The sequence below is a fragment of the Rattus rattus genome, chromosome 15 (assembly GCF_011064425.1).
Source record: "Rattus rattus isolate New Zealand chromosome 15, Rrattus_CSIRO_v1, whole genome shotgun sequence".
NCBI lineage: Eukaryota > Metazoa > Chordata > Mammalia > Rodentia > Muridae > Rattus > Rattus rattus.
Window position 1 is genome coordinate 73,905,604 of NC_046168.1, and position 144,179 is coordinate 74,049,782.

General features: G+C 41.9%; 1 protein-coding gene across 2 annotated transcripts; it reads right to left on the reverse strand.

Annotated features, from left to right (window-relative positions):
• Positions 1–8,522: 8,522 nt before the first annotated feature.
• On the reverse strand, positions 8,523–76,357 carry Slc12a2 (solute carrier family 12 member 2). 2 transcript variants are annotated; one of them, XM_032886085.1, is made up of 27 exons: positions 75,435–76,357; positions 58,753–58,872; positions 57,731–57,806; positions 57,012–57,107; positions 55,748–55,887; positions 55,023–55,133; positions 53,734–53,842; positions 51,168–51,295; positions 50,983–51,067; positions 49,378–49,529; positions 47,014–47,121; positions 45,764–45,887; positions 45,001–45,102; positions 43,609–43,764; positions 42,179–42,278; positions 38,271–38,382; positions 36,176–36,316; positions 30,630–30,736; positions 23,993–24,072; positions 22,064–22,189; positions 19,608–19,655; positions 18,194–18,316; positions 16,833–16,944; positions 14,450–14,536; positions 13,412–13,547; positions 12,871–12,938; positions 8,523–11,334 (listed from the first exon to the last, which is right to left on the reverse strand). In XM_032886085.1, exons 1-27 carry the CDS (start codon positions 76,170–76,172, stop codon positions 11,199–11,201), a joined length of 3,621 nt encoding a protein of 1,206 aa, XP_032741976.1. In that variant the 5' UTR covers positions 76,173–76,357; the 3' UTR covers positions 8,523–11,198. The 2 variants fall into 2 exon arrangements, with proteins under 2 accessions (XP_032741976.1, XP_032741977.1); XM_032886086.1 differs by lacking the exon at positions 19,608–19,655.
• Between the last annotated feature and the right edge of the window lie 67,822 nt (positions 76,358–144,179).

Genomic DNA, 144,179 nt, shown 5'->3' on the forward strand with positions numbered 1-144,179 from the left:
AAGTAATTAGTTTCATTTCCTGCTGGGTATGATTCCCCCTGGAGTCAGGGTCCTGTGAGCTCTTTCTAGCTGTCTCTCTTAGCCCTTTCCTTCCATCCTGTCCCCATTTCTTCATTTCACCCACTCAACTTCAGGAACGCTTCCTACCAGGGACCTCCCTAGGACATATACTTGGCTGTGGAGCAAGTGATGATTTACACTATCCTTCCTGACCTCCATTCTGGTCTATCCAGACAGGTAGTAGGACTCTGCAGCCTGCTTGCGGGAGCCCCTCCTCTCACCTGACCTTTATTCCCTGGGGACTTTGCCTCTTGGTGCAGACCTAAGGTCTCCCTATCTGTTTCCCTGTCCCCCTCAGCCATTCCTCCAAGTCCTCCATCTCCATTCCTTTGTGTCACCTGTGGACTCACAAACACACTTTCTACCAGGGACTTCACAGCCACCACACTCGCCTAGAATCCAGAATGGGCAACAGCAACCCAACAAAAGATTTGCCCATATTAATAAGAAGCTGGGATAGCCACACTGAGAAGTAATCCAAACAGCACAAGTCCAGATGCCGAGATCCCAGTGCAAAACACAAACAAGAACCAGCCAAAACATGTGCATCACCCGGAAGTCAGACACTTTATTGTAATAATTGACCCAGAGAAAAGTAACTCAGCTGAAGCGCAAGACAGGGACTTCAAAATAGATGATTATTAGTATGTCCAAGAACCTTAAAGAGGATATGAATAAATGCCTTAATGAAAACCATAGAAACACAGTTGAGTGAAATAAGGAAACAATTCAAGACATGAAAGGGTAATTTAACAAAGAAATATAATTACAGAAGTAAACCAACACTGAAATAAACTAGAAATGAAAAACTTAGGATGTCAAACAAAAACCTCCGAGGTAGGTCTCACCAACAGATTAAAAAACATGGAAAAGAGAAACTCTGGTCTTAAAGACTTGAAGAAATGGGTAGCTAACTCAAAGAAAATGCTAAATCTTAAAAAAAAAAAAACAACAATCCAGTCACAATAATATCCAGGAAATCTAGATCACAATGCAAAGACCAAACCCACAAATAACAGGTAGAGTGGAAGGAGAAGAAACCCATACACAAAAAGGCACAAAAATATTTTTAACAAAATCATAGAGAAAAATTTCTCCAGTCTAAAGAAAGAGATGTTTAGTGTGTTACAAGAAGCACAGAGAACAGAACATGAGATATAAGACACAATAACCCAAATACTAAATATACAGAACAACAGCAAAAGGATACTTCAAAGCTGCAAGGGGATAAAGACCAAGTAACATAAAAGCAGGCCCACTAGATAATACCTGGCTTCTCATAGGACACTTTGAAAGCCAGAAGGGAGTGGATCTTCTGTGAGCTAATGGACCACAGATGGTAGCTCAAACTATACCCAGCAAAACTATCTGTCATAATCAATGGGAAATAAAAATATCCTACAATAAAACCAAATTTACATAATATTAACCTCGTTCCACAGAAGGCACTAGAAGGAAAACTCCAGTCTAAAGAGGCTAGCTACACCTAAAAGGACAAGAGGAGTAAATAACCTAAAAACAGAAAATCAAGAGGGAAAAAATACCCATACTGCACCAATAAAATAGCAGGAATCTGACCAAAATATCAGCAAGTATGGCTTTGGTGCAGAACTTGGTTCAAATACAATCACATGACTACATCTAACTGAAAAGAGGAATGGGCAGCTAAACATTGTACTCAGTTGAACACTGAAGCTGTCAAGTGGAAATAGATGAAAAAAACTAGAGCTTTGTAAACAGTAAACAAATCAATAAACGCTCTTTGTTAATGGCTTCCAATGTTAATTGCTTCAATTTTCTAAGGAAAATATAGACTAACGGATTTGATTAGAAAACAGGATCCCTCTCTCTTCTTGAAGAAACACATCTAAGAAACACACCTCACCAACAAGGATACACATCACCTCAGGATAACCAAGAGGTATTCCAAATGAATGGACCCAAGAAGCAAGCAGGTGTAGCTACTTTTAAATGTGACAAAATAGACTTTAAACTAAATTTTGTCAGAAGAGACCAGAAGGAAAAAAATCCACTAAGAGGACATTACAACTCTAAGCACTTATGCACCAAACACAAGGGCACCAAAACTCATAAAAGAAAGACTACTATAGTTAAAACCACTAATTGACCCTCACATAGTGATAGTGGATGAATTCAATACCTCACGCTTATCAATAAACAGGTCATCCAGACAAAAACTAAACAAAAATGATGGAGTTAAATAAACCCATAAATCAAGTGGACCTAAAGTTAGCTACAGAACATTCCACCAAATACTAAAGAATATACTTTCTCCTCAGAGACTTAAGGAATTGAGCACATATTAGGGCATAAAACAACTCCCAACAGATGTAAGAGAGCATAACACCCAGAAACCTATCTGGCCACTACGGATTAAAGCTGGATATCAATGACAATCAAGCTATACAAAGTATAGAAACCCATGGAAACCAAAGAAGTCACTGTGAAATGAAAACCGGGTCAAGACAGAAGTCAAGAAGAAAGTTGAAAACATTTTAGAATTGGATGAAAATGAAAACACAGAAAACTGTTGGAACAGAGTTAAGACAAGTTCATAGCATTAACTGTCTACATCAGAAAATGAGTGACCTTCTATTAATAATTTGACAGCATTCCAGACAGCTCTAGAATAAAAAGAAACATAAAACTTGTAGACAGGAAGAAATAACCAAACTCAGCAATAGAATCAATGAAATACAAACGAGAACCACAAAATAGAAAAAAAAAATCAATGAAACAACAAACTGGTTCTTTGGAAAAACCAAGAAGATTGTCAAACCCTCTCCCAACTAACCAAAAGATGAAGGAAGAAATCTAAATAAGCAACATTTGAAATGAATAGAGCAATATTAACAATCAAGGACATTCAGAGAATCATAAGGACATGCTTTAAAACTCTGTGTTCTAAACTAGAGAACCTTTTTATATAAATGATCTTCCAAAGTTAAATGATGACGAAATATCTCTCAACTAGAAAAAAAAGAAAAAAAAAAAAGCGCAGGGCCAGAAGGATTCTACCAGACATTCAAAGAAGTATTAATGTCAATGCACCTTAAATTACTCTATGAAAACAACTGGCAGGATACTTCCTAACTCTTTTTATAAACCCACTATTATCATGATGCCAAAACCACACAAAAGCCAGATTAACAGGAAAATTACAGACCAATTTTCCTTATAAACATAACCAATTTTCCTTATAAACATAGAAGCAAAAATTCTCAATAAAATACATGAAAAATTAAATCCAAGAACACATAATTATCTACCAAGATCAAGTTGGTTTCATCTCTGAGATGCAGGTATGGTTCAATATACGTAAATCAATAAACATTATCCACCATATAAACTGTTTGAAAGAGCGAAACCATATGATCATCTCATTAAATACAGAAAAAACATTTGACAAAACCCAATGACATACCTACATGATAAAAGTCCCAGAGAAACTAAGGACACAAAGAACATTCCTCAATATAATAAAAGTAATTTCTATAGCCCAAATGCTTGAATTACCTTAGATGCCTAGAACAAATGAAACTCAAGACGGATGACCAAAATGTGAATGATTCACTCCTTCTTTAAAAGGGGAACAAGAATACCCTTGGCAGGGAATAGAGAGGCAAAGATTAAAACAGACACAGAAGGAACACCCATTCAGAGCCTGCCCCACATGTGGCCCATACATATACAGCCATCCAATTAGACAAGATGGATGAAGCAAAGAAGTGCAGGCCAACAGGAACCGGATGTAGATCGCTTCTGAGAGACACAGCCAGAATACAGCAAATAAGAGGCGAATGCCAGCAGCAAACCACTCAACTGAGAATAGGACCCCGTTGAAGGAATCAGAGAAAGAACTGGAAGAGCTTGAAGGGGCTGAGACCCCATATGTACAACAATGCCAAGCAACCAGAGCTTCCAGGACTAAGCCACTACCTAAAGACTATACATGGACTGACCCTGGACTCTGACCTCATAGGTAGCAATGAATATCCTAGTAAGAGCACCAGTGGAAGGGGAAGCCCTGGGTCCCATAAGACTGAACCCCAGTGAACTAGGCTGTTTGGGGGAGGGCGGCAATGGGGGAGGATGGGGAGGGAACACCCATAAAAGAAGGGAGGGGAGGATTAGGGGATGTTTGCCCGAAACCGGAAAGGGAATAACACTGAAATGTATATAAGAAATACTCAAGTTAATAAAAAAAAAAGAAAAAAAGTAATTTCTAGCCAGCTTACAACCAACATCAACCAAAAATGAGAACCTCAAAGCAATTCCACTAAAATTAGAAACAAGACAAGGCTGCCTACTCTCCCCACACCCATTTGATACAGTACTTGAAGTTTTAACTAGAGGAAGAAGACAACTGAAGTTCAAGGGGCTAAGAATAGGAAAGAAACCAATTACCATTATTTACAGATGTTATGATTTTACACATAAAACATCCTAAAAACATCCATCAGGAACCCTAATAGCTGATAAATATCTTCAGCAAAGTAGTGGGATACGAAATTAACCCACAAAAACCAGTAGCCTTCCTATACACAAATGACTGATTGAGAAAGAAATCAGGAAAACAGTGCCTTTCACAATAGCCTCAAAAAGTACAATAATCTTGGGATAACTCTAAGCAAATGAAAGTCGTGCATAATAAAAAGTGTAAGATGTTAAAGGAAGAAGTCAAAGATAACAGAAGATGGCAAGACCTTCCACGCTTATTGGTAGGTTAGTAGGATTAATAGGTGGTGGGGGAGGGGCGGAAGATGATGGCCATTCTATCAAAAGCAATCTACAGATTCAATGCAATCCCCATCAAAATTACAACACAATTCTTTACAAAAAAAAAAAAAAGTAAAAATCTTTAACTTTACATGGTAGCACATACAGGATAGCTAAAGCAATCTTGAATAATAAAAGAACGTACCCTCAGCTGTTGACCCACACACATTGGAATTCCACATGAACTCATGGACTGTGAGTAACCAACCCCTGACCTAGTTCAAAAGACTGAGGCTTTCCTCATTTTCTACCCCCAACTCTCTCCCCCATATGTGTTCCTGGCCAGTTCCCCCCCCCCCCACTTTTGACTCTTAGCTACATTTTCCAAATCTTATTTTGGACTTGTTCTGCCACTGTAGCGACTAGACTAGCCTCCACTCTCTGCCCCTCCCCCATGTCACAGCGAGAGCTAACAGAGCTGCCTTTCAGAAAGCAGTGCTTGCCCTGAGCTCTCTGCTTCCCCTGCCTGCCAGCCCAGGCCCAACCCAGGGTCCCCTGAGGGCCAAAAAGCTAGATCCTTACTTGCCCTCTCACTACTGTTGCTGGGCTAGAAACACTGATGGCCACAAATCTATGGGGGCACTGCTGCGGGCTGCTGTGGCTAGTGACAGGGCCTGGTGCCTAGGAGCAGACGCAGCTCCTATCATCCCTTCAGGGTCTCTGGAGCTTCAAGCCTTAGCTCAACCGAATACCAGGCTACCTTTCACAGTCTACTTCCCCACAGAAGAATTGTTGAGAGTATATTTATGCCATGAAGTAACATCTACGGTGTAAGGAATGAGTTACATCTTGTTAAGTAGGTGGCCAAAGGAGTCCAAGGAACCCCCAAACCACATGCTATTCTCAGAACTATTAACTGCTCTCCAGAACCTGAATGGGAAGGCCCTATCGCTGAAACACCTATCTGTGTGTGTTATCAATATCGACCAATGCTAATCAATACGGCCCAGCTAGCAAACACTGAGACCCACATCAGCAACCTGCCTGCAAGATGCACTAGTGTAATAATGGCAAAAGCATTATGGAGTGATCGATCGCTTTTGGTTGGCTGGATTTTAGGCCCACTCAGTGAGATGAAATCTATACCTTGACACTCCTAAAGCGGCCACAAACCCGAGATTAGATAGGTCACGAGCCTAGGGGAAAACCTAATATATTACTTTGCTAAAGGAACACAGCAATACAGTGACTAATGACATATGTCTCCCTCAACCCTCATCAGTTAAGTGTCCCGTTTTGCAATAGATGGGAAATAACAGAGAAACTTCTTACCATGAATGCTAAGTCACAGAGACCCACTACTGGGACAAAGGGCAGAGAATGAAGACTTTGGAATACTCAGCCCTAAATGAATGCCTTCATCAAACCCTACCCCTCAGGGCTCAGGAATCTATGCAGAATGGAGCAGGGAGATTTTAAGAGCCAGCGGTGATGGATGAGTCCAAAGAAGCAGAATCTTGCAAATACAACTGGTGCACAAATGAATTTAGAGAGACGGTGCTGGCACGCACAAACTCTGTGTAGGTTCAAGCCAGATGGGGTCCCAGCACTAAGAAGGAAAAGTAGACACGAGGTCCCATCCCTAACAAAGAAGTTATTTGCAATTGATACCTGGACAAAGGGAGAAACAGTTTCCTCCAATAGATCACCGTATTCCAGCCACACTCCAGAGCAGCCCCCAGCCCAACAGCTGCCCAACATAAAGCAAACTCTGGAGTGCGTGTGTGTGTGTGTGTGTGTGTGTGTGTGTGTGTGTGTGTGGTGCGCGCGCGCGTGCATATGTGTGGGTCTGTCTGTGTGAGTGCATGTGTGCCTGTGTCTATGGGTGTGTGTGTGTACTTTTTGTTTCAGTTTACTTGTTATTTGTCTTGCTAGTCTGTTGCTTGTTTTGATGTTTATTTTTAATGGATATTTTTGTTTTGAAAGAAAATAATGTTGGGAAAGAGCAAAAAACAAAATACTAAAAAGAACAAAGAATCTGGCCTTATTGGTTATACAACAGTGGTTTTCAACCTTTTTAATGCTGTGACACTTTAATACAGTTCCTTGTGTTGTGCTGACCCCAACCATAAAAACATTTCCATCACTAATTCAGCAGGATAATTTTGCTACTATTATGAGTTGTAACTGTCCAACACACAGGACCCAAAGGGGTTGCAACCCACAGGCTGAGAACTGCTCCCCTAAACATTGCTCAACTGGGTTACTGCTTTTACAATTGGTGTCACTGGGTTTAAAATGTGAAAAAGCAAGCACACCTCCTATCGTCCTCCACGCAGCTCGGTAAATATGAAAACACCGCCTTTTTAACTTTAACGTTATCTCTGCATATGTCTGTTATCGGAGATGAGAAAGTTGAATCTACACTAGCCTATGAAATGTTTTTCTTTAGGCTAAATTACGTCTTCTTCCACATCAAAATCTTGACAATTTTCTAACAAAAGCTTTAGCAATATTTTGATAGGATTTTACTGAGAAATGGGTCAGGCTTTTAATTCAAGGATCACTCACCCTATTTCGTGGATAGCTGGGAAATGGGACCCTGGTCCAAAAGGACAGCAGCCTGAGGTAAACCTATACGCCAAGGAGGCGGCAAATCCCCATCTTCTCTAGAACGACGATTCTGAAGTCTTATTTTGCCACCAGACTTATAAAAACAATTAGACTGACTCATAAGCCACCGGTAGCATATCTTGTCAATCTACTGTCTGAACTACCTGAACAAGTCAGAATTAGTGCATTTGAGGACCGCACTGCCTTCACCATGGGTTACTCCAGGCTCTAATGTCCTCCTGGTATAAATTAACAAGTGCGTATCAACTGTAACTTCCCCTCAGCAGAAAAGAGTAACCCTACTGGTTTCTGTTTAAAATTAAAATATCATAGCGACTTTTTTTTTTTTTTTTGGTTCTTTTTTTCAGAGCTGGGGACCAAACCCAGGGCCTTGCGCTTCCTAGGCAAGCGCTCTACCACTGAGCTAAATCCCCAACCCCTCATAGCGACTTTTGAATCCTTATTAGACTCTCAAAGATCTGGGTAAAGGGACACAGACAGGAGCGTACTTGGAAATAAACAAAGATCAAGTGGATGCTCATACTTGGTCTCAGATCTTTGATGCGACCTGGAACAAGCATCTGTCTGCAGCTGGAATGTGAATGTTAGGCAGCCTTGAAGGACAGAGGGGGAGGAGAGTTTGCACGGCCTGCTCTGTCTTCAGATGTCTCACTGAAGAGCAGTGAAGGCACAAATTCCGGCTTTTGGCCAATGTCCTTAGCAACCTTCATCACCTTAGCAAACTATGGAACTGCTCTAAGTTGCTTTCTTAAGAGTAAAGGCACATGTGACACACTGAAGGGTCCACATGAGCAAGGGAAAAGGCTTTGTAAAACTGCAAATCAGCTTACCAAAATAAACAAAAAAATCCCTGGAGCAAAAAGCATCAACTTAAACTCAAGGAACATGACTCCCTTTAATCGTTTAGTTTCCCGAGGAGTCTGGCCCCAAACTGGGGATTAGAAAAGCTACAGCAGTGTAAGGGCAGCCATGCTGTGCTGTGCTCACTCCACTTCCCCAAGGCCACCTCAGACACAGACACCGAGGGAGTGTTAGTCACTTGAGTGACATGAAATCACAGGGCTGGCAAAGACAGGTAAAAGCAAGAGTAGATATTAAAGTTTTAATGATTCCACTTCCTTTATTGCAGTAACCTCTGTACGGAGCAGCAACTGCAATACTTGGGGTTAAAACATTACAAAAGCATTTGGGACAGGTACAGTACAGTATTATCAAAATATTACATTTTCAAACTTAGCAGATCATCACCGGAGCTCAACTCTTTAAATTATTTCCATAGTCTTAAAAAAACAAAACAAAACAAACCACACACACGTCAGGAAGCCATATGAGAAGACTGAAGGAAAACAAAGCACGAAGGAAAAGATGAGACAAATGAATATCTGATTTAGTGAACTGTTAATCATCAACGACGTTCTCTTTGAACGCACTCAAGTTTTTAACTTATCCCAAGAACAAGCTCAAATGCCACTGCGTATTTTTAAGTTATTATCAATGATTAGGACTAAAACATAATTTGGCATCAAAATAATCAAAACAGCGTAAAATGAAAACAGCTTTAATACTAGCTAGATGTCTAAGAATTAACCGTTGAGAAGTTTTGTTTTATAGTACTACTGCAATCTTGAGAACGTCTGGCCTGGCAGCTCGTGTTAGCTGACGACGGAAGGTGGTTTTCAAGAGTAGAGAGCTGCTGCTGCATCACTTCACAAACAGTGTCGCCACCCTCCCTGTTAGGTGCGTTGAGATCCATTTTATGTACTTTGAACACACACGTATGATGTATGACATTTAGTTTCTGTAGTACAGATCACAATGAAGTTTCCTGAATGGGGGAAAACCTTTAAAAATAAAAGGCAAGTCTAGCTGTGTACATTTCAAGATAGCAGCATTCAGCCCATGCCCTAGTATCCATTCAGAAGATCCACACATGATATGGTTTGCTAATATGATTCTTCTATACTGCCCTAAACTCTGCAAAATTTACAATAAATGGAACAATATTATATTATAATGTAAGAAGAACTTGGAAAAAAAATCACTTAACCTTGTTTTCTTTAATATTCTGAGTGGAAACGAGAAGATATCCAGCTGGTATTAACGCAGTCTGTTTTCATGGAGCACAAGCACTACACTACTGAAATGCTTTTCTGACATTTCCCTTAAGATGATGAAAGTCTGCGTTATGTTCTCCACTGAAACTTACAGATCATCTTCTTTACCTAACTGGATAACTGTACAAAGCTACACGATGTTCTTCCAATTGTCTTTGTCCTCCATGAAATCTGTAATGTCTTGATCTGACTTGAATGCTTACTTAAAAAAGAAAAGAAAAAACTAAAACAACAACAACAAAAAATCTGTAACCTACCAAATCATGATCACTTTAAAATCTGAAACACTGGCAACATAAATTTCATTACATATACACATATGCACCTGTGTATGCAAAACATACACACAGACAGACATGTGGACATGAATCCCTTGAAATGTTTAGAAGATCCTTCCTTGAACTGAGACACTTCACATTAACGACTGTGTATAAAGCGTTCAGGACAGCGCATGTGTGCACGCTCGCTGTCAAGTGCACTTGCAGGCGACAAGGTCAAATGCACAAACTGGCAGTTTTCTTTAACGCAAGTTTTAAAGTATTAAGAATGGATTAAATTTCAATGTTCGGAATAATCTGTTCAAACCTGAGTGTATTAAGACTAAATGTACTTGATACTTGAATAAATTAAGCCTAAAACCATTTCACTAAGAAAACAGTGGTCCATTTAACCATTGATAACATTGTAATCTTTCTTTTTAAATAAAGGATGGCATAGGATAGTGAAATCCCCATAGTATTTATTGAAATGCTCTAGTAAATGGCAATGCTTTGTCTAAATTTCCTCGAAAAATAACAGTTAGCATGTCTTAAAAGTCCCTCGCATTTGAGAGGAAATTCTAAATTAAAAGAGACCTTTTAAAAACAATACAAATGACCTCAAGGTTTTGCTTTAAAAAAAATGTGATTTTTTTTTTTTTATGTTATAAATGAAGTACTGGGTAGATCGTCAGTCATCTCTACGATTTAAAAGAAATAATAGATAACTCTAATTGAGAGATAGAAACGGTGTTCGGGCCTCTCTTCCCTAGCTCTAAGTATCTATTCATATAAACCTAACCTTGGGCTCCATTTTTGGATACTTTCTCCACATATTTTATTAGCTTGTCCTACCATCTTCAGTATCCAACAAATGCTTTTACAAAAGTAATACGAAACACACAGCTCTCAACACTAACTGGTCAATGGGAGGAGACAAGCAGTGTCCACTTAGGATGACAGAGATTAGAAGTAAAAATAATGTCTGAAGGCAGAGTTTAACATTCTATAAATGTACAAAAGACGATAGATCTATGGATGAAATTTGGTTAATTTCAGAAGGCACCTCAAGGCTAAAGGCTTATGTACTCCTTTCAGCAATCAAAAATAACTCACTCTTATTGCTGTCAAGTAGCAAAGGAAAACTTTACTCTCAAGAACTTCAGTCCAACAAGGAAGAATCAGCAGTCATAAGACTGAGATCTGGAGTAGACTAAAACCAAAGTCTCCACAGATCTATCAGTGGAGCAACGTGTCCATGTGCTTTCAAAGAATGAAGTAGTGAAACAAAGACCCAGTTCGCCACTGTGATGCTGCGGTGTTGCTGACGATCCAGTCACTCTGACTAGGCACTGAAGTACCATTCTTAGAGGGAGTCCATGGGGCAGGACAGTTAAGAGTAGAAGGTAAGGACGCTCTGATGATTCCCACGAACCAGCAGGATTGGTGGCAGGTCCTTAGACAGAGCTTCTAACCAAGCCATGTACAGCGCGCTGGACACAGCACCCTTCCGGGCAACTGGAAGACTCCTAGGATCAGAATGAGAGAAACACTGAGGAATGCAATTATTAATTAGGTCCCATCCCTGTGGTAAGATATTTCTGATTGAAGGGATTTCTGTATAAATATATCAGTGACTTCTTACATATTCTCATTTCACTGTCCCCAGGTTTCAAAAGATTTTCAAACATCTGTCTATAAGATTAGGAATTATTTGAACTTCAATACCTATAATTCATGTTTAATATGAATTTCAAACTTTGCCTTCACTAAGGATTCTTAGAAGAAAAATATATAACTCAGAAAATGAAAATTAAGATGAAAGGTGAATTTACCTTTTCTTGTGAATCTTAATTTCTATTTATAGAGTATGGAAGTGACTTTTTGACCAATAAGAATTCATTCTAAATTTCTATGGTTTACTGTCTTTCATTATGGAAATCTACCTACCAACAGCACAAATTGAAAATGTGCTAGGTTACCGTAACAGTTTAGTGTCATAGAGTTTTATCATTTGTCTTGGTTTCTAGGTGCCCAAGTTTCTCTTTTCTATTAAGGAACACAGGATTTAGAGCTGAAGAAATCCAGGTTTAAGTTATCTCTACTTAACACAGTTCAGTAGAGAAACAGAGGCTCAAGTAGGCACCGACGCTTATATCTAATTCAAAGACAGCTGCGAGGGAAACATGGGGCAGGTTCAGACATGAACTGCCATCCCAAGTTAACCATCGAAATAACTATCTTTACGAGAAACTTGTCTGGGATTCAAATTCTACTGTGAGAGCCTTTCCTGTGCCACTCATGCCTGTGGCTCTGCCAGGAAATCAAATAGACATACGAGTTCAGAAAACATCAAAAATGTACTTCGATTAATACAAAGGTATAGTGCATCTCTTGCCCACGAGTAAACTGCCAGATCCCTATTGTGAAACAACCACATTTGAAAGTTTGAGGTTTCCCTTTTATAGATAATGTCCTTCTGATCAACTCCAAGTACTCAGTAGCCAGGCCTTGCAGACTGAAAAGCAAAGGCAGCACTTGGGAGGCAAAGACTCAGGATCAAGATCAGGCTGAAGTATAGAATAAAAGCAACCATAACGGACCATCGGGAACCAGCACACTGAGCGGATCTAAGGCCTGGGCTACAAGAGGGAAATCGTGCCTGGTGCTGTGAACAGGGTTAGAGCTCAAGGCTCGGGATGTCAGTGGCCCTAGTGGGTAACCTGCTTCTAATGTAGTCAAACTGCCTTCTACGTATGTTTACACTCACAGTTGGTGCTGGCCTCAGCTTTGGTCACCGGTCTTTGTAGAGGGCAGTGGCTAATGCAGACTCACAATTTATCAAAGTGCCTAGTGAGTGACTGAGTTCTCAGGCATAAATGTTATCTTTTATCACACGTGTGCCCTCTACTCTCCATCCAGAATGGTATAAATACAATACTCAATATATGAAAATCTAAGAACCTTCTAAAAACCATTAAGTAATTAATCATAGCAAAAACAGAGAGACAGATACACAAATGCACTTTTATAAATAGCCTACAGCTTGTTCCAATAATACTTACATGACAATAATATTAGCTGTGCTTGAATGCTCCTTTAATAATTCATTTAACCTGATCTGCCGATATGTCTGAAATGAAAAATGACAGAATCATTCCTAAATACTCTGCAATTAGAATTGTGAACAGTGTAAGTATAAGGCAGACTATAACAGTGTACAGTGTGCGAGTCCATGTAGCTTTGGACCAGACCTTTAGCACTGCCAAAGACGGAGACAGAGAAGGAAGAAAAAGAGGAGGAAGAAGCAGAGGCAGAAGAAGAGGCGGCAGCATCGGAGGAGGAGGAGGAAGAAGAGGAAGAGGAGGAAGAAGAGGAAAGCAGCAGCAGCAGGTGCTACCATGGTTTGTAAAAACAAACAGCAAAAACAAAATAAAGTTTGTGTAATAAAATAACATTTAGAAACGTATTGGGTGCTGCTTCCCACATTCGTATTTAAATGGCCTTAATGGAAGCCGACTTTACGTAGCTGTACTAAGTCTCAGTGCTTGGTGTTTACAGCATCAGCAAGTGTACTAGGGTCAGGTGGGAGTGATGGACGCGTGCCTTGGTCTTGTAGAGCTCCAGCTCGTTGTCTGTGATGCGCCAGGGCTCGTCCTCTTTCATTTTGTCTGCAATGTCCTGCTCTTTATCATCCTCGTGAAGTCTGTATGGCTCAATCATGTCATCAAAAGCGACGATGCTTTAAAGAGTACAGAGATGCCAACAAGCTTATTTTCAATTATGTATCAAGGACATACTACATAGTGAACAATAACTTGTAACAATCTTTATAATTGAGGTAGAAACAGCAACCCCCACTCTCTCACTGAGTGGACTTAGCTCTTGCCTGTGTCAGTCCCTCAACCTAGACAGCGTCACATTAGCCAGAATGATTCCTGATTGATGTCAAATACAACTTTACTCAAACAGTGAATCATTTCCCTATCAATGGAAAACATAATTTTTTTTCTTTTTTTTTTTGGTTCTTTTTTTCGGAGCTGGAGACCGAACCCAGGGCCTTGCGCTCGCTAGGCAAGCGCTCTACCACTGAGCTAAATCCCCAACCCCGGAAAACATAATTCTTATCCCAGCCCTGTACCTTATTCAACATATGACTAAAAAAAACTACAATTATATCTAACAAAATATGCAGACAGTAACTGCCTCTCTGTGCCACTTTACAGGAAGAGAATCCGGGGAGTAGGAACTCTGAATAAAAGACTCTGACAACAGTGATTACAGGGAACCGCTCAGACCTTCACAGTGACGTAACGGATGGAAGCAATCACATGACAAGCTGGGATCGAACGCTTTCACAGACTGTGCGCAGGAAGTACCTGAAACTTAAACCTATCTGAACTTCTGTGGCACTAACAATTTTCAGAAAGCATGGAGAAGTGCAATCCCCTCTGAAAACCAATCACTCCTGAAAGCTTCGTCCTGAAAGCTTCCTCCAGTCTCAGTGGCAAACAGATCACCACACGGTTTCAGTGTAACTGGGGACAGGGAAAAGGCCCAGGTGATCACTTCAAGTCAATATCTGTAACTGCACAGGCCATAGGACCTGGAAATTTGTATAGAATAATTTATGCAGCAACTTACTTTTCCTTTTTTGGTTTGGTGTTGATGTCTCCTAGGACCATGATATCGGAGAAGTCTATTCGGAATTTACTGAGTAAAGTAGCCATCCTATGAGAAGAAGAAGAGCGTCAGACGTGGAAAGGGTGCTCACAGGCATTCTCGATCCCTGCATATATGGGAAGATGACTCGGACGGAAAGTCTATCAGCTGCTGCACGAATTTCCTGAACTAGCTCCTACTCTCCATTAAAAAAGAAACCATTGAAATTGCCCAAGTAGAGACGACTGTAGTCTGTCTATCTTCCTGCTTACTGTATGTGGCGGTCAATCTTCACTGCGTTTGGAATCACTTAGGAGACAAACTTTTGGCTGTGCCACGAAGTAAGTTTCCAGAAAAGCTGAGCAGCTATGCTTCTGCTTCCTGGCTTTAGACACATTTGACCAGCCAGCACACCGTGAACTATGAACTAATATGAACTATACCCTCGAACTGTGAGCCCTCCCTCTGCTCAAGGTGTCTTTGAGGCAGCTCATGGCAATGAGAAAGTAACTAATACAGCGCCTAACTGTGCATGAGCAAAGGCTGTCTGTAATGAAATGAGACAGCTTAAAAATGAATTTAAGTCAAAGCATACTAGAAACATATATTTAATAACAAGAAAGCCTCTTTTAAGTTACTTTTGGGTTATTACTTTTTAGATTTATCTTAAAATAGCTTAAGGCACAAATAAAACTTTCAAAGTCATCTTGAAGATTCAGTTCATAAAAGGGGGAAAAAGCTCATGGATGGATTTGTCTTTGGTGATGGTCAGGGAAAGTATACCAATCCTGCCAACATTTGGTAAATAAAGACCCAGGTCTGGGTCAGGAGTCATGAAATACTACGAGTTATAACAGAAACCTGAAGCACCCAAGGAAAGCAGTCAACAAAACAAGACCCAGTGTCTAACAAGCGTCACAAAGGGAGGTGTGACAAGTGTTCCCTCCACGATTCACTGCTGAAGTGCAAATCCCTAACTGGATTCTAGTACATCCTAACTACAGTCTGCTAAGTGTTACAGAGCCTAGAGGACTAAAATTTAAGAAAAGTGATATAAGTGGTCTCAACTGTTAGTTAATTCAGGAAAGAAATGTGCTGGAGAGAGAAGGGGGAGAGAGTCAGACCTAGTGCTGAGAATTGAGCTGAGTTCAAAACAAGGAAGCACTTTGTTGGGTAACAGTTTCCTCCCAGCTTGATACACTCTATCTTGCAGAGAAGGGTTACCTTAAGCAGGAAGGGAACCCAAAATAGCTTCAGGAAGTTCCTGAAACTGACATATTATATTCACTGGGTTTGTCCCACCCAGAGGAAACAACAGAGCTGCTGAGAGTCACTCTCAGACAAGCCAAACTGCAAAGACTCTGAGCTGTTTGGAAGCAGGAACCAGCCAAGCTGCTAGGATGAATCAGGTTTAGACCCGAGTTTCCTGCAAAAGGCACAAGGCCACTCTTCAACCTGTTGAGCTGCCTGCGGGCTGTGTAGTGCCCTAGGTTTCACAGCTTCTGTAATCTGTCACCCATGCTGGGGTGGGCTTTGAATGCAGCTGTCTTTGAATCACTTCTGCTCCTGCAAGTAACCTCTCATCTATAATCCTGTAAGTAACCCCAATAAAACCCATCGGTTCACCAAGTTGGACTTTGGTAGTGTCTCTATGGTCATGTAACATGCTCCCTCCTTATCTGGAGTATGTGGTATTGTATCTCCCAGGAAAAGTCTTGTTGTACAACACATTTGCATAGATGAATGAGGCAAATGAAGAGATATGTACACAAGAGATAAAACAAGTAGACCAAAATGCCCAAAATCCCCAAATTGAGGACAGCGTGAAGGGACATACTTCGAGTGGGGACAAGATGGAAAAGGACGAGACCATCAGAACCCCACTGTCACGCTGCAGCACTCACGCTGTCTAGAATGTTTACTGGGCTGTGGGAAGATCAGTCAAAACCCTCAGACTTTCTACATAAGACTGGGAGCAATGTGGGCAGTACCGTATGGAACAAAGTAAGGAGAGACGCGCCGGAAACCATTCATGGCAGTGCAGAACAGCACGCAGATGAAACTGTGCTGAACTCCTGGCGTCTCCAAGTCCACACAATCACTCCATATATAAAAAGACAATGCCCATGCACTCTCTTAGGTATTAGTAAAGACTTCCTAGAATGCAATGTTTAAAATATAACATACAGAAGAGTATGTATTTATAACTTAAACATGGAGGTGAAATTAAAGAGAATGAGGTTCTATTTAATGAGACTTTTGCAGTATGGTTAATACTTCAGGGCCCATGTAGTTTTTATTTTATCAAATCTCTATTATGATAGGGCTAGCTGAATAATGTTCTCCCAACTTAAAACAAACTTACGCTCTCCGGTCATGGTCTATTCTGTTTATCTTTCCACCAATGAATACTCGGATCTTACAATCTTTCCACTTTTTCTTGGTTGTCAGAAGATAGGGTATCAACAAGGTCAAACCTGAATTATAAAAATATAGTTAAGTCCTTTTTTAAATGCTAACACTGAAAACAAAAGAATTTAGTTTCAACTTGGTCTCAAAAAAACTACAATTCAAAGTAAAATTCTTCTTCTGTCTTCCCTTGACAATTCTGTGAGGGAGGGAGGTCTAAGAGTTGAGGTCCAGTCCAAGAGTTGCAGTTCTATACGTAAGCGATTAAGTCAGAGGATGGCCTAGGCAGTCAGAAAGGAAGCTGCATATGGAAAGGGAAAGGGAATGGACACAGCCTAGAAGGAGCACACTTCACACTGAAATGAGAGAGGAAAGAGAACAGGGAGATTGGAGCTGGCTTTAAAGGTCTATACAGTACACACACATTAGAAATTCTCCCAGCTCTGTCCACTGAGGATCCTGGTAACAAAGTATCATCTAAGAAGCCAGCATAGCTTCTTCTAAACACTACTCTTGACTAGAAGGAACCAAGAGTTCTTGGATAAAAGGACTTTTCCAGGACAAGGAAGGGACAAGCTCAGTATGCCATCTTGTTTCAGGAAGGGACTCCCAAACTGTGTGCCTTTTGACAAGTGAACACATTAAGTCATCCTAGCGAAGCGAGGGAAGATCCTGCTGGCTAGATGTGGACAATCTGAACCAAACGAATGATGAAACACGTCAGATCCTTCTGGATAACGTAAGAATCAATGACTGAAAACGAAGAGGCAGGCTCTTCGTTACAATGAACCAGCCAGGTGATGAGGAAGGATTGATGGGAGTGAAAATGTAAGAGTCACGAGACATGACAAGAACGGTCTATTTGCAGAACCTCCAAGAAGCCCTACCAGCACATCTGTAATCATGAAGAGGGGTAAGCAACTATTCAGTGGATATGCCTGAAAAAATACGCTTTACTCAACATGACACTCTTGGTGAGACAGACAGAAAAGCACAGTACCACTTCTCTGCTATTTCTATCACAGATTCATAACCTGAAACTGTGACTGATCTGTGATTTGTGCATTCCAATTCAGTGACATTCCATAAGCTGGAACTATGATGATTAATAAAATGGCATAGTCATGTGTTCGAGGAAGAGCTAAAACTTCTGCTCCATGAAGGACCCTGAAGAGACATAATTCTCACACCGATCCTTCTGCTGTTTGAGAATGTGCGTAAAACCTTAATTATGGGGTAAACACATGAAAAATGTGTGCCACTTCATTTTTACAACTTCGGTAATTCTTTGTAAAAGAAATACATTAAGAGCCTTACCTCCATCATCAAAAAGCCACCAGACATCTATAGTATTCTTCCCTTGTTTTTTCTGAAACTGTGTGCTAGCTTCAAGAAGCTTTTGGTCAGCTACATTTAAAGGTGCCACGGGGCCCTTGGATTCTGAAGGATTAAGCAAAAAATTATGACATAAGGGAAGTAAATGTTAAATCTCTTTTTACCATATTCCTAGAACTTCCTAGCATTTGTAAATTTAGAGATTTATATGCAGATAGCTGTATATGGCTTCCATCATAAGCCTGAGGGAGCTTATAACAGATACTTTGAGTACAAAAACTTTCCTTTTATTTAACAATAGGCAAACTCATCCAAATTATACTAGTGTCTAATATTTTGGCGAATACACAGGAATTCTAAATATAATTTTTTTCTTTTGGAAAGCTAATTTAGGCTAACCAATCAAGCTTTACACTTGTTCTTTAATATTTCTTTATTATCTGGTATCTCAATGAGTTCAAAAGTATTAAATAAAAGATGTATTTGCAAGATGATTGGAGAAACACCAATCACTCTTATAATTATCAGGGAAATGTGTTCGTTTATCATCTGTCCCTCAATATGAAATGCCCAATTTTAAAGCCATATAACTACATCTTTCTCTGAGGAACAGAAAGATGGTGGGAACTCCTTGGAAAGGATACAAACTTGCTGCATGTCTGAAAGAAGTTCCCAGATACATTTCTAGGAATTAAAAAAAAAAAATCAGCATGGACTCTGTGAGCAAGCAAATGGCTATTACGAAACTCCAGGAAGACTTGGAAACAAATCCACAGAAGGACCTCTGGTCATCTCCCAGAAGGTCCGTCATTCACTTTCCATGCTGCCATGATGTAAAGCAAACATGACAAATGATTCTGCATGATGAAATATGGCTACCAAACCACACTGCTCCATAACTCTCACCTCTCTCTCCTTCTCATAAAATTCATGTACGCTGACATGACTGTATCTCCCAAACGCAGCATGACTGTGAGAAATTCGCAATTTTTGAAACAAAAAATATATTAGTATCAAAATCGAGAATTTGGCGGGGCACAGCTGCTGGTGAAGAACGTAAGTGACACTGGCATAAACCTCCTTCAGTGTCTGCTTATCCTCTCAACCATGCAGCGGAACTCAGAAAAAACAAAACCAAGCCCTGCCACTCCAGGTTTGAGTATTTCAGAAACACTATGACGGTTCAAAAGACTGTGAAGTAACAGCTTGTCCCAGTGAGATGGAATGCTTTAGTTGGAACAATATTAATTTTGCTAATCTGCATTTAATAGATAACTGTAATATCACCTCACCATGGAAATTAAAACTAAATGAAAATAAAAGGAAAATAATAGGGTTGGAATCAAAGAGTTAACAATATGAGAGGGAATAAAATAAAATGATGAACAATGCCTGCCTTTTTTCAACAGTGGCTGAGTTGAAGTCTTGCCATCCTCTTCCTCATCTAGATTATGTTTAAAAACACAAAATAGGAGGTTAATTGCCTGTATAATCATAAAGTTTGGAAATGTAAATAGAGCACATTATAAACAAGACAGTGTGAAGTAACAGTCCATGAGAAGAAATGACTACGACTGAAAATTAAGTTATTTTTTTATACTGAGTGTTTAATATATTAAAACATATTTTCTATATACCATATAGAGTGAATGATTAACACCCACCCTGAAATTTTATTTCTGAAAAATTATTCAAAAAAGCCAGGAGATTTTGTAAACTTTAAGCTCTCATACCTGAAATCAGCTGACAATGTCAAACTACAGTGTGTAGAATGAAAGCATGACTGAGCTATTGCCCTTGCAGATAGTACACAGCCTTAATCATGTCACTGTGTCCCAACATAAGAGCAAAGCACCTGATATCTGTACAAGTCAAACTGTACTTGAAATAGTAAAGAATTTAATCAGAGACAGAAGTCTAGTATGTAAATGTCTGTTTATAAAGGAATCATTTTCTTTAAATTAAGTTCATATACATATGCATGTATGCATACATTTACCAGTTTATGTTTAAATATTCACCGGTTGGTTTTCTGGGGTAAGTGGTTTTCATAATTCCTTTTCCCCGAATGTAATTATTATTTGTCTGTTTGTTTAAGGAAAGCAGAACTCGAGACTTAAAAAAGAAAGACCATTGTGCAGTGGGGTCCTGAGTCAGACTCCCTGGCTTCCAATGGCATCTCTAACACTCTCCCAGTATGAGCCAGAGTGGTGAGCGAATGCCTTGCTTTCTCACTGGTAGAAAACGTACCTACCTCCTAAGGCTGTATAATTTCAGACACTGATTAAATGAGATTAGGATTGGCACAAGCCAAGCACTTAAAAGGGTACTGCTCTGTGTGTGTGTGTGTGTGTGTGTGTGTGTGTGTGTGTGTGTGTGAATTATACGCCTCAGTAAGACAGATAAAACTAAATACTGTGCCTATATAACATTATTATAATGTTCCAAATACTGAAACTTTTACATAGTATCCACCCTTCTTATGTATGCTGATTTTGAGAAATTGCCAAATGCAAAACAGAAAATCAAACTTTATAACAATTTTTATGTATGTTATAGGAAAATAACTAAGCTATAAATATCACTGTTACAAAGTAATACAGTATCTGCTTTTGAAAATATAGTGATAAGTAGTTTATAGTCATTTAAAGGAGTTTAAATGTCGAAGACCCAGTGGCATTTGGAATTATTTATATTACTTATTTATGTGGGTGGATGAAAGTTAGAGGGACAACCTGTAGGGGTCAATTCTCTCCTTCCACTCTGAGGGTCCCAGGGAGCAAATTCAAGTCATAAGACTTAGCAGCATTTTTCCAGTGGGCTTTCTTACCCACTCCCAAAATGACTCTTTAAATTGGGGTAATGCATCTAAATGTTTAAAACAGAGTAGAAATGCACTAACCTAGCTTCCTATTGATAAAATATGAAGTTGTAGCACACGTTCACAAGCTGATGTACATGCTAACATCTATCTAGATGTGATGCAGAATATCTTCTAGGAAATGATCAATGTGACTGCATACATTGATTCCTCACAGACTATACAGAAGGGTCTGTCTCAGGCAATAAAATGGAGAAGGGTAAAAGAATATACATATAAATTAAAATAAATGCAAAAAATGAACAGAAAAAGCTTATGAAGTGTAGAGACAATACAGCAAAGAATACTAAAGCCACCAAGGGCTGAAAGAAGCAATATGTGCGGGCTACACTTTCTACTACACACTAGGCAAGTTACACAGGAAAGAAAACAATAAAAAGCAACATTAATGCTTTCAAATAATCTAAAAGATAAATTGCACAGAGACATGGTTTGTCCAAGGCTATCAATTTCATGAAGAGGATAGCAGTCATCTTAGAGAAATCAAAAGTACACTATGGCTTGATGATTTACAGTGCAGATTTCTTTCTTGTTGCGTATCAGCTGGAACAGGACAGATGGAGATACGAGTCTCAACAGAGGTTGGAGAGTGAGGGTGGGAGAGTAAGATTTGGAAGTCATCCCTCTTCCTTCTTACAACATGATACACAGTTTGAGATGAAATTATCTGTAAGCCTCATGAAAAAGAATGTGTTCTTCACACTTTAAAACAAAAACATTAAAAGGAAACAACTAAAGATCATGTTAGTAACTGATCAATTGGCATGACTTCTCTTTCACTCACTAAGGCAAACAGATACTGTAAAACTGCTACTCACTCTGTAGTCAGTTTTGAGGTGCAATTGTACCTGGCCTACTAGGAACAATGCTGGCTTAAGAAAAGTGATTTTGTCGTACACATTATACACGAAAGCCAATAGCCTCCATATTAAATAGAACTGTTAATAAAATCTAGTTTGAATGAAACTTACCTTTCTGTGTAATAGGTTTTTCACCAGATGCTTTGAAAGCATCTTGATCTGACTTCTTACTGTAGTCCACATTTACTACCACATCCTTGGTACCAGGTGACTTTTCTTGTGATGACAGTAATTCTTCTATAGATATGAAGGTATTTAAAACAGTATCAAGACCATGTTTTAACTATTCATGATTTAATAATTAAAAGGTAACCAGTATTCCTTGTGATGACTGATTCCCGAAGAAACATCTACAATGTTTAAAATGACTATCCATTTAAACATGTCAACCACGAGTGGCTAAGCTGAATTCTGGGGAGTTATGTCATGACTGAGAAATTCAGACAAAAGTAGAATGTAGCAAGCAAAAGGATGATATGTAGGCTTTCACAAAAAAAAAAAAACAAAAAAAAAAAAACTCTACTCTCAAAAGGAATTATAATACAAAAAATGTAGATGTAACCAATTTTTACAGGCCCATAGAGGAATTATTCTACGACTACAAAGTCAATGTCTGAGGAACAGCCTTTTTGTAATAATCGCAAATGGAGGGAGCAATTCTTCTAAAAGCATTTTGAGATTTTGGTAAATAATAAGTAAATATATAACTTCTACTGTGAAACATGTATGAAGAAAACTATGATAAGAAATTAGTAATCTGTCTATAATTTCCATCACCGATATGTATGGATGAAGAGAAATAGAAGCTATAGGAGCTGGGAGCCAGCATTAAACTAAGGGTGAAGAGGACTTCCCTCTTTACTGTTCATGACAAGCCCATGGGGGATGTCACTGGGCACTGATGACAAGTCACCAAAGCTGCCTGGGTTACAGAACTCTGGAAAAAGGCTGGGGGTTTCAGAAAACATCTACGTGGGCCCAACACCAGATCTTAGCAATGGGCAAGGCTTTCAAAAAAGGACTGATCATAAATGTATAGTTTGTTTTCCTTTTTTCTTTGAGACAGGGTTTTTCTGTATTAATAGCCCTGGCTGTCCTGAACTTGACTTGTAGTCAGACAGAGCTCTGCCTGCCTCCCAAGTCCTGGGATTAAAGGGAGTGTGCCACCACACCTGGTAGAAGACAGTTTCAGTCACATTCAATTCCCAGTAAATGACACAACTGAATAATACGCTATTCTTTTGAGAGAAAGGGAGCATCACCTCTTAACTGTGCAGTGTGAATGGGTCTGAGTCACATTCTCTAAACTTAGTCACTGTTATAAATGAGATCTTGCCAGGTTTATTCCAGAAAAAGCAAGCATGTTTACAGCAAGACAAGTTGCTTTGTTTCACAGAGAACTCAAAAGTGTTTCTTCAAAGTTGTCGAGTACTCTTAAAGGAGAGTATAAGGTTAAAGAATTTAAGTCCATGAACAAATTACAAAAGCTTATGTTTCTTGTCTATCTAAATGCAGCTAATCTGATGATTTCATTAATTAACTGATAAGAGAAAATGGTAGGTATTCAATTATTTTTAAATCAGTAGAATTTTTTGAAGGATATGGAAAGAATTAGGTATTAACCTTCATTTTAAAATATTTTAAAGATTATATACTGTGTTTTTAATACTTTTACAGCCTAAGTAGTAATTTAAATGTTTTAATACTAATCTAAATATTTTCTCATCCTATTTTTTAAAAAACAAATTTAGCCAATTTACAATCATAGCTAATGTCTGCCTCTCTTAAGGCTATGATTTATACTAAATTTTACACTCTCCATTAATATTAATTAATGGAAAATAAAGCTATCACATGAGCTGTACAAGGAGAAGACGCAGACATAGCTGTTTCCAAGCACATCTGCTCTTAAGATGGTGAGCATTTGACATGAAGAGGATGGCATCTTGGGAAGAGGGTGAAGAACTTATAGCAATGAGGCACAACTTCCTAACAAAGTAACCGCGCTGCTAAAATAAGCTCAGGCTAACCCGTACTTACCTTGTCCTTGGAGGTGTGATATATCCAGTCCTTCCTTTAGGCGAATGACCACAACTCCATACTGTATGTCAAAAGCATCACTATAATGGAGGGAAGAATCACAGTAATTATTTATGTTTTGTAAAAAAAAATGAAGGGAATCAGAGATTCTAAAATGACTTTCATCTCAAATGTCTCTTTTCTTTAATATAAAATTAGTCAGTGAGAGATCAATCACGTTAATTCCTAACCCCACACCTTTCTTCTGTAGTACCCTTGAAAACTCTTAAGTGTGCACCAGAGTGCCGTGTCACATGACGCTCTGGCCAGGAACCTATGCATACATGATCTCACGTGCCACAGAGCCAGGTGTGGTCTAGCTTTCTGTACCTACTGTACACAAAACCACCTCACAACTCACTTCCCATGATGTGTAACCACCATAAGCTATGGTGACTGACTCGTGTAGCAGCTTTTTAGAGTAGGAATAGGCTTGTTTGGTTTTTTTGTTTTTAGGTTTTGTTTTTGGTTGTTTTTTTTGTTTTTGGCTTTTGTTTTTCATTATGTGTCTGTTTGTAGGCATGTGCATTTGAGTGTCTGTGAGCACGGAAGCCAGAAAGATTGCAGTTAGAAGCCACCTGAGGTGTGTGCTGGGAACCAACCAAACTTGGGTCCTGCTGAAGAGCCGAGGTCTTAACCACTGCACCACCTAGCCCCCTCCAACAGATTTTTATCTTGTAAGGAAATATAACAGAAAATAGCTACCACAGTAATCCTACTATAATTACACTTAGGCATATTCCCTTTGAATTTAAGATAAAGATGAAAAAAATTTGAAGATGAAGAAACGGGTTCTACTGGGAATGAGAATAGTTTTACACATGCAAACATTTCTAAAAGGACTGTATCTGAGTGTGAATATATGTGTACACAGGTACTTGTGTCATGTCACACATGCAAACATTTCTAAAAGGATCGTATCTATGAGTGTGAATATATGTGTACATGGGTACTTGTGTCATGTCTGAAGAATCCAGAAGGCCACACTACAATTGATTGAGTCAGGGTCTTCCAAGGAAGCTGGAGCTAGTCAATTCAGCAAGAGTGGCTGGCCCACACCCCCAAGGACTCTGCTATCCCCATGTCCCCAAAGCTGAGATTCTGTAGTCATGCTGCCATGCCCAGTTTTCTTATATGAATGCTAGAGGTCAAACTCAGGTCCTCATGGTTTCATAACCAAGCACGTTACCACCTGAGCCATCCCTAGCAGATAGTATTGTAAGAACAGTTTTTGCTTTTCCTAGGTTAGTTTAGAAAAGCAATCGTCTGGTTTGAGCCTGTGCAGGTTCTGAGTGTGCGTCAATCTCTGCACCAATCCTGCGGTGTCTGGATGCTGCTGCTCTCCTTACACCCCTCCGACCTCTGCTGCCACAGGGGTCCTGAGCCTTGAGGGGAGGGTCTGAGAGTCTAGGCACTCAGGGCTGAGTGCTCCAGAGTCTCTGTCTGAGCAGCTGTCCAGTCAGGAGGTTTTGCTGATCACCACCTACTGCAAGACGAACCTTTCTAAGGAGAGGTGAGCTCTGGAATAGTAATGCCATTAGGAGTCATTTGATGGCTATCCTTCCTTTGCAGAACAACGAAAGTACATTTTCGCCTAGGACCAGGACCTATCCAGTCTCCGGTTTTCAACCAAGCTCCAGGGCAGGCCTCATGACTAGGAGTGACTGACCAACACAAAGAATCCCATGTTCTCTGTGCACTCTCTGTCTGATTGAGGTTTTTATTGTTGCTTGCTTTGTTTTCTTTTCGTTTTTGTTTCTTTTTTTTTCTTTTGAGGAAGAGAAACTGTCTTTCTATTTGAGAGTTAGGGACATTATGCCATGATGACCAAGGCAACTTGAGGGAAGGGAGGTTTATTTTAGCTTAGACTCCAGGTGACCATCCATCACTGAAGGAAGTCAAGCCAAAACTCAAACAGGGCAGAAACATGGAGGAGTGCTGCTTACTCGCTTGTCCCCTTGACCTGCTCGGCCTGCTTGCTTAGGTCCACCATCCCAGGGGTGGTGCTGCCTACAATGAGCCTGACCTTCCCCCATCAACGCCCTGCACTCTAGTGTACAGCCTCATCTTGTGCAGGCATTTTCTTAATTGAGGTTCCTTCCTCTCAGATGACTTTAGCTACTGTCAAGCTGACATAAAATTATCCAACATGAAGTTGGGTGAGAAGGAAGGCAGGAGGACTTGGGAAGAATTGGAGGGGGTGAAAGAATAGGATCAAAAAATTTCAAAAAATTTTAAAGGTGTTGCAAGAGTTTAGATACAGCAAAACCTTGAAGGCCCCTCTAAGCCCACACTTTGAAAACCAAAAACTGGCGCTAAAGAGAGCTCAGCTGCTGAGGACAATCGCTGCTCTGACAAATAAAAAATACAGAATGTATACAGTATAACAAAATCTGTCCATCTGTCCATCCATCCATCTAGAGTGGGACAGAGATGATCTGGTCTTGTTCCTATAGTTAGTTAACTGAGGTTAAAGAGCCATTGTAGAAGAAGGCTAGTAGATATTATCTAACTAAGGTTACAGAGCCATTGTAGAAGATCAGTAGATATTACTGTCAACTTCTTGAAGGATCTAATTAAAGAAATAACTAGCTTGTGACGTAGACAGCGAATCAACAGAAATCAATTACCAATTTTCTACAGAGAATGTCAGGAAATAAATTTGGAGTTTACTGTGAATACAACACTTGAACATTTTTGCTAGAAATTAGAGAAAATGATTTGTGATTTCAGAACCCATATATTGCTAATAAAAACATATAAAGCATACCTCAATTACACAAATATTTAAAACTGCCAGTAAATCATTAGGGGATGTTCACGGCAAAGACTGAGTAGTATCATTACTTTAAGTCTGAGTCAGGAGAGTATCAAATTCAAGGTGAGAATGGGCTACTCATCAAGTTCAAGAGGAGCCTTGGCAAATTAATGAAAGGCTCTTTCTCAAAATAAAAACACCTTTCACCATAGCCAGCTGTAGTAGTAACCACCATTTGTAATTCCAACATTTGGGTGGTGAGGACAGACAGATCACAGAATTGATGGCCAGCCTTATCACATAGTGAGCTTGAAACCTGTCTGGATCGGACTTGCAGGGAGAAGGATATGACCTTCATCAGCTCACTGGTGTAGTACATACCTAGGCATGTGCAAAGTCCCTTGGTTCACTCTCCACCCCAAAACCATAAAAGTAACCATAGGAGCCATGTCAGTAGACGCAGGCACCTGCTGCCAAACCCGACAACCCCATTTTATCCCCTAGAACTCACTAGGACAAGAAGAGAACGGATTCCTGCAAGCTGCCCTCAGGCCTTCAGGGCACTCAGACCCCTCCAGGGCTACTGTGATCCACTACAGCTACAACTAAGGCAGGTGAAGTATAGAAACCATCTTCCAAAATGGTGCTTCTCTGTTTTCATCTCACTGCTCTGAGCCTTGAGGGAAACAGCGCAGCACGGCACACAGACTTTGATAGCTTATGATTTAATCTTTATTTCTACTGTCTTTCTTTTCTGAGTTACCATATACAACGTGCAGAGTACAGAACTTACGTAGCTACAAGGAGATTCTCTTCACCATCTAACCAGAGGGCACAAAGTCCACAAAATCACCTAACAATTCAAGGACTCACGTTTGCCACCTATTGCATGACCTCTGATCATTTCTTGAAAGAATTTTCAAATAAGTTATGAAAAAAATCTAAAGACATGGCATGACTTCACTGAGAGAACTCCAGTGAGTTACAAGTAAAACTGGCATCTGAATTCCATATTAAAACTACTTTGCTAAAGACAAGATTTTCTCCCTGATGTTTGTTTTTTAAAAACAAGTAATACTGTCTGATGCTAATGGCACAATGAGAATTCTCAATGTAAAATTTATTAAGCAAATCCTAGAATACTAGGAAAAGGAAGTCCTTCTCACGTTTTAACAATTCTATCTGGCAAAACCAAAGAACCTCTTATTAAAGAATTCAGTTCTTCAAAAGCATTAAGATTAAATGCATACATGAAAGTCTATGGACCAGAGAGGCAAAGTAACCAAAAAATAAAAAGAATGCACTAGACAAGCTGTGAGACGGAAGTTACAGTGATATGAACAAGCTAAGGGCACGTACACGCTGCAGAGGAAATAACAAATGTAAACTCAGACACTTCAAGTGGAAAAGACCAGCACCCACATGTAACTCAACAAGGAAAATAACCCAAGGGATGAACCAGAGACCAGCAGCAGAATTAGTCTAAGTGGAAACAAAATCAAATCTTTGTAGCTTCTCAGTGTAGAACATAATAACCTTATAAGGCAACATTCTGACAGCTAACTGTTCAGTTAAAGCTACAGCAAAGAAGTAGTATACATGGTTATAGAGAAAGCAGGGTCTATGCACACCATTGAATAGTCACATCTAATATCTACGAAACATTATTCAGCTGTTATGAAAAATAAAACTGTGAAATTCACAAGTAAACTGATGGAGCTGGAAACACTCATTCTGAATAAGGCAACCAAATCCATGAGGATAAACATAGTGCGCGTTCTCTCCCTTCTGAATACTACCTTTAAATAGTCAGATATGTACATTCTATTTGTAATATCCCAGAAGGCAGGGATTTAGTAATAGGGCACTGGGGAGGAGTGGTCTTCAAAGAGTGGGGGAACAGTGCACAGTAGTATAAAATACTAAAGGAGACAATGGAATAAAATGGGTTAAACTGGGACGGAAGATGGGAGGCAAGGTAGAGGGGGGAATATGGGGAATATGGGGAGGAATGCCTGGTTACAGAAGTTTTTTTTTTTTTTTAATCATTTGGCAACCCACTGCTGTAGAAGCTTCCTAAAATAGATACACACATATAAAGAGGTATGATGGGTACTTTACAATGTGGGAACAATATCCCAACTAGATACCCCATTGTAACAAATAATCCTGGTACCAAGAAAGGGTTAGCATTTTTTGAGCTGTTAGTCAATGGGGTCCTCCAAGTCTTACAGGCTAAACTTCAGAACTTGATGCTGAAGCCTATTGCTAAGAGAGCACACAGCTGGATCACAGATCATGGGAACATCAAGCTGGTGTTCGCCTGTAAGCTTTTCATCATTGCTGGCCAGTGTTCACAGTGTTGGAAGGTTCTGTGCACACTGCTAAAGGAGAAAAGTAAGCCTCAATCTCACCCAGCTATGAAACCTGCAAGCTTCAACAATGACTGGCCTTACAAGATGATGCCCACTTGCGCAAGAGTGGCAAAATGTTATGAGAGTAACCAACCACTTCCTGACGGGATTTAAGTCACGACTTAAGTCTCAAAACTTTGAGGTCTTGTCTATGAGAAAGAACCAATAACTGACACTATTAAAAGGACAAGGAACCTTTGGCTTAATAGGACATAGGCTCCAGGAGAGGATCAAACACAGTTTGTTTAATGGACAGAGTACTGAATACTAAAACTGTTTCTAATGTCTTATTGCTGTACCCATAGACTAGAGCATCTTTTATCTTACATCAGAATCCTCTCCCTGCAGGAGATGCTAATTAAGAGACCCTAACCAATGAGTGTGCAACAAACCAAGACTGGAATGCTTAGCCCTAAGTTGGACACATCACGCTTTTCACCCCAAGTCTCAATCTTTGCCAAAGAAAGGGCTAAGGACGGTAAGAGCGAACAGTGGGGGACAACTTCAAGGAAACACTTTTTTAATACACAACAGAGCAGTGATTGGGATAACATGCACAAGCTCCAGCCAGAAAAATCCCAAGATAGGGAATCCCAAGGTAGTGGCTGGGAGTTAGGGGTTTTTTTTTTAGTGCTGCCCGCCTCTGGTAGACTGAACTCACTAGTTGGGCAACCAAAATTCGGCTTAGCTAGAAAAGGGGGGAAAAAGAAGTAATCTGAAAATTGGATGGGAGATGCTGGTAGAAAGAGAAGAGTTGAAGGAGATGAGTATGTTCCAAATACATTAGAATTATTAAAGAACTAATTAAAAATAAAATGAAGGGCTGGAGAGATGGCTCAATGGTTAAGAGCACTGACTGCTCTTCCAGAGGTCCTGAGTTCAAATCCGAGCAACCACATGATGGCTCACAACCATCTGTAATGGACTCTGATGCCCTCTTCTGGTGTGTCTGAAGACAGCAACAGTGTACTTATATATAATAAATAAATAAATCTTTAAAAATAAAATGAAAAGGGAAAGGTTGACAAACTATTTTATAGAAAAAGAAGCTGTTCTGTAGATTTATCTGCAATTGTACATTTACATAAGTACCTGTACATATTTGTCTATGCTTTGTATAAGAGAGCTTCGTTTTGTTAACAGATCATCATTTTAAAGCCCAGACAGTTCATGGGTTCTTTCATTTTTCTGCACCAATTAAGAAAAGACTATATAAAAACAGAGTTTTTGGGCTGGGGATTTAGCTCAGTGGTAGAGCGCTTGCCTAGCAAGCACAAGGCCCTGGGTTCGGTCCCCAGCTCCGAAAAATAGAAAAAAGAAAAAACAAAAAACAAAAAACAAAAACAGAGTTTTTAAAAAAGGAGTGAATGCTTTCAGAATTAGCAGTTTTCCCTGCCAAGTACATAACAATTTAGAACATACTTACTGAAATAAGTTTATATACATATCCACATCCCTCATATCTGCTTGTAACCAATCTTTCTTAAATCCGAGGACAAGTGTGTTTGGTTTCATACGACCAAGTCCAGCAGCCTAAAATATATAAACACAACTTCAAATACAAGTTATTTAATAAAATAATTTTTAAAAGATGAAGTATTTTTATGTTGACAGTTTTTCTTATAAATTACAATATGAAATTAACTCACATTACAATAAACACAATAAAAATAGATGTCACAATGAAACTCTTGAAAATTCCTTTTTATAATCTTGAGGACATAAAAAATTGTACCTTTGCTAACCTGAGCCAAGCATTACTTTCAAGAATGACAGCTGTTTACCAGCACCAAGTCCCAAGATGGCCAGTAACTTACTGATGGCACTATCAAGGTCATGTTCTTGCAAAAAAGAAAAACTATCATAATGTTATAATCCTATTATAATTAAAACAGCTTGTTTGGTTTTGGTGCTAGGGATTGAATTCTGGGCCGCACATAAACTGGAAATGCATGCTACCACTAAGCTGTAGTCCCTTAAAGCTCTAATTTTATAAAACTAGGCATAAACACCTTGTAAGATACTCGAAGTACTTAAGGCTTTCAATGGCATTGCTACAATAACTCCCCTAGGATTGTTCAATTTTTATCATTCCCACATGCATCTCTCTCGCCCTCAATCCTTTACTCAGTGTAGCTTTGTAAGAGGGCACCATTTCCAGAACCACGAAGCTCGCACCACTGACGCTGTGCAGGCACCCACAGCTTCTTACACACACCAGCCTTCCCTCCCTCACACACACCAGCCTTCCCTCCCACACACCAGCCAGCCTTCCCTCACACACACCAGCCTTCCTTCCCTCACACACACCAGCCTTCCTTCCCTCACACACACCAGCCTTCCCTCCCACACACCAGCCTTCCCTCCCCACACCAGCCTTCCTCCCCCCACACACACCAGCCTTCCCTCCCCCACACCAGCCTTCCCTCCCACACACCAGCCTTCCCTCCCTCCACACACCAGCCTTCCCTCCCCACACACACCAGCCTTCCCTCCCCCACACACACCAGCCTTCCCTCCCCCACACACCAGCCTTCCCTCCCTCACACACACCAGCCTTCCTCCCCCACACACACCAGCCTTCCCTCCCCCACACACACCAGCCTTCCCTCCCACACACACCAGCCTTCCCTCCCCCACACACACCAGCCTTCCCTCCCCCACACACACACCAGCCTTCCCTCCCCCACACACCAGCCTTCCCTCCACACACCAGCCTTCCCTCCCTCACACACACCAGCCTTCCCTCCCTCACACACACCAGCCTTCCCTCACACACACCAGCCTTCCCTCCCACACACACCAGCCTTCCCTCCCTCACACACACCAGCCTTCCCTCCCTCACACACACCAGCCTTCCCTCCCTCACACACACCAGCCTTCCCTCCCTCACACACACCAGCCTTCCCTCCCTCACACACACCAGCCTTCCCTCCCTCACACACACCAGCCTTCCCTCCCTCACACACACCAGCCTTCCCTCCCACACACACACCCCTCCCACACCCACACACCAGCCTTCCCTCCCCCACACACACCAGCCTTCCCTCCCCTCACACACACCAGCCTTCCCTCCCTCACACACACCAGCCTTCCCTCCCACACACCAGCCTTCCCTCCCACACACCAGCCTTCCCTCCCTCACACACACCAGCCTTCCCTCACACACACCAGCCTTCCTTCCCTCACACACACCAGCCTTCCTTCCCCCACACACCCAGCCTTCCCTCCCCTCACACCAGCCTTCCCTCACACACACACCAGCCTTCCCTCACACACACCAGCCTTCCCTCACACACCAGCCTTCCTTCCCTCACACACACCAGCCTCCCTCCCACACACACCAGCCTTCCCTCACACACACCAGCCTTCCCTCACACACACCAGCCTTCCCTCCCTCACACACACCAGCCTTCCTTCCCTCACACACACCAGCCTTCCTTCCCTCACATACACCAGCCTTCCTTCCCTCACACACACCAGCCTTCCTTCCCTCACACACCAGCCTTCCTTCCCTCCACACACCAGCCTTCCCTCACACACACCAGCCTTCCCCCACACACACCAGCCTTGCCTCCCCCCCACACACACCAGCCTTCCCTCCCACACACCAGCCTTCCCTCCCTCACACACACCAGCCTTCCCTCACACACACCAGCCTTCCCTCACACACACCAGCCTTCCCTCACACACACCAGCCTTGCCTCCCCTCACACACACCAGCCTTCCCTCCCACACACCCGCCTGCCTTCCCTCACACACACCCGCCTTCCTTCCCTCACACACACCCGCCTGCCTTCCCTCACACACACCAGCCTTCCTTCCCTCACACACACCAGCCTTCCTTCCCCACACACACCAGCCTTCCCCCACACACACACCAGCCTTCCCTCCCTCCACACACCAGCCTTCCCCTCACACACACCAGCCTTCCCTCACACACACCAGCCTTCCCTCCCTCACACACACCAGCCTTCCCTCCCTCACTCACACCCGCCTTCCCTCCCTCACCCACCCGCCTTCCCTCCCTCCCACACACCAGCCTTCCCTCCCTCACACACACCAGCCTTCCCTCCCTCACACACACCAGCCTTCCCTCCCTCACACACACCAGCCTTCCCTCCCTCACACACACCAGCCTTCCTCCCACGCACCAGCCTTCCCCCTCACACACACCAGCCTTCCTTCCCCCACACACACCAGCCTTCCCACACACACCAGCCTTCCCTCACACACACCAGCCTTCCCTCACACACGCCAGCCTTCCCTCACACACACCAGCCTTCCCTCACACACACCAGCCTTCCTTCCCTCACACACACCAGCCTTCCCTCCACAACACCAGCCTTCCCTCCACACACCAGCCTTCCCTCACACACACCAGCCTTCCCTCACACACACCAGCCTTCCCTCACACACACCAGCCTTCCTTCCCTCACACACACCAGCCTTCCCTCCCTCACACACACCAGCCTTCCCTCCCTCACACACACCAGCCTTCCCTCCCTCACACGCACCAGCCTTCCTTCCCTCACACACACCAGCCTTCCCTCCCTCACACACACCAGCCTTCCCTCCCTCACACACACCAGCCTTCCCTCCCTCCCACACACACCAGCCTTCCTCCCCACACACACCAGCCTTCCCTCACACGCACCAGCCTTCCCTCACACACACCAGCCTTCCTTCCCCACACACACCAGCCTTCCCCTCACACACACCAGCCTTCCTCACACACACCAGCCTTCCCTCACACACACCAGCCTTCCCTCACACACACCAGCCTTCCTTCCCTCACACACACCAGCCTTCCCTCACACACCAGCCTTCCCTCACACACACCAGCCTTCTCTTCCCTCACACACACCAGCCTTCCCTCACACACACCAGCCTTCCCTCCCACAGTGCTATCTTTAGATCTTCAGCACAGTTCTCTGTGCACCTTGTGCCAGAACTCAGTGACCAGAAGTACATGTGTTGTGTCAATTTCTATGTGTTATCACAACCATAGCAGAAGGAAGAACAGGCTGTAGGGGTTTTCAATTTTGCCTTCAACTACTAAGTAAAAGTATTTGCAAACATTATGGCTAGCTACATAAATTAAATAACAGCAAGGGAAATTCATTAGATTCAAAATCATGGAGAAAGTAAATACATGACCTATTTGTTAGGGGGTTGATTTGTTTGTCTTTTTTGTTGTTTTTCATTTTTTGGGTTTTTTGAGACAGGGTTTCTCTGAAGCACTGGCTATCTTAGAAATCTGTAGACCAGGCTGTTCTCAAACTTACAGATCCACCTGCTTCTGCCTTGAACCTTACCACAAATCTGTTTGACTGTGACAGAGAAACAGAAATTTGTGTGCTAATGAGTTTTCTTTAAGGAACAAATTCCTTCATAAAAATTACACTGATCAACCACTCAAAGGAAGTTTCTTGTGCCCGGATCATAAATTTCAGTTTTCTTTACATGTAAAGAGGTGTGTACATAAAACCTAGTTTTGTTCTCTAGAGATGGAAAGAGTCCTTTAAGTTGCCAGGCTCTTGTCCACTAGTGACTGTGACATGGATTTCCATAACCGTTCAAAAACACCCAACTTCTTTGGACAGGGCAGCAGTGGTCCTCGTGGATCTGGGCACAGACAGAGATGCTGTTAGTTCTGCCTCTAGCTGTCCTCCTTGATTCCCTGCACTCCTTTCTGTTTTGCAGCTGTGGAAGGCTTCCTTATACCATGTATTCCAGGATGACCTTGACTAATGGTAATCCTCAGCATCCCACACTCTGGGATTACAAAGGCATACACCAAACCTTGGTTCAATATGGCTTTTTAACAGTCTTTGTAAGGATTTATTTCACACCTTTTTCATAGATCAACAATTATTACAGATAACCCTTTCAAACCACATGTATCATACAGTGAATTTTCTGTGTAAATGGGTCTCTCTTCTATTTTGCCATTAAGTTACAGTAGTTTCCATATACTTAGCAACCCTGCCCGATGCCTATCCTTAAAGACTATTGATCAGTCTAAACTAAATTCTAAGATGTGCAACAGGATGAGCTGAGGACAGGGCTAGAAGCCTCACTCCACATTTAACAGAGCTCCATGGTCACAGGTGCTTCTACTTTTAATGTTTGTTTGGTTGGTTTTTAAGGTTAAAGTGGTAAACACTGTCTCAATTTATACTCTCCCTATTACCTTCAGGACCTACAGCTCAGAAGTTAGGGAAATAGTTTGGTCCAAAATCCAAAATAAGAAAGCAACAGCACTTGGGGTTGGGGATTTAGCTCAGTGGTAGAGCGCTTGCCTAGCAAGCGCAAGGCCCTGGGATCGGTCCCCAGCTCCGAAAAAAAAAGAAAAGAAAAGAAAAAAAAAACAAAAACAAAAACAAAAAAAACCAAAAAAACAAAAAAACAAAAAAAGAAAGCAACAGCACTAACACTCAAAGCTGGCACTTAATCCTAAATTTCCCATCGTGGTGCCTATAAAATCCATAGAGTAAAAGAGAAGTCTAAACTTAGAGCTAGCGAGTAAACAGAAATAGGAAGGACAGGGATTTTCTGAAAAGTCAAATAAAGATAGCTATGGCCCAACATTTTAAAAACAAACCTAGTGGGCAGAGGAGGTGAGAAAAGCTAACAGAAAGAGACTTTTGGCTCAGGTGACTTCCAGATAGGTTCTTTGTGTCACCCTGCAACACAAAATTTCTGGAGATTTCTAAACTATAAAACAAAAATAGCGATTGAGAGCTATCCTCAAATGATCTACATTTACATTACCACGAAGAAAGAACTGGGGGGGTTTGGGGGATTTAGCTCAGTGGGGGTTGGGGATTTAGTTCAGTGGTAGAGCGCTTGCCTGCAAGCGCAAGGCCCTAACAAGGCCCTGGGTTTGGTCCGAGCTCCGGGAAAAAAAAAAAAGAACTAGAGAGAGCATAGGAGCTTTAGTCACATGCGCCCCTCAAAGACCATCACCTGCATCAGGTACTGTGCACCTTCCCGCAAGTCATCTGCGTGAACCGGAGCGTAGAAAGCCTTCATTTTGTTTTTAATGAGCCATCGCTGATATTTGGCTTGATCAATGGACATCTCTTTCATAGCTTGTCTTCGGGGACCCTTTAAATTAAATTATCAAGATTTTTATTTAAAATACAATCCATTTTACCCAAATCCACATACAGAAGCCATCCTCTCACACCAGAGTGAAGGAATGTGCTGTTAAGGGCTGGGGTGAGGAGCGAGCAGTAGAGCCTCAAAGTCTCCCAGGAAGGAACTCTAATACGGAAGATTATACAAAACTGCTGCTGCCTGGGGAAGAGAGGCCGCAAACAAGATTTTAAACCAAGTATTTCAATCCTAAATTAATGAGAGAAATCTGCAATTACAAAAATGGAAAAGATTACACAAAGCAAAATAAAAGGCCTTCTATTCCTCTACAGAAAGTTTACTAGTTTGCTTCTTTGGTCTAAGTGTCTGGGTTACTAAATCACAGTGACTTGAGAATATCATTGAAAATCGAAGGAAAACATATTCTTCTGTTCCTAGCTGAAGCAAATGATCTTTGCTAACCCAAGATTCCATTTTCATCCTTTTATGCAACATATAAAACTTGTTAAGCACAAATATTAATACAAATTTTTCAAAGTACTTAAAAAGTATTTATCTTCAAAATAACTATGTAGAGAAAAATACAATCTTTCCTAAGTATGTTGCCTTTTTTATAACATCTTGGGCTCAAGCACTAGCTTCAAGGAATGAGCTAGAGACAGACTGGAAAACGCTATACACCCTAACCATACATCTAACCAAGGGCTCTCTACACAAGCCCGTGTGTACGCACCGATGCTTGTGGCCTGGGCTATGCACCTAAGAGCAACTGTCACAGGTGGTGCAAAACAATGCACAACACATTCCTGGCACCTAAATGAGCGGGCAGAATCTGAGGAAAAAATGGCGCTCTAGTTTTTCTTTTTTTGTACACCCCCTCATCCCCTGCCCATGGCCTATCATTTATTTGTTACTCTTAAAGGTGTATTTTTAATTAGGCTCAGATTTAGAAACAGTGAAGACGGTCTACATTTCTTGGCACTCTGTTCCTCACATTTTTCTCTGGCTTCCCTTCATTCTCTTGGCCAAACGGTTATTTAATAAATTCTGCACCCTCCTCATTTTCTTAGTGTGGCCCCTGTGTCACAGGATGGGAGCAGGAACATGCTGAGTCTTGGGTGCGCTGGCCTGGGCTTCCCTCCATCTTCGTTCGATGGTTTTCTGCTAACACACTGGCAGATGCCATCATCTTTAGAAACCTAAATGTCTTCCGGTTCTGAGTAGTTCTCCTCTAGGAACTACTGCCTCCATCTTGTAACCAAGTTGAGAGCGCTCAGACTGGCATCCACAATGTCTCTCCAACAGGGGTGAGCCCTTAGAAGCTCTGAGTGGCCTGTCACAGGAGTGCTGCCTACTCGGCAGCAGGCACCCCCTGCTGTGCATCAAGACTCCTTGCTTCACAGGAATCCCTGCCAATGAGCCAATGAGCCGGACCACAAAACCCTGCCACAGCACTGGCAGCTACTTCATAACCATGTGCTCCTCACACAGGGCACCAAGTCTGTAGCTCGCATCAGCGAATCCCCAACAGCCAATCAGGAAGGAGATGGTCAGCTTCAACTGAACACAACTGACCAGGAGGTGCCGCAAAAAGAGTCACCTTAGTTTCTTATGCAGAACAGGTGTGGCATAGATTCACAATTATTTTCAATATTGAGAATGATTTAAGAGAAAAAATGCACTACCCTTTTGGGGTGAAAACATATTATTTTAGACATTTTACTTACTCCTCGTTAAAATAACTATAGTTCAAAATATCCAGATCTTTTTAAAAATGTTATTTTGTAACTGTTTAAAGAAAAGGGTGTTTTGAAGAAAACATCTCAAAAAAAAAAAAAAAAGAAAAAGAAAAAGAAAAATCCTACAGATTTTCCTAATGATTTCTAATCTAGAAGGTCTATTAATCACAGTCCGATTGAGGAGTCAAAGGCATTTCACTATAAAAAACAAGACTGATACATACCATATGCACATGGCCACAGATCATTAAACCAACATTTTTCGTGAAGTCATGAACAAGATGCAGTAAAGCAGGCCGTGAGTTTGGAGAACCTGTCATTACAAGACACTGTGGCCTAATTTAAAATTTAAAAAAAAAAAAAAAAATTAGAACAGTTTGAAATTTTTATGTAGTTTCTCTAAGATCTAAGGCTACACTAGAACTTTAAAAATTCATCTTTAATCCTTCCAAAGAACCCAAGTTCAGTTCTTAGAAGCCAAGTCAGGGGCTACAACTGCTTATACCTCCAGCTGGCCATTAAGGGCCCCACAGAGGGGCACATGCACAAATACACATACATATAAGCAAAGGTTAGAAAATGCAAACCACCCAAATGGTTCTGCTAAGATGGTCCCTCAAAATAAAAATAAACAACAACAAAGAAGCCTAACAACAAATATGTTACCTGATATACCTCTACAATAACAAGCAATTCTACTGTGTCTCTGGGAATACTACAGAAATTACCGTGTTTAAATGGAATAACAAACTGTCCCAGTCACTTCATAGATCCTGCAAAACTTACTGAGCACAGCTAACCCGAAATAGTAACAGGTAAGTTCCATGATGACATAGACTTAAAAATCAACCATCCATCTCATTAAGCTTCCTCTTCAGAGTGTTGGACATGTAAAATCAAATACAGCAGTTTGATCTGCCTAGTTCAGTTAGTTCTACTGGGCTAAAATCTTCTAATTCTAGCTAATAATGAATGGCAAATGCCAAAACTGCACTCAATTATCTATATAAACATGAAAGTTGACAAGATAGTTGTGTTTTAAACCACTGTCTTTTTGGTTGGGCGTGGTGGTGGATGCCTTTCATCTCAGCACACAGGAGGCACAGGCAGGCAGATCTCTGACTTTGAGGCCAACCTTGTCTGGATAGCAAATTCTAAGACAGTCAGGACTAGAGAAGGAAACCCTGACTTGAAAAAAAATAGATTTTACTAACTAGAGGAAATCAATCTTGTTTATATAATAGTCAGTATCCACTTTAGCCACCAAATATGACTAGTCAAGTTCCTTAAATTTGCCACCTCTATAATCAGACAAAAGCAAAGAACGACTAGAGCTCCGATGGTAAGAACTTGGAGAAAAGCTCAGCAGGTAGGAGCACTTCCTTTTCTTACAGAGAACCACGCAGGGTTTCCAGCAGCAAGGCTTGGAAAAGGAAAAACCTTTCAGACTGTAAATTTAAAGTTGGTGATTAAACACAGTTCATCATTTTAGAGGATTTGATGCCCTCTTCTGATTCACAGATAGACATATACGTAAAAATATACATATACATAAAATAAACTAAATAAGTCTTTTTAAAATTAATTCTAACTTAGATACTAACTTTTATAGTAGTCTCTAATAATAAAAACATTAACGAAGACTTTTAAAAATACTGACTTATTTGGCATTTTAGTAAAGTAGGTTACATATCAAGTCTGTCTGAGAGGGTTGCTTTGGAGTAATCAAATGTAACATCATGGCCCAGACTACTCAGTGCCCTCTTCTGACTATCTGTTTAGCTTTGCAGCTTCTGCAGGTGGCGTGATTTTCTAGAGGGTAACCCCCCCCAACACACACACACATGCACACACACCTTCCTAGAATAAAAAAATAACTGTGAGTAACTTACAACCTGAAAGGTGCTCCTTTTCCAGGCCTCACTACTTAAAAGTAGTTCTTCCTGTATTCTTCCTCATAAGCTAGATCACAGATGTAGCAATCTGCCTGCCTGCCTGCCATGAACCATCCATGCCTGGACATCTACCAGTGCCTTTCTTACTCAACTGTTGTGTTTTAAAAAGCTTCCTAGTGGGGTAATTTAGAGTCTCCTCTTAACGATTCTGTTAAAAGTTATAAAATCACAAAACTCATGAAATAAACACCGGAGGATACAGCACCAAAACACTGAAAGCTATAAAGAAGCAGAATGGTGAAGGAACAAACTATGAGACACTAAATGAAAACCTAACAATGTAAAGCTACTGATTCTAACCCTCAAAGGCGGCAGCATGGATTGTCAGCGGCCGGGCGTCTCCAAGTATCTCAGCCAACTGTAGCGAAGCTGAGTCAGAGACACCGAAACCAAGAGCCCTGGTCTCCTGTGCACAGAAGAAGCAAGCGGGCAGTGCCCAGGCCCCTCCATCACTCTGTGGCAGCTGCCTGCGTCTCCTCAGCTAAAGAGGCCTCTGTGGGCCAGACCCTGAGGTAGAAGGGCAGGCTCGGTGGTCTAAAAGGAGAGGACTCAGAGAGTTGTTCATGGGCAAAGACTCTGAGACCTGCACCTCCTTCCCCTACCTGGCTCTCAGAATTCTGGTAACAAGGACACACAAACAGCTTAAAATATTCATTTCTGAGAAATCTAATCAGATCAAAAAGAAAGCCTTTAAGATATCTTAAATTCCCCAAGGAATGAGCAAAGCCACATTAATCTGTGTTAAGGACCTGACTGGCAGACCGCAGCACCAATGCCCAGACGAGGAAGCCAAGAGCTGTACTTCAGATGAATCCAAGAACCAAACTAGAGAAAAAGGGACAGTGAGAAAGAAACTTCAAGTAACCTGTTTGGGAATACTGATGAGGGCAGAGGTAGATTCAAAAGCCAAAACCAAAAACCAAAAAACAAAACAAAACAAAAAGGCAGAGGGTGATTAATTCTAATAAAACAAAAAAAACCAAAAAAAAAAAAAAAAAAAGCAAGAAATTTACACTGTGTCCACCTTGTTTAAAGTCATAAAAAAATAAATGTTACATATGAATTATATCAAAGTAACACCATAAAATATACTGGAAGTATAAAAAGAGCACACCCATGTGCTATGACCAGAGAGGGACGATGACAGTTAAACAAGCATGGGAACACACGGCAAGAAACACAGCTCTATGAAGTCTCCCAGCTCTCCTCTCTGTGCTATGTTATTATAACTTCAATAAGAACTAAAGTTCACATGCCTATAACCTCACGACTTGGGGGTGGGTACAGCCAGAGTCCTTGAGTTATGGGACAGTTGGGTCGCATAGACAAATAAGTAAACTGCAAAAAGCGAACTGGGAATAAAAAAAGAACTTCAAAAAATCCATTTATAAGTACACATGAGTTTTTGCTGGTTTAAAATTAATTGTGACTTTCGTTCATATCTTCATTTATGTTACACAACTTACAAGAGAGTAATTTCTATTTTTTGTCATACTTGACATCAACTGCCCAGAATATGCTAACATTAAGGACTGCTGACAGGGTTTGCATTTCTTCCTCCCCAGCCCGTCACAGGCCAAGCTGTGATGTCTGGGGACTCTTCACTTAGACAAAGGCACCATAGGTGAGCAGGCGCCCACACAGCAGCACCGGGAGCAACCGATCTTTAGTCTTAATAAAACTACAAGAACAGACACACCAAAACAGTCCTATCCTAGGCATCCCAGCACTCAGGTAACAGAGGCAGACAGATCTGAGTTAGCCTGGTCTACGCAAAGGGAGTTCCCAGCCAGTCAGAGCTATTCAGCGAAACCCTGTCACAAACAAACAAACAAACAAACAAACCTCTTCCTCTGGCCCCTGCAGGCACCAGGCATACACATGCTGCACAGACACACATGCAGGCCAACAGCTACACATAAACACTCTTACAGAAACTTATAAATAGATATACAATATAAAGGGTCACAAAGAGAAAAAACTGTCTTCAAATGACAGTTCCAAAACTTACAAAATCTTTTTCAAAAGAAGGTAACCTTTATGTAATTTGGTTTTGAGTAATTAACTGCTCAAGACCACCCAGAGTATTGTGTACTCCTCCACACAGAACATTACTGAAGAATGAAGGGTGTAAGGATGGCTGACTTAGCGGGCAGAGAATGGTACCCAGCACCTACCTGAAGTTTTTCACATGGTCCTCCACCCCAGAAAGACGGATTGAATGCTGCAGTGCGCTGAGGTAAGTCAGCGCTTGTGTGGAGGATCCCCAGTTCACATCTGTGGGGAAACAGCATCATACAGAGTAACACCAAAGGCAAAGGATTCAAACCCAGGAGACTGACAGCAAATTTTCATGTTGAAAATGTAAAATGAACTACTCCTCTAGAACCTCACACAGTTCCGGGACACAGCACAGTAAGGCTATGGTCATGCCTGCTGTTACACTTGAGGAAAGGCTTAACATACGAAAGGCTTGAGGACGGCACTGCAAAGGAGCACAACTCCAAACATCCCTTAACGACTGCGGCCTGAAGGGCGGGCAGCTTTCAGTACAGTAAACATGGTCAGGCTGCTTGAACATGACGATGTCCTTTCCCATTGAATAAAAGGCTAGGGCCTTAAATGACTTTAAACACTGGGAAGTGTGCTCCCGGGACATTTCAGAGGAAATGTCTGACTCTAAGAGTTAGAAACAGCGCCTTTGCCCATCCATTTCTGGAGCCTCCATTTGAACCCAGAAGCTCCTCATTTCACATGCAGGTTAAATAGCTTCACCACTGTTTAAAACGACTGTGCTTTAACTGTTCATCTTCCGTTTTAACCAGTGGACCAAACTTCCCTTTTTCTGACAGATCTTTTTTCTGTGTTCTGAACCAATCCTAATAGCACTTAACCCTCATAAATGTAGAAAATGGTAATCGCTGACTCTCAGTTTAAGAACAATTATATTTACATATTTTGGAAAATATCTATCTGTATATCTTTCCAACATTTGAATTCCATGCTACATAGCAGTTCTAAAACAAAAAGAGGCAACACACACACACACACACACACACATATACACACACACACACAGACACACACACACAAACACACACACACACACACACACACACACACACACACACACACACACACACACACACACACACACACACACACACACACACACACACACACACACACACACACACACACTCACACCACACACACACACACACACACACACACACACACACACACACACACACACACACACACACACACGGGTAGTAGCCACAACAGTGCTGCAAATCTGGAACTTTCAAAGAACAATTTTAGAACATGCTAAGTGCAACAGAATGTTAGTGTATTTTTTCTTAAAATAAGGTTAGTCATAATTAATGGGTGAGAATGAAATTCTATAGGAATAAAACATCTTAAAATAGTTTGTTGACACTAAATGTAGTTCAAAAAGAAAAAAAATCCTTACTTAGAAAGGGGGTATTTTAAATTTTACATGTGACACTTTTTCAAATATACGAAAGATGCTTGAATAAGAAAAGTTACATAAAAACTTGTCAACATTTTCTAGTTTAAAATACTAAAACCAAAGTCTACTGACCTGGCTTTTTGTAAGTGACATAAATGTACAGTCCAAGAACTATCACATACGTGAGCAGTGCAGCCCACCAGTTAATGACGAACATCACTATGCAGCAGAGAATGGCTCCAGTAAGGGAGATCCACATGTTGTAGTACTTGAACGCAGGACGCCACCCTAACGACGACAGGAAGAAGACATCGCTCAGATCTCTCTCTGCTTTATACAGTGGTGCGTAATTGTGTATAAAATAGCTTTCTTTATGGCTGCCACACTCAGATGACTTCAAGTATTAAATGCAAGCATAATCCCTAAACAGTAAAGTCAATGACTGTTATTGATCACAATTGGTTTTGATAATTTTTAACAACAAGGCAATATTTTCCTATTACTACATCTTCTCAGACCTTTAGTCAAAACAATCTTTTAAAATGTAAATCAACCTACCACAGTGAAAACTAGAGAAATGGCATACACAGGAAAGGTCTCACCCTGACCCTTAAGAGGGCAGCTTTCCTCTCTGATCCTCAGCATGACACGCTCGCGCTCTAATAGCTGCATGAAACATTTCAAGAAACCTGCCCATCGAACCAACTCTAGATGTGAGCTCACTCATACCTGTCCATTGGTGTTAATGAACTTAAACTACTCGTAAGATGTTAAAAGATGATGTTCTAACCTGTCATTAACAGCTAAAAATATTTTTTTTTTTTTTCCGGAGCTGGGAACCGAACCCAGGGCCTTGTGCTTCCTAGGCAAGCGCTCTACCACTGAGCTAAATCCCCAACCCCCTAAAAATATTTTTAACTACATCAATACGTTTTTATTTTGAAGGTAAAGCTGAGGCTCAAGCATGTATGCTCACACTTCCTTCTTCTAAGAACACCACGTGGTTTAGCCTGCTCTGACAAACTTAGGTGCCTCTGTACTTTCCACACCTTTACTGATTTTCAACCCCCCCATGGTCCTTTTTAAGTTAATAAAGACCCTTATGTTAGAATTCCACAGAACTCATTGTTAAAAATACATTGGAGGCTGGCACTTAGGGTTCAGTGGTAAACTATGTGCTTATCAGGCATGAAGCACCAGGCGGAAAAAATTTTAGAAGGTTATTAAATAAGGACAATGCTCTGAGAACTGAATCAGGTACACAAATAGTAAAGACATTTTAAAAATAGGAAATAATTATTTAGTATGACAAATGCCATTGTCAATGTTCTGAAGGAAGTAACAGTGAAGGAAGGAGGAGCTTGTCATCAGTGCACTTCAGGGTAGAGACCTTGAATTTGATGTGACAAAAAGAAAACACTTTAATGAACTAAACTCACACAAACCAAATTTTAGAATTGTGAAAATTGTTTCCTCTGAAATAAAAGCTACTAATACATTCAAATTCTTAAAATGTAAAATCACCTGGAGACTTTGCAAGTGACGCATGGAATACAGAAAAGTTGATTAAGGCGTATGATGCGAGAAAGAAATTAGAGATAATTGGAGCAATGACATTCAATTCAGCTGCAAAAAAAGAAAAAGAAGTTTAATGGTATTGAAGACTTCAAATTTTGAAATACTTCTAGTTTTTAAACAGCATCATAAGCACCCTTAAATCTACCACAAATTGAAACTTAGATCTTGTATCACAACTGATGGCATAATTGGACTTTCAGTCAACTAATCTGCCTGGCTACACAAAACTCTTTAGAGTCCATGCTGTGTTAGCAGTGAGGGGTCCATAGCTGTACGTATGTCAGTCAGAGGCATTATCGTTCTTGGGGACACCAGCAACCTCTCCTTTACACTATCATTGCATGGATTTCAGGAAAAGGTGCATGCCCATAACCCTAGTCCTTATGAAATAGAGGCAGGACCATCAGGAATTCAAGATTATCTATGACTGCAATAGCCAGGCTGGGCTACACGAATCTTAAAAAAAAAGGGGGGGGGGGACAGGAAAGAAAGAATAGGGACAAAAAAAAGAAAGAATATTCCTTTTACCCTAATTTTGCACAATGGAATTAAGTTTAATAAGTAATACCAGGTACTACTATTTGCAATATTTTACTTTGATTAGAAACTAATTTAGTATATATTAATAATTTAATATTCATGATATTCACAGATAACACTATATCAAAACATACCAAAACCTACATAATATACCATTCATAGAACTAACCAATTAAGATGAATCCAAGTGCAATTAAGAATGTTAAGATGTAACCACGAAGAGGTTCATTATTTTTTCCATAACCTTTAGCAAACATCTGGAAAGCTGGGTAGATATTGTCCTTACATAGAGCCTAACCCAAGGGAAAAAAAATACAAACATTAAAACAAAACACATAAAACTTACGATGTGCAAATCTGCAAACAGATAAAGTATGTTAACCAGGAATGAAGCCCAAGTCTCTCCTTTCTGATACTATTTGTTTCCTGTCTCTCGGTGCTGCACCGACAGACTATAAAGGACACGTGAACAGTTCAGACAGCTGAAGGCTAGATGGTTCATAACACTGCTAAAGATTTTGTTTATCTCACTCCATCCCATGTTAAAACTCTATTTATGAAGAATCGGAGGAGCAGTCATTCAAACAAAGTACAATAAAAAACCCTAAAAGTTGGCATTATGATACAGTGTACCTAAGGCTTTAAGAAAACCAACTCCAAATCTGAAATGAAAATGATTAAAAACCTGAAGTATAAAGTTGAACTACTTTTCTCCCAATCCTAACAGATATTGTCTTAAAGGTCCTATTAGACAACACTGCTATACTTCTTGCTACAAATACGGTATTAAGAGCAAGGCTAGAAAGTCAACACTTATCACTGTCAGATGTTTAATGACCACCATAGGAAGCAACACTCATCCTAGCTATCATGGCTTCTACTACAGTTGCTGCACTATGAGCCACATAGAACAGTCAAGTTGGCATCATGTTAACTGAAACCACTATTTACAGTTCTGATTTAGTCTTACGCTACACTCCTAACTCGACAACGGTCCTAAACTTTAATGCTAAGTATGCCAAAAACAAAACCCACCTAATCCCTAAAATATTTTTAATCCCTAAAATATTTATTTTTATCATTTTCAATTATCTATGTGTCTGGAGTTACAGCTGATTATGTACACCCAGTGCACATACTGGAAACTGAATCTAGATTCTCTGTGTGAACCTGTACTGCTGAGCCATCTCTCCAGACCCTCCAATCATCCTTCCTAAAGACATTTCAAGGCTGTACCTTGACAGTAGGAAAATGCACAAATGTTTTTAGGGATCTACACAGCATTTATATAAATAAAATTTACACCAATCTTGATATATGTATATGCAAACAAACACATGAGATTGATAAGGTAATTTATCTGAATTTGAAATATTATTTTAACATCTCCTTCAATAACAATAATATGAAAATATTTACCTGAAATATTTTGGGAGCACTCACAAGAGATGCCAGTGCTGATGAGAGTGTGGCTGAAAAGATACCTGCAGAGATCAGGGGTGCAAATCCTGACACCATGCTCATCACCTTGAATAAATGACAGAACAGAGTAAATACTCACAACTTGAGGTTTCTAATAAAGAAAACTAATACTAGAAATAATCTGATAGGAATCTGGTAATAGCAATGAGAAGTAAATTACAAATTATTAAAATAGGTCTCTGACTTAAAAACCCTTTCCTCATAAATTTTCAAATGCACAAATGACGGAAAATGTGGGTAATGAACTACCAACTACACATCACCAGGTTTCAACCACACACAACGTGGGCCAATCCCACACCACGTTCCAAAGACTCCTGGCTTTTTAATGCATAAAGGATCAGTCTGTATCTCTTAAGAGATGAAGACTTTTGAAAAGTCTAACTACAGCCATTAGTCAGCTTAGTTATCTGAACTTTTCTTCACAGTATCCCTATGTTGTCAGCAATCAAACTGCCCCAACTACCCCATTTTCTTGGTCATTTCAAGACAGGTTTGTTTGTTTTAAACAGCTCTCAAAAATGACTGCTGTTAATTTGGGTAATGTGGTTTTCAATATTTGTAATATATGGTTTCATACTGTTGAATTTTTCTAATTGTTTTTCCTGCCACACTCTGGAGCTCCTATCCTATATCCTGTGATGTGCTGACCCTATCTCTCTATTACATAACTCATTTCTCTCATCTAGGTTCTAGAACACTGATGGTTAGATCTAGCCAGTAAGTCAGACTGAGGTAAGCTCTTATGAAAGTGTATTACATACATCAAGAGGGTTTATTTGTACGGGCTGTAAAAGTAATGTAGGTATGAAGTTTTTTAAGTACATAACAGTTAAAGGTAAAAATGCCAAGCCAAAAAAGGTTATGATACAAATTCTATTCTGCTTCTAAATACCTGGGATACAGGAAGTTACAAGCAAAAGACAATTAGTCACACCCTGATAAGTGACGAAGGTAACATGTACATGCAGTATATTGCTTCCCCTGTGCATTGTGCCCAAACACTTCTGCACTTGCGTGTGCACTCCTCCCACACTCAAGAGTTAAGACATGAAAACTTCAGGCTCAATTCTCAGAAGCACTGTCCTTTGCACAAATCACATCAGTATCCTATGCTTAGTATCAGAAAATACTGTAGGAAAAGTCAAGTAGGACTTCTGACTTTCCAGTTTATGTTTTCCCTCAGCACTTCTAAAATTTAATGGTGAATAGGAGTAGAAAGGATGTAGTGACACTGATTGAAAATAGGGGCTCCATCACTGTTGTCCACCACATACAGCAGCAAAGATGACAGGCAAGATGGCTGTCCAAATGAAGCACTGAATGGAAGTAAGAAATGCTAGCCTGACTGCCAAAACATGCATAAACACAGGACTAAGTCCAGGACAGACAGAAGGTTGTGAGAGCTCAGGGGTTAGGAGCTTTGACTTACAGAATGTTTGGAAGGATTAGGAAGTGTGTCCTTGTTGGAAGCCATGAGTTGCTGGGGTGGGCTTTTAGGTTTCAAAAGTCTACCGTAGGCCCAGTGTCTGTCCCTCTCTGCCTGCTATCTGAAGATCAGGAATTAAATCTCTCAGCTACTTCTCTAGCAACATGCCTGCCTGCGTGCCACCCAGATCTTCACCACAATGACAATGACCCATTCTACTTCCCAAACGCTGGGATTACAAGCATGTGACGCTTCACCCAGTTTGTGTGGTGCTAAAGACTGAGACCAGGACTTTGTGAAGGCTAGACAAGAACCTCCCAACAAGCTACATGCCCAGCTCTATTGATCAGTATATCTTAATAGTTTATTTATACATAAACAATAAAGGTACTACTAATTACTAAGAAGCTAAAATTGCTAGAACTATTTTGGAAGAAGTTAATCTGACTTCAAGATTACTACACACACACACACACACACACACACACACACACACACACTACGTGAATCAGGACTGACACCAATGAACAAATACACCCAAAGCTCAATGGAACAGAGCAGACAGAAACCAGAAACAGACGAGATGAAATGACTTTTATGAAAGATACTTGTTTCATGGTCTTCTGAAATAGTATAAAATAGGATACCCATGTGCTACATGTATACACACTGTACACTAGAGTTTACTTTCCCCTTTTGCCTGGTTAATGATGACAGGGTTTAGTAGTAAGGGCAGAAAGTACAGTAAGTAGAAGGCAGAAAGTAACAACCGTCTTCCCTAATGGACAGGGACATTCTGAATGGCCAGATTTCAGGTGGTCTAAACCCTAGATAAATACAGAATGTCTACATCATATTAGCTCAATGCTCACCTGAAAGTTGTTCATTAGCCCATAAGAACAGGTGTTGCTTTCACAGTAGGAAAAGTCAAAGTTTAATTTGCAGGCTGCAGAAGTACAGTTAGTTAGCTCTGTTGTAATGGTGTCATTAACGTTCCCAGTGGCATCCCGGACAACACAAGAACCTAAAGCACAAGTGACAGTGAGAGTCAGTCACGTCTGCATTCCTCCTAAAACTACCCCTCCACTCCCGAAGAGATTGCAGTGCCGTATAGGCAACACTCATAACAGCATTACTGCATTTACACACAGCTTGACTCTGAATGAAGTCAGACAAGTTTTGGGGTGACTAAAATCTAAGTAATGAACTGAGCCTTCTATTTAAAAAAAAAAAAAAAAGTGTGTTTCCACAAATGCAGGAAACCCTTATATAAATATTTCAATCCCTAGATGGACTACAGAGCACTTGGCTGCTTGTTTCCCTCTACCTTTCAACCATGCTGGCAAAAGCACCTTTCCCTCTACATACACTTGAGACCTTACAGGACTGGAGACAAGAGCCCTGTGTCTCCAATCAGCTTGCAAGCAGCCATGCTTCCATGTCCTGTGCCTGTTTCTTTGGAAGACAGTCACTGTCTACGCTAGGCTGGGCACACTGAAGGGAGAGCCCTGCCTCTGTGTCCTGAGCAAGAGGATGGATCCCACAGTGCCATTACACCACACCTGACATTTTGGGTGACAAAGGTTCTGTTGCTCTGAACTAGTCACTGGCCCGTCCTGAGCACCCAGGGGCGGCCACTGCTTACGTAGCACAGATGGAATGAAGTGACCATGAGGTCTGGCAACCGAGGAGGGTCAGACATGTCAGAGATGTGTCCTTGGCAACAAATTACTTTAAAGGTTGGAACGTAAGCAGTTACTCCCTCAATTAAATTAAAAACAATTTTTTTTTTTTTTTTGGTTCTTTTTTTCGGAGCTGGGGACCGAACCCAGGGCCTTGCGCTTCCTAGGCAAGCGCTCTACCACTGAGCTAAATCCCCAACCCCAATTAAAAACAAATTTAATTTAGCTCAACTACATAATATAAGCACTTTTGAAAGTTTTAGGGAAGCATAAATTGTGTTAAATGAGTATGCTTAAACGTATAGTTGTTTTCCCAAACAAACTTCAGAATTATGTATTAAGAATATATTATATCCAAAATCATTTTTAAAAGGCAATTTGGCCCATCAGTTAGCATTTCTAACTTTTGTTCAGTTAAATTTCAAAATTACACTAAGAGATAGCTATGAAATTTGAAAATAGAGTTCTGTTGCTACTTCTGAACAAAATAATTTTTAAATGTGGTAAAATTACATTATTCTTACTAATTATACATGGAAACCTCTTACCATGAAATTAATAAATCCAGAGCTTATAATTCTGTTTGAGAATGAATAGATGCATGTAGAACAGGGTCCTGATCCTTGAAGACTGTATTTAATATTAAAGAGTAAGAACAATAACTAATTTAACAAAGCAACGAACTCTCTGACTTTTCACCAACACTACTGGAATAGCAAAGGCGGAAAATGATGTAGTACCACTTACGCTAGAAACTCGCTCAATTCCTGAGACAAATAAACCAAGGCTATTTACCTACAGACACTGCGATTCCTATGTAAACCACTGTCGTAATCAAAATGGCTAAGAGCGTTCCTTTGGGTATGGCTGACTGAGGATCCTGAAAGACAAGAAGACATTTTTAGTCTATCTCTAAAAGTAAATGCACACATGTCATTCTGTTTCACATCAGTAATGATACAGTTCTTCACAACACTTACTGCAAGGTCACCCGAGATGTTCGCCCCAGCTAGAATACCAGTTGCAGCAGGAAAAAAGATGGCGAATACAGAAAAGAAAGTCTCTTCTTCTCGAAAATCTGGTCCAAAGTTCTCACTAAATATTTCAGCTACAGAAGATAAAATATTTTGGAAATTACTAGACAGCAAATAAGACCAAAATAATTTAGGTTAAGAGTAATCCGTATATATGGTCTCCACACAACAGCTCATTCTTAGTTAATGACAATTCAGTTATCAGTGCTCCTGTTTTCTGGTGTGAAGGAATGGTTGGTAATCAAAAGCTGACCTAATTTTTGTTATATCCTACTTTTTTGGTACTTCTTACCAGTAATTTAAATAAATTCTAAACTTAATTGTTATCACTAACTCAAACAGAAACCACAAGTATAGATCACTAACCCACTCTCCCCCAAACAAAACAAACAAAACCAAAACCACAAGCATCTCCCAAGAAAGGAGGCAGGGGATACCTGCAGCCAGTCTGCCCCACTCTCCACTGCCCACTGCCACTCCCAACTATTTTTAACATAGCTTTCCCTATTTCCTGACCAGATATTTTTGGCTAAAAACTAAAATAAACAGTCTACAGGAGCAATTAAAAATTAAAATACGACAATCTCCTGAAGTTAGTTTGAACTATGAAGACACCAAGAGAGAAAATACAGTTGGCAGGCCAGGACCAAGACAAATGCAAGTGTGCCCTGAAAGGAAGGAAGAGTGTGGTGGGTAGTTATCTCGTCACCTTGAGGAAAGCTATGCTCACGCCAGAGAAGGGAACTCTAATTAAGACACTGCCTCCTCCACAAGACCCAGCTGCATGCAAGCCTGTAGGACATTTTCTTAATTGCTGATTCACTGGGGAGGCCCCAGTGCATTGTGGGTAGTGCATCACTAAGCTGGTGGTCCTGGGTTGTATCAGTAATCAGCACCCCTCCATGGCCTCTGAATCACTCTGCCTCCAGGTTCCCGCCTTGTTCTGACCTCCTAGGACGATGAACAGGAACATGGAGCCAAATCAAGCCTCTCCTCCCCAAGCTCCATTTGGTCATGGTAGTTCACCCCAGCAGCTGTGACCCTACGGCCTGATCACCTGATGGCTTTCCGGTTTCCAGAAGACCATCCTGCATGTGCCTGGAGCAGAGCTCCTGGCCCGCATCTCTGCTTACCATCCTCTCTCCTCTCTTCTCAGTCTCAGATTCATCCTACTACTCAATGAGATCTCCATCTTTCCCTCTATTTACAGTACACATGTCCTTCTGTCCACTTACAGCATATAAAAGTTTAAGCCAGAAAGCCTTTCCTGTCCAGCTTGCTTTCTGGTCATGGTGCTTCCCTGTAGCAGCAGTAACCCTAACTAGGACAGGGTGAGAGAGGTGATGGACTCGGCAACCACCGCTGAGAGCAGAGCAGCCGTCTCACAGCCGAGGAAAGCCTTTCACAGAGGAGAGGGATGCGACTCAGAAAGGAGGAGACAACCATCTATGCTGTTCTATGTCGGTGTGGCTTAATGGAAGCCCGCTCAAGGACTACTAATCACACTATCTGGTTAAAGTCAGATGGAGACAAGGCTATGCACTGTCCCAAAGTATCACGTATTAAATGGCAACTTCCCAAAAGGGAAGCCTCTTAGTCATCACATCAACAAAAGGATAAAAATTAACATAGCAGTGGGGAGACCAGTTCAGGACCTTATTCTGGGTGCTGAGGACACATCCCTTACAAGCCAATATAAACAAAACACCTGGAGAAATGACCGCACAGATAAACAAGAACTGTTATCATCTGGAAGACCAAGTTTAATGAGACCGAAGATCACATAGTGAGTCATGGTTTGGCTTTGTTGTGAAAAAGGCAACCAACTCAATGCAACTGACCCTGGACCGAAACACCAGCCATTGCTATTAGAAGGCCCACGAAGACTGAGAAACACTTGTGCATCCATGCATCCGACCAAAGGTACATTTCCTAAACTGCCATTTTCCTTAGTAGATAGGAGGTGACGAATTTAGAGACTAAAAGTCATGATTTTTACAACTCCTGTCTGCTTTTACAATCCAGAGCACTCTTAAACTCTTATGTTTAAAAAGTCACATGCCAAGTAAAATTCTGGTTAATGACAGACAAGACAAGTTAACAGGTTCTGTAACTTTATCCAGTCTGACAGCATCACCGACATTTTAGAGTAAGTAAACCCTAGCATGTATGCAACAATAAGATCACCTAAAGATACATGTTTCATAGTCCCATTACAAGAAACACAAACTGGACACATGAGAGGCATGCTGGCACCTTCTCCTCAGTAAAACTGGCTTCTCTACTCTCTACCACCTGCTGCTGTTAATATTCAAACACAAAAGATAAAAATGAAAGTGATTTTACTCTAATTGTTCAGACTATATAAAGAGGGCAAAACCTGAGTCATTAATTAGTGTGAATCACCAGACCAAACATAATTACAGGATAAATTACCTAAAATGTACTAAATTTAGTTATCAGCAGAATGCTGTAATTTGCACTGAAGAAAGTATTCAATCTTTTTACTTACATTTATAGCCAAAGAAACCCTTGGGCTTCTTGCTGTCCAGTGAGATAAATGTTCCTATGACGAAGTCAGCGATGGCCAGAAGAAGAATCACCAGAAGGACGATCTGAGCCTGTGGTTTTACACACTGAAAATCACAACCTTGTCTCTTGTCCTCACTTCCATTACACAGATAATTTGTCTTATTTTGTCTTTCTGCCAAATGTCTTAAAGAATGCAAAGTATTCAGTAGGTACTCAATAAATGCTGTTACATGAATAACAGCTCCTAAAGAACTGTATTAAAGCTAGATGCAGTGTCGTGAGCCTGAAGCTTCCCCTTGTCAGATAATATGCAGACAGAAGGGTCACGAGTCTGTGACTAGTCCCAGCTCTGAATTATTAGTGAGACCCTGCCTCAGGCAAAACTGAGAACATTCAATTACAGATAGAATAACGTCACCCATTTCTAAAACAAGTCCTAAAGACAGGCAAAGACACCTAAGCCACAGGCTTTCCATTCTATACAACTCTTCCCACGACCCTGCTCTGACTACCATCTTGGGATGGTAAAGACTATGTTTGCCAACACAAGATTTGTATCAGGTTCAAACATAATGCTGTATCTGTCTGCAACTGTTCTAAGAAAGAAGGAAAAGGAGAAAGTAATGTCAATGGGGACCTCAGGGGTAAAGGCACCGGAGAGGCCTGAAAGTTATCATCAACAACTTTGGCTTCTCAAAGTCTGGGTAAATACTGTCATCTGTGCAAATAACATTTTTTAAACAGCACTTAAAAATATGATTATTATGGAAAGGGAACCACGTGCCATAGCATGTGTGGAACTCAGAGGACAATCTAGGAAGTCAGCTAGAGCTCAGACCACGGGTTTCCTTCTATAGCAAGCACTTTATCCGCTGATATGTCTTGCTAGTCCAGAAGGAACTTCTTTCTTACACATTAATTATGGCCCAAGAGGGATGAAATTATACCCTTTTTCAATAAATTCAATTTTTACAGTTATAAATAAATGAAAGACTGGGATACACTCGATGGTAGACATCACACCTAGCACACAAGGGGCCGTGGGCTCTCAAGCACTCAAAACCAAGAGTACAAAGAGGAAAGCAGCCCCTGTCTGAGCTTTAAATGGGTCATCCTCAAATCTATCATTGTAAATGCCAACTCTTACATATCGTAAACTTCTATAAAAATGGCCATGTTTCCACTAGAGTCTGAACACATCAGTTTGAGTTTCCTAGAACACTGCTGTGTGGACTAAATGATGACAGAGCTATCTCTGTCTCAGCTCACCTTTGCTTCCCACTCCATTCCGGCCACTGAGATGCCCAGAAGAATCACTACTGTAATGGCTCCAATAATTCGGATGTCATTGATTTCATCTATCATGAGTATGGAATGTTCCTACAGAGGAGAGACACAACGCACAGCTCCTTACATACAGACACCACGGCAGTGCTTATTAAAGCCATGGGCAGAGGTAGGTGATGATGCTTGCATTCCCAGGACGTAGAAGTGAGAGGCGGGGTTGGCCTGGTTTATACCACAAGTTCCTGGCCAGCCCCACTGCAAGACCCTCTCTCAAAAACAAGAGAAAAAAAAGAAAAAAATACTAATTACTATTAGTTTCATTCAACTAATATCTTAGATATCTAATGTCTTAATAAATTACTATTACTGGTATATCTAATATGAAACCAATTAATCAGAAAAGGAATTACTAACCAAAAAAATTATAGTCTGACTGATTCTGTTCGTTTTTAGGAAGTGGCATTACCAGAAATGCATTCTGTGTTTGGTATAATTAATGAACTCATGCTTTAATGATCCCTACAAGAGGAATAGGGATAAAGAATAAATCCTCATGCTATTGTCAAAACCCCACAGTTCCTACTCCATAAGCAAAATTACTTTTAAGAGGTAACAATGTAGACAGCATGTTTTAAAGCTCACATACAGGCTTAGGTGTGTGCATGTGTGTACCATCCCAGTGAGGATTTGGCAAATGGCCAGATTACCTTAAGCAGCTCCACTACAGTCTCTGCGAATCCAACAACATACATAGCAACTGCCACTGCATTGGCAAAAGCGAAGATCAAGCCAATCGCACCACCAAATTCTGGCCCTAGACTTCTAGAGATTAAATAGTATGCTCCTCCTAAGAAAAAGATTGAAAACAAGTTAGGGTTTTAATGCCAATAACTCTTTTAATTGTACCAAGGAGTTCACAAGACAGATTCACCAAGTAGGTGAATGTATTTTCAGAAAGAAATGCACCAGAAGCCTGGTTCCTGAGATGCTGTGTTTGCAGGAAGCATTGCAGGGAAAACTGCCTTAATAAAGCAGAACGTGAGACCTGCCTTCCGTAACTTACACAAAGCTTGCATTGACCTGACAGCTACCCTGAGAAGGAACTTCCCTATCCTAGAAAAGAACTCTGGCACTCTTTGCCTGGTAACGCTAGTAATCCACAGCTAAACAATGGAGTTAAAGACCAAAATGACTTTACTAATGCAGTATTTTGTCACACGTAGCCAAATGTTTACTTTTCCTCAGTTTCTGCGTTTTGGCTTTGCTGATACCCAAATGAAGAGGCTTCCAATTATTTCAGAAAAAAATTTTTTTTTTCTTTTAGACATTTGAGACCAAGCAGCACAATCTTCTTCCAGATTAAATTCTGCTAGGATAGGAATGTGACTGTTTCCTTTCTGGTCTCATTAGTCATATAAATAATGAAAGTAAGTAGCAAAGATGGATTCATTAAGACCACGTATGTCAAAACCACAGTACCACTCCCAGCCTTTATGTCTCAACAGTGGCTACTATTGCTACATGACTGTACGTCCTTACAATACTGAACCCTGCTTGACCCTGTGCAAACCCAGCATGTGCCAAAAGGGGCTCAACAATTTCCTGACTGGCTGAAGTATAAGTACAACACATTTCATCTGCCTCACAGAATGGCCAAGTGCTAGAATTTACAGTGGTCATCTTTAAAGGGTGTCTGTGGATGTCAGCTACTTTTGTAGCCTGGACTCAGCTGAAGACAGGAAGAGGCTGGTCTGTGCAATGCACTAATGCAGGTCTGAGTGATGGGACTGAGAAGCAGCATTAGTCAAGGGCAGAATCATCAGGACCCAAGCAAAGTCTGCCAAGAACAAGCTCTCGAGAACACAGATGGGATTTACAGAACAGGACAAGGTTCTGGGCACTAAGGAAGATGCAGTAACTTAAAAGGCATGAACACGTCTTTCAGGTAGGGCCTGTGCCAGATGGTCTCACCTCCTCTCACGAATCCATTGGTAGCTATTGCTGAAGTAGACAATCCTGTGATGGTTGTCACAACAGTGGCCATTGCTATTACAAGGACGGAGAGACCTTTAAAGGAGAAAAAGCAAAAACAACTAAGAACCTTATCCTCTCAGGCTTGTCATTTCCTAGAACTGGCTGGGCTAAACACTGATATAACATGGACTGGTGTTTTGGATGAGAAAAGCCCCCATAGGCTCGCATATCTGAATGTTTGCTTTCTAGTTGGTGGACCATGCGGGAAGACTGTTGGAGGAAGTGTGTCACTGGGGGTGGGCTTTGAGGTCTCAAAAGCCTACAGCAGGCTTTCCCACCTTCTCTGCATTCTGCATGCGAATCACGTAAGCTTGACTACTGCTCCAGGGTCATGCCTGCGGCCATGTATCCCCACCAGAAAGATCATAAAGCCCACCATAAAGGCTCGCCTTCTGATACTATAAAGGGAGCCCTCAATTAAATGCTTTCTTTTATTAGCTGCCTTGGTCACGATATATTTTTTTACAGAAATAGATAAGTAACTAAGGCACAGGCCATAAATTACCTAATTTTCATCTCAGTTTTGACAAAATCAAAATTATAGAAGTCAATTAAGACAGCAATCTACCTAAAGGGCACCATAGTTCAGTCAGCAATTGTAGAAAGGCACACAGCTATTTTAACACAAAGACCAAGTGGTATAAAGCTTCACTCACCTATTCCAGCCTGACCCACAATCCATGACAATCGAATAAAGAGCATCACACCCCAAATGTTCAACATACATCGTACCTGGGAGAGAAGAGAGGTCACACCGCAGATAAACAATGCAACTAAAACATGATACAACAATAAAGAGAAAACAAGCCAAAAACCAGAATGCACTTGAAACCATGGGAGCTTTGAAATCTAGTATCTTTAAGTCTGTCCAAGGGGCTCACTGAAAGCTCACTGTCTGTTAGCTGATGTAAGAAAGTGCAATATAAACATGTTTACAAATAAATGTGCCCACCAGAAGTGTCAGAAGCACAAATGTTTAAGGTTTCAACACTTTATTTTTATTTTCCAGACAGGATTTTTCTGTGTAGCCTAGCTGTCCTGAAATTCACTACAGAGACCAGATTAGCCTTAAACTCTGACATCCCCCTGCCTCTGCTTCCAACTGCTGGGATTAAAGGCCTATGCCACCAGGATGAATGAGATAAGACCTCAGTAATCTTCCTTTGTTGTATAAATTTTGCATGCGTATTCATAATATCTGTCATAAACAGTTAAGGCAGAGTTAATACTGCATACACACCAACACAAACGTCCATGGGTCACGTCGTTTTTGAAAACTTTAAACTGAGTATGATACTCGCACAATTTGGAATATGTTAATTTTTTATTCTGAGTTCCTGTTTGTGTATTGTTACAACTGGTTCAACACTTAGGAAGCAGAGATAAAACACTGATTACAAAGTTCAAGGCCTGTCCAGTGTACTTTGCAAATTCTAGACCAACTGGGGCTATATAGTAAGACTCATTCCACCAAAAATAAAACTTGTGACTTTACAATTTTTATCCAGATGATGTGTATAATTAATTAACATTTCTCTCCTTAAAACAAAAGAAACACACAAGGTATTAACTGGGCCTTCCATAGTACTCACAAGCAAATTGTTAAAGCAGTAAAACATAATTCTCTTGAGGATATCAACAGAAGGACTGTAACCAAACGGAATGTGTGCATACATACTAATACACCCTTGATCCAGCCAAACTTTATAACTCCTTTACTTTCGGCAGTGTATGTGACCACAGCATCTCTGGTTGGAGTACTTTCTTCTCCATTCGCAAAGCCATCCTCAAAAGGTTCCTGGTGACAGAAAGAAATAAGAATGCAGAATAAGAATTAGATATAGGGACTGGGGAAATGGCTCCATGGTTAAGAGCACTGCCTGTCTTCAAAGGACCCAGTTCAGTTCCCAGCACCCACACGGCGGCTCACAACTCTGTAACTCCAGGTCCAAGGGAGCTGACACCCTTACACCCTCACACCAGCGCACATAAACAATTTTTAAAACGAATTAGATGTAACATTGAATCACTTGATAAAAACATATATAACATGTATATGTGTATGTTCCTGGATGTGGGTGATGTAATGTTCACGTTTGCACATGCGCCTGCTGTTGTACCACACTATAAGGTGTCATAGTCAAGGGGAAGCTCTTTCCAAAGCCTACAACATGCTGTCTGGGCTTTCAGCAATCACAACTGTGAGTCAAATAAACTTTCCTTCCTAAATAGCCTGGCTCAGGCATTTCCATGTATAAAGACAATACTTTACCTGAGAAAGACCAAAGCAACAAAATAAAAGGAAACATAAAATTTAAGCGTTCCTATGAAGTAAGCCTACTTTAATGACTCCAGCTTTTAAAATGGGCCTAGTGGTAGAAACCATATCCTAGCACTCAGAAAGCAGAAACTGGATGACTGTTTGAGCTCAAAATCCGGATACCACCTTAGGCAACATGCATGGTCCAGTCTGACTTAATAATGAAAATAACAAAATGAATGCCTTACACTTGGTGTCTAGAGTGCAGTGGCTGCCTGCTTGCTGCTAGGGGTCACGGTGGGGTTGTCCTGAACCCCAACACTCCAAGGACAGCTTGTCCCAGTTCTAGGTAATCTTGGACTATGCAGTAAGAACTCAACATAGACAGACAGACAAATGGACGTATGGACAGACACACAGATGGACAGATGGTAAACAGAGTAAGGCCTTGGCTCTTTACCACAAACTTCTTTCACCTAGCTGTCATACGCTTTCCCCCATCTGAAATATCAACATTAACAATGTAAAGTGCTTTTTGTTTGGGGTTTTTGTTTTGTTTTTGGGTATATATGCTTGTTTGTTTTTGTTTTTCAAGACAGGGTCTCTGTGTAGCCCTGGCTGTCCTGGAACTTGCTGTAGAGCAAGCTGGCCTTGAACTCAGAGACCCGTCTGCTGTGCTCCCCTCCCCCCAAGTCATGGGATTAAAGGCAAGTGCATCCACCTCCCTGAATAAAATTCTTCCACACTAACCAATACAGAAGATTCTAAGATTCACAGATCTATTCAGAGCCACCTCACGCTGACCCTACCTGCTCTAAGTCATCATCAGTTCTATACACTTTCTACAAATCAGAGTACAGTCTCACTTTTCTTCTAATTCTGTAGCTCTTAGTTTCTTAGTCTACCTCCCCTCTCGGTGTTCTATCTGTTCAGTCCTTAGTGGGGCGCAGGCCTGACATCTCCAAACTATTATTACAAAGACTCATGAGAACATGGTGGGAAATGGGAAACGGTTTGGAACACAGGCGCTAGTCTAAAGTTACAACCTTCTCACCATCACTGTGGTTCTTAATTCAACACCAGATAACAAAGCACAGCTGTTACCTTCAACATTGATGCTTTGTATGTACAGAATCCGATTTGTGAAACTGACTTTAGTGCTTCAACATCACTAAGTGAATTTCCCTTGCACTAGTCTTACTGTCCTTCTCCTTACACAGAATCTGGGGTGAACGTGGCAGCCAGGTAGTCACCATTAACCCTAACAGAAATGATAGAAATAGCTTTTCTGTAAGGCGACCAGATGTTAGTGCATCAGAGTCACAATCCCAGCTGGGCTTTACACCGCTGTCAAATGCTTCCCAGACAGCAGAGGGTCAATGCTGATTACTCAACTTCACCAACCCCCTCAGCTGCTCAATTATTCAAATAAAACCACAAAACACAGTGCTTCCTGGCAATTTAATAACCTTTTTTCTTCCAGTTTTCACTCTGGAATATAAAGTCTGTAATACACACAAAGAAGGCATCTCTTTCCATCTCTGCCACAGAAAACTGAATATGTGCATCCCTAATCAGCTACTCTTCCCAAAGCTAAGTAGCAATGTGGGTGTCTTGAACAATGTCTAAGTATGCAGGCATCCCAAAATGTTTGCTGTGGGTGCTTATCAGAATTTCACATCAAAGTATATGCATATTAAACTAAAAAAGAATATGCAGGCATGCTTATAGTTCTAGCACTTGGATTACAAGAGGATTATTAATCTACAGTCAGTCTGGACTATTTAAAAGGAAGTTAGAAAAAGACACAAGTGTAGACCAGGAGACAAAAGTCTATCAGGCACCTTAAAAATTCATGAATGGAATGTAGAAGAGGGGCCAGAAGAGCCAGTAGATAAATGTATACATGGGAACAGAATGAAAGGAACATACAGAGAGAAAGCATGGGCAGATGAGTGTTCTTCTAAGGATATAGAAATTACAAGAATGGAAGAACCCTAGCTTTCATGGTTATTATTTCTTTGCAGGAATTAGAAAAAGCTTTTGTTTTGTTTAGACAAGATGGGTTTTGGTTTTGGGGATTGTGTGTTTGTTTGTTTGTTTGTTTTTTTGTTGGTTTGTTTCTTGTCCATTCAAAGGTCTCCTTTAACCAAGCCAAAATGGGGTATGTAGATGGGTCGTATCTTTGCCTTTCACCTTGTTTGAGGCGGGGTCTTTCTGTTTGCTGCTTCACAGGACAGGCTAGCTGGCTCGCAGGCCTGCAGGGATTCGGTCTCTGCCTCTCATCTCATCGAAGTAAGGAACACTGGCATCACAGACACACGTTAACATGCCTGTTTTATATGGGGACTCGGGTCTTCAAGGTCAAAGGTGAGCTACCCACAGAGCCAGCTTCTTAGCCCCCAAATTGAAATTTTTAAAATGCCTGAGATACAAATACATTTTAGACTTATTCTTGGATATATACATCTTAGAAACAAAAACTCTACTAATACCAACTTGTCACTTGTTTTACCAATGTATATTTTGATTCTGTTGGCTCTGAAAGAAAATATTCCTTATTAAGGCACCAACTAGACTTAGTGATTTTTTTCCCATCATATAACGGAAAATGCCCCAATCTATATATAGTATACGATTTATCACACAGTATTCACAAAATACATAGCAAAAAGTTCCTACAAATTGAGCTAATTCTTCCTAACACTAAAGTAGCATTATGTACTTTAGACAGTCTACAATGAAGCTAGATTTAAAAAAAAAATCATGAATAAAACTGTACCTAAAGACAAATATTTTCCCAAGGGTTTTTTCCCCCTTAATTACAATGAAAAACCTTAATGGCACTTTAATTAAAGCTGTAACATACAACAAAGGGAAGGCTGTCTTCCATGTATGCTGTTGCTAATGCATGCACACTCATCTACACACCACAGAGCTCCTTTCGTACTTTTGAGTGGAGGTGTCCTACATGTTAGGTAACCTTGACCTCCTGTTCCTTCTCTCCCAGCCTCTGGAGAGCAGGAATCACAGGCCTATCCCCCCATGCTGACGCTACTTCTTCTTATGCTTGCAGCTCTTCTGTGGGCCTCCCAGTTATAAAGTCCAAAGAGTTTTCTCCTCAAGTACACGAAAGAATTAGTCAACTCTGGACAAAGAGATTAATACCAAGCAGTGATGACAGTGCAGACACCAGGGATGCTTTTGGTTTCTTGTGATAGGGTCTGGCCATGTGGTCCCAGCTAGCTGGTCTCACACTCAACCATCCTTTTACTACACAGCCTCTCACATGCTGGATTATAGAGATGAACCACCGTATTCACCTACCAAAATGATTTTATCACATGTCCCTATCACGCACCAGGAAAGGCATTAAGACTGAGGAGTGCAGCCCCAAGGAACAGCAGAAACACTATTAAAGTAGACTTTGGGCAATGCTTACTAACATAAATTCAGTTTTAGTGGAAACATCATCCTGCTTTTTGTAAAAAGAATCTTTACTTGGTGACTTTAGGCATAATGAAGACGTACCATTTTCAACCTGGGAGGAAGGAAGATGCTTGGGTTGTCTTTCATTTTAAAGAACAGTGGGGCAAAGCTGTAGTAAAGAGTCTCTTTAGGGCTCAGGACACAGTCTTTAGAGTAATTTACGGCCATCCAAATATCAATACCTTTTAAGTAGGGAAATGGGCCAACCCCTTAATGGTGCCAATATGCAGCAAGAGTCCAAGCGGTGCTGACCGTCATCCCCGCTTTTGCGGTTTCTGGGCATAAATGACAACCATACCCTTTCACTCATTCTTTGGACACAGAGGTAGCAATGCTATCGGCCACCGTGCTGGGACTTCCCCACCCTCTTACAGGGTGATTTTTTTTTTCCTTCCCAACTAGAGTCGAGGGGAGAAGGCAAGTCTTTACCATCACTGGAGAGCTCCTCCATATTCAATGCAGCCTCCGGTAAATAGTTAGCCCTATCAAAGGCTATACAACTTTATGATTTCCTTTTTATATTAAAGCATCTGGTTTCCTCATCTAAATGGAGGTAATAATCCCTATTCACCAATACCACATCCTGGAAGGCATTAATTAGGCTCTTTACATAATACAACAGACATATATGAAGTGGGTGAGATGTCCAGCCTTGGGTTATTGAACTGACATACCATGATTATGAAATTTAAGTAATGCCACAGTTCAATTGTGACAGTCAAATCTATAGCTAGGCATTTCAATGTTTTTGAGATCAGCATTTTAACAGGACAGTAGTCCTTAGGTGACTTGGCTTTTTAATTCCTGGCTACTCTTCAGGAAGAGAAAAATTCATCCAGCTGATCCTATGTGAGTAAGGGTAGCAGCTTCCCTGAACTATAACATGTATTGGTCCTGGTCAATTCTGCTCCTGCTGTGCCTGCTTAGAAGCTCTGACCCATCCCAGTAAGAGTAGATTAAGAGCAGACCCCTCAGTACTCTTAACTCCTCTTGCAAATGATCACAGCTGAATATACATGGATCAACTCTCCATGGGTTGTGTGGACAAAGAACAAGCCTGCTTTTGGGCAAGGAGATATTTAAAAGAATACATTTTCCTTTCAGCATCACCTATTTAAAAAAAAACAAAAAACTGAATTGTGGACTAATATACCTTACACATGAATAGAAGACAATAAAAGGCATTCATCTAATAAATACACAAGGATTGCTATTTACTAAAGAAGAATAGGAGAGTTGCAAATAAAAGCTTTTTGGTTTCAGTAGTCAGATTATATGTCCTGGAAAGCATATAGTATACTCTCCTGACAGGCAAGATAGGCTCAATACTCCTGTCCATGATAAAAGGCGGCAAAGGATTATTACACTGAAAGCCTTTCTCATACTTTATCTGTGAAATAAAAGTCTGGATTCTGGTCACAATTTTACTGTTGTATCTTTTATATGGTATATCAATCTTATAAATAATAACCTAAAGGGACAGCAAAGAAACTTGAACAGGACAAAAATGGTGAAGAGAATACTCAGAAGATGGGGTGAATACAGGATAATAGCTACATTAGAGGAAAACAGGAAATTTAGCAGTCAGAGCCAGACTTTTATTCAGGTTATCCCTTTTCAAATTATTCTGTGTAAATTCTAATCACTTCAGACAACTGCAAGTCACCAAAAAAGACAAAAAATCTAAAAAAGAGGAATACACATAAATAAAACAAAACAACCCTTTTCTGAGTTGAGTTGTTTTGTTGTTGTTGTTTAAAGATTTATTTCTTTTATGTATGTGAGTACACTGTTGCTGACATCAGACACACCAGAAGATGGCATCGGATCCCATGACAGATGGTTGTGAGCCACCATGTGGTTGCTGGGAACTGAACTCAGGACCTCTGGAAGTCAGTGATCTTAACCACTGAGCCACCTCTCCAGCCCAAGTTGAGTTTTAAATGATAAGACAAATTACAACATGTACACTACGGAAAAACAAGACGGAAAAGCCAAAGTAGTGAATCAAGCTGCCTTCCAGAGGCTCAAACCCACCACAGCTGCTGGGGGCCTCCACAGCTGCCTTCAACTCCTAAGTCCTTTGAAAATGCAACAGGAAACAGCTCTTCTCCCCATTACTGCTACAAAGACGTTAATAGCCACAAGAACTGGTCTCTCTCTAGACTGGGGAATAACCTGGCTTTTCAAAATTGTGGAAGGGGATCCTGGCAGAGACTCCATTCCAAATCAACCCAGGTTTACTGCAGTAATCCCAGATTCTTCTGTGCCAACACGGCAAGACACAGGTTTTTACTAACAGGAAAGAAGACAGAATAACTATAGATCGAGCCACACCACTTTCAGAGAAGGAACCGCTATCCATAGATATAATCCCTCCAGAAAGGAATATAAATGTGTAACAGGAAACAGATGTGTGTTAACTTTGGAGGCCATTTTGACAGGTAGATATCAGTCTAACTGGCCAGTCACTCAGTATCTGTGTTGTAATGGAGCCCCTCACACTTGAGTCTCCTTTTCATCAATGCTCCCATTCCTACGCAGCTTTCACACTCCCTTGTACACTTTCCCATCGTAAGCCTGCCCCTAGGCCCAAAGTGTCCATGCTTTTTCAAGAAGGCTGGGAAAATACAAGTTTTTATTTTCTTTCAATAAATTATTCCTTGAATTTGTCATCAATTTTTTTAAATAAATAGTATCTGACATGTTTAAAGATAAACATTAGACAGTTAACAGAAGGGAAATTCTCACACTTTTTCTAAAGAAAAGCATACTTCCTTTTTAGGAAATTCTAACGTTGAGACTTCTCTAGTCAAATCTACAAAATCATGACTTTATATTTTTCAGTGTCTTAGAGGAGTTTACTGCTCAATGAGACAAGCAGAAATGTACATGAAATATGACATATACATGACACTTACAGAGCCAAGAAAGTTTCTATAACTTTTTAAAGAGACTTCTCTATCTACTAACTTTCTTTGAAACTCCTCCCCTCCAATTCTTATGCTTCCAATTGAGAAATTACTACAAGTTCAAATCAAGTATTTAACTGGTGCAATTTGACTTTAGCTGAAAAGCTGAATTTTTGTTTTGGTAACTAAGATATACTCTCACTTTGTAGACCAGGCTCATCTGTACCTGGGGTGCAGGGATCAAAGGCATATGCCACTCCCAACCTAAAAATTGGTTTTAAACTATTTTCTCCTAGGGGACCTTCAGCTTGAGCTCCTTCTGCCTTTATCTTAAAGGGACCTAGCACCATCTCAAACCAAATCCCAGATTGAACCTCGCCTCCGTAACTGGGTGGTCACATAACTTTCTAATGCTCTTGTAGTTCCTTTGTAGCACACATCACATGCTGTGGCCCTTTTTGTAGACAGTACTCAGGTTTTATAGTTCAAGCGCTCACCTCGACTTGTCCAGACTGAATTAAAACAGAATGTCTAAAATAGAGACTTTTCCTGTCAGTTGTACTAAAATACAGTGAATTAACACTGAGCTTTATGATTAGCCTGTTTTCTAAATAATACTCTGAAATAATATGGTGAAAAGCGTCAGCTCCCAAGTCAGTTCCGCTCAGATCGCAGTCCTGACACTCAGTGTCTGTAGAACTCAACCCCTAAAAGCTGACTTTGAACACTGTGAGATGGGGTGCTTTCACATACTGTTTGAGAAGACAAAATTTAAAAAAATGATAGTTTTATATAACATAAAGTTTCTCATACCAGCTATTAAAGAGTTTCAAGAGAGAAAAGTTGGCATTTTAAGTTGTATGTCTCAGAATTTCATCATAAAAGCTTGGGCTAGCCTTGAACTCAGTCTCCAAGTACTGGTTATTATTACTTTAAATAAATCCAAAATAGTACATCAAAAATGTAAAGGTTCATACATCAAAAAAACTATTTACATCTTAAAATACTTTGGGGGTTACAATACTGATAAAAATCCTTAAAACATCAAAATTACTCATACAATTTAACAGCATCTGTTTTAGTCTAAGCCAAAATGTTATTAAAATAGCTTACTTAGCAGTTAAAATATATGGACACACATGCAAATTTAGATGTCAAAGTCGGGGGCTTATTCTAATAACTGTCCTGATTTTTTAGCAAGTACTAGCTAATTATATCATCCCAAAGCTACCAACACTTCCTGTCCGAGCTGTCGGTGATTGGTGTATTCAGTGTAATGTTCCCCATACAGACTATGCTTTCAAAACAGAGTATTGTTTTACACAAATCCAATTTGCTTTGGTTAACAATGCTCTATTAATATCCAGTGGCATTAATGCAAAGCTCAAAACTCAAGTGCCACAGATAAAAGTGGACAGTGTGACCATGTGACTTCACAATGAACCAAGTCAGAATTGCTGATCCAAGTCAAAGAATTCAGTACTGGAACTAGCTCTGTGTGTTCTTTACCAAAACTTCAAGATTGAGCTACAAAAGAATGTTTCACAAATAATAACACAAGCATCACTTCAAATCCCACACAACTTGCTAATGTCAACTAGGAACTTGAAACATTAAACAGAATTCGCAGGAAGCATACACCTTCTGAAACGAGAAGCAGTGGCATCTGTAACCTTTATCTCTAATTGTTTACAAGGAAGACTAAAAGTTAGGAAACAACGGACAGGCAGCATCAAAACTAAGCCAGCCCTGGAGAGCACTCTGTAGGGAACCCCATGGCTGTCACAGCACTGGGTGCTTCATGTGATTCTTAAGGCAACAGATGCTATCTTCTGTCGTCTTTCCCATTTTCAGTTCATCAGACTCAAAGATGCCATATCCTTCTTTGGAAAATGCATTAAATGGAATGGTCTAGAATTTAAATGGCCATTTAATGCTCGAGAATTGTCAACTGACAGCCCAACTATTTGCGCATGGAAAAGAACCCAGGGAAAGTGTGTGTGAGAGTGTGCTGGGGGGTGGGGGGCGGCACAGAACAGAGGGGAAACAGATTCGTGTACCTGAGAGCATGAGTTTGCTGCTTTTTCAAAGTCTTCTGTTTGTGGCAAACAAAGTTAAATGAGAAGCCAAATCAGCCTGAATAACGGAACAGACCTCAAAATGAGCAGTGGAAAAAGAAAATTCATTTGATTTTTCGAGAAGAAGGAGAATAGGAGTTAAGAGTAAATCCCCATACATCCCAAATGAAGGACAGTAGAAGAGGGTTCTGCAAATGAAGGACAGTAGAAGAGGGTTCTGCAAATGAAGGACAGTAGAAGAGGGTTCTGCAAATGAAGGACAGTAGAAGAGGGTTCTGCAAATGAAGGACAGTAGAAGAGGGTTCTGCAAATGAAGGACAGTAGAAGAGGGTTCTGGGAGCCCATCAGTGGGTGTTGGCGGAGACAGGGACAGAACAGAGACATCAGTTATTCTGTGATGGCTGAGCCTAGCAAGGTGGCACATGGCTGTAATCCTAGCCTGAGCCGCACAGTGCATTCCAGCTCAGGGTAAAATATATAGTAAGGCACTGTCTCAAATAAGAAAGGAAAATACATTGCAGAATATTAAAAATAAAAATTCAGGGTCACCACATGTATTATCTACATATTGATTTCTCCCCTCCTCAAACTAATAAATGTATAAATAGATGAGAAAATATTTCTCATTCAAATGTTTGTGGTAGGGACTTAATGTTCTCGTTAGGACGCAAATATTAAAGAATATTAGGAAAATATTAAGGACTATTAAGGAAGTTAACAGTAAGTCTGAGTACCAACAGGAATCTGATAAAGAAATGAAGGCTGCATTTTAAACTTCAGAAATTTGAGACTTTGGTACAAGATTTTAAAGAAAAGCACAATATTTAGAATGATAAAGTCTCTGAAAGGATTTCAGTTCACACTGGAAATGACAGAAAAGCAGTAGATAAAATAACTAATTTACAGTTGCAAGAAACTCAAACTCCTAGGCAAGACACAAAGGAAAGCACCTGTAGCTACAAATGGCTGGAAGCTAACATGAGAAAATCTGCAGTCCTGCAGGAGTTACCCATCCTGACTTTCAGCAGCAACTGAGGTCAGACACTGGGACAGTGTACTCAAAGGGCTAAAAGAGAACCTACAGAACTGTCAAGTCTGAAATAAGGACATCTTAAATAAAAACAGTATGTCACGGTACCTTGCTTCTATTGCAAGATGTTCTTAAGGAAGGAAAGCAACATTAGGTGGAAGAATACATTTCTAAAAGTTGAAAAACAATAGACATTATTCTGGTCTTAATTTTAATAAAGCTGTGTGACTGTTAAGAACAGTACAGCAATGTACTATTGGGTTTACAATACATGACAATGGCAAAAGCACTAAGGAGGTATTCTGTCTTAAGATTACAGTATTTTAACTGAATAAATTCAATGTACCTAGTAGATAGAGCAGGCACCACTAGCCCTACTCACAGTAAAAATCCTAGAACCTTAGTTACTTTGTAAGATCTTGTTTCAATCACCTATCCTACAAAGGAAGAGTTTTACAAATGCTACAATGTGAAACTGTTCAAGTTCTCATTAATTAGTAGCTGCAATCTTCTAGGGTTTGCCTCACTGTAAAACTGATTTACAGAATTATATCCCACCGACTCCACCTAACCATGCCCTTCCCAGGTCCTGCCTACCTCCACAAATAGCAATGCCATTCTAAAGAATCATTACACTTCTATTCCATACATTTTGTGATGGTTTGCCTATGCTTGGCCAAGGGAGTGGCTCTATTAGGAGGTGTGGCCTTGTTGGAGTAGGTGTGTCACTGTGGACATGGGCTTTAATACTTTCCTCCTTGTTGCCTGGAAGCCAGTCTTCTGAATAAGGGGTGGAACAAGCTCCTCCAGCCAGGCGTTTGCCTGGAAGCTGCCATGTTAATGGCAGCTCGATGATAATGACTAAACCTCTGAACCTGTAAGGCAGCCCCAGTTAAATGTCTTTCTGAGAGTTGCCTTGGTCATGGTGTCTATTTGAAGCAGGAAAACCCTATCTTAGACACACTTCATCCATACTAGAGCAAAATACCCATAATTCTCCCTTTAAAAACACCTTGATCTGAACCTCTGTTCTGCCCGCCACCTGACATTCTGCCTACTTCTGAGTCCAGAGTATCCATCCTGGTATTTGCATGGGGTGAGCCCTTTCTCTACTACTGTCTTTTATTGAGACAGTTTTCAACTACTCTTAGGTGGCCTAGCTGCCATTTTCTCATCCTGTTTTAGTTTCTTCACAGTAGGTACATCTGCCTGTTGTCTGCTACTAGAAGTCTCCTGGCTTTTGTGCTCACTGCTATCTGTATCTGCCATGCTTAGAATAGTGCTGCCGTTGACCTTCAGTAAGAACTTGATGAATAACTGAATTTACACCCAGTTCACTCAGCAAGGAACTAATTCAACTGGTATTATAGACTTCCCAAACACTGGGAAATCATTGCGACAAAGATGCTAGCCACGAAGAACTGACTCAACTTGCATCTTTTAGCTTCTAGTTTCACAGGACAGGCATGAACATAAATATCTGGAGATATGGAGACAAGTGTGACTAGTATGTACAAATCTTTTCCTTTGCCTCATTTTAGATCCCCAAGTTTATCTTTTTACCTAGGTAGTCAGTTGCTACATCTCCTTGGAGAATTGATAAAGAAACCAAAAGCCAGACTACAGTAGCCAATGACATGAATTTAGCAGGTTGGGGCCCCAGCAAAACTGCAATTTGTCTTTGCTACATGCAACTATTTTTCATGCTCCCACTTGATCTGGAAACTTCCCAAATACCACCCAAGTCGGGAGCTGTTCTTGTCCTTCCAGGGTGACTTTCAAGGAACCAAGCTATATCTTGAAATAACTGTTAGCAGGGCATAGAAGTAGCTCAGTGTTAGAGGCGACTGTTCAGCGTTTTACTTAAAGCCCTTGTTAAGTGACAGGAACTGCCAGCCCTGATACATTCAGTGAACAGATCTGTACTAAGTACCTAATCTCTGTATAGAAATTAATGAGACAAAAGCTGATTCTAGTGAGGGATTAATTAACAATTGCATCATCTCAAGTATCCTCCTCCTCATTATCCTCAGGATGTCAACACGCTGAAGTGAGGATGGCGAATCTCCCTTTCAGCAGCCCAGGCATCTTACAGCAGGTCTGAGCGACAGCCAGAAATACGTGATAAAGAGAAAGACCCCGAAAAAATATTCTAGCATCAGACAGAAAAGCAAGTATGAATTCTAGTTCTGTAGTTTTCAATGAAAATGGCTAGTAAGCCACTTTTAGTTTCTATAAGATCATTTTAGTACTAGTAAAGTGGGTAAAAGACTGACTTCCTAGAAATTAAAAGAAAAAAAAAACAATACAATACTGTTGCCTCCTTTACTCCCTTCCCCTTTTGTTAATGAGAAAGACAAAGGTGGCATTCATAGTTTGGTAACATAACATCTTCAAAAGGATTCTAAGTCGTGGTCTAAGAACAACTGCAAAGGTGATATGAAGTATATCTCCACTGAAAGAAGAGCGGTGGGGTGAAGAGATGGTTTAGTAAAGCACAAAAGCTGGATGTGCTAGCCCATGCTTATAATCCCAGAGCTGGCCCACAGCCTGATCTGGGAGCCTAACCCTAGGTCAGTCAAGGTAAAAGGTTTCCGATGAAGAGCACACCTGAGGTCAACACGCACCTGCAAACGTGAAAATGTTTCAGCACAGTGGTTCTAACTGCAGTTAGCAAACACAGTCACTGATGGTGGTGTGGTGGTGGTGGTGGTGATGGTGATGCTTTAAGTCCAGCAGCAGCAGACTGCTTACCACCTCACATTTGATAATTATGCTCACAATCACAAGTGTTTAAGTTGTTAATACTTACTTTTCTAGTACTCTCTGCTTTCTATTTCTTCCTGCTACTTTGACTGGGGGGAGAAGTAGAGGGAGGCATAGCAATTTAAAAAAAAAAATCAATTCCAAGCATCAATTTTAGAGCGTCTACCCTTTTGAGAGTTTCACTATATAACTTAGTCTGGCCTGGAACCATGTAAACAGCCACGACTAGCCTAGTGACTAGCCTAGCCAACTCAGTCTCCCATGCCTGCATATTGTCTGCCATCTTTAAAACTCCTGTCTTTCTAGGGTGCTGCTTTCAAGGCTATTAGAAGTCCCCAACACAAGTGTAGGAGGTCTCCAGCCCCCGACCACACTTACTTTCTGATACGCCCTGCTCCACGACTCTTCGGTGTCTTACACAAAATACAGCTAGAACTCTCTTCGGCGCTCCAAATTCATTCTACTCTGTTTTCCAAGTCAGGTAGGAGAATCCAACTATTCAGTTACTCATGTTTAAATTCTGGGAGTCAGCCCCTCTCACATCTATCTAATCTGTTTTGCAGAAATCCTTACGGTGTCTAAGTCAGACCAACAGTTTAAGATTGCATTTCCAGCCACACCTTAGAAGCCCTGTCTGGCCAGCAATGCCGTTCAAATAAAATAGATCATGTTCTCTGTCACACAGAACCGCTGAAGGCTTCCCACTACTTTTACAGTACAACAAACTGGCCATTGAACAGAGCTGTCCTCACTACCTTTATAAATACAGTTTTGTTCTGGAATGTTGATTCACCATCAACTTATCTTTCAGGTCTCAGCCACAATACCGCACTTATCCCTTCCCAAAGCCCAGCCAAAACGAGGGTTCATCATACCCTGATGTTTCCTTTCACTGCCTTTATTTGTTATGTTAATAACTATTATTTGCTGTGTGTCTGTGTAGGCAGGCATGGTATCTGTCTTGTCACTCACTGCATCACCCATCATCCTACAGTTACAACACAGTCGCCCCTTCCCCAGTCAACAGCTAACTAGAAAGCCATCTCAGCCTTCTTCCTGGAATGGCTGCATAACACAGAAAGAATCTGATCCCGCTGCAGTCAGGCATTAGGGAAAGACTTGACAAGGCCGGTGACAAGAAGGCAACACTAGTCTTTTCCTAACAAGTCTGTGGAGCATATTTGCCTTTTACGGCCTCTGATTTCCCATTCTCTGCACCTGTTACTTAGCTCGAGGATGGGAAAGCACTCAGGCACTGGAGTCCAGTGACATGACAATCAAAGACATTCTAAGTATCATTATTTCACAAGGGCTAAAGTACTAGAAAAGTGTCTGTCAATCTGTATGGATGAGGAACAACTTCGGGAATGCCAATCAAGAGACTATGGCCATGTGTGCCGCCACTGCCTACCCTTCCACCACACTGAGCGGTGTTTAGTGGTGTTTGTAGTATGTAACACGACGGGTTTTTAACCCGTTTGCTGCAATAATCCTCAAGTTTGCTTATGAGTTAGCTAACACCAGCACCTTCTGGTTGCTATGTGGAATCTGGGTAGAGGCTGGGGTCCACCTATAGGAACAGCACCTATCTATCATGTGCTGTGAAAAGGTAAGGAAAGGCTGAAGGTTTCATGATGCTGCTCACTGCTCAAACAGAACTCTGAATTGAGCATTTGATAAACTGTTTCCATCTAGTGATATAATGAAAAGAATCTAAAATTGAAATCTTAAGAGTTTAGACTTATACTTTGAGGAGCTAATGTTAAGAAAATCAAAATAAGAATCACATTTAGCAATAATATTCCATGCACTCAGGATGGCCAGGGCCCAGTATTTACAGTGCATATTTTCTTTAATCTTCACCATAAATAATCCTGGAAAATTGGGGAAGCTGAATTTGAGGACTCAGGTGACTTTTTCAACTATGAAATAACTAATAATGTGTCTATTTTTCAGATGTGCAAAACTGAACAAAACCACAACCCAAACCACAAACCACACACAAAATAAACTTAAAGCCTTGGAAGATTTGAAGTGCACCGTTACTGACAAAACGTAAAATAGCAAAAACTTACTTTCAAGGGTTTGACACGACACCTTTCTACTTAAATCCTACAACTTATAGGCATACTGCTAACTCTGGCTTTACTGAAATAAATCTGAGTGAAATGCACTGTACAGAAATTCCCAATACTAAAGATGCTCCCGTATCATTTATCAACTCTATTACTGTGTGAAAAACTACATACGAATAAAATAAATGATTCAGGAAGTGTTTGGCTCCTGATACGACAAAGGACAACAATAGAATGGTAGCATTATCTAAGGCTAAATGATGTCAATTTTTACACACTCCCTAAGCTTGTGAGAGCTAGGACTTGTGCACTTACTTCAAACCATGACTGTTACTTTGTCAAACACAGGGACAAATGCAGTCTCATGAGACATGACCCTATGAAATCAAAACATTAGTCAAAACCAATCACAGAAACTTCTTCACAGTGATCATCTCAACCTGTGGTACCGACTCTGAAGTCACAGAATTCCATTATGGACTCGCTGAGGCAGATGTCAAGTAATTCAGCTCATAAAAGTTAAATATTAATCAGATCTCAAAAGCATCAATGTTATCTTCAAATAATTATCTGAACCCGGAGGAAATAAAAGCCTTATGAGGCCATAAAAAAACAGAATTAGTAAAGTCAATAAGAGTACATGAGAACGGTTCTCTATTTACAAAGTAGAAGGGCTTTTATAGGGACCCCAGATTATGTCTCTGGACATCCCTGAGGGGTAAAATAAAATCCCTGTGTTTCCTTTTTTCTCTAGACTCAAAGATTCACCAGTGTCGGTTTTTGTTTTGTTTTGTTTTTAAACTCGGCCCTCTTTCAAAGATTTATTTTATGTGTATGAATGTTTTGCCTGCATTCCTCCTGGATGTATATACCATATGCATGCATGCTTCGTGGCTGTCAAACTGGAAGCGGAGTTACAGATGGTGGCCGTGAGCCTCCTCGTGAGGGCTGGGAACAGAACCCTCCTGGTCCCCTATGCAACAAGTGCTCTTCTGAAACATCTTTCTACAACCCCCACCCTCCATACATGCCTCTTTGCAAAAAGTTTACAAACAAACAAAAACAACAAGATTTGGGATTTCCCACCCCAGGGCTGGGAAGCAGAAGCTGATGGATCTCTGTGAGTTCCCAGCCTGGTCTACACAGCAAGTTCTAGGACAGCCAGGGCTACATAGGAAGACCCTGTCTTCAAAGAGAAAGATTTCTACAGCCCTCTGCATATTTAGGATTGCAAAAACTGAGCTTTAATAATTAATAGACTACAAACACATGCTATTAGAGCTTTCCTTCAAACACCAACCTTTCCACTCAAGAACCTCTAATGGATATACAGAAGCCATACACTACAATCTAAAAAGGACCCAGATGGTAGGCAGTAGGTTCTCTCCACCCCGTCTCAAGAGAGCCTTTTCTAAACTTCTTCCACACTCCCTTCGCTGGTCCCTAACATGTGTAACCCAGCGAGGTGGCACTGGGTGCAAAAGACAGTGTATACAAGATATATAACTGATTGGGAGAGGCCGCTAAGTGCTGCCTCCGCTGTATCACATAACCAGCCAAACCCGCTGCAAACTTTTGAAGGATTAAGTTACATTCCGCTGCAATTCCACACTTGACAGCTGAATCCAGAGATGCCAGCGAGTCGTTCCTTGGGTCTTGCGCTGCCACCTCACCAAGGGAGAGTCAGCCTGCATCCTGAGGCCAGCACGCGCCAGGGCATGGGGAGGGAGGAAGGTCTGGGCGAGCTCACCTTTTCCAGCTCATCGTGGAGCTCTGCCAGGCTGGGCCGGAGCAGCTTCTCGCCCAGCTGCGCGGCCGTGTGCCGGTAGTGGTCGATCCTGGGCACCGCGTCCATGGTGTTGTGGCCGAAGGTGCGCAGGTAGTAGGTGTTGGTGTGGGTGTCATAGTAGTACTGCTGGTGGTGTCCACTGCCACCACCCGAGTGCAGGCTGCTGCCCTCGCTCAGCACCGTGTCCCCGCCGTTCTGGAAGCTCACGTTGGGCCCGTCGCCACCGACCCCCGCCGCATCCGACAGGCTGTCGTCCGCCGACGAGGAGGCAGCCGGGTCCACGAAGTTCACGCGGAAGCGGCCCTTGGCTTCCTCGCTGCCCTTGGCCACGCCGCTCTCAGTGCCGGCTTTCCCAGCCGCGGCGGTCTCCTTGCCCGCTGCCCCGGTAGCCGCCGCAGCCGCCCCAGCCGCCGCTGCAGCTGCAGCAGCCGCGGCCCGCCCGGCGTTCTCGGAAACCGGGTCCACCTGGAAGCGGCTCTGGCTGGGGGTGGGCCCCAGAGGTTTGCCCAGCCCATCGCCAGCGGCCGGGATTCCCTCTCCACGCACCCCGCCGCCGGCCTGGCTCCCAGTGGTAGCATCCTCTCGACCGGAGGGTACGGCCGTGCCGGGCAGGTCCACCCCGGCGGCAGTCAGCGGCGCGTCCCCATCCCGGGCGGGCCGCGGGGCGCCAGACGAGGGCGCCGCGGGCCCGGGCTCCATCGCCGCCCGACGCTCGGGGACCTGCGGAGCGGGCGGGTGGACGCTGCGTACAGCGCGGCTCGGGTCCCTGGCCGGCGCTCCCACTAAGGAGCCGGGGGAGAGAGAGTCGCAGCGCCGCTGCCTCACACCCGCGGCACGCTCGCCGCCAGCCGCCAAGTGTCCGCGAGCGCGGCTGGCCCCGCGGGTTTAAAAAGGCGCGGCGGGGCCGCGGCGCTCGGTGCAGCACGCGGGAGGCGGGGGCCGCTCAGCCCGCCCCTCAGCCCGCCCTGAGCCCTGCGCCGGCCAGCCTCGCGCGCCGACCCTGGAGAGCGCCGGCCTCCGCACCGCAGCGAGCAGGCGCGGCCGCACGCGCCTCCCGCGCAGACCTGCGCGCCGCCGCCCCTTCCGCCGCCGCGGTCGCTCCGCGTCCTCCCTCCGTCCTCCCGCCCGCCGGCAGCCCTGGCTCCGGCACCCGCTGTCGCAGATGCTCTCCCGGCTGCACGGACCCTGTGGACTCCTCTCGCTTTTTTTTTTTTCTTTCCCCCTTTTTTTAAGTTCTAAACTCGCAGTACTTGGGGCGAGCCGGCGAGATCTCGCGAGATGCTGCAGGGCCTGTGGGCGGTTTCCCTTAGGGCGCGTGGTACCCAGGCCCGCGGCGCTCTGACTGCGGGTGATGCTGGGGGCTTTCCTGTTGGGCCCGCGCGCGCTTCCGGAGGCGCTGGCCACGCGCGCTCCCGGCGAGCCCGGCGCGCACCCTGACCGGGCGCCCAGCTCTTGAGCTCCGTGCCCGCGTTTTAGATTTCCATAACCAAAGAGTAATTCCAGCCGCGATGCCGGTGGGTGTGTCAACACTTGGGTGACACCTTTATTTCAAAAGCTGGTAAAAAACGGTGAGGAGGGAACCTCATTTCGACGTTTGATGACATTTTTAACTTCAGTGTTAGGAAACGCAGTTCTTAGAATACAGGGACCGCAGCAGCCAGTGCTAACAATTACTAGTTTTCCTTTTTGCTGTGGTACTGAAGAACTCCCTTAGCTTTTAACACAAAAAGCCACTCCTGCTCTGCGGGCTTGTTTTCGCTGGAAATAGAGGAACACCTGTTTTCCAACTTAGTATCCCCCTTTATCAGCCTCACCAAACCTAAGGGAAAGTGAGTGACCCCAAGTAGTTTCCTCTGATCATTGCCTGTTATGCCTGCGTTCACTCTATGTTTAAAGAATAGTTGGAATAAAACACCACTTGTTGTTGAATACTTTAAGCAAGATCAAAGAGCCTAGAATTGCAGAAATAAAAGGTGTTGGGGGGGCAGGGCACCCAGTTCACCAGAGATCTTAATCACCCTTGATAATTTATCAGCTATATTTTCTGTATTTTAAAGATGGAGATGGAAAAGAACAGATATTGGGTCATTCAGCCAAGGCTTCTAATACACCCCTCCCTGACTCTTCCCCACCTTGAACTTTCCCAATATTAACAGAAAATCAGGAGAAGCCAGGGGGAAAAAAGGATGTGTGCTTTTAAAGCTGTGTGCTTTTCTACTAGGGAACTGCTGTGTTAGTCACAGATCTCTGTATTGTGTGCCTTTCAGCATAAAGCTCATCTGTGGCTGTGAGACTTCAACATTAATTTACCTAGCAAATGTCGAAACACCTGCTATGAGCTCCCCTGTGTCCTGAGAATGGATAAACTAAAGAGATCTGTCAGAAGCAGATGCTAAGGGTGGGGGTGGGGTTGTGTGAGACTGGAATGGTAGATCTTCCTTAGGATGGCATCACTGAGGTGACCAACCGTTGAGCGAGAGAGTACATTATGCAAATATGTTGAAACAATCTATTCTAAGTGGAGAAAGCAGAAGCACCGTGGTGGGAGCAGGCCTGGTGTAGAAGTGCATGTAAGGCATTTGGACTGGAACTTCTCAAGACATGGAAAGAGTCCAGGGCCACAAAGTCAGAGTTTGAGGATGTGGGAGATGTGTCAAGTCTCTTGCTAGGGCTTTTACTTTGTGTGGAATGATAGTTCAGGCTTCCACGGTAAACTAGTATAAACCAGATGGCTTAGGCAACAGAAAATAACAGTTCCACATCTCTGAATCCAGGGCACTGGAAGGCTTAGGCACAGGTGAGGACTCTACTTACAGACAGCTTCCTTCCCAGTGTGGCCTTCCATGGGGTGCCACCACTCTGCTGCTTCTTTGACTCCTCATAAAGGCACGGTTGAGCTGACCCATGTTTTATCCCTATGAGCTCACTTGGCCTTGAAGTGACCATTGAAAAACCTTCTTTCTAATTCAATCAAACAGAGGTAGGCGACTTAAACTGTGAGTGTTTACGCTACATAATTCGGTCCGTAGCAGCTGTCAAATCATTGAAGAGTCCAGGATCCTTCCACAAGAAGAGCATCTTCCATGTAGAATTATGCCCAGTGACTGGCAGATGGCGGCACATGCCTTTGATCCCTGCATTCAAGAGGCAGAGGCAGGCAGATCTCTATGAGTTCAAGGCCAGACTGGTCTGTAGAAGATCCAGGATGGCCATGACTACACAGAGAAACCCTGTCTCCAAACCCAAAAAACAAAAGTGTGTCCAACTTAGTGATGCTTCAGGAAAGCTGTCATGCAAGGTCAATGATGGAGCTGAAAGAAATTTATATCCCTGTTTTATTGTACTTTTTCTGCTTGGATCCACACACAACATTATATTAAGCCTGGGGTGTTCTGTTCAATGACATGTTGTGCATTTTTGTTGCCTAGGAGAAATAGGCTGAGTATAACCCATGGATGGTATGGTGTGAACCATTTAGGTTTGAGCGCCTACATTCTACAGTGATCCCTCAGTATTACCAAACAGCAGATTTGTCCCCCTACGTTACCAACATAGAGGACCAATGGACCTTCTGTAGACAAAGAGGTGGCAGAGACAAAGAAAGAGCAATGTGTAAAGGTGTATTAGATCAGGCCCTCAGCGGACAGTGTGGCTTTGGCCATGGCAGTGCGTAGTAGAAAGGGGGTTAGGTGGTTAGATGAGCCATGGTAAGGGAGAGAGTAGCATTTGCAGACGGATACAGAGTGAAAACCCAAGGGTGCTGTCCCGGGCAATTGATCAATAGTGGAGCTTCTGAAGTGAGAGGAAAAGGAGTAGGCTTGAATGAGATAACAACAGGAGCTTAGAGACATCAAAAATAAACATAAACATATAGGAGTAGCAAATCATCACCTGCATAAGCTTATGATTGCAAACGGAAGTTCCAAGAGAGGATACGAAGTAGAGACGTCACACTTGGAAGGAAGTGACATTTCAGCAGACATCTGAAACACACCTAGAAATAAACTAACAGAGCACTTCTTTTTATTAATCATTCCATTCATTTACATCTCAAATGATATCCCACTTCCTGGTTACCCCTCCACCAGCCCCCCATCCCACATCTGCCCTCCCCTTTGCCTATATGAGACTGCTCCCCAGCCACCCACACTCTCCGGCCCACTGCTTCAGCATCTCCCTACCCTGGAGCATCAAGCCTCCTCGAGACCAAGGGCCTCCCCTCCTGCCGCTATCAGGTAAGGCTGTTCTCTGCTACATCTGTATCCTGAGCCATGGATCCCTCCAGGTACACTCCTTGGTTAGTGGTCTAGACTGGGAGAACTGGGTGGTCAGGCCAGCCCATGTTGTTCTTCTAATGGGGTTGCAATCCCCCCCACTTCTCCAGTTCTTCTGCCAACTCCCCCACCAGGTTCCCTGAGCTCAGTCTGATGGTTGGCTCCAAGCATCCACATCTGCATTGCTGGCAGGACTTCCTCAGGACCCGCCATACCAGGGTTCCTGTCAGCAAGCTCCTCTTGACCACAGCAACAGTGTTGGGTTTGGTGTCTGCAGACATGATGGATTTCAGGGAGGGACACAGTGTGGACTAAAGCCTTCCTGGAGAGGATATGACCCAGTGACCTTGAAGTCTTGTTAGAAGCATAGAGACAGGTAAGAGCAGTGGACAGTTGAGACGTTCCTTTTTGTCTACATCCCTGCTGATATAGAAGGGCATGTGACCGGCCTCTTTAGCAGGCTGGAAGAGGCAGAGTCAACAATGGGATCTGAGACTTCGTCAGTCTACTCCAGGGTGAAAACGTTAGTAGCGACCACTTTAGAAGGATCCATGTCTGGGACAATGACCTAAAGCCTCTACATCACAGTCTAATTGTATAGTACTGTGAAGAATAGAGCAGCATAACCCGTGTTGCATGTGAAAAACTTAAGTTACGAAAATGAGTAATTCCAAAACTCAGTGACTAAAGACAGAAAGGGGAGGAAGGGACCCAAAAGACGAGAAGAAAACCAGCTGAAGCCGTTCGGAAGCAGGACCAAGGTGAGTTGAATATATTGAATTACATAGAGGTATTGGGTAGGGGGATGGGAGTGGATGTATTTCCAGGAGAAACAATCAGAACACACACGTGAAACATGCAGAATTGCTGTCAGGAGGTCCCCTTTGGGTAGCGGTCAGTCATGTGGCCCTCCTGTTGGCCAGGTGCCAGCTGAGGGCCTCATGAAAACAGACTCCTCTTCAGTGCCATAGAGGAGGCCCCTTGCCCCACCTTCTGCTCATAGCCCCAGCCCTGCACAATGCACTCTGGGTAATCTCAGCAATTTGTACCGAGATGGGGAGCTAGAAGGTTCTTAGGTTGTTATATCAGACTTCTCACATCACAAATGATGTGACTTTTATTGTCCACTTCTTACAACCTAGAGTCACCTGGGAGGAAGGAACCTAACGAACTGCCTACATCAGATTAGCCTATGGGCCTGCCTGTCTGTGGGGCATTGCCTGACGCCTGATTGATGTAAGAGGGCCCCGCCCACTGGGAGCAGCAGCATCCCAAGGAGGGTAGTCCTGGGCTGTAAAAGAAATCTTAGGTGAAATCCTAGCTGAGCATGAGCCTACGTGAGTCAGCCACCAAGCAGCATCCTCTATGGTTCCTTGTAGGACTTTCTTTTGGCCATAGGTTCCTTCCCTGGTGGGAGGCAATGCTACCTCAGTAGCAAGCAGCCCTGCTTTTGAGATCCTGCCTTGAGTTCCTGCCCTGACTTCTCTCTGTGGACCGTGACCTGGAAGTGCAAATCAAATGACCCCATTTCCTCCCTAAGTTGCTTTTGGTGAGAATGTCTGAAGAAAGGAAGCCGGAACACATCATGGAGGCATGAGTGCTGGTTAGGCTCTTCTCTCTATCTATAGAATTAGTATATAAGTACAAAACCGCGTAGAACCCTTCAGTGCTTTTGAGACCAGCATAGCCCCTGCTGGCCTAGAGCTCACTGCATAGGGCAGGCTGTCCTCAAAGTTGCAGCAATCCTCCTGCCTCTGCCTCCTAAACGCTAGGGCTACAAGCACGAGTCTCCGCCTGGCTTCCTGTGGAACCTTTAAAATTAACACACGTGCACGCGACCCTGAACCAGTGAGTTCAGTTAGACAGACTGACTGCCTAGCTGGCGGTGGTTTTGTGTTTTCACTGATTGGCATGAAGCACGCAGATGAAGTCAACCGGCGTTTCCCTTGGGAAATGAAGTGATTATCCTTTCCTGGGAAAAAGAAAACAGTCGCCCTGGAGAAGCTGGCTCTCTCGTGTCGTGAACCTTATTTTGTTTTCTTTCCTAAGTCCCATTCATGCTCTCCTTTCATTAAAAACATTGTAAATATTTTCAAGTCAGCACTAAACATCAATCCAAACCTTATTAGCCCTTTTCACTGCACAATATTTAAACTCGTGCTTATAAGTTATCCCTTTTGAAACAATCAACCCAAAGCTACCAACTGTCTGTCTGTTTCCCTAGCCATCTATCTATGACTTCATGTGGGTCTCAGTCCTGTTGTGTCTGGAAGGCACTGTTTCCTTGGTGTGCTCCACCATTGGCTTTTTCCATATTTCTGCCTCCTCACTCTCGGGGCTCCTTGAGCCCTGAGAGAAGGGATTTGATGGAGACCTCCCCCAAGGTCTCTCGTCTGTACACTGTCAGTTGCAGGCCTCTGCATAGTTCCCCTCTACTCCAAGAACAAGCTTCTCTGATGATGGCTGAGGGAGGCGCATCTATGGGGATAGCCGATGTCATTAGGAATGCTTGTATCACATGCTAGGTTCCCTGGGCAGAATCGTTTGGGGGTTTCCCCTAGGCTCCAGTCTCAGAGTCTTGTCTGCTCTAGCAGTGTCGGGCCTGGATTCCACATGGAGTGGGCCTTAAATCCAGTCAGAGTGGTTGGTTCCTTCCACCATGGAGACCTCATGGGCAAGTCACGGTTGAAGGTCACAGCAGTTGTAGGGGGCTTACCATCCTCCTCTAGTAGCGTGCAGAGTGAGGTGCTGTGAAAACTAGGCAGTAGAGGTAAAGCCTCGACTTCCCTAAAACACACACCCCTTCATAACGGCTCTGCCCCTCCCCCATGCTTTACGGGCTGAAAAATGCGATATTCAATAATGCACTAATGCAATCCCTCACTAAGCTGCACACTCACGTTTCCTTCACCATGAATAAGAAAAATCTTTAACAATTGAATCTTCCAGTGCATTCTTTAATGATTCCCTTCTCACCTCAAAAAAAAAAAAAAAGTCACAAACACAATTCAGATGTATTTTTATAAATGTTTTAAGATGCCTGAAATCCAAAAAGCCATGAACAAGGAAAGTATCTTCTTTTTACCTCTGGGGCTCAAGCACAGGTCCCGACCGGTACTAGACAAGCATTCCACCGCAGAGTTATACCTCCAGGCCTGGGAGAGAATCTTAAATGGGTGTGAGTAAGCACTTTAAAAAAGAAACAAAGGAAAGGCTGGGTGTGGTGGCACAAGGCTTTAATCCCAGCGCTGGGAGGCAGAGGCAGACAGGTTTCTGTTGAGTTAGAGGTCCAGCCCTCTATACTTGGGGAGTTCCAAGGCAGCCAGGGCTATGTAGAGAGACCCTGCCTAAATAAACAAACAAACAAACAAACAAATAAAATAAAAAAAATTTAAACTGGAGAGATGGCTCAGCAGTGTTAGAAGTGTGTTAAGAGCACGTGAATATTCTTCTACTGGACCAAGGCTCAATTCCCAGCACCAGTATGGCAGCTCATAGCTGTCTGTGTCTCCAGTCTTCTGGTATACACTCTGCACTGCATGGATGTGGTACACACGTGTATGCAGGCAAAGCACCCATACACATAAAAATAATCAATAAATAAAATGTCCAAAAACAATAAATAAAACAAAAAGATTTAAGCTGGACCTAGTGGCATACACTTTAATCCCAGCACTCAGGAGGCAGAGACAAGCAGGGTTCCAGGCCAGCCTGGTTTACACAGTGAGTTTCAGGACACCTACATAGTAAGACCTGGTCTTAAAACAAAATAAAAATTCTATTTAACACATTGTAAAGATGACATTTTTTTCTTTAGTAACACTCTAAATAATTTTTAGCCATAATTATTGAATATGTAAGTCACTTCAGTATTTTAGCCAACTCAAGTTATTATAAACAAACAATTCATATTTTTGTTTCTTATCCCGACCAAAGATTATGGCAAAAAAGTATAATTTCCAGTTTTATTTTCTGGATTATTTCTCCTAGTGCGTCATTATGGAACCCAGTTTCTAAGCATATGGTTTTTATCACTTTCTTCTGTATTTTCCAAGTAATTTGATGTTTCATTAAATGTAAGGCAAAACTATTAGGTTTGATATTACAGTTTTGTTTTTTTTTTTTAAGAAAATTAAGGAAACAAATCCCACTAATGATTATGAGGGTAAAAACAAGCTTTTATAGTTCAAGTAATGTTTTCCTTTAAAATTGAGCTATCATGGACAGAGAGATGACATAGTTCACAGGGGCATTTGCCACCAAACCTGATGGCCTGCTCAAGTCTTAGACTGCATAAAGTGGAAACAGAACACTGACTTTTGCAATTTGTTCTCTGACCTACATATATTCACTTCAGCATGTATGTGGGCGTGACTCGTGCTCAAGCACACACACAGACACACAGACACACAGACACACAGACACACACAGACACACACACACACACACACACACACACACACACACACACACACTAAAAAGTTCTTTTAGTAGGCTCTTAGGTTAACATTGTAGCTTGATGGTAAAGGGCTTGCCCAGCACACACAGGCCCTGGGTTCAGTCTTCTCTGTGGACGAAAATAAAAACAAAAGGCAAAAACAAAGAAACAGAATTTTTAAATTATACTGAGCTAACTTCCAATATGTCCCTGAGTATAAATTCGTTCAATTGGCCGGACCTTTGCAAGTTGACTGTAAAGAATCACATATAATTCTAGCACTTGGGGAAGTAAAGACCGGAGAATTACCGAAGGTACCAGACCAGCCTGGACTATGTAGCTCCAGGTCAGACTCAGCTAGTTGTGGTGTGAGAGCCTGTCTCAAACAAAACAACAAAAATAACCAACTCAAGCTGTGTGTGGAGTGTTGGTACACAGGCATAATCCTAGTTCTTCAGAAGCCTGGAGTGTAACATTTAGATGAGCCTGAGGGTAGAAATTTGAATAAGAATGGCCCCCATAGGATGAGATATTTGAATGCTTAGTCACCAAGAAATAAAATTGTTTGACACAATTCGATTCGCAGGCAAGGCCTTCTAGAAGAAATGTGTTATCACTGGGAGTGGACTTGGAGGTTTTAAGAGCTTAAGCCAGGGCCAGGGTTGATTCTCTCTCAGCCTGCAGACCAGGAAGTAGCTCTCAGCTACTGCTGCTCTAGTACGGTGCACACTGTCTGCTCCCTGCCATGATGATAATGCACTAAGCCTCTGAAACTATAAGCAAGCCCCAATTAAATGATTTCTTTCCTAAGATTTGCCTTGGTCATGGTGGCTCTTCATAGTAATAGGACAGGGACTAAGACACTGAACTATATAGAGTGACTCATACCCCTCATTAAAAATATCTACCTTTATTATAGTTAGTTTCTAAAAGTATGAAATTATAGACTTTATACCAAACATTTCATTTAAGATCCCAAGTAATTAAGCATTTATTACTTATCATCTTATCAAAGAGATACAGGGAGGCATTTTATGTTTTGCAGTAGCAAGAACCGAACCCCTGAATTCATGCATGGTAAGCAATCACTCTACCCCTGAACCATTTCTTTAGTCCACAATACAGATGTTAAAAAGCCATAGAGAAAAACAAGAGGAAAGTGATGCCTTTTGGTTTTGATATAAAAATAACCTCTTGTTGTTTTGTGGTTTTTAAAACTTATTAATGATATGACCATTTTCCACATAAAGTAAAACTGGGTGTCTTACAATTCCACACTTTCTATTGGCTTCATAACATTGTATCATTTAGATTTACCACAACTCACTAACTCTGTCATGTTGCGTTTAATGTCTTTGTGTGCATGTCCTGGCTGCCCCCTTCACGCCTGCCTCTGTTGGCCAGGCAGGTGTCAAACTCCTGGGCTCAAGTGATTCTTCTGCCTCAGACTCCTAACTATCCTGACTATAGGCAGACACCACTTTGAGCTTTCATGGCTTTCTCCCTGATTGATTTTTCCTAAAAATAAATCCCTAGAAATAAAGTGACAGAATGTGTGTATTTTAAAACTTGACATACATTGCAAAACTGTTTTTCGGAAAAGTGATTCTGTTGGTATTGTGTCTGACTCCTGATTCCTTCTAACCTTCCAGCTTTGAAGATGAACCCCTCCTCATCCCGTGATGACTTGATCAGCAGAAGATATTTTAATTTTCAGATTTTAGAACTAACAGTCTAAGGATGTGCTTTCTAGTATGCATCTGCAGTCCCAGCTACTCAGGTGAGGTGGGATCCTCAGAGTTCAAGGCCATTCAGGACAACAGAGGTCTCAGGAACTATGCCCGCCTCCCACAAAGAACAGCCTTTAGCAGTTATGTATGTACATTCTGAAGTGCCTGCTGACGCCTGTAGTAGACATTTGCTATGTCCTGAGAGTCTGGCTTCCATCCTGTTTTGATGTAAACCTATAAATGCTTTTTTAGTTCTTATCCTTGTTTAGTTGATTTGTTCCCCACTTATTCGGTTGGGTGGATGATTACCTCTGTGTATAGTTTTGGAAGAACTAAATTAAAGAAATTAAAACCCTGCCTGCCCCAACCAAATTGTGAGCACATCACCAAAGTGTGCCAACCAGCCTCTGTCATGTTTTGAAGTCTGGGTGGTAGTTTGAAAACTTAGACACTAAGTCAATTTGCTGTTACCTCATCCTAACTCACGATTTCTCGATAGGGAACTGCTGTGCCTGGGCTGGTCCAATGTGGGCCGCTGGCTGAGAGAGATTACAAAGGCCTCAGCTGCCTGGGACCACTGTGAAAGGATACAGCAGTGAGCACCCAGTGGGAGTGGCTGAGGCTTCAGCATCCTCCTGTGTTTAGACCGACCCTCTGCAAGTCCTGCCTCGCTCTCTTTTGAGATAGATCTCCTGAGACCCAGAAGCCCCTCTCCCTCCCTCTCTCTTTCCCTCTCCATCTCAGTCTGCAACCAGGGACCACCCATCTGGTTCCGGTGACAGCATTCAGAAGATTTCACAGTTGTCCTCACAAGACCTTCTGGAAGTTCTTCTCTTGTCAACCTCGTTGCACCTGGCTTTCCTGTAGCAATTCCCATCCAGCAATTTACCCTGCTTTGAATTAAGCAGAGCTGGCATGCAACCAAGAATGAGCATCTATGCCTCCCTCTCCCTCTCTCCATCTCCCTCCCTCTCCCATACCCCCACCCCCACTCCACTTCTCTCTCTCTCACACACATATATCTTAATGTACTGTGGCTACAAACTTTAAATTCCTTTTCTCTAGGTCATGCCTTGATTTGTAGTTTCTGCCTATGGTGCCGTTAACCTCCTGTAGTTAGTGAGCTCAGTAGTGTTTTTCTGTGACTCTTATCTTTAATAGAATGCTTAGAGAATCCTTTGCTGTCAAAAATCGTACAAATAAAACGAGTCACAAGATCAGATAAATAAAACCTGAAGCATGCGTTGGCTCTCATTTTTTCCCTGTTACCACAGTGATCTTTTTTTTAGTGCACGCCAATGCTGTAGAAATCCACGGGACATATTTTGAGTATTCAGGCTTTTATGTGTTGGTCTAACAGTCATTCCAGCTTAGATTTCAATGTGTAGAAAAGATGCGTGTTTACCTTGTCCCCAATAAGCCTCTCCTTTTCACCGGAGACTCGGATCTCAGAAAGGAAAGTCTTCATTTGTTGCTGTTTTCCAATCCTGGGGAAGGGGGGACTGGAGAATAGAGAACAATCTCTCTCTCTCTGCACTTTACATAGAAGGTAGGATTTTTGTCTTTTGGTTTTTGTTGTTGTTGTTGTTGTTGTCGAGGTGTTTGTGTGAGCAAAAGCTTCTTACCTGGCAATCACAGGGCAGCAAAGCTCACAGGTTTCTGGAATTCCCCATATTGATGAGTCCTGCCAGTAAGTATAAACCTATTTTAAAGGGTTAGGAGACATTCCTTTATTATTTAAATGTTTACTATTAAAAATGATAATTATGATGACTGTGGAACTGAAAATCTGCTTACAACTGTAAAGCGAGAGCAGAGAGCGCATTTCCCAAACCTTGGAAAATGATATGTGTGTGTGTGTGTGTGTGTGTGTGTGTGTGTGTGTGTGTGTGTGTGTGTGAGTGCATGTGAGTATGTGCATGGGAACATGCATGCCTTTGTGACCAGGAGTACTATATACAGTACCTTATATATTTGCAGAAGGAGACAGTTTTATAGGTGTGTTTTTCTTCTGTGTTCTCCAGGTTGAGCCTATGACCTCAGGCATGCTAGTGAGGAAGGGATCTGCTAAGTCCCCAGTCCTTTGTCTGCCTGTTTTTAGTTTCAGATAGGGTCTCTGTATTGTCTAGGCTGGCCTTGAACTTCTCATATAGAGCAAATGACTTTGAATTTATGATTTTTCCGATTTGGGCCTCTTAAGAAGCTTCTAGGACCAGATCCATCTGTTCATACATTTCAGCTCTCAGGTCCTTTCGGTACAGGCTAGATATATGGTACTGGTGGTAGAAAAGGAGAAGGAAGAAAAGTTTAAAATTGACAGACTCATGCCCACATTTTATAAGGGCAACACGGCGTAAAATGTTAGCTGCATATTTTCACTTTACAGTTATGAACACGTTCCGATCCATGTTCAACACAATTATCACAATAGAAGATTAATAAGAGAACCCGGCAATTTATGAGATAAATTTATCACGAAATGTAATATCCTTGTAAAAGATTGCTTTGTATCTAATTTAGGAATGAATATTAAAAGTATATCCTGAAAGAGGAATTAGAAATTCTATCTTCTAATCTAAATATAACACTTATGCTTGGGACCGGACTGTGTCTTCTCTGTGGTGATTTAGACGCAGTTCCATATTTAGCCGCTCTATGCTTTATTTTTGGATTATTAATGTGTAAACCTTGGAATTCTTCCTGCAAGCTTATGCATGACTCTGCACGCCAGCACAAGATATGTTTTGGAATCATAGAATAGAAGTTTAATGTCGAATGGTGTAAGGTGTTCATGGAATGGGTAGTTTGGTTTTTGTTTTGCTTTGCATTTTTTTTTAATTTTGCTCTTGTATTATGTTGGGGTTTTGTTTTGGATTTACTGGGGGAGCTGCTTAGTGTTGTTGGGGCGTGAACCAAGGCCTTGGTCAAGTTAGGTACACACTTAGCCACAGAACCATTGTCTCTGTCCTAGTTTGTTTTATTTTTATTTGGTTTTGTTTATATTTTGCAACAGGGTTTCACTGAGCAGCCAAGGATAGCCTTGAACTCTGGATTGTCTTGTCTTGTCTTGCCTCCGTGGTGTGTAGGTTACAGGAGTGTGCCAGTATAGCAGGGTTCAGAACATGTATGTGCATTTTGACTAAAATTATAAAATAAACACCCATTTAAGTCACTGTCTGGTGTTGAAATGTATTTTCAGTGCCCCCAAACCCCCAAGTCAGCCCCTTCAAGCTCATATCTCTCCCTCCTTCACTGCCAGAGGGTCGTCATTTTCTCAGTTTTACTGTGGAGATCCTCAGACTCACTATGAATGCATTTATACTGCATTCTTCTTGTTTCTTTCAAGACATTATGTTGTTCTATTTTTTCCCTTAGTGATTTGTAAAACTGATAGATTAAAAAAAGTCATTTTTAATTAGTTTGTAAAAGCAAATATTTTTCCAATTTCGGCATTCATGTTTTTCGCATTTTGTTTTGTAACTTTCTTGTATATCTTTTTTTTTTTCTTTCTTTTTTTTTTTTTTTTTTTTCGGAGCTGGGGACCAACCTAGGGGCGCTTGCTAGGCAAGTGCTCTACCACTGAGCCTAAATCCCAACCCCTCTTGTATATCTTAATATTCTTTTTGAGTTTTTTTTTTGGGGGGTTACACACAACATTTAAATTGCTTAGAAGCCAATTTCAGGAGCTGTCGCGTGTTGGGTACTAATGACGCAAACTGAATTATAAATTAGTCCCCTACCTCTTCCGAAGTCTGTGAGAGCATTCTTAGAACAGAAAGAAACCCCTTCAGATGCTTGAGTGATGTAAGTCTGAATTGTCGAAACACAAATATATTTAACATTTAAGTTACTTCTGCCTCTCCCCTTTAGTCTCCCAAAAAAGCCAACAGGTAGAAACGTTTTATTACACAAAAACCTCATCTGGTGAAACACAAGGATACCCTCTCTCCAGCTCCCTTCTAAGCAACAGCCCTCGTCTTACTGAAGCCACAGTATCACAGGGTGACTTCGCCGTGAACCACTGGCTCGCAGTAAGGACATTAAGCAGATTCATCTGGGCATTTTCTAAGCTCATTCGTCTTAACCGGTAATAAGGGTTGAGCGTGATGGCGCAAATCTGTGATCCCAGCATTTGAAAGACAGAGGCAGGGGGGTTGGAGGAAGTCTGGGGCCAGCCTATTGGGACTCTGTCTTAAAACAAACAAAACAATCCTATATTGTTATTTTTGTACGATCCTTGAAATATAATCTGAGCAAAACACTTAAGTGTATATATCCTAAAATATATAAGAACAGTCTCTGTGAAACAGTCCGTGTGAGCCCTGCCCCTGCTTGGTTCTCAGCAAAATGACGTCAAGTAAACCCACCGAAACCCACTGGGCAAATCTACATAGTAACACTGAGAGGTCAGAGAGAGCCACCAGCTGTGCGCGTCTTTCTTAGTTTTTGACTATGTTCTGGCTTCCTATCTGTTGGAAAGCGGTTCACAAATGACCCAGTAAGATTAACTAGCGAAACATCAAACCAATTCTGCCGCTTTGTCTCAGCAGATTGGGGACTGAAAAGTATAGATCAGACTTGGTCGGCTGTGAGCATCAAAGTGACCGGTCCTCTCCAGGGTTCCTTTAGCTGCATGAGAACATTCATGTGAGATCCTTTCCTATCAGAACGGGAGAAGTCTGCTGACCGTGCCGGTACTATCACCGTCCCCTGTACTCTGTCTACAGACGATCTACTTTCACAAAGCTTAGTGTTTTCAACAAGACAACTTGTTAAATATGCAACTGAATGCTGGTCATAGACTTGAAAAACTGTAGAATTTTAAAAACTATAGAAATTTTAAAACCATCTTAAGTTTTACACTCTTCCATTTATAATGCTTTGTGGAGATGGCTTAGGCTGGTCTGCTTCTAGAAATTAGATGGTTACTTCCTTCCTTTTCTTTCTTTTTTCTTTTCCTTTTTCTTTTCTTTTTGAGACAAGTTTCTCTCTGCAGACCAGGCTGTCCTCGAACTCACAGAGATCTGCCTGCCTCTACCTCCTGAGTGCTGGAATCGAAGATTTACATCACTGTCGCCCAGTGATAATTACTTCTAAGGCATTAAGAAGTCTTCTTTTCTATCTCGAAAAACCAAAACCTTCTTACATTGTCTGACTTATCACAGTCTTTGGAAAATGGAGAATGTGGTCTGAGCATGCGTTCTATCTCTCCTCTTGATAATGACATGGCCGCCTCAAACACCCACTGTCTTGACTTCCCCAGCGTAAACTCTTAAATAGTGAACTGAAGTAAACCCTTCTCCCTTGAGTTGCTTGTGCCACGGTATTTTAATCACAGCAACAGGAAAAGTAACAAAGACAGCTACATATCTCAGTGTCCTCCTGGGGTTCTGCCCATCTCACAAACAGAGACACTGGCTGGTAAGCCAAGCTATCTTTTCTTAAAGGTATAGTAAAAGGCCCCAGAAGACTGAGAGAATAGCTCCCTGCTGGGTAGGAGCAGGTGCCTTTAAGGTCCTTTATGAAGGCTTCAGAGTTCTGAGCTCAGGATTTCTTTCCTACTGTGCAAGCAGGTGTCTGTCACCTGGTTCCCTCCCATGTGACCGCAGCAGATTCTATCCTCCTATTGCTATAAACTAGTCCATATTTTCTGACCCCAGATTCTCCTGTCTCTTGCCAGACCCATGACTCTGCAGTGGCCTAACTTGTTAGCTTGCAAGACAAAATTTCAGAACCTTCATTGGTTGTGACTAGACCTGGGCAGCAGGCATGACACGTTTCTGAGGACAGATAGACAGATAACATGTGGCTTCTTCTGTGAGCATCTTTGATTTTTGTTGTATCCATTGACAACGTGAAAACCATTTTACAGGCTATAGCAGTTTGGGGGCAAGAGTTGGCCCACAGGCTATTGGTTCCTGGCCTCCACTGTAGATTCCCTGGTAATTGATCTCTGCTGTCCTGGGCATTTCCCAGAGCTCTGAGTCATTACTCAGATGATTGGCATTTCGTCTAGGCTCCGCCCCACAGTTACCTGGTAACAGCCAGGGGTGCTTGACTCACTATAAAGGGGGCAGCTTGCCTCCTCCTCACTCTTTTGCCCTTGCTCTCTCCTCCTGCTTCTGTTCCTTTCCCTGCCCTCTCCCCTTCCATGTGCTCATGGCGGGCCTCTCCCCTCTCCTCCCCTTCCCCTTCCCATCCCTTCCTCTCCTCCCCTCCCTCCCTCCTTGTCTCTCTCTTTTCCCATCCCTCTCTGTCTCTATTCCCTCTATTCCCCTACTCCCCTCCATGACCCGGATAAACTCTATTCTACACTATACTGTCTTGTGGCTGGTACCGCAGAGGAGGAAGGGGGCCTCAGCACCGGCCCACAGAGGCACCCTCTTCCCCTACACCGTACTGTGCCTCCACCAAACACATTCCTTCCTTCCTTTCTTTTTATAAAACACAACAACAGCTTCCTCTCTCTTAAAAAAAAAATCTTTTATTTATTCTTTGACAACTTCATACGGGTTCACACTGATCCCATCCACCTCACCTCCCCTGTAGCCACTCCTCTCAGACACACCCTGGTGCGTCTCCGGCTCCTTCCCATTTCCGCATCCTCTCCTCTTTAGTTTCCTTTTTCAAATATGATTTTCCCATGAGCCTCAATGAAATGAACCCTGTACGGCTGTACATCTGCTTACCTAAGAGCTGGATCATGGTCAGACACTATCTTGTCTTCCCGAGTTTTCTTCTGTGAAACGGTATCCTGGGTAGATCTCCTAAAGATCAATCAACTGTGGGGCACATAGCTCTGATCCTGGCCTCAGCAGCCTTTGCGCTTTCCATTCTGTCACATAACACTCGCAGCAATAACTGACACGGAGCTTTATTGCAAAGCTTATCTCAGTATAATATTTTCCTCAGGAAGAGGTCGTATTTTCCTCCCTGAGATCCTTACAGTTTGTCTGAGCAGAACTTTCCCAGACAATGAATGTTGGGTCAAAAGTATTGATGTGTTACAGTGTTTCTTAACTCGTGGGTGCTGCTGTAAAATTATAAAAAACAAAATGCTGTCTTTTACCCCCACTAGGTCCGTCACCGCAGTGCCCCAAGATATCTGATAGATACCTTAATGTCAGTCAGCAAAGCATCTCACCCGCTCTGCTCCATCCCATCTAACATTGCTGATAGCATCTCTCTGAGCCTGGTAGCAATCTCTCTAACCAAGTTCCCAAGGTGGGCTGCCACCAAGCCAGGAATATACACCCCAACTCTGTGGTGGCCCAGTGTCTCTGCTGCCACACATTCTCCTAAACTCGATTCGCCACAAGAAGGAATGAACATACAACACAATAATAAGATATAATTGATAAGATATAATTTCCTACCTAAACATACATAGCCCTGTAGGCATCCACCCCTTAAGAATATTCATAAGAACCTGTAAATACACAGAGTGGAATCTTAACATCAGCCTCCATGTTCTCTCTGTGGTTTCCTCTCCTCCCCGTCCCAGTCTCCTCCTCTTCCTTCAAACTTTCCTCCTGCCCATCCTTCCTTCTCCTCCAATGACAGGCCTTGTTCTATCTTGTACCTGCCTTCACTTGCACAATGACATCATCCGACATGTGGGTCCAGACCCCTTTGGGGTGGGGGTGATTGTCAAACAACCTATTCACAAGGGTCACCTAAGACTATCAGAAAACACAGATATTTACATTATGATTCATAACAGTAGCAAAACTTAGCTGTTATGAAGTAACAACAAAAATAATTCTATGGTGGGGAGTCACCACAATATGAGGAGCTGTATTAAAGGGTCGCAGCATTAGGAAGGTTGAGAACCGCTGTGTTAGACTTATTTAACCAACTTCCCATTTAAAAACACTTAAGTTTGAAGATTGGCTGGGTGGTGGCTTACACCTCTAATCCTAGTAGTCAGGAGGCAGAGGCAGAGGCAGATGGATGTCTAAATTTGAAGTCAGCCTTCAGCGAGCTTTAAGCTATATAGCGAGGCCCTATTGAAGGGATAAAAACAAGGGTGAGAGGGTATCTCAAAGTTAACTCAGAAAATCTGGGAAACTGGGCTGCTTTTCCCCTGGGAATGAAATGGACCAGCCGGGTCAGGGTTTCCGGCCTGCTGTATAGTTAAAAGGACAGATGGTGTCTAGGGCCTGTCAGTGAAGAACCATGATGAAGTACTTGTCCAACACTGAACCCTGTGACCCAAGGGTTACAGGAAAGGAGAAATGTAAGGCTTCACATCCTCATGCCACATTACTAACTTTATGCCCTCTTAGAGTCTGCAAGCACAGTGTTAGCATTTTGTCCAAGCGCCACCCACAGTTACCTGGCAACAGCCAGGTGTGCCTGATTCACCCTAAAAGGGGCTGCTTGCCCCTTCCTCACTCTCTTGCTCTCTCTTGCTCTTACCTTCTTGTTCCTGCTCTCTCCCCATTCCCTTCTCCCCCTTTCTCCATGTGCTTAAAGCCAGCCTCTATTCCTCTATTCCTCTATTCCTCTATTCCTCTATTCCTCTATTCCTCTATTCCTCTATTCCTCTATTCCTCTATTCCTCTATTCCTCTTCTCTCTCTCTCTCTCTCTCTCTCTCTCTCTCTCTCTCTCTCTCTCTCTCTGCCTCTACTACCCTCAGTGGGCATGGGCCCACTGAGGCACCCCCTTCCCCCATACCTCACCACACATCCACCAAAACATATTCTCCCTGCTTTATCTCTTCATAAACACATACACAGATTTAAAAAGACCCTCGTCAATGCAGAGTGGCAACTCAGGGAGTCTAAGACTGGCCTCTCTTTGAAAGTTGTTTTTGCTGTGGTTGTTATTTCTTGCTTGCTTGTTTTCTAAAACCTTTGAAGATTCTTTCCCCCCTAATTCAGGGTTTGTCAGTTTGAAGAGATGGGACGGCTGTCAGGCCCACAACTCCTGTGAACACAGGTCCTGATCTGGTCTTGAACTTGGTGAGCCTGTCCATCAGCAGGGGTGTGACAGGCAGGAGGGAAAACAACATCAGGGCCTTGGCTCCAAACCTCCACTTTTGTCTCTCTCAGGTCAGGAGGATGAGGAAGACGCCATCTTGGAAGATCAACATCTATCTTTATTACCTAGTCATGGTCTCTCTGTATCTGTGTGCCTATCAGGGAATCTAAGGCCTCATTCCTCGCCACCACACCTGGGACTGTGCATATTTATTGGTTTACAGGAGGAGGAAAAATCACAGACGTGATTAGCAAGTAGCCAATATAATCAAATACTTATGTACGTTTTTTATGGAAGGTAAGGTGACTGGGGAATGTAGAGAGTGTTTGAGGGGCTGTAGAGAAAGACTGAGAGAAATTAGAAGTTTGTAAAAAGACTAGAATCTGAACCTGGGACACAGGCATTGCCTTGATATGGGGATTATTTGGAGCTAAACAGTGAGATTTCCCGAGGAGATGGGAAAGTCTTCGTGCAGATAGGGAGACTACAGAACAACCCTGTTTCCATCACAGATTGCTCATTGTGCCCCAAACTCCCATATTTAGGGGGTTATTCTAAGCCTTGATCAGATCTATTATAGCATCAAAATGTGAAAAAATTAATTTGTATAAAGACATCATCTCTGTGGTAGAACAAGCACATTTTAAAGAGAGAGAGAGAGAGATCACCAACAACTTAGAAGTTTCAGATAAAATTTTCAAATTTAGGGCTGTGTGGATCTGCACAGCTGTGATCGTAAGCATTGCTTCTGTTCGAGAGGATTCTGAGTTCCGGATCTGCTTGGGCTAAGCAAAGAAGACCCCCAACTCAAGAACAAACAAATACAACCACACGACCATTTAATCTCCATTTAAAGTTGTTATTTTATTTTAAAGAGAGAGTAGCCCTATTGTTTTGAACTCCATAAGCCATAGACAAATACAATACTTTTAGAGCCTCTTAATCTGCAAGGTAAATAAATTAGGCTACTTGCATGAACGCATGAAGAGAGTCAGCCTGTTTATAACCTCTTCAAATACCCAGGGAGTGGCTCTTTTTAGTATCTCCCAGATCTGAAACTGAAAGCGGCCTGTCACCAGCACCATGGGTGATGATGCCCTGAAAGGAAACCTCTGTACTGAAGGCCCCCACTCTCTTACTTTGTCATCAGTTGTAGCTGTATCCATGTGTGTCTTGGAGTCAGGATAGATAGAACCCAGTGATGGATTTGCATTCCTAGCATTCTCAAGGTTTCAGAGCTACGCACACACACACACACACACACACACACACACACACACACACACACACACACACACACACACACGAGTTAAAGAAGAAAGGCTCTCTTTTCAAAAGCCAAAGCTCCCCTGTGGGGAATTCAAAAGCTATGACTCACAGACTTTCCTGCAAAACTTCCATGTAACTTTAAGTAAATCAGTTTGCCCAGGGCTGCGGCCAGTTCTGCACTCTAACTTACCAGCAGGAAGATGTTGGTATTTAGTAGCCGGGTGTGACTTCTGCTCAACCTTTCCTGCAGTCCAAATGGCATCCTCTTTTTTCATTGTCGGGACGAGGATGTTTTTGTAGGCCATAGTGTAACAGGTTGAGCAGCAGTGACTAGGATGAAGTATTCTTGGACCTCAGATCTGCCTACTGTTGATCGGTGGTATCTGGAAAGGTCGCCTTCTTAGTGCCTCAGTTTCTGTAACTGTGAAAGAAGAAGGTGACTGTGTTGACCGTAAAAAAGGCAACTACCCTTTTTCTGCTATACCGTTCAGGATCTCACGAGGTTATGTGAGTAAACATTAAGGAATGAAGAGTAATGAATTTAGCCTTTGCTGATCATGCGCGGTCCTGGTCCTTGGTGACCATTAAGATCACTTTGGTGTATATCGAGATATTCAAATGGACAAGGCACGGCTCTCTCAAGCAAATACAATGTGACACAGCCTCTGTAGCAGCCAGCCTGGTCAGCTAAGTGAGGGACCCTGAAGAAGTCCATCATCGACCTAGACATGTCAGTGCTCAGTTGATGGTTGCTGTCTTCAAACTCAGGACCAAAATGAGAAAGCCAAAAATAGAACCACCCCCACACCATCCACTCACAAGAAAAAGTTCCACTTCTGATGAGCCTACTGCCCCTAGCTCCGCAAGCAGGAGCATACTGAGATGGTCCTTTTTTAATTATTATTATAATGCCCCTAACATGGAACCCTCCTCTGCCTACTTTTGCATCATAATTTATGCTTGGCATAAATTTAAAAAATGGTGTCTGATTTCCTTGTATGACGAGCCCGGGGGAATTATTTATAGCCTCCGATTATTCTCATTTTGTGGTCTTCATTTCCATGCTCTCTGTCCTATTTTGCTTTCTGTTGCTAGGAGAAACACCACCATCAAAAGCAAGTTGGAGAGGAAAGGGTTTATTCGTTCTTACAGCTTTACCATCCACCTTGAGGAGAAGTCAGGGCAGGCACCCAAGCAGCTACTTGAAGGCAGAATCTAAAGCAGAGGCCATGGAGGAGTGCTGCTGTTTGACTTGCTCCCCATGGCTTCCTCAGCTTACTTTCTTATACAACCAAGGTTCTCTTGCCCCTGGGGTTGGTACTGCCCACAATTGGTTGGCCCCTCCAACATCAATCATTAATCAAGAAAGTGCCCCCGAGCCCCCAACTTGTCTACCAGCCAGTCTGATGGTGGCATTTTCTCAAGGGAAATTCCCTCTTCCCAGATGACCTCTAGCTCCTGTCATGTTGATAAAACTTGAATGCACAGTATCTCTCCAGCTTTAAAAACAAAACAAAACAAAACAAAATAACAACCACAAAAAATTCAAAACTATACACTCACAAATAGACATCTATATCTACTCTTTGGAAATATGTATATCATTTTATGAAAATGTTTTCACTTTCTTTTTCGGTGTTGGGGATGAAACCCAGGGTCTCACTTATATTAGGCAAGTGCTCTAGCCCTGTTCTGTATCCCCGGCCCTATGTTGTGGACGTTTATAAACAAAGTAGTCCCTGTGTTCTCACAAACATGCACTTACGTACATCGCTATTCTCATATCCTGTCTTCTTCTGATGTCAGCTCTGGGATTCTCTTCTAGAGTGCCACAGGCTAAGACAGAACTTTGAACCTGAAGCTCATTTTCCATCCCCAACCCCTCTTAATCCTTCTCTTTGCTGCAATTGACTCTCTATGACCCTGGCTAGTTCCCTCCCTTAGAGCAGCTAAGAATAGTCAGCTCCAGGCTGGAGGATGCCTGGTCATACCCAGGAAGCTTTGGCCTCAGTTTAGTCTATGTCTTATGTATCTTCAGCTAAACTTCCCCATCACTGACTTATGACAAACTGTGAATCTCACTCATGCTGAATTCTTTCATCTTGAGTCAGGTTTTCGGTTGCATGTAAAGAATTTTTTTCCAGTGAGAACACATGTCAACCTTAGAAACCGGTTTGTGAAGGAAGTGAGATAAAGTTAAATGCTTCATTTATCTTTGCTTTTCTAAATTAAATAGTTTGGGTGAATTTTCCAGTCACCCAAATAAATCGTGTCCCTCCCTAGTATGTAACAAAACATTCAGAATTGAGATGCCTGATGGTAGATGTAAGAACTACTTGGTTTTGTTTGTTTGTGTTATAGGTGTGTGTGTGTGTGTGTGTGTGTGTGTGTGTGTGTGTGTGTGTGTGTGTTTCCAGGGGTGAGGGGTGTTCCACTGGGATTGAACCCAGAAACTTTTGCATGCTAAGCAGTATATACTCTTTTGCTTAGTCACACCCCCAGCTCTGTAAGAATTACCTTTAAAATCTGAACTTTGGGCCCAGCATACAGCGTATACCTTTAATTCTAGCACTCAAGAAGCAGAGGCAAGTGGATCTTTACAAGTTCCAGGATAACCAGGAGTACATAGAGAGACCCTGCCTCAAAATATTAAAAGAGCCAAACGATGTAAAGCTAGAGGCTGGAGGTGGTATGGGACTCAGCTGAAGAGTGACTTCCCACTATCCTGGCCCCTGGTTCATCCGAATCACTACAAGAAACAAATATTGCCATATCTGACTTAACTGACAGTTTTCATGGACTACTGCAACCTCTAGAGCCAGTATAAACAGTTTACTGAAGTATTGTAGTGTAGACTCTAGGGTAGCAAAGTCCTACGTTTGAATCCTTACTCTGCTTCAGTGAACTGGGAGTTTCCTGAATTTGAGTCTAACTTATATCTATCACGGAGATGAGATTACTTATCCCATAGGGTTTGTGATGGAGGAAAACAGTTTCCTCCACACCCAGGATCACTGTTTTGGAATTGCTAATTAATTAATTTTTATTGAATGACATTGTTCAGATGGGAATTTGCATGCACGTTTGTATGTGTGCATGTGCATGCATGTCTCTGTGTGTGCATGTGCATGCATGTTTGGGTGTGTGCATGGGTTTACAAGGTGTAGAGGCCAGAGGTCAATATCAGATATACTTTTCTATTGCTTTCCACCTTACATTTTGAGGCAGGGTCTCTCATTAAACACTCGGCTTATCAAGTTAGCTAGCTCAGCTTGTCAATGAACACCAAGGAGTCAAGGAAACACTTGTTCAGCACTGGAATGACAGCCAGACACCATTTCCCCTGGGAAGCTAGGGCTCTGAATTCAGGTTCTCCCGCCTGTGCAGACGGATTCACACTTGTACAGACTTTATTCCCACTTTACCAACAGCCATCTCCCTATCTCTGAGGTTGTAACTTAAATGGAAAAAAGACAAGATAACAATTTAGGTGTTTATTTTCTTGTGTAGGAACACAGAACAAAATATGAGTCTCTAGAGAGCAAAAGATGGAGACTTTACGTGCTTTACTTCAGAGAAGAGGAAGAGAGAGAAATGGCTACTTTGGGAAAAACAAGCAAGTAGCCAAGGGAACAAAGGAAAGACAAAATTTGGGATCTGTTTGTTTTTACAGGTGTCAGTGGTCTTTTCTGTGTCTGGCTAGTACAAGTCCCTCCAACAAGATTTATGACAGCCTTACTTCTAGGAGTTTCTGCCTCTACTCAGATAAGGGAGGGTCTGAAAAGAAGAGTTCCTGCATCTGTTGAATCTCAAGTGTCTATAGTTCAATCTGTGTGACCATATGGAATCTCATGAGAAAATTTGTGGACTGTTATGAGGGTAACTTGAGGTCAGTGAGCTGTGCTCTGAGCACAGCACCCCATAAATACTTGCTTTTGCTTCAGATATTCAAACATTGAGCCTTTTCATTGATACTGAAGAAACTGCGAGATTATGGGGAAGTTTTTGTTCTACAGCAACCCACATGCTAGATCTCAGTCAGTTTGCCTCTTATCGGATCTACATCTCCTCTTTAGATTCTAAGTCATCACCATTGCTCATGTTCAGTTATATTCCCAGTCCAACTTTCCAAACTAACTTCCTTAAACTATTCTTAGGTTTAGACTCCATTGTAGTTGTCCTAAGTAATTAAAACAAGTCAAGAAAATTAACATCTGCTAAGATTTCTCTTTGCCTTTCTAGTTTCTGTAAGGCTTCTCAGGAGTGACACCCCGGGTTGTTATTCCTGGGTTGTCTGGCTTCTCCTGAGAGACACTCTGAGGTGTCATTCAAGGGTTGCTTTTCACCTTTCCTTAGTTTGACTCCTTGACCCTTAGAGAAGAAACAGTTCTATCTTTACACTGGCATCCCCTCAGCAAGTCATTTATAAATGCTTGCCCTCCAGGAGAGCACCAGGGGTCAATGCATCTTGTCAGCACCCATGGCTTTTGCTATTTGAGAGTGCCGGGTCTTTTTCATGTCTCTGTAGAGGAACCGAATAAGCAAAATCTTATTATGGTAAAGATGGGTCAGAAGATTCGTGTGAGTGCACATTTATGTCCTTGTGCAACATATGTCATATGTTAAAACTTTTCATTTTCAGCATAATTTAGTGTTTTAAAATAGAGCCTTTGAGAGGTAAATTCTTCATGAACGGATTAATGATCTATCTCAAAAGAACAGACCAGAAAGCTAGCTAGCACTCATTCCACTATTTGAAGATTTAAGAAATGTCTGCAACCCCTAAGATAACCCTCACCACGTTGACACCCTAATCTTGAACTTGCAACAACCAGAGTTTTGAGAAATAATTTTCTATTTTTTTATTTGCTACCTAGTTTAGGGTACTTTGGGACAAAGGTGCAAACTGATTTATATAGCCTGGAGATGAGGTTGTATTGCTTATAACAGGTATGGAATTCCTTGAAGCATGTAAACTACCTATGCCATATTTTGTCTAAATTCGACAGATAAATGTCTGGTTTATTTTGTAGGGTTTGTTGTTTTTTATTTGGTTGAATTTTCTTTTCCAGATACACAGGTTTCATTCAGGCCTGGCCTTTAACCCATCATGTACCCAATACAGGCCTGGAACTTGTGGCAATCCTCTTGTTTCATCCTTGAAGAACTGAGTTTGGATGTATGAGCCAACATAACCAGATTAATTTACTATGTGTGGTGGTTTGGATAGGTTTGGCTCTCACAGACTTGTGTGTTTGAATGCTTGGCCCACAAGGATGGGCACTATTAGGAGCTGTGGCCATGTTGGAGGAAGTGTGTCACTGTGTGGGTGGGCTTTGATGTTTCCTATGCTCAAGCTCCACCCATTGTGAAAATGAAGACTCTTCCTGGCTGCCTGAGGATCAAGATGTAGAACTCTCAGTTCCTTCTCCAGCACTGTGTCTCCCTGGATGTTGCCATGTTTCCTGTCATGATGGACTAAACCTCTGAAATTGCAAACCAGCCCCAATTAAGTGTTTTCCTTTATAAGAGTTGCCTTGGTCATGGTATCTCTTCACAGCACTAAGATACTAAGACACTGTGTTTGGGAAAACAATTACTTATAACAAAAACTCATTTGAGACTTATGATTGTGAATGAAAGCAAACAATGTGATTCTCTTTCTTTTTTAAAGTAGTAATTGCTACTAATTATGCAAAAGGTATAAATGTATTAAAATTATTTATAAATTTCTAAGTTATACATATGTGTCTTACAAAAAAAATGCTAAGGTTGGGTATTAAACCTACAGCCTCATGTCTGCCAAGCAAGTACTTTGTCATGCTATGTCCTTAACCCATGAAAAGCATTTAAAAAATACTTTAGTCACTTGATATGGAAATCTCATTTCATTTTAAATGGTGAGAATTCCATTTTGATTTGCCCAAAGAAAATATTTAATGCCATTCCCTGAAGAATCATAAATTCCTAATTAGTGAGACCACCAAGGAGGTAAATTCTAAACCTTCAATCCTCTCTCTGATCCTTCAGTAGACTTGAATAAAAAAAACAAAAAAACAAAAAAAACAAAAAAAAAACACAGCTTGCATTCCAGCTAGCTTGCCAAACAGCTGACAAAATGCAAGAGAAAGAACTAGTTTGACAACCTTAAGAAACATTTATCATAAGTGATCTCAATTTCCAATTAAATGAATGATTATTTTAACTCCAGTCCATATCTTCATTTGATAAAGTCATTTCATAATAGAGAACTAGAATTCTGTCTATGCCCATGAGAACAAAGATCACTTTTAAATTCTATACTTATAGATGTGGGATTTGTTTCTGGTTTATTGGAAGTTATTACAATATAAGGTAGGTGTGTGTGTGTGTGTGTGTGTGTGTGTGTGTGTGTGCGCGCGCTCGCGTGCGTGCGTGCGTTGGGTATGTAGATGTGTGCTCAGGTGCACTTGCCCGTGTACATATGTAAAGGCCAGAGATTGACATCAGATGTCTTCATTTTATGAGGCAAGCTCTCTCACTATACCTAGACTTTATCATTTTGGCTAGACTGGCTGGGGAGTTCATTCCCAGGATCCTTCTGTTTGCATTTCCCCACTTCTAGGGCCATCAACTCACTACTATGCCTAGCTTTTTTTTGGGTTCCGGTGATCCAAACTTAGATCCTCATGCTTGTGTAATAAATGCTCTACCCACTGAACCCCACATGCCCTGCTCCAGCAATCTTCCTTCAGATTTTCTTTTCTCTATCTCCTAGGAGAGAAGTTGAACCCTAAGATGTCATTGAAAGAGAGTGCCAATCCAATGATGAGAAGACAACAGCCTGGGAATACAGCTATAATTAATTCAGGACAGGAAGCATTCTTTTTTTTTTCAACTGCCAAGATAATTGAAGTGTTAAGGAGTCAATTAGATTGAATGATCACAGTGCTTAGTGGTAGGATTCAAATAAATGTGACAACTCACTGCATGTTTCAGTTTCAAGGCATATGTTGAAAAGGTAACTTGTGTCAAGATTGGGACTGTGTTACTTAAAACTCGGGGAACTTAGTTCTAAGTGTTTGAAAATCAACTGAAACGAATTGACATATCTCTCCCCAGTCAGCGTGCTCTTGAATCTGGAGATTACCTTCAGTCTCATGATCATTTCTTCCCTGGCACCTTATTTCTTCTCCTTAAATGAAGACTGTGTAAACTTTGCCCTCTCAACTTGAACAACTGGTCCTTTCAGTCTTTCTGGGACAAATATTTACAAGAGGAGATGTCAGGAAGAGGTGTTGATAGCTGAGTCACTGATGGGCTCTAATCTGCGTCCCTAAAGGCTCAGTCTAGAAGGATGTTATGGACTTGAGAGAATGAAGTATGCATGTCTCCTTTCTCCTGAGTTACTGGAAAGAGTGAGAGCTGGGACCAAGGCAGGCAACACTCGGACCCAGGTCAATGTTGAATTCTGTTATAACAGGTAACACTGAAACCTTGCTTCTTTAAACCCCACCTGCCTCTCTGTCTTCTTTATTTCAGTAAATGGTGTCTCCTTCTCTCCCTTTGTTATTCATTAGACTCTGTGTTGCTGTGATAAATACCTGAAAAAGGTCAACTTAAGGAGAGGAAAGATTTGCTCTCCTTGTGGTTGAGGAGGGATTGATTTGTGGCCGCTCAGGCCCATGTGTTTGGACAGACAATCGCAATTGTAGGGACGTGTGTCAGCAGAGCATCTCCTCTGACCTAGTCTGAAGGACTCATAACCTAGTGACCTACTTCTTTCAAGATGGCCCTAGTACCTGTTGTTTACTGTCCACAGTGCTGTCTTATCACAAATCTATGAAAGGATTAATTTCACTGACATGTCAGAGTCCCTAAGCCTCTAATACATGAAGGCAAATTCCTATTCAAACAGCCCTGGTCCTTCAGACCTATTAATTATCAGTCAGCTCAGAAGTAGTAAGACAAACAAACAAGCAAGCAAACAAAGACTTAATTACACATTAAAACTGTTATAAAAATTATTTGCAGCCTGATATCTGGTTTTATTTCTTTAGCCACAAAAAGAGCTTACTCTTACAAACCTGTGGCCAGTCTCTATTCTCTGAAAGATTTCCAAAAAAAGAAAATATTTTTTTTTAATCTCTATTCCTACAGGTACAAGGATAGAATTGACAAAATAGTATTTTCCCCATAAATTTGTTAGAACTTACCTTTTAAACTATAAATAAAATGGGTGAAATTTCATATTAAGATGGGCTAATTATTTATATTCAGTATATAAATTACTAGCCAAAGAACATTTTCTGAAGGTTACCTCCTCATCTCTCCCCCCACCCCCCCGCCACTGCAGACAACACACTCCGTCCTTTTATCTTGTTTTTGCTTCCTAGTTTTAATGTGAATTGTATTAGTTCTGTCCTGTGGAAAGTGAGTAATGGACGGGAGGAATCTTATGGCTTTGGTTGACACTGGTAGTAATCACAGAAGGTCATGGTTTTGTTCTAAGCTTTTCCAAGTAGACTTGAGCCCATGAGGCTAAAAGTCTAACGGAATCACCCCCTGGAAAGTTCCACCAAGCTGAAACTAACCTGTTTATCTGCCCTGCAGAGAAATCAGAAGCAGAGAACACAGAGGTCAAATTTCCCTGAGAGAACATTTTCAACTGGCACAAGTAGTTTCTTTTGTGCTGCTGTTCCTTTGTTTGTTTGTTTTGTTTTGTTTTGTTTTGTTTGTTTGTTTGTTTGTTTGTTTTAGATAAGTTCTTACTATGTAGCCTTGACTGACTTGGAACTCCTGTATACCAGGCTGACCTTGAACTCCTAGAGATTTGGCTTCCTTTGATCCTTTTTTGAGATCAAAGGCGTGTGCCACCATGCCCAGTTTGCAAGTTCTTCATCTGAATCCTTATCCACACAAAAAAGTAACTTAATGCCAACTAATCAGTATTTTCATATTGTTCTTGTCCCTTGTGCTCAAATTAAAAAACAAAGCAAACAAAAAACCTTTGAAATGACCAATTCCAGTTTATGCCTGATTTTAGAATTCAAGACTAAGACAACTGAGATCTTAACTGAGCAGCTGGAATCCTGTCCTTTGAAAAGGTGAATCTGATACTTTTCCACCATGTGTACCCCAAGTTTTATGCCTCATGCTTGACTTCCAATTGTGAGCACGAGTGTGCACTGCTCTCCCCTGGATCACTAAGTTCCATCTCCAGACACCAGAAGTGTTATCACCTTGTAAATACAAGAACTATTCAAGACTGGTGAACATCTTATGAGCAGAAGCAATAAAAAAAGATCATGATGACATATTCATAGCAGACATAATGGGGGTGTGAGCTCCTTAAAGAAATCTATTTTGGTTTGATTTTAATGAACCTGGTGAACTACTCCACAAAAACATTTGTATCACATGTTGACTTTAGGGGGTAGATAACATGAGTGAAGAGTGGGGAAGGTAAGTGAATCAAGATAAAAGTTTTGAATCCTAACCTGTTCCTATGAGAACATTTTCTCAGAGCCTCTGTCCAAAGCACCAAGGAGCTATCTCCATCAAAGGTTGACTTGGTTGACTTTTCTCTTTGCAAAGCTTTCTGTTTACTCTACAGAATGTTCTAAACTTTGTGTAACTAGCCAGGTGTGGTGAGTTCTGTCTTTAATCTCAGCATGTGTGTGTGTGTGTGTGTGTGTGTGTGTGTGTGTGTGTGTGTGTGTGAGAGAGAGAGAGAGAGAGAGAGAGAGAGAGAGAGAGAGAGAGAAAGAGAGAGAGAGAAAGAGAGAGAGAGAGAGAGAGAGAGAGAGAGAGAGAGAGAGAGAGAGAGATTGAGAGAGAGAGAGATCTGTGAGTTTGTGGCCATAGCCTGGGCTAAATAGTGAGTTCCAGAATAGCCAGGATAACACATAGAAAGAACATGTCTCAAAACCAAAATAAAACAAAACAAATTTTGTGTAAATAGGAAAACAATCTATTTTCTAGAAAGCGATGAACACAGTCTGGTAGTGCATTTTCACACAGAATACTTAGTAGATGTTTGTTGAATGAAAACACACTCACTAATTTCTGTCCTAATTCTTTTAAAAACATTACAGGTGTTTGCTTATGGTCAAAATAACTTCAACTTTTTCCTTTAGGAGACATTTTCCGATAACTTTATCTTAACATACAAAACACTCTAGTGAGAGTAAGGAACCTGACAGATTCTTTTGGCTGTTATATTTTAATCAAAGGATAAAGAAAGTGAATTTGTTTTCTCTGTCTCATTTTTAGAATATTCTACAAATAATCACCATTTGCATGTATGACATATACATAGTTTTCATATGGAGTGTGTTTTCATCTAATTTGGACATAGTAGGAATTTTTGAAGTGCTGTAAATCATGTGGATGGAACAAAGTAAAATTCAAAAAAAAATTCATCTACATTGTAAATATAAGTAAATGCAAGAAGGATCAACCTAAATTACTGAAGAAATTTGACTTTAATCTATGAGTAAAGAGTTTAAAATCACCAGGCAATGGTGGTACTCTCTTTTAAGCCCAGCACTTGGATGCAGAGACAGGCAGATCTCTTTGATTTCAAGACCAGCCTGGTCTATAAAGCAAGTTCCAGAACAACCAGGGGCAAGGGGGGGGGATTTAAAATCATGTGTAAAAACTCAAGAAGTTAGACTTCAGAGAGCCAAATAACCCTATTAAAAAATGGGGTACAGAGTTAAACAAAACATTCTCAGCTGAGAATTATCGAATGGCCAAAAAGCACCTAAAGAAAAGTTCAACATCAGGGAAATGCAAATCAAAACAGCCCTGAGATTCCACCTCACACCAGTGAGAATGGCTAAGATTAATCAGGTGATAGCAGATGCTGGTGATGATGTGGAGAAAGAGGAATAATCCTCCATTGTTGGTGGGATTGCAAACTGGTACAACCACTCTAGAAATCAGTCTGGAGGTTCCTCAGAAAATTGGACATTCTACTACCTGAGGACCCAGCTATACCTCTCCTAGGCATATACCCAAAAAGTGTTCCAACATACAACAAGGACACATGTTTCACTATGTTCATATCAGCCTTATATATAATAGCCAGAAACTGGAAAGAACCCAGATGCCCTTCAACAGAGGAATGGGTTAAAAAAATGTGGTACATCTACACCATGGAGTACTACTCAGCTATCAAAAACAATGACTTCACGAAATTTATAGGCAAATGGAATGAACTAGAAAATATCATCCTGAGTGAGGTAACTCAATCACAGAAAAACACACTTGGTATGCACTCATTGATAAGTGGATATTAGCCAAAAAGCTCGAATTACCCAAGATACAATCCACAGACCACAGGAAGCTCAAGAAGAAGGATGACCAAAATGCGGATGCTCCCACTCCTTCTTAAAAGGGGAAAAAATATCCATAGGAGGGGATATGGCTGCAAAGTTTAGAGCAGTGAAAGGAACGGCCATTCAGAGCCTGCCCTACATGTGGCCCATAACTACAGCCACCAAAACTAGATAAGACTGATGAAGCTAAAAAATGCATGCTGAAAGGGACCGGATATAGATCTCTCCTGAGAGACACATTCAGAGCATGTCCAATACAGAGGTCAATGCTAGCAGCAAACCACCGAACTGAGATGAGGACCCCCTTTGGGGGGAATTAGAGGAAGTATTGAAAGAGTTGAAGGAGCTTGCAACCCCATAAAAACAACAATGCCAACCAACCAGAGCTTCCAGGGACTAAACCACTACCAAAAGACTATTCCAGGACTACAACTGCATATGTAGCAGAGAATAGCCTTGTTGGGGCACCAGTGGAAGGGGAAGCTCATGGTCCTGCCAAGGTTGGACCCTCAGTGCAGGGGAATATGGGGGGGCAGTAAGGGGGATGTATGGGGGGTGGGGTGGGGAGGGGATGAGGGCTTATGGACAGGAAATGGGGAAGGGGAATGACATTTGAAATGTAAGTAAAGAATATCTAATATCTAATAACAATTTTTAAAAAAGTAAATCATCTGTGTAATCTTAGTATAGCTGAGTAAGAGGATTAATGTGTAGTTAACAGTATTGCTAACCTGGGCAGATGTTCTGAATGATGTGCTATACTCTTAAGGAATACCAGACAATAGGACCATTATCTAACATGAGCAAATATAACTATTACAATAAAAACAACTACAAGTTCAATCTTTAATAACAGTGGGCAGAAAGTATTTGGATATAGACGTGTAAAGGGTAAGACTGAAGAAGAGAGATGGGCATATGCAACTAATATTTATTGAGAAGCCAGAGCTGAAAGATAATACTTTTTTAGCATCTAGAGGAAACTGAATGTGACCGATGGACTAACCTATTCTAGCATTTTCTTTTTCTTTTTGTTTTGTTTTGAGACAGGGTTTCTTTGTGTAGCTCTGGATGTCCTGGAACTCTCTCCATAGACCAGGCTGGCCTTCAACTCAGAGATCCACCTGCCTCTGCCTCTTGAGTGCTGGGATTAAAGGTATGGGCCACCATGCCTGACACAGTTTTTAAGATTGATTTTATTAATTTATGTGTGTGAATGTTCTGAATGCGTGTGTGTATGGGCACTACAGGAGTGCTTGGTACCCTCAGAGGTCAGAGGAAGGCATCAGATTTCCTGCAGCTGGGGTTATAGATGGGTACTAGCTGGGGATTGAACCTGGGTCTTTTGCAAGATCAAGTGCTCCTAACTGCTGAGCTCATTCTCCCAACCCCTATTCCAGTATTTTACTAATGCCAAATAATCAAAAGCCACGTAAGAAGAATCCTATTGTAGACAAGAGACACAAAGTAGATATTTGAGAACAAAGTACAGAATGTGCCTTTTAGATTAGAAGTCAGTCAAGGGTCAGTCCTGTACTACATGTGCCTGCAGTCAACTACTTATGAGGAGACTGAGGTGAGGTAGAAGAGTAACAAGTTCATGGTGTGTTATCTTGGCAGGAGTAGATGTTCATTTGTGGCTCTCCAGATAAAGGTACATAACAGGGGGAGCAGAACTTATAAGTTGATATTTACCTTTTTCATCCCCTAGGTGAGCTTTGTGGCCATAAGCTTCATTATATGATCCTGGTAAGACCAAGTTCCATCGACAATAGCCAATTGCAGAAGATACCTTTGAACTCATCCTCTTCCAAAAAAACCACCAATATACAATCCTAGGTTTCAGTTCTTTTGAGAGATTTGATGTCAAATAAATGTAGGGAGAAATTGTACATAAAAGACCCTACATGAAAGTGTAAGGATATTAATATGTAAAAGTGTAAGGATATTATTTATAAAGATGATGAATGAAAAGTGTGGTAGCTTGAATAAGAATAGTCCTCAGAGGATCATATATTTATATTTAAATATATAAGATATTTCAAATATTTTAAATATATTTAAATGCTGAGTCACTAGGGAGGGTGTCTTAGTTTGGGTTTTTTTTTTTTTTTTTTTTCGGAGCTGGGGACCTGAACAGGGCCTTGTGCTTAGGCAAGCGCTCTACCACTGAGCTAAATCCCCAACCTTAGTTTGGGTTTTACTTCTGTGAACTGACACTGTGACTAAGGCAACTCTTACAAGGACAACATTTAATTGGGGCTGGCTTACAGGTTCAGAGGTTTAGTCCAGTATCATCAAGGGGGGAGCTCGGCAGCATCCAGGCAGGCATGGTGCAGGCACAGCTGAGAGTTCTACATCTTCATCTGAAGGCTTGTAGAAGACTGGCTTCCAGGCAGCTAGGACCAGGGTATTAAAGCCACACCCAGTGACACACCTACTCCAAGAAGGTCACACTTCCTACTAATGTCACTCCCTAACCTCCCTTGTTGGAGGAAGCGTGTTTCAAAAGCCCATGGCCAATCTCTCTCTCTCTCTCTCTCTCTCTCTCTCTCTCTCTCTCTCTCTCTCTCTCTCTCTCTCTCTCTCTCTCCTCTCTCCCTCTCCCTCTCCCTCTCCCTCCCCTCCCTCCCTCTCCCTCTCCCTCTCCCTCTCCCTCTCCCTCTCCCCTCCCTCTCCCTCCCTCTCCCTCTCTCTCCTCTCTTCCTGGTACCTGTGGACCCAGGTATAGAGCTCTCTGCTACTTCTTCAGCACCATGTCTGCCTGTGTGCTGCTATGCTCTCTGCTATAATTACGGACTAAACCTCTGACACTGTAAGCAAACCCCTAACAAACGCTGCTTTCTTTCATAAGAGCTGCCTTGGCCATGGTGTCTCTTCAACAGCAAAAGAACAGTGACTAAGACAAAGAGAATTTAAAAGACCAACTCTAAAAGAATTGATACAATTTAGTAACTGAACAATGAAGAAAGACAACAGCGTTGGAAAACAAGGTGATGGGGTTTTTATCTTAGATAGGGCTGTGGCTTAATGATAAGTTAAACAGTTGTAGCTAAGATAAGGTAGTCAAGTGCAAGTTCAAATCTTGAGAGTATATATGAATTCAACAAAATATTTTAGAGGTTGTGTGCTCTAGATCGAATTTCAGAGAATGGTCAGACTCCAGGAGTCAAGATGAAAAGACACGGAAGATGCTGGGTGAGCAGAAACATGGAGGGAAGCGTGGGATGGGAGGTAAGTGGAGGAGAGCATGCCATTCAGCTCCACACTGATCGGGAGGCTAGACTAAAGAGGTTGGAGATGGAAACAGTAGACAGGACGAGAGGCACCCAGTAGCATCTATAACTCATGGGAGACAGTTTTCCTGCTAAGTAATAAGTTTGTTAGATGTATATCAAAGGAGAAAATTATAGTTCATCTTATTTTCAAATAAACTTTATTAAACTTAATGGCTCACTACATATACAATCTGACATTTATCCTAGCTTTTCACCTTTATGCATTTTTAATGCTTAAACCACCAATTAAAAAAAAAAAAGATTAACACCCTTAGGCACTTTCTTTAAGACGTTGGCCCACAGAATGGCATCATTGAATATCACCTCTCTTCCAGAAAATATTGGAAGAATTTCACTTGAATAAATATTGCATAACCGAGTGCCTACTTTTACATACCCATATTTGTGGCCAGCTAATCCCAGTTTCCAAAAAAAGGTTTTGTACTGTTGAAAAGCATTTCTGAAATGCTGCCAGTCCCATCTTGTGATTGACGTTGCTTGGTATAAAGTAGGTTAGCATGGGTAAGGTGCCAAGAAGGTAGCCAAAGAGAGGTTTCATCTGCATTCTAAAAAATATTCGAATGAGTCACAGTTTAGATAATCTGGCTTTGCAAAGAAAAAAAAATGTTTTCCTTGTGCAGTGTCATTATTTTCTCCCTTGAATCTTTCAATTTCTGCTTTCAACATAAATGGCAGTTCCTCACAGTGAGCTCTGATTTCAGCCCACACCTTCCCTCTGGGGTAGGTTTATCATCTGTGGGATTAACATTCTGGATTAAAAAGTCACTGTCACTGAGTCACTGAGGGAGCTGAGAGATAGTGACCATTCACCCACGGAGAGTAAGAGGCTTACAAACCACACGTTGTTTGTTTAGTGACAAGTAAGCCTCTTGTGTAGCCACACAATATAGTGGTGACAGTCAAACTGTAATTCGTCTTCAGGGGATACTTTTCTAGTTTTACGTTCTCCTGACTATCACAGTCTGGCCTGATTGGATGTTAAGCTGCTGCTGAATTCTTTCCTGTTACGTTTCACATATTTCGGTTTTGCAAATCTGCTTACTCAGCTTCTGTATTTACAAATATCTCACCCAGTCTCTTATGTGAACTTCCTTGTTTTTGAACGTGAGAGAAATGCAGGCTCCTTACTGATAACAGAAATACTTTGTAAAATGAGGAAATAAAAATATTTTCCTGTTCTGCCATTCAGAGACACTTACTGTTCAGACATTGCCAATATGTCTGTGTGCCAATATATGATGCAAAACACAAATGGGATCATAATTGGACATACATTTCCCTAACTTTTTTCATTTAAATACATCAGTACACATATAATTTTGTTGAGTATTTCCCTGCAGCATAATTTATATTGGTCATGCTGAATGTGTAGAACATTTCTGATTGTCCACTGCTTGTGAATAACCGTACACTTACACCTTTCCCAGTTCCTGCTTACCTTTTCTGGTGAATGATTACATTGTTTCTAGATTGGTTAAGACTCTTGGTTATTTTCCAGCAACGGGAACCATTCTGATCTTAACAAGAAGTGCGAGAAGAAATAGAAGAAGAGAAGGAGGAAAAAGAGGAAGAGGATAAAGAAGAAGAAGGGGAGAAGGAAAGGGGAGGAGGAAGAAGAGAAGGAGGAAGAGGAGGAGGATGGGGAAGAGGAGGAAGAGGAGGAGGATAGGGGAGGAGGAAGAGGAGGAGGAGGAAGAGGAGGAGGATAGGGGAGGAGGAAGGGAGGAGGAAGAGGAGGAGGATGGGGAAGAGGAGGAAGAGGAGGAGGATAGGGGAGGAGGAGGAGGAAGAGAAGGAAGAGGAAGAGGAGGAGGAGGATCTTCAGGAGCCTGCAAATGAAGAAAGAGTTGAAAGACTCTCCTGATTCCTGTCTACATTCATCTGTGCACTTCCGATCCACATTTCCCTTCCCACTCAACAGTCTTCCCCTGCTCCTTATGAAAATATGAGCACATTCAGCATGCTAGTTTACGTGTCAGTATGGGTTAAATCTAAGAAAAACTAAGTGTGTCCCAGTCCTCCCCACCCACGCAGTACTCCAGATCTTCCAAACCATTCCTGTGCACTGACCCGGTCCTTCATGTGAATGGTAGGGTGAGGAGTTCAGAGGAGAGAGTGTGGAAGGGCGGCCTGTAAGCACTACCTCATTACTGTCACTCATCCATCACATCCACTTCAGTTCCTTAAAGATGTCTCTTTCTTTTTTGCTCTTTTAAATTTTTAATTGTTGATAATATTTCACAGTATATGCTGACCATTCTTTCCTACTCTTTCAGTTCCTCCTAGAACCTTCCTCCCTGCCCCACCCCCAACTCTGAGCCCTTTCTCCCTTTTAAACAAAAACATGAAACACACTAAAAAACCTCCCACAAAACAAAATAGACAAGCAAAAGACAAAAATGCAAGCAAAATGAAACAAAAAGTTTACAAAAATACCCATTGAGTTCATTTTACATCATATTCATTTGCAATAAATTAATATTGTGAAACCAGTAAGAGGAAATGTTTGAGGCTAGAGAGATGAGAAGCAGTTACAATCATTGGCTATATTTGCAGAGGACCCAGGTTCAGATCTCAGCACCCACGTGGAGGTTTACAACCACCTTTAACTTGAGTTCCATGAGATCCAACAGCCTTTACTGGTCTCCTTGAGTATCAAGTAGGTACGTGGTGTATTTACATACCTGAAGACAAAAGCCATAGACATAAAATAAAAAGAAATAAATCTTAAAAATAGTTTTGGTTCTTTCCCTAATAATGATATTTCTAAGACTAAATTATTTTTGCTTGAAGTTGGTCTGTAACTTCGTTCCATGTGTTTGAGGTGTGTAACTGCATGGGAGATGCCTTATTCCAAAAGTGTACTTGGGAACTGGGCTGGAAAAGTGTCTGTTGTCAAAATTCCTTTTAAAAGGAGTGTGTGTGGTATTTCATTATGTGTAATATAACTTTTTGTTTGTTTGTTTGCTTGCTTGCTTGAGATAGAGACTCTGTATAGCCTTGGCTATCATGGAACGCACTATATAGACCAGGCTGGCCTCACAGAGATAGATCCCCTTCTCCCTCCTGAGTGTTGAGATTGAAGATGTTCACCGCCGCACCCAGAGAATGTAGGATGTAGTTTCTATTGTTCAGCTTTAAGTCCCAGGCAGACCGTGCTACCAGCCCAGCCCGGGTTCCCTTGGGTCCGCAGAAGAAAGACAGTCATACACATTAGCTTATTTTTAATATGATTTTAGCTCAATGGTCAGTTCTTCTAAGCCTCCCTCTGCTAGCCAGCCCTTCTCTTCACTCCCAGCTCAACACTTCTAAATCTGCCCTCAGCTCTGTTGCCTGTTATCTTCTCCTTGCTCAGTGCCCTAAGTCTGCCCTCAGCTTAGTTGTGTTTCTAATCTCCCCCCTGCAACCCCAGGCCCAGTCAGAGAACCAGCCAATGGCCACTCCACCTGAGATCTCACATGACTGGTGACTCTCCCTCCAAAGCATAGTGAATCCTCTTTTCCTCCTCCTGCATCTGCTAACCTGCCTGTGGTAACCTGGAATTTCTGCATCTTCCACCCAGCCATTGGCTGCTAGCATCTTTATTGATTGATCAAGAACCAATTGGGGAACCAGATCTTTAACAGTCACAAGAATCACCCTGTAAATCTCCTTTTCTATCCAATTTAAACAAAACAAAACAAAGCAACAACAACAAAAACTCTTCTCTCAGACATAAGTTCCCAATCAAAGTGTAAGAATTACCCCCTGCAAGGGAACCTGTACTTTAATCACAACATTTCTCCCTTCTCTTTCCCTCCTCCAAATAGTGGTTCTGAACGTGTGGGTCATGATCCTTTTGAGGGTCAAATGTCTTCTTCACATGGGTCATGTATCAGATATTTACACTGTGATATTAACGGTATCAAAACTACAATTATGAAGTTATAAAATAATTGAATGGTTGGGGTAATCAAAACATGATTTAATACATGACCAACTGTATTAAAGGGTCATAGCATTAAGAAGGTTGAGAACAATTGTTCTAAACCCTCTTATGTATCCTTCCTGCAAGGTTCATTTATATACATATATGTGTGTGTGTGTGTGTGTGTGTGTGTACGTTTGTATATACTTGTGTATATACATTTCTATATACATGTGTATATACATTTCTATATACACATATGTATTCTTAAATATAACCTGATAAGTCCATAGAATATTACTTGTGTGTATGTTTTCTAGGCTGACCATTTTGCAAGGGACAAACAACTATTTTCAAAATCTTAATAAAATTTAAAAATTTCTGTGATGGAACAAAGATTTAAAATTTATTAGCTGTTCTCATCCATTCAGACTTACTTAAATGTAAAAATCTTGTTTTTTGTGCGGGAATAATAAATTCTACAATTATAAGAAAAACATTTCTAGCATTCAAGACTAGGACATTCATAATTACAGAGAAAAATCATGGCTAACTTGAAATAAATCTAACTTTTCTCAGACTTTCATTACCCTACTAGAAATCCAGAGTATTGTAACTTTATTGTTTTTTTTTGACACAAATGGTCTAATAATATCTATCTAAAATTGAAACTTTTTGTAAGTCTATATTAGGAGACCTCCCAAATATACTTAAACGAGAGATTCCAAATTAATATCCTGTGGATATTTTCTTTTAAAGCAAATGGCAGACATGGGGTGCTTTCTTTGTTCTTTCTGGAATGTTCTGAGAGCTCCAGAAACTGGGAGGGCTGGTGACTACAATGAACAGGACCCAACAGGCCACGACGGTGCCTGCAGGTGTCTCTACCTAAAAGCTTTTAGGTCACAGCTCTATTCTTTTATCCCTAAGCAGAGTGAGGCCAAACACCAGTAGTGACAAGTAGACACTGCCAATCAGACAACCAGCACACGGCCCAGACGCCGCTGCTCCAGATATAGTCAGATCATTAGCGAGTGGAAATTATGCTGTTAGTCATGAGGTTCCAGGGAACAAGGGATGTTTCCACACACTCTGAAAACAATGAACCGAATTTAAAGCAGGAATAGGTTGATCTTGAGAGAAATGGACGTTTGTAGCCTTCATCTTTCTCCTTTGGAGTAAGTAATCAATCTGTTAATTAATAGATTTATTTGAAACACTAGAGATCAAACCCAAGTCTTGCACATCTGAGGCAAGCACTGTGCTGTCAAGCCACGCCTCTGGCCCTAGGATAATTTTTAGTTATGAAGAAAGGTATGCGATACATACATGTGTACCACAGAACAACCAGAACATGCACAGAAGCAAAGGGACAGACAGCAGCAGGGGAACTGTAAGCACTGACTCCTAGCGCTTGAAAATAGCCCATGTAGGCTTTGGGGTGAGTCCTCTGATTCTTACATATATTTTTATAAGTTACAACTGTGCTGTTGAAGTTGCCAAGGATCTCATGGGTCTCCAGGAAGGGCTGTCTTGTGCCATGGCTCCAAAGAAAATAGCTCCTTCGGCCGCTCTGGTCTCCATTCTCAGTCTCCTGCCAGCAAACACATCCTGTGTTCATGAGAGCAAGTGGCATCTTCAGAACAAGGAGAACTTAAGTCAACAAACAAAACAAAACATTTCCCTCAAAAGGCAATATTACCTGCCATTCAAAAGGAACCCCGAACTCATCCACACAGTAGCCTTCTCTGTGGGGGAGTCCTTTCCTCTAAAACACCCGAGTAGTGTGGCTCTGTTTCATGACCTTAAACTCAGAAGGAATCAGCTCGGGCCTTTTTAATCAGTGGTTCTCAACCTGTGGGTTGTGACCCCTTTGGGGGTCAAATAACACTTTTACAGGGGTCACATTTCAGGCGCCCGGTCTATCTGATAGTCACATTGTGATTCATCACAGTAGCAAAATTACAGTTATAAAGTAGCAACGAAATAATTGTATGATTTGAGGGGAGGTCACTACAACACGAGGGGCTGTGGTAAAGGGCTGGAGCATTAGGAAGGTCGAGAACTGCTGTTTTAAATGGACTAATCGTGATTTTCAGATCATAAGACTAATCTTCAGTAAAAATACAACCATTAGGTGCAACACGGAAATAAAAGCCAGTCCCCTCATTGTCAGCTTGGTAAGCTGGGACGGTTCCCATCCAGGTTCCGGCTGGCTAAGCTTTAATACCGGCACAAGTTCAAACTTCTCAGATCTGAAGACCTGACTCTGGATTTTACTTCCTTTAAGGAGGGTTTTGGCTACAGGGAAGATGGCACAGGGGGACTTTTCCTCCCATACTTTTGATATATTCACATTAATATTACATTTTTTTAAGTTGCTACAATAGGAAAGCCCTTCAATGCTGGCTCTCTATTTAAAAGAATCTACCCATGTCGCCACACAGATGACGGAAGTAAAGACCCCACACCACCAGCCTGTTGGAGGTTTCAGTACCAAAGCTCTGAACGCAGCGTGACCTAGTAGGATGGTCAACTTAGAAGTCAGTGTGCTTAGCTGTGTGTCGTGGGGCAGCCATTGCTCAGGCCGTTTACTTTGAAGCAGTTTGAAACTCCACCATCCCTTGGGCTATGTAATGTTCATTCCAGTAATCTGCTTTTATCTGTTGTTTTGTTTTGTTTTGATTTTTTTTTTAAGCTACATCCTTTTAGTTCTCTGGATAAAGTTTAATCTCTGAATTAGCTTTAACCGGGATGAGAAAAGAGATCGTTTATCCTTTTTACACTTTCCCACTCCAGAACAGTATTTTTCCACACCTCTAGAAGTGGGCCTTCTGGTTTCTGGGTCATACAGTGCACTCCTAACTTACTCATTGTCTAATCCTTCAAGGTTTCACAAACACAGGCCGCTCAGCTTCCTTATGCTTGGCTGCGAGGTTTCCTTCCTTGTGTGAATCGCTTGCGCCTGCCTTTTGCTTTGCTAAATTCTTAGATGGCTGGAAGTCTGAGAGTTGCTTGCTTCAGACTCCTCGGCCAGCGGATTTCTGAGTAGGGCTGCTAACAAATACTGGCACGGTATTGGACGGCAGAAAGCGACAGAGATGGGATTCACCCGCAGCTTCCGGTTTCTTAGTGTCTCGGAGGAGCAAAGACGACATTTGCTGCTGGAACTGTTTTGTCAAAGTCCAGTCCCTACTTGGGCAGCTCCGCATCAGGGGATCCAAAGCAGAGTACAGTGCTTTGAGTACAAAGTCAGAATACGGTCTCTACCACACAGAGGCAGGCACAGGCTTGTGAAGCTGGTCCGTGAGTAGCGCTCATTCGCTCATTGTCTACCAACTTTCCTTCCGTTTTCTCTCCAAGCTTTTATTTTGTAACCGCATCCTTGAATTAGTTTTCCCCAAACACTTCATTAGTTTTCTTAACTATCCTAATACCCTCCCCTTCCCTCTTGCCACTTGTCCTAGAGATCTGGCTTTTTCTTAGGGGACTCTGTGTAAGGATAACACTGTCTCCATGTTATTATTCTCAGGCCCTGTGAATTATTGTCACTTAGAAGTCTTCAGATTGCAAATACCAGAAACTGAACTAAGGGGACACAAGGCAAATAGAAGATGCATTATGAACTGATGGGCACATGGGTGTTTTCAGCTGCTTCGAGCTTTTGGAAGTATTCTTGGGAACACTTCAGGTACCTGAGTCAGTTAGCTACATGCTGCCTAAAAGCCCAGCCTTGTAATGGCAGCGGTTCGCTGGTTTACATAAATCTGTGGCTTTGATGGGTAGTTTTGTTTGTTCAGGTTGGGCTTGGATGATCTCAACTGGCCTTCTAGTCTCATTGGCCAACTAGTAGGCCAGCTAGAATTGGCATGTTAAGATAGTTTTTCCCAGAGAAGCAGCAGTGCTCTTAACGCCAAGCACGCCTCACTTCAGGGAGTAGATGGGTCAAAGAGAAAAAGTATACATGTGTCCTAGAGTCCCTCCAAGGCCCCTGTGTTGAAGGTTTGTCCCCAGATCGCTTGGCCCCCACCCCCACCCTGCCCCTTCTCTCCAGGAACCATAAGATGACTACTTAGCTCTTTTACCATATCAAAATTCACCACAGGTCCCCAAACAATAGGTCAATCACCAGTGGATGGACAAAGCCCAAAGTCAACATTTTCCCTCATCGAGTGGATTACTACCCTATTTTAGTTCAGTATTAGAAAACCAACCCAATGTAAGATTCTTCTTGTGATCCAACCCTTGATATAACCCTTCTTTTTGCCAAAACGAAAACAACAACAACAACAACAACAACAACAACAACAAAACAACAGACAGATCACATTCAAGCTTTAGAATATTAGGGTTTGTTTCTTTCCTTTATTTATTTCCTTTTTAATTTGTTGAGACAAGCTTTCACTCTAGCCCAAACTGACCTGAAACTCATTGTAATTCTGCCTCGGCCTCCCAAGTAGTGAGGTTACAACTGTGGACCACCGTGCTGCTCAGACCTCTCCATTTGGAGAAAAGAGCGGTAAAGTCACATCTGGAAGACAGTGGAACGTAAGCAGGGAGTGGAAGTACCGAGGTCAGCTATGCATCTGGACTTCTGTGTATTCCAGGAGCCCCAAAAATAGTGCTCCCTATCTGGAAATGTTTGCTTTATGCTCCATTCTCTGTAGACCAACTCTATCACTTGGTCCATGTGATACAAAGGATCAGCTTCCACACTTATACATCCTGTGTTCAAACAGCTAGCCAGGCTAAAGACAGAACCTCAACCTATTTAATTAATCCCGGGTAGGGTCTAGGGGTTCTAGTCTGGCGCCCATTGTAGATGAAAAAGTTTTGTCTAGAGGGGACAGTTCAATGGGCCTTCCTGCTCTCTGCATACAAATTAGGAGAAGAAGGTAGCTATGAAAAAGAAAGCAGAAACACAAATGCCACTGAGTTAGAGCTACAGAATTCCATGTGGTTCCAATGTGCCTTCTGCCTGTATCCGTGGCCTAGCTCCTGAGCTAAGGAGGATGGGTTCGTACGATGAATGAGACCATAGGTTCTTGACTACAACTGCCTATCAGCTACAGCCTGCCTGTTGGACATAGAACAATTCCTCATCTCCTTGGGATCCAGTTACCTTACTTTTAAAACCGAGGGAAAATATTTCTGTCTTTTAGGCTGCACTGAAGATTGAATTAGCAGTGTATGTGATCATCTTACTGCAGAAGGAATGATTGATAATGTCAGAGATCTGCGGAATACATTGACATGGTAACACATACCTGAATTTCAATCACTTAGTAGGCAGAATTGATGCAATTTTGAGTCTAATCTGATCTACATGGAAAGTTTCAGGCCAGCCAAAGCTACATAGAAAGATACTGTCTCAGAAGAATGAGACAATACACACACACACACACACACTCACACATACACACACTCATATAATATACTCACACACACTCACATAAACACATACATACACTCTTGCACACACACATTCACACACACTCACAACACTCACTCACACACACCCCCACATACTCACACACACCCACACACATGCACATACACACACTCACTCACACTCACACACATACACACACATGCACATACATACACTCACATACTCACACTCACACACATATACACACATGCACATACATACACTCACATACTCACACTCACACACACACACACATCACATCTCACTACACACACACTCACACACTCACACACACACACACACACACACACACTCACACACCCACACACATACACATACACACACTCACATATACACACACACACACACACACATACACACACACACACTCACATATACACACACACACACACACACACACACACACACATACGCAAAACACTCAGCTCAATAGTAAAGTTCCTCTGATTTCTTTCCATTGACTTCATTGTCAGATTCATTTGTTTGGTGCTTCTAGAGACCCATAGTTTGAAAATTAAACTTATCCCAGGATATCTCCATTGGAAATCCCAGATACATTATTATTCTATTAGTCATCTTTTCAAAACCTTCAGGTTTTATGTATGCTCCTGAAAGACATCAAGAGCTAAAACCCCAAACCATGAGTTCCAAAGAGAGGCTGTGGGCCATCAAGATAGGGATCAGAATAACCATTGTTAAGTCCTACCAGACTACACTTCTGGAAAAACACTCCTTTAACTACTACACAAAGCCCAGAAATCTAAACACATTAGAAATTATATGACTAAGTGTTCTGGCCCCTGGCAGGGGAAAATCCATGTAAATGTTGAAAGAGAGGCAAAGGATATGGCTCAGGGGTAGAGCACTTGCCTACCATGTACCACAAGGCCCTGGGTTTGATTTCTCACACTCCTACAGGAGTGGGGGGGGTACATTAAAAGGCACTTACTCATGCTTCATATGAGACTACAGATAGGAGCTTAGAGACTCAGGAATGAATTGTAGCAAGAATAGGATTACCTTTTATTATTTAAATCTTCTGTCACACACACACACACACACACGCACACACACACACACACCCCTCCCCACACACCACACACTACACACACACACACACACATACACACATACACACACACACCACACACACATACACAGACACACACACACACTACACACACACACACACACCACACACACACACACATACACACACACACACACACACACACACACACACAACCCACCACACACACACACACAAGAACACCACACACCACACAGACACACACACACTTCTCCCCCCACATACAGACACACACACACTCCTCCCCCCCCCATACACAACACACAACACACACACACACACACACACACACACACACACACACAAAACGTTAGCCAAGGGTGAAAATAGCATCCTCTGTCTTCTGAGCCACACCTACATTCTTTGTGTATGTCACATAGGAAGTAGGTAGATCGAAGGCAGGCAGTTCCCTTACACCCTTATCAGAAATAGAAGCCACTAGCTGTGTTGAGTCACTTGTTTCCTCCTGCTCTCTGTCCTTATCTCGGGCTACAGATTGCATTACAGTTGGTAAGGAATTGTACATCTTTTGTGAAGCACCCTGAGATGCCTGACAGGATAAAAGCGGGCCGCATTTTAGAACTCCTGAACAAAGCGGAGTTTGGGACAGGGCCCTCTTTAACGTAACACTTCACAGAATTGAGAGAATCCAGAGCCACTCAAAACAACAAAACAAGAAGGAAGGATCAGATCTGAGTATTCGGTAAATACTTGCCTATGCGACATCTATTTTTGCTACCCTCTTCTTCACTTCTAACATATAGGGGTGACCACACCCTCTTGTAAAAATCCCTGTCACCTTCTGCTTGGAGACCATATGCTTTCTCTTTTACAGTCCTTGGCCCCAGCGCATTTCTCCTTTGCAGGTTGCAGAACTGAGTAGCTGGAAACTACATTAGCCTGGGTGAGGGTCCAGCTGAGGTTAACCAAGGCACAGCTTGATTTGATTAACATATACAGCTGCCCCAAATCAAGGCTGTGTTTCTTAGCATTCTCAGCAGCTGAGTATAGCCCAGTAACTCAGTTCTGGATCATCAGATCGGTGGCATTAAGTACTATTAGCTCTGAGCTTTTGCACGAGACATACAAACTCCTGTTATCTCCACGTCCCGCCACCAACCATGTCTCATCCAATAAAGGGATAACGGTTAGGTAATAAGGTTAATGTATCCTCAGCAGGCACACTCAAAAATAAAGATCTATGGGAGGCATTTGACCATACTTCACTGTGTACATTGAGTGGCTGTCTTGAGCCTTCAGTAGCATGCTGAATTTCAGTAGAAATATAAAACTTATAAATTTGAGATGAAGTCTTACTATGTAGCTCTGACTATCCATGCACCTGTGTGCACATAGCACTGTGCCCAGCTATGAAAATATTCTTTTTTTTTTTTTTTTTTTTGGTTCTTTTTTTTCGGAGCTGGGGACCGAACCCAGGGCCTTCCGCTTCCTAGGCAAGCGCTCTACCACTGAGCTAAATCCCCAACCCCTGAAAATATTCTTAAAAGTGCAAAACATTATGTGCGTGCGTGCATGCGTGCGTGCGTGCGTGCGTGCGTGTGTGTAAGCAGGTCCCTGCCGGAGGTTTTCATATATTGGCCTCATTTATTTGCTCCATCTCAATCTGAGAAGAAATTGAAAACTGAATCCAAAGGCGGCAAAAGAAATTTGTGCTGCAGATAAATTTTTAAAGAAGAATGAAAAGATACTAACTTTGATAGAGACAAAAAGTTTAATTAAAAAATTAATTTGGGTGCCAGGTATGCAGTGCACGCCTTTAGTCCCTACACTGAGAAAGCAGAGACTGGCAGATCTTTGTGAGTTCCAGGCTAGCCTGGTCTACATAGTGAGCTTCAAGACAGCCAGGGCAACACAGTGACAGCAGTGTTTTGCTGTCTCAAAGAAGCAAAACAAACAAACAAAAAACCCCAAAAAATGGATTATTTTATAAAGAAAATAAATGTCTGACTTTTGCATTTTAGCTTCTCCAAATTGTTCCTGGTGTATAGAGTTATGAGCCCATAAATATTGCATCTGTTTAAAATTGAACATCCATTTTCTTCTATGATAAAAATAGCACCTTTTATTATTTTCATATTTCTCCATGGAATAATCTTTGTAAAAATTGCATTCACTCACACACACACACACACACACACACACACACAATGTGTGTGTAACATTCTTAGGTAAAATAAACATTCAACCATTGCTTATATTCTTATCTTTGTCAAAACTTAAATGGCCAACTAAATATATATTTAATCATATCAAAGCAGATAGTTCAAACTGTAATTTCTAAACCATTTTATAGGTCAGATGTAAGAGACAAGTTCTTCATTTCCTTTTTTTTTTTTTTTTCTTTTTGGTTCTTTTTTTCGGAGCTGGGGACCGAACCCAGGGCCTTAAGCTTCCTAGGCAAGCGCTCTACCACTGAGCTAAATCCCCAACCCCAAGTTCTTCATTTCAAAATCTAAATTCTTCGTAGTATTAGGCAAAATTGTTTGAAATTATAGTTTTGAAAATAAAATTTAGAAGGCTATCAACAACAAAACATGTTTATACCATTGGCCATTGGGATCAGGTCTGCACACCACAGTCATTGTCATTTAGGCCTGGAGTGAAAGTGAGTGAAACCTTTTTAAAATTTGAATTTAAATTTTATTGAAAATATATTTTCTCATACAATATATTCTGATTACAGTCTTCCCTCCCCATCTCCTCCCAGGTCTTCACTACTTCCCCACCCCTTTCTTTTTTCTCTCTCATTAGGATACAAACAAGAGTCTAAACAAAAATAATAATAAGATAAAATAAAACCAAACAGACTGATATAGGACCAAACAAACAGGAAAAAAAAAAAAAAAAAAAGATCCAAAGATAAAGCAGAGGAAGCACATATAGAAGCAGAGACACACATTCATACTGACACAAACTCCATTATATATGCATGTAACATATATGCAAAAGATCTGTAAAAATAATGATCAAACAAAGCATTGAGAAGGAAACTCCAAAAATACCACAGAGTTTGTTTTCTGCTAGCTACCCACTGCTGGGTATAGGGTCTGTCCTTAGGACTGGTTTGTATAACCAGTGAAACTTGGTTGAAGAAAACTACGTTTTCATTTGCCAAGCGGTATCAATTGGAGATAGCTTCCACGTGTAACTTTGGGTTATAATTTTGGTTCTATACATAAATTCCCATCAAGTATGAAATATACTCAACCTGAATACCCATTTGAGAGAGATGATCCTCAGTTACAACTTTTAACATCAATAAAGTTTAACTTCAAAATTCCACTAAAATGTCTCCATAGATACCACCACCTGAATACCAGTAACTACCACAGAACTACAGTGCTCTACTCCTGAGCTGCAGCCCAGCCTTCCTACGCCATCCAGGCCCTGATCTTGCTCTGGAAATCAAAAGGACTCCATTAAGAACTAAGTAAACATCTTCAGTATCTGTTTACTTTGTAACCTTAGTATATTAAGCACCTTAGGGCACAGGTGAGACAGAGATGCGCGTTAATTCTCTAAAAAAATAATATTACAAACTCAGCTTGGAGGCAGGGATAGAATCCAGATCTCACAATGCTTGGTTTCCTTCTTTCTGACCTGTCTGTCACATTTAGCCAATTGTAATCATAATTTTAAAAATAATTGAACACAGGCTGGAGAAATCGGCCGGCACTACTAGCCTTCCCCCCACCAGAGGACCTAGGTTCAGTTCCCAGCTCACAACCATCTATGTAGTTTCAGAGATTCAATGCCCTCTTCTTGCCTGAACAGACACCAGACATACTTGCAGGTAAAACACCCATAAACATGACATAAAAATGAATAAAGTGGAGAAAATAATTAAGCAATAAAACACAGGTGATGACAATGTATTCTGTTCTATTTCTCTGTTCAGTTTTATTCTGTTTGATGTTGGTAGAATATATTTAGAGAATGGAGAAAAGATTCGGGAAACATGCTAGTACTATTATTGTATGCTGGTCATGTGTTTGCAAACTTAGGGGGAAATGCTGGGACTTTGTTGAATATAAATTATATCTGAAAGAATTAGCTTTTCTGGAGGCTGAAGAAATGACTCAGTCTATAAAGTATTTGCTGAGCAAGCGTGAGGACCCGAGTTCAAATCCCCAACACCCACGTAAAAAATGTACTATTGCAGTATACATCTGAAATCCCAGGACTGGAGAGTCAAAGACAGGAGGATCCCAGGGGCCTGCAGGTCATTAGTCCAGTAGAATCAGGAAGCTCCAGGTCCAGTGAGAGACTGTGTCCCCCAAATTAATGTGGAGTGTGATTGGGAATTACATCTAACAAAACCTCTGGCATGCACATGCATGTAAACACATATGGACATGAACATACACATGCATCACATAGCACACACAAACAAAATGGAAAATGCATTCCCCAAGCAATAGCAGACAATTTAGGATCAGTTTTGCCATATTGTAGAGCTCCAGGACAGTTCATCAGTTGATTTTCCTAGAGGGGGGAAATGAGCAATAGTCGAGGATTTGCACTGCCAGGGACTGGTCTGCCTCTTTTTTCACAGAGGCGCCCCCCACCAACCGCCGGCTGGAGAATCAGAACAGTGTCCTGCTCAGTCATCGTCAGAGAAACTTTCTCCTGCAGTAGATGGGAACGGGTACAGACACCCACTAAGGGACAACGTGCAAAGAGTGAGAAACCTTGGCCTCCTCGGTCTGAAAAGGGACTTCTCCATCCAATCCCATCAGAGGTCAGAGGACACTGAAGAAGGGGAGATGCAAAGAGTGTAAGAGCCAACAGGAAGGCTAGCAAGGAAAGAAGGCAGCCTCTGGACACATCAGCACTAACAAGGAATTCACATGGTCTGCAAGGATCTAAGCCAGATGGACCCCAATGCTGACCCACCGCTCCAGCCTGCGTTCAGTTGTCTTTAATGACGATTAATTAAATTATGATTACTATTGGCTAAATGTGACAGACACATCAGAAAGAAGGAATCCAAGTGTTGTGAGATCTGGATTCTATACCTCCTCCAAGTTTAGTTTGTAGCATTATTTTTTAATAGAGAATTAATGTGAAGCTCTGTCACACTTGTGCCCTAAGGTGCTTAAACTAAAAGATCTCTGTAATGTTTCCCCGAAAGTTACAATATGCTAAGTGCTAAGGTTACAAGGTAAACAAATATTGAAGATGTTTACTTACTTAGTTCTTAGCCAAGTACTTTTGGTCTTCAGAGCAAGTTCAAGGCCTGGATGGTTTAGTAAGGCTGGGCTGCAGCTCAGGAGTAGAGCATTGTGGTTCTGTGGTAGTTATTAATATTCAGGTAGCAGGACATATGGGGACATTTTATTGGTGTTAAAAGTTGTAACTGAGAATCGCTTTCTCCGAAATGGGTTGAGTAGAATTATTTTATAGCTGATGAGAATTTAAATATAGAACCAGTAACTGTAACCCAAAGTTGCACACAGAATATGTTACAGGATGAGTAAGTCTGCAAATCACCGCTAAAGTAACTTGTTTTCCTGTGTGTTTGTTTTGCAAACTCTATTTACCAATGCCTAAGCATTTGGAGAAAACGGTGTCACTGTGAGAATATTCACTTTGCTCATGCTATAAGATATGGTAGAAATTCAACCAACACAAAAAGACCCAGATCACACTGGAGAACAAAACCCAGGCAACAGGCAGTTCCTGTACTGCACGGTGTATCTTCTCAGAGAACTTATTCCTCTTCATTATTTTTTCTGAGACAGAGTGTTGCCATGCAGTTCAGACTGGCCCCAACCTCACAATCCTCCTGTCTCAGACTCTCCAATACTGGACTTTCAAGGCTTTCAAAAACCATGCCTAATTCTACTCTTCTCATTCTGACCATTAAGTCTATGCAATCCCATTCCACTCCTACCACCTGGGACTCCACTGAGATTCACCCCTGCATCTGTCTCACTTATTCAGGGTCCTACTATGACCTTTGTCTACCAGCTGCCACACAGACACTGCAGCATCTCAAGGGAGCATCTGCCTCACGTTGCTCTTGGTTAGTTCCCGTGGCTGAGCGTTCATCCTTTGTCTGTGGCCAGTGCTCAGATTTCTATCATATAGGCAGCATTAGTATCACTTATACCAGTTTCAAATCCTCACACATCTCATCCGAATTATATCCTCCGTTTATGTTGATCTCTACTTGCCCTTCAAAAATGAAAGCAGTTAGCAAATGCATAAGAAATGTCGTGATTCAATGAGTTTGCCTCAGGACACTCGTTACCACCGGCCTTAATTCTTGGCTCATTTATGCTGGTTTTACAATTCTGCAGAGGAAGCACCAGATTATTTAGATGCTAGGATGCAGGTTCCTCAGCTGCTAAATGAATACAGAGAAGGAGAGAGATAGATGTAAGTCAAGGAGACCCAGTTATATGCATATGCCAAGTGCTTCCAAAAGCTCAATGCCCAACAGCTGTCTTCATTATTCTGACAAGAGTCATCAGAACATAGGATCGTAGATGATGGTGGACTAATTTGGACATGAGAGACAAGAAACGTAGATGAGCAAAGGCTGCAGTATGGCTAATAACTGAGGATACTGGGAGTCGTGTTTAGCTTGCAGTATAAACTGAATAACAATGACTACTCAAAACCAAACATCATCTTCGTGATAGTGAGAAATGCAGCAAGATGGTGGAAACCCAGCGTGCCGATAGGACGGTGACAAACGTGCTTGCACTTACTCTGACTAGCTGGTTTTGTTTCTATAGTTCCCAGGTAGAACCTAAAGGCTTTCTACCGGGCAATTATCATACGTTGTGTGAGGCATTCACAGTTAGAAACATTGTCCGGATTGAATGGTCAGTTTTGGGAGAAAAAAAAATAATAAAGTTTTAATTTTTTTTTTTACACAATACAGAACCTGTTCATTTAGAAGATAATTCAAAAATGTTGAAGATGTAGTATTAACGACCTAATTTCTGGGCTTGCTTGCATTATGCAATTACTCTGTCAGCTCCTATATTACATTTAATCATAAGGAAATTGGACATAGTACTACCTGAGGACCCAGCTATACCACTCCTGGGCATATACCCAAAAGATGCTCCAACATACAAGGACACATGCTCCACCATGTTCATAGCAGCCTTATTTATAAGAGGCAGAAGCTGGAAAGAACCCAGATGCCCTTCAACAGAGAAATGGGTACAGAAAATGTGGTACATTTACATAATGGACTACTACTCAGCTATCAAAAACAATGACTTTATGAAATTTATAGGCAAATGGATCTAGAAAATATCATTCTGAGTGAGGTAACTCAAACACACACACACACACACACACACACACACACACACACACCACATGATATGCACTCACTGATAAGTGGATATTAGCCCAAAAGCTTGGATTACCCAAGATACAATCCAAAGTCCACATTAAACTCAAAAAGAAGAATGACCAAAGTGGGGATGCTTCAGTCCTTCTTAGAAGGGGGAACAAAAATATTCACAGGAAGAAGTATGGAGACAAAGTTTGGAGTAGAGACTGAAGGAAAGGCCACCAGAGACTGCCCCACCTGGGGATTCATCTCATATACAGTCACCAAACTCAGACAGTATTGCTGATACCAAGAAGTACAAGCTGACAGGAGCCTGATATAGTTGTCTCCTGAGAGGCTCTGCCAGAGCATGACAAGTACAGAGGCAGATGCTCCAAGCCAACCATTGAACTGAGAACAGGGTCCCCAATGGAGGAGTTAGAGAAAGGATTGAAGGAGCTGAGGGGGTTTGCAACCCCATAAGAACAACAATACCAACCAGCCAGACCTCTCAGGGACTAAACCACCATCCAAAGAGTCCACATGGACAGACCCATGGCTCCAGTCACATATGTAGCAGAGGATGGCCTTGTTGGGCATCAATGGTAGGACTAGCCCTTGGTCCTGCCAAGGCTCTATACCCCAATGTAGGGGAATGTCAGGGTGGGGAGGTGGGAAGGGGTGGGTTGTGGGTGGGGGAAACTCATAGAAGCAGGGGAAGGGGGGATGGGATAGGGGGTTTGTGGATGGGAAACGGGAAAGGGGATGACATTTGAAATGTAAATTTAAAAAATCCAATAAAAAAAGAATTTAATCATAAGGAAGATAGCTAATTTTTTAAAAAAAAACAAGTATGTTTGTATTTAGGCAGTGAATGCAAATTATTTAATAAGCTACTGTTGAATTCTTAAGTCATTATTTAGGAATAAGGTGCTAAATGTTCACTCTGTCTGGTGGGTGAGTTTTCTCAGTAGAACCCAGGAAATCTTACAGGCAACAGATAAATTTCCCCTGCCCTTGTGAAGGTGTCAAGGCTAAGTCAAGCACTGACATTCCCTGCTTCCACTGAATTATTCACCACGTTGCCATCCAACTGACAATTCTGTCATCCTCCGAAGATAAGTTCATTTTATGTCCCATAAAAGATTGTGAATAAGGCATTCATTGTGTCGTAATCTACAGACATTGTGTCGTAATAAATCTGTGACGTGTCATTTTATTTTTAAGATTCTCTTAATACACAAATCCTATAATAGACTGTTTCTAACAACCGTAGTAAGCTATGCTGGTGGTATCCTATAACCCTAGCATTTAGGAGGCAGAGGCAGGAGCATGTCCACTTTTAGACCAGCCTTTGCTATAGTGAGACCCTGTCTCAATTACCCTAAAGCACCCAAATCCCTTTGATTATCCACAGAGTGAAGCTTTACACAAAGCCGTGCCTGTTTGTCTCTTCCCTACTCAGTCTCTTTCAGGTGACTGTGTCCTTTCACCCCGTGTTCCTGTAGCCTGGACATCTATTTCATGGCTTCCTCGACCTCTTTGTCATCTATCCCTTGACAAGAGAAATTTACTAAAGGACAGAGAAGCATGTGTACCAAGTCCTCTCAAAGTCAAATGTGTTATTAAAAGGGCGAAGGTGGCTGGGAAGATGGCTCAGTCAGTAAAGTGCTTGCCACAGGACATGGAGACTTAAGTTTGGAGGCCCAGCATCTGTATAAAATCCAGGTGCAGCAGTGCACATCTGTAATCCCAAAGTGGGGTTGCAGACATAGCAACCCTGGGGGTTGCTGACAAATAGTCTAGGCTAACCATCAAGTTCCAGATTCAGTAAGAGGCCCTGTCAATAAAGCTCTCTCCACTCCCACCCCCCCACATAAAAACCAGCACCTAAGGTGGAAAATGAGGAAGATACTGAACAACAGTTTCTGACTTCCACATGCATATGCTTGTATGTATACAGTTACCTGGACACACATATATACACATGTAAACATGTAAACACATTTACATCACCCACTCAAAGACACATGCGTACAAAACATAATAAAAGAGGTATTTATGTCTAGATCCAGGCCAAATTATGAGAGGCATGCTAGAAACAATCAGGACTATGAATTGAAGAATATGGAAAAAGTCAAGAATATGGAAGATGAGGAGTGCTCTATTAGACAGTAAAGAAACCACTGCGATCAAACCAGAGCGAATTGGGACTTCATTTCTAGCAGGATGGAAGGATAAAACATACACTGACTCAGTTGGGTGACTTAAATTGGTTTTCAGGCTGCAGAACTTGAAAATAAAAGGAGGCAGAATCCAGTTTTTTACACATGAGCAACGTTTTTCTTTCTTGTCTGGATTTGGTTGTTTATGCCTATGGTCCCAGCACTGGGACAGTGGAGACAGATAGATGGGAGACAGAATTGCTGGGCTTCATAGTAAGTTCCAGGCCAGCCCGGGACACAGAGTGAGAACCTGTTTGAAGAAACAAACAGACAGACAGACAAAACACTGTGGAAAACCTTATCATCATACACTGTACATGAATTTTGATGTTGCCATATGTGCATAGAAAGTGCCCTAAGCATGGCTCAGTGTCCGCACTAATCCTTTCTCCCCATCCCTAGACCAACTCTTTTTCTTGAGAAATGATCTGGTTCTATAGCCCTAGTTGACCTTGACATCACCATCCTTCTGCCTCAGACTCTAGAGTACTGGGACTGCAGGCACGGAACACACACCCAGCTTCCCACATCCTCTCTTTCCTAATTTAAGGAGCAGCAGGAGATTTCTTTTTCTTTTCTGGTTAGACAAATCCTTGCCTTCCTCCATCTGATTTTGTTTAGAGACCGGTTGTATTTTCTTGGCTTTGGATGCAGTAGTACAAAGACGCCGTTGGAATAAAGGAAAACTTAGTCTTCGGTAATAGAATTCCTGGCTTAAAATATGCCACCATGGCTGGCTTATCTGTTATTTTAAATGGATCATGGTGCTTAAATATTCTAGCCCCTAAATGAGACAGGTGTCTGCAGATCCTCAGAACAGCCGTATAAAAATAGATCTTGAACTGGAATGTGTCTGTGGTACCCAGAGGCAATCACCATAACAACTGGTGTGAATGGATAGGAGAGAGCTCTCTCTAACTTGGCTCTCTAACAAAGGTTCCATTGTTTGGATTGACTCTGAGATTAGAGTCTAGCATTCTAAAATTCATGAGCTATCCTCTCTCTTTCTCCCTCCCTCTTCCTCCCTCCCTTTCCCCCTCAGGCAAGGTCCAACTATGGCTAACTTGAGTTTTTCCTGTCTAGGGTTAGAGTGTGCACTACCATGCCCAGTTTACCACAGGGGAACTCTTTCAGCTTGCGGTAAAGAGGGCAAGACAAAAGATCGTGTACCAAGGGATGTACATTTAGTGTCTTTTCTATCAACCCAATGTAATTGACGTGATGAAATTAATTTATTTAACATCAATACGGGTGATGGGTGTTAAGAAGTAAAAGGTGAGTAAAAGGGAGCTGGTGAAGACAAGGATGGGATTTACAAGGTTTGTGGGGAGCCGATGGTGATATGAAGACAAAAGTGGGGGACAGTTGTTTGGCACCATCACCGAATCCTGAAGCATCCATCATCCTCTGCGATCACCACAGAGAACCAATAAAGCACTACTCGCCTAGTTTTATAGGTGAGAAAGATGCTTCTAAAGGCTTCCCAAGACAAGATAGTTATTAGCTGAACCACTTCCAGAGGCTTGCTTTTCACCACTGTGTTTTGTTTTGTTTTGTTTCGTTTCTGTCAATCATGGATTTGTTGGATTTTTTGAAATACTCTTGAGGCTGGGTGGTGGTAGGACAAACCTTTAATCCCAGCCTCACTGGGAGGCAGAGGCAGTGAGGCGGGCGGGGCGGGCGGGGGGAGGCGGAGGCGGAGGGGGGGCGGAGGCGGGGCGGGGCGGGGCGGAGGTGGTTTGACTTCAAAGCTGGCCTGGTCTACTGAGTGAGTTCAAGACATCCAGGGCTACTGGAAACAGAGAAACCGTGTCTGGAAAAAATAAAATGAAATAAAAACACATAGAACTATAAATACCCTTACATGGGCCATCTGTTGTATTAGTTTCAGAGAAGTGTGGTTGTAATTGCTGTTAAAAGATATGCTAGATCGTAAAATTATATATAAAGATTTAAACATTGTTTTGTTTAGAGCACACAGTGTCAAAAATAATTAAATCAAAGGAGGAAACGGAAGTCTTAGTAAAATTCACTTTGAAGGTATGAAGTGGGGAGGAGGGCAGGAAGCTGCGTAGACTGAAGGGGAGATAATGCAGCATCCGTGAAGTAAACAATGCAGTGGAGAAAGAGAATGAAGGACAAGAGGACTAATGACCACATCATTGGAACCCGCAGATCCAAGGAAGAGACCAGCAATGCAGGGTGTATCGCAATGCAGATGGGGGATGTATAAGCTGCAGACAAGAATTGGTACAACCACACAGCCTCTACTATTGGCGCTACAAATAAGAAGCAGATAAATAACCACAGAGGGCCCCACCTCGACCTAGAAGGGACCAGCCGCTCACGGACAATACATGCTGCCTTTAAGCTTGACATCATCTGTTGCGGAAAAAGCCATGAGCCAAAGAACAGAATTCTGTTGACTGAGTTGTAAGAAGTGTAGTGGAATGTGCTCAGGGTCTGGGTAAGAAGGTGTCTCTCTGTGACTCAGTGAAGGAAAAGCGTTATAAACTAGAAGATTAGACTCTATTCGTAAGGAAGATGGGAGGAGTCTCACAATCATCTAAAGGAGATTGTGAGAGCAGAAAAGTCTGGAGAAAGAAAAGCGACACAGAGGAAACCAACAACCAGAGTTAGATTTCCACATCCTCCAAGAAAGAAGCCCTGTGGGTAGAGAGGGTGTTCAGCACGCACAGCAATGATACAATATTCTGTACAACAATATAAGCTAATTTAAAGATGTTCATGAGTCTTGGATCCTTTTGAGAGTCTGATGAAAGCTATCTATACTTCTTCCCCCTAAAATTTTATGTTATAATTTTGGAGAATATTCAGATGCCCTGAGGGAAATCAATGGCTCTCTCGAGCAGCCTTCCGTCATCTCCTCAAACAGCGTTATTAGTTTATATTCCATAAGAGGCCCATATTTTACATCCATAACTAATGAATTTTTGTGTATTTACTGATTTACACCACCACCACCACCACCACCACCACCACCTCCTCCACCACCACCTAATTTTAGAACATTTCCATTGCCCTAAAAAGAAATCCTAAGTCTATCAACAGTCAGCATCTATTAATATCCCCTGCCTATGTGCAGGGAGTTATCCTCTCTCTGTCCCTTTATATTTGTAGGACTTCATTTCCAAGACCATTTGCACCATAACAGAATATACTAACCGCCAATCCTTGGGTGTACAAAGCCATAAGAGAAGTTTACAGAGCATTACTCTTGCCTTTTGAAATGCCCTTGTACCTATTGCATTCCACCACAAAACTTAATGTTGTAACCAGCTGAGGACTTGTAATAGTGGATTGAAAAATGCTATCCTCGAGGTCTACCAAATCAAACCAGCTTGAATCTGAAGTGGGTAACAGAAAGCAGTCCAGGGATCTAACTATCCTAAGACAAATGCCCAGTGGTTGCAGAGGCAGAATTAGAAATTAGCTATCTTTTGTCCGACGACACATCATTATTTTACTTCCTATTTCTATAACCTAAAAAAAAGAAAGCACGAAAATGTGTTTATAAGAAGTCACAAAAGTTTACTAAGTGACCAGGAGAAAACCAATTTACTGTGTTATTGTTTGGAACAGGAGGGGAGGTTGATGGTTCTGGGAATCTGGGAGCATTAAGGGCCCCGGGGTACCAAGTTGCTGTAGAGCACAGCGAAAGGCACCCATGTTGCAAGGTGACCAATAGAATGCCCTGGAGTCCGAAGTCTGAGTCTAATTGCCCTGCACGTATTAAAGCCAAAGGCAAGGAGCCGTTTCCACGGAGACGTCTCCCATGGCTCTGTTGCGAAGGAACGTCTGGCATGGGCAAAGATGTTTATAATCTTTGTCGTGACGGTGTCCCAAGTGGGATCCCCTTCCTTTGCCTTCACGGTGCCTTCAGATCAGCATCAAATACAGAGCATGTACATCGTTGCATAGATCCACATTCTTCTCTGTCTTCTCTGTCAGTTGAAGAATTAGCTCTCCATATACTTTTGAGCATTTAACAAGATCATTGCGAATCCCATCGCCTGTCACGTGTAGTTTTGTTAACAACTGCAAACTGGAGGACAATGGTAGGTGCCATTGTCAAGAATTTGGGTAGTAAGCAGATGATCCCCCACCACTACCACCAAGTAATTCAAGGTAACAGAGTATTTTGAGGGAAGCATTCAGTCGCTCCCACACCCACCACAATCACATAGCAGTGGTACCTGGGAAGCCCTGATGGGTGAGGAGCTCTAAGCCTTTAAGATGAAACAAAAGTGTTTTCCATTTACAGAGCGTCCCCGAGACAGCCTCACTCTTAAGTTTGAGACTTGTCTGAGCCTTTGGAAGTCAGCAAATGAAGAGCGTGGGGGGATTTCCAGCTCAGACACCTGTTTCTTTGGCAAGAAAATGTGTGGCTCACCACTTCGCCATGGAAGGCAGTCGTGAGGAGGCATGACGGAGCGGGATCACATTTCAGATTCCAATCCCAGGAGGAACAGCAAGGGAGCTGAGGGCAACTTGGAAAATGTGCTCTGTTTATCTTCTGGTCAGAGGGAAGAACCAGACAGGAGGACACTAAATGGCATCTAGCTTGAGCTGCTGTGAAGGGACTTGGAGAGTAGGGTGCAGGGAGAGTACTTAAAAGCTCTTATGGGAAACCAAGGAAGTCAGAAAAGTAGAAAATACAGGGCTGGAGCAAGGTGGGAAGAAATCGAAACATGAGCTGGGAGAATAAATGAGAGGAATTCGAGAAGACCAGACCAAAATCTCTTTCAAGAAGTGGTAAACACAGTAATTGCATACTGAGAAGTGTGACGGGGCTTTCTTGAAGAGGGTGCGGCAGGCAGGCTTGCTCCCAGGAGTGAGGGTTTCCTCAAGAGAAATCAAGAGCTGGCTTGAAAGAAAGGAGAGTGGAAGAATGTGATGAAGAGAAAGGGAGATAAGTTTAGGGCAGAGGGGATGCTAACCTGGGAAGAGTCACCATGCATCACAGAGGGCTTTAGACACAGGGAGAAGGACTATCCTCCTGAGTAAAAAAGTAAACAAATAGATATAAACAATAATAAATGAATAAATGGAGCCGTGATTCCCTGCCTGCAGATTTGATGTAGCCCTTCGACTCAGTTAGCTTCACTGTCAACTTGACAGCCTAGAGCTATTCAAAAGCAAAGACACAGTTGAGAAATTACCTACATCTGATTGGGCCTGTCTGTGAGGGATTAAGTTGATTATTAATTAATGCAGGAGAGCCCAGCCCACTGTGGGTGGCACCATCCCTACTTAAAGTGGTCCTGGGCTATATAGGAAAGCTTAATGGAGCATGAGCCTGGGAGAGAGAGACAGCCCACAGAGCCAGCAGTAACCATTCCTTCATGGTTTCTGCTATGCTTCTGTGCTCGTGAGCTCATTTGATCAGTCTGAAGTAATGCTGTGTGGAATTGTAGTAAGCAGCCCTATCATGAGTTCCTACCCTGACTTTCCTTATTAGGACTGAATCCTGAATCATCCCTAATTGATGGACTGTGCCCTGGAAGTGTTAAGACGAAACAGGCCCTCTGGGTTGCTTTTGGTCAGTGTTTCTATGGCAACAAGAGAAAGCATTTTGTCTCTGCCCAACACTACAGTTGCACAGACGATTTATTCGAAATGCGATGGGCTTAGAAGTTGCTTTGGGCACTTGTTTTCTAGGGAAGACAATCTGACAGATTTGAAGCATAGGAAAGTCGTCATTTACTTTTCGAAGTTAACATCTGTGGAGAGCATGTAGCTTAGCCAGAGCCTGCTTAGCATGCCAAGAGTCTGGGTTTGGTTCCCAGCAAGGAAAAAAAAAAAAGAAATTAAATTTAAAAAAGGATAATACCAATTAACTCTCTCATTTGGATGAGAGATAGGCTGTTATACATAAAGATTCAAGGATTGGAAGTCTCCAAATTATTGTTGCAATGGATATAAAAGGATAGATTTTTAGGCTAAGTGTGAGGCATATCTTATTAAAATGAGGAGAGATGTGTCTATCTGATGCAGCCTTCTGTGATCTGAATATGTTGGACTTGTAGAGAAGCATCCAGATTCATCCTCTGGGCAAGAGCTTGGTCACGGAAGAAAAGCCTGTGGGAGTTCCTAAGGATTTTATAAGTGCAAGGTGGCAAGGGAACTTACGGGTAACATCCAAAGACTGAAAAACACTCCCACTTAGCTGGATGGTTTTAGAGTACACTTTTAAACCTAGAAGTCGGGATGAAGAGTCAGATGAATTTCTGTGAGTTCAAGGTCAGCCTGGTCTACACAGAGAGTTCCAGTACAGCCAGGGCAACACAAAGAAAATACAACAACAACAAAACCAAAACCAACCAACTAAACAAAAAGCCTCCCTTTACTGGGATGGGTTATTTCTCCCTTGCAGATGGACTGAGCCAATTCAAACCAGATTAGATTATGTTAAAGGCAGGTTTATTGGGAAGCTGCTCTCCAGCGAGTTTACTGGTCCCAAGGATTGAGGTAAGGGGAGTTGTCATGGGGATAGGGGGGAAAGAAAGGGGAGAGAAGAGAAGGAGAAGAGAAGGAGAAGAGAGAAGAGAGAGAGAGAGAGAGAGAGAGAGAGAGAGAGAGAGAGAGAGAGAGAGAGCACAAAATGTCTGGATCATATAGGGAAGAAACCCTGGAGGAAGGACAGCCCTGAGCCTGGGTGGGAGGCAGGGTATAAGAGGTAGGGACTGAGGGATACTGAGAGAACTTGGATGCCAGGTCTGCTTTGATATGTAAAATATGCATCTCAGTTCCTTGTCCTGGGTCCAAAACCAAACACTTTGCTAGGGGCCTAGAGAATAAACAGGGTGAACAGTGTGAACCTAAGACCTCTACCCACAACCATGAGCTCAGAACCAGAACCCCAGGCCTATGCTACAGCCCCTCAGAGAGAAACACTCCACAGAGCAGAGAGAAGCAACTTGGGTGTCATAGATATTCAACATTATATGAATTACAGGAAAAAAAAAAAACATCTCCTAGGGCACTTGTCTTAGAGTTACTATTGTGATGAAACACCAGGACCAAAAGTAAGTTGGAGAGGAAAGGGTTAATTTGGTTAATTAGTCCATCATTGAAGGAAGACAAGGCAGTAACTTCAATATGGCAGGAACCTGGAGGCAGAAAATGATACAGAGGCCATGGAAGGCTGCTGCTTACTGGCTTGCTCACCATGGCCTACTCAGCCTATTTTCTTATAGAACCAAGGACCACCAGATGAGGAATGACACCACCCACAATGGACTGGGACACCACTATTTAAGAAAATGTCCTACAGGCTTGCCTACAGCTTGATCTTATGGAATCGTTTTCTGAGTTCTGTCTCTCTCCTTTCTGATGACTTTAGTTTGCTTCAAGTTAACATAAAATTATCCATCACTTTACTTGATGAAGGAAACATAGTGTAAAATAGGTCTGATTATGGTAATTATAGTGTTGTTCCCCCACCCCTACCCCTGCCTCCATGGTGCTGGGAGTGGAACCCAGACTTTGGGCATGCTAGGCAAGTGCAGCATTAGTTTAGAATAAGAGATAATCCTGGACGCATCATTGGCTGGCAAACCGTAGAAGCCCAGACAGGAAACTAAGTTGTTTGAGCTTGTATTCAAGGTGTTGGAAGTCTCAAATATTAAGAGTGGAATGTGCTGAGTGAGTGTGGCTTATAGGAGCGCTACTGTAGTTGGCATAGCTTGAGTACCGTGCAAAGTTAAAGGGGTTAAGTGATCCCGAAAGCAGGGAATTCTGGTGGGAGAGTGTTACAGTAGAACAATAATGAGATCAGAAAACCTGGGCAGAATGGACTGATAGTGGAAGAGCTGGGAAAGAGATTATGAGAAGAAAGATTTGTTTGGATGGGTAAAGGAGGAAGGGAGAGAGGAAATTAGATTCTGCTGCAATTGTGAGCCCAGATGATCCTGCTAGTGAAAGCAAAGATGAGTGAAATTAAATTATTGATACATGATCTAGTGAGGGTAGAAAACCTACGTGTGGAAGCCCAGGAAGCGATGCGAGGCACAGGAGGGCAGGGAAGTCAGGCCCGAGTGTAGACATACGGATTCTGAATCCATCTTTGTAGTGATGGCAGAAGCTATGGGAGTTTGAGCTTCTTCATACTCCTGTTGGTGGAACCAGTTTGACAGATGCTGCTCTGTCAGTAAATGTGGCTTCAGGTAGGTCTTTTTACAGGGCTTGATCGTAACAATAGTCTGGCCTGTTTTAACAGAAAGATTCTTGGCTACTAAGACATTTGTAAAGTCACCGTTGGGGAGGCAGCTGAAGAAAAGAACTCAAGTTGAGCTTCTGGGGCTGGCTCCCCAAACTTCAGGACCGGAAGCTAAGCTGTGTGAGCTGCCTTCACTTCCTCCACCTTGGAGGATGTGCCCCACCCCTTACCACTGTTACAGTTGGAGCTCGGCCTTTGATGCAGGTCTTGTGAGGAAAACTGTACACCAAACGAACCCTGCCTGTCCCTCCTCGTGAGTCATCCTGAGTCAAAATCTTAAAGCCTGATTTAAGGTGGATTCAGAGATATCTGCTTTTCCTTAAAGCTGTTTTGCAGCTTCTAGGTTCGAGAAAGGTCTGAGGCTTCAGTGGGCATCCCGCCTTACCCGCCTTACCCGCTGCAGCCGCTCAGCTGTTACGCACTGAGTATCTCGAAGCAAGGAGAGCTTTCTGTTGGTCTGTCTTTTGTCACTCTGATGAGACTGCGAGTCTGATCTTTCTTCGGTATTTTTAGCGTGTTCTTTGTAGAGCGGCTGATGAGGAATGGCAGTAAAGAGCCAGGGGGGATCGTTGTATAATTGATTTGCTATGCCTGTGGAGGCTAGGGTGTGGGGAAGCAATCATGTTTCCTATCTGGTTCTTATTGTTCTGCCAATGCAGAAAACCTCATGAAGAACCTTAGAAGAAATAGCGCACCCGGTTCAGAAGGCTGTGCTGTGCTACTACACCTGTCCTGGTGACTGCATCGCTAAGATTTCTCTAATGGAAACCCATGGACTACACACGGTCCTAAATCTCACAGATATATTGTGTTACTCTAATTATTTTATTTTTTAACTCTGGGTTCATTTAGTAGTTGCTCCCCCACTTCCTCTATGACTCACCTGCTGATTGTACATCTCCTTTCCCTGAACTGCAGCCTCGGGGTGAATTGCACACCTAGTGCACACTCTGGAACGGGGAGAAATGCCATGAGGATCAGGCATCGTGTGTGTGTGTGTGTGTGTGTGTATGTGTGTGTGTGTGTATGTGTGTGTGTGTGTGTGTGTGTATGCATGTGTTTATATGTGTATCTGGGTATATATGATATATGTTTTATACATGTGCAATGTGTGTGTATGTCTGTTTATAGCATGTTTATGTGTATATATAGTATATTTGTATATATATCTGTATATTGCATACATGTACATGTGTATATATGTATTTATGTATGTATATATGTGCATGTATGAATGCTTGGTGTATATTATGCATTTGTATATATGCATGTATATATGCATGTATATGTACATGAGTATATGCATATGTGTGTATACATGTGTGTGTTTGTGTATGTGTGTTTTGGACTGGACTATCCCAGTACCTGAGCCAATTCCAGTTTCCCAAAACAAAAGTGCCCTTGGTTTGAGAGGATGAACTCTTTTGCTGCTACAGGGAGGGCTTCTGCCTCTGGGGTCAGGTGGAGGAAGCCTTCACTTTTCTGCCCTGTCATGTTCATCCTTCTGTCACCTTCTTTTTAGTATTTCACAGTGTTCCCATCCCCTTCCAGACAGAATCTGCTGCTCTTTTCTCTGACTTTTCACATTCCACAGTGCACTCTGTTGTAGCAATATCTCTTAGGAACTATGTACATGCTTATATTCTCAAACTGATTTTTCTTAAAGGCAGAGGCTCCATTATTCAATATGTATATATATATATCATATACATATATAATTTTATTTGGTTCTAACAGTAAACAGAAAACAGACACTGGAGTGAAATATCAGTTCCACTGTTCCACAGAAACAGGCCTTGAAACTAGGTCATACCTCATATCTACACCTAGCCTGATATAAGGTGTATGAGAGATCAATAAATGCTCATTGAATGAATAATCAAATTCATAAGCTGTGGGCTATATATTAAGAAACGAAAGCCTTCTAGCCATTAGCTACAAACAAGTTGATTCTGTTACAGCACTGAGAATGCGCAGACTTCATTCAAACCCTTAATACCCACGAGAAGGAGCTAACGCCGACGGAACCGAACAAACACAGTAACTACCCTACATGAGGGCACCCTCCAAGCCTGCTCTTCCCCGATTGTTGCTCACATTGTCATCCTTGAAGATTTGATTCCAAATGTTAGCCCGCGGTGTCAGAATCATCCAAACATGGACAAGAGAAGAAAGCCTCCTTCTAGTATTGGAAGTGAGCTCTGTGGTGCTCCTGTGGTGGAAGAGCTGCGGAGGGGCTAAGACCTGCACCTTTAAACTCATTTTCTCCGTGGAGTTCCCTGTCCTAGTCTAGGGGGAAGAAAGACACTTTCCAGTTAGACTGGTTTTCTAGCTGATGCATTTTGTTTTCTGTTAACGAGTGGCAATCTGGTGTCTGCAGGAGTTGCTGGCTTTCCCGATCTGCTCTGAAGAGGGTTTTCCAGCCCTGGTCTTCTATGTCCACCATCCGCAGCGCTGAGGTTGGGAGTGGTCAAATGTATGCAGGGTGCTCTGTCTGGGATGCGCTAATCCCCTGGGTCCATGAGCTAACCCCATTTCCATTTGCTGGATGCTGGTGGAAAGTGGCTGTGTTTAGGTTGGAAATAGCAGGGAGTGGACAGCTGCGTTTCAAAGGCTGTATTTCCGTTTCCTCTTTATGTGGCTCACAATGGGCTTGGTGTGCATGTGGGGCTGTATACTTTCTCTTCTTTACTTTTCTGTTACCACATTGCTGTCATTATCCGTAATCATAAAAGCCAGACAGCAGCCCCCGTGTTTGCCTTCTGGGACTATTAGTTTTATCTTGCTTACTGTTTTTTTTTTTTTTTTTAATGTATTATAAGTTCTTAGGAATTCTACTGAATTAGCCACGGGCTCTTTTTGCAATGGATTTATCCACCGTGAAATTTATTTTATCTTTCATTGGAAGCAAATGGAATTTACAGGTTGATATGACAAGCGCTGGTTATGTTGTATTGAAATTCAGAGATTTTGTTTAAGTTCCAGTCTTGCTGCGGTTAGATGACTACGTTAGAGAAGTCATCCAAACACACCGGACCTGAAGAGAGGTGAAGGCCACGTAATCTTCTTCAAATCTCCCCCAAAATATTAAAATATTATCCTGGGATTTCATCCATCTAGCTCCAGATGATCCTTTTTCTGGTTCCCCCCAATTGAAGTAGAATTTGGAGGAGATACAAGTATGAATAAAGCTATTCTCACGGAGGACTTTCTACTGTGGACATATTCTCCACTGGCGTGTGGATCAAATTCTTCAAAATCATCTATAACTCACAAAACATTGAGAAGTACTGGAAAATATTAGAGTGGCTTCAGTGACCCTCAGATTGGCCACTGGACTGTCTATAGAATCATACGCGTTTACTGAAAACAGAGCCTTGGGTCCTTTGTGTTGAGGAACAATATAATGCATTCTTAGGAGGACATTTTCTGGAGAGAATTCATCTCAATTTATGATCGGGGTGGTTCTACATCCTACTCACACCTGACCTCTGATTTTGTACTTGTCTTTTTTTCCTTTCCCTTAACAAATGTGTTCATTTTGGGTCCCCAACTAAGAAACAAGGGGACCGTTTCTGAATAATGTAGAGTTTGAGGAACAACGTAAGGCCTGCATGGTATTTTGACATAATTTGATGAAATGGCAAGAGTATCTTACCTCACTGTTGTTTCCTTCTTCGGGGCAATATATTAAAAACACTCCATGTGAGACAGGCTATTTCTGCCTTCAAGCAGAACTTCCTAAAAGTATGGACGGCAATTAACATTTTTCAAATAAAAAAAATCACCAGTCATCTGTCGTGCATGTGCAATAGCATTTTGATATAACCGTTTTCATTTGATATTGCATTTTCCATAACCAGCACCGCATGTTTCCTGGGCACTCTCCAGTTTCTTGCTGTCTATCAGTGACAGAAGGGATCCTATATCCACCATCGAGAGGGCAAACTCTAGTTGGCACCAGGTGGAAACTCTAGTGTCTCCCTCCCCAGAGAGTGTGCATGGTTTCAGTTTATGTAGAGTGAAGCAGAAGGTCCTTTGTTGGCTTTCTCAGGCCACTTTCACCAAGGACTTTTTTTCCCCCTCCAGCCCTACTGAGTCACACTTGTCCTTTCATGTTGAACAATACTCAGGATTGATAAGTACAATCTGAGTAGAGATATAACCAGCAGCAAGCTGGGGTTGCCTTTGACGGTGGAATTTCAAATCAATGTCTGCAGATTAAAGTCTAATCTCCTGCAATGAGTAATTTAAATCTTCAAAAAGTTATGATGCTTTGAAATAGCCGGCATGGGAACTAACCATACTGTGGTCTACAAGGTTTTCTTCTTTCTTTCTTTCTTTCTTTCTTTCTTTCTTTCTTTCTTTCTTTCTTTCTTTCCTTCCTTCTTTTTTCTTTTCTTTTCTTTTTCTCCCCCCTCCCCCTTCTTTCTTACTAAAGAAAAGCTTCAGATGTCAAACTGACTGGAGGTCTCCTAGGCCAGTAGGTAGTGCTGTGTTGTCTCACTGTGTTGCCAATGAGGCCAACACAAAGGTGGATTCCAACTCTGGAGTACCCAAGCCTTCCTAAATGTGCAGGGAGGATTCTTTAAGGAAAGGAATGGGAACTATTGGGGTTGGGGATTTAGCTCAGTGGTAGAGCGCTTGCCTAGCAAGCACAAGGTCCTGGGTTCAGTCCCCAGCTCTGAAAAAAAAGAAAAAAAAATGGGAACTATTGATGCTTACTGGAGAAAAGAAGCTGCAAAGACATACACATTTTAAAAAACTGATAGATATTACACACTCAAGTAAACCCCAGAAATTAAACTGCACCTTCCCCAATATCTTGGGGTATTTACTATTTGAGATTTACCAATTTTAATATCTATCAACAAATTTTACACTTTAATGTAAATTTCTATAGAGATTACAGAACATACTTTCACAGGCAGGATTGACTGAAGCTTGGTTTTCTTTGTGCTAAAAGTTCACAAAAACATCTTTTATTTCCACAGCTCAATATTGCTCATATGAGATAAAACATTGCTGTCAAATTTAGGGAGCATCTACAATTTTATTTACATACGAGTAGGCATATATACTCAGAATCACTCTTGCAAACCTAGAATTTTTAGTAAGTCTTATTCCATCCAATTGCCATTAGAAGAC

Coding starts and splice junctions, on each gene's coding strand:
- Slc12a2 (XM_032886085.1), bottom strand. CDS start 76,172: ATGGAGCCCGGGCCCGCGGCGCCCTCGTCTGGCGCCCCGCGGCCCGCC. Junction 57,108..57,730: donor TGTGGGTCAGGCTGGAATAG/GTGAGTGAAGCT, acceptor TCTCCTTTAAAG/GTCTCTCCGTCCTTGTAATA. Junction 24,073..30,629: donor ATGTATATAAACTTATTTCA/GTAAGTATGTTC, acceptor CCTCCATTATAG/TGATGCTTTTGACATACAGT.